General features: G+C 47.6%; 4 protein-coding genes, 1 long non-coding RNA gene and 1 pseudogene across 20 annotated transcripts in view; 2 read left to right on the top strand and 4 right to left on the bottom strand.

Annotated features, from left to right (window-relative positions):
* WBP1L (WW domain binding protein 1 like) overlaps positions 1-50441 on the bottom strand; it is a 59128-nt gene extending 8687 nt beyond the window's left edge. The window contains exons 1-7 of one of the 9 annotated variants that reach the window (XM_060127192.1): positions 50270-50441; positions 43634-43730; positions 43213-43433; positions 43068-43119; positions 41943-42010; positions 37574-37635; positions 5413-5515 (exon numbers count right to left, since the gene is read on the bottom strand). In XM_060127192.1, coding sequence (XP_059983175.1) covers positions 5413-5515; positions 37574-37635; positions 41943-42010; positions 43068-43119; positions 43213-43267 — 340 coding nt within the window. In that variant the 5' untranslated portion in view covers positions 43268-43433; positions 43634-43730; positions 50270-50441. Of the gene's footprint in view, positions 1-5412; positions 5516-27599; positions 27756-37573; positions 37636-38945; positions 38991-41942; positions 42011-42242; positions 42277-43067; positions 43120-43212; positions 43434-43633; positions 43731-50269 lie in introns of those variants that run through there. The other 8 variants (XM_060127197.1, XM_060127191.1, XM_060127194.1 and 5 more) reach the window with 8 other exon arrangements.
* Positions 50442-55564: 5123 nt separating this feature from the next.
* Positions 55565-76757, bottom strand: SFXN2 (sideroflexin 2). Of its 6 annotated transcripts, XM_060125561.1 has the most exons (13): positions 76683-76757; positions 74525-74656; positions 64977-65161; positions 64678-64848; positions 63647-63745; positions 62436-62511; positions 62031-62116; positions 60675-60735; positions 60221-60287; positions 59556-59605; positions 59210-59259; positions 57658-57705; positions 55565-56811 (listed from the first exon to the last, which is right to left on the bottom strand). In XM_060125561.1, exons 3-13 carry the CDS (start codon positions 65135-65137, stop codon positions 56712-56714), a joined length of 969 nt encoding a protein of 322 aa, XP_059981544.1. In that variant the 5' UTR covers positions 65138-65161; positions 74525-74656; positions 76683-76757; the 3' UTR covers positions 55565-56711. The 6 variants fall into 6 exon arrangements, 3 of the variants coding, with proteins under 3 accessions (XP_059981544.1, XP_059981543.1, XP_059981542.1); XM_060125560.1 differs by lacking the exon at positions 76683-76757 and having other exon boundaries at positions 64977-65138; positions 74525-75467; XR_009535966.1 differs by lacking the exons at positions 55565-56811; positions 76683-76757 and adding an exon at positions 57199-57222 and having other exon boundaries at positions 57316-57705; positions 64977-65138; positions 74525-75467.
* A 242-nt stretch (positions 76758-76999) lies between these two features.
* On the top strand, positions 77000-109616 carry ARL3 (ADP ribosylation factor like GTPase 3). The gene is made up of 6 exons (XM_060126463.1): positions 77000-77113; positions 83764-83907; positions 88129-88245; positions 98089-98139; positions 99719-99904; positions 109337-109616. Exons 1-6 carry the CDS (start codon positions 77111-77113, stop codon positions 109382-109384), a joined length of 549 nt encoding a protein of 182 aa, XP_059982446.1. The 5' UTR covers positions 77000-77110; the 3' UTR covers positions 109385-109616.
* On the bottom strand, positions 99803-122302 carry LOC132507276 (uncharacterized). The gene is made up of 3 exons (XR_009536114.1): positions 122196-122302; positions 101204-101309; positions 99803-99981 (listed from the first exon to the last, which is right to left on the bottom strand). It is a non-coding gene; the product is annotated as an uncharacterized LOC132507276 (long non-coding RNA).
* On the top strand, positions 113894-114330 carry LOC132507005 (small ribosomal subunit protein eS12-like; annotated as a pseudogene).
* Positions 122303-123953: 1651 nt separating the features above from the next.
* Positions 123954-138984, bottom strand: TRIM8 (tripartite motif containing 8). Of its 3 annotated transcripts, none has more exons than XM_060125701.1 (6): positions 138757-138984; positions 137385-138619; positions 128019-128114; positions 127448-127681; positions 126145-126176; positions 123954-125541 (listed from the first exon to the last, which is right to left on the bottom strand). In XM_060125701.1, exons 2-6 carry the CDS (start codon positions 137952-137954, stop codon positions 124764-124766), a joined length of 1710 nt encoding a protein of 569 aa, XP_059981684.1. In that variant the 5' UTR covers positions 137955-138619; positions 138757-138984; the 3' UTR covers positions 123954-124763. The 3 variants fall into 3 exon arrangements, with proteins under 3 accessions (XP_059981684.1, XP_059981683.1, XP_059981685.1); XM_060125702.1 differs by adding an exon at positions 125895-126010 and having other exon boundaries at positions 124798-125541; positions 137385-138984; XM_060125700.1 differs by having other exon boundaries at positions 137385-138984.
* Positions 138985-141876: the final 2892 nt, after the last annotated feature.

Genomic DNA, 141876 nt, shown 5'->3' with positions numbered 1-141876 from the left:
TGGCTTCTCTTGTTGTGGGGCACAGTCTCTAGGCGTGCAGGCTTCAGTAGCTGTGGCACATGGGCTCAGTAGTTGTGGGTCGTGGGCTCTAGAGCGCAGGCTCAGTAGCTGTGGCGCTCGGGCTTAGCTGCTCTGCAGCATGTGGGATCTTCCCAGACCAGGGCTCGAACCCGTGTTCCCTGCATTGGCAGGTGGATTCTCAACCACTGCACCACCAGGGAAGCCCTATAATAGGCTTTTAATAAGAAAAATCTCAGGCACTGGTTTTTATGTTGGCCAAATATTTCTGTTTCTCCCCCATCCTGGCATGTGGGTAAGCTTGAACTTCCTGGTGCCCTTATGATTGTGACACTTTGGGGCAGCTTCTAACTAATAAATTGAGATTGGAAGTGACAGGTGTCACTTGGAGGCCAGAATATTTCTTGCTGATGTGAGACCGAGACCCTCTGTTAGTCTCCCTTCTGCCATGGCAAGCCGTAACATTCCAGATAGTGACTTCAGGGTCAGTCTGGCCCCAGGGGATAAAGAAGTAGGAACAAAGTTCTCATCCAACCTGTTATGGTCATATAGTGTGAGTAATAAACCTGTTGTTTTAGGGCCACTAGGAGTTTGGACTTGTTTATTACTGAGCATAACCTCTCGCCTATCCTGACTGATGCAGTATCTTTGTAGGTTTTTCTGGGGGAAAGGATTTAAAATGTTCATCAGATTCTTAAGAGAATCCTTATTCCAGAAAAAGCCTGAGTTCTATTGAACTAGAAATATAATAGAAAAAATAGGTCTTTTTTTTTTTTAAGGAAAAATGAGGCAGGGTAGAAAGAGGCTGGGGGAAGAAATGAGACAAGAGGAAGGCGTGCCCTTGGCAGAGTTACCCCAGTTATATTGAACAGCACCAGAAAACTCACATGTTTACTGAAATTCCATCAGCTGCTTCTGTTCATGCGGTATCATGGGCAGAAAAACTCTCCCTACCACGTACCACTTATATGACGTGATATAAAATCTCGAACTGAGTTCTGCATTTCTAACATAGTATCACAAAGTGATAGTGTGGATCAAAACTAGGAGAAAACTAACTTGGGAGCAGAAGGGGCCTAGTGGGGTAATGAGGCATTAGCACAGGTCCAGAAAAGGCCCCTAAGGACTGGTCCAACTTGATGGAGTTAATGTGGGAGGACAGAAGGCATTCTTGGTTTGACCCTCACAAAACGGATGCTATTGGCAGCTATTCTAGTCAAGGCCGTGTCCCATCAGCTTTAAAAGTGGGACCGTCCAGACTAGTACCTATGGAGTTGTACAAACTTTTGATCTTTTCACTAGATTTCACAAACAAGGAGGAAAGTTTTAAAAAGGAAAACCTACTGAAAGAGCCAAACAGAGAAAGACAGAAGCATGCCCTCCTCCCCAACACACACCTACCACAGATTATATTCCCCACTGACCTTTGAAAGCTGTGACCTCATGGTGGGACGCGTTTGTCATGCTAAGCAAAGTGGAAAACATGTTTTTAAAAACAATCACTGAGTCACGTGCCCCAGAGCTCACTATAAACTTGGGAAAACACCACTCCCCAACTGGCAGGAAATTCCTCATTAGGAAGCCAAAGTATACTGTCAACTAGCTCTCCTTCTACCCCACAGGATGGTGGGTGACCTCCCTGGCCCCTGATAGCTCTTAGCAGGAGCTCCTGACACTGCCGCCGTGGAAAAAGGACTGAATTTGGGAAATGAAGACTTTAGGGGACTTGCAACTTCATCGGAAAGACTGGACAAGTTTCATTTCCTAGCTTTGTGACCTTGATCATTTTGTCTTTACTTCCCTCATCTGTAAAATGGAGAGAATAATGGTTTCTACCTTGTGAGGATTACCGAGTTAGTATCTGTATGCAGAGTACTCAAGCGTGCACATTCGAGACCTTTCACGACCTGGGCCCACCACCCTTCCAGCCTGGCACTGAAGAGTTCAGGAAGGGGGTAGCTTTGTGTGAGGCACGCTGACCTCACTACTCAGCTGCGACCAACTGACTGGCTACTTAACGCCACTGGTCCTGAGAAACGGGATATGTGTACCTGGCAGGGTTGTATTTGGGGCGGGCTGAGCTGACGTTTGTGAAGACCTTAATGAGTACCAGGCACACAGCAGAGTTCTATGCACGTCAGCACCCTCATCTCCCCTGGTCGAGCCCCACAGCCCAGCCCCATGGTCACAGGGGAAAGGTTAATGAGATGCATGCTCTCTTCTTTCCCATGAGGCCTTGACCTATGGTGTTTGGTATTCTTCGGCCTGGGAAGTCATTCTACCCTTCTCCATGTGCTTAAATCCTATCCACCTTTTAAGGCCTACCTCAAATGCCACCTCCTCCATGCAGCCTGCCTGAATCCTGTCCAGCTAAAGCAAACTCTCCTGGCACATACATCGCAGTCCTTGCACGTACACTCCACTCTCTACTTTGCATTACTAGTGAGGCACGTTGTCTTATCTCCTCTCTCTGCTCAGAGACTCCCTTCTTGATGGCAAGGATTCTGTCTCCCCACACGCTCTAACACAGAAGAGGCCACAGCATCCAGTAGGAACTTGTTAGAATTGCAAATTCTCAGGTCCACCTCAGACCTATTGAATCAAAAACTCTGGGACTGGGGCCCAGAAATCCGTGCTTTAATAAGCCCTCCAGGAAATGCAGATGCTTGCCAAAGTCTGAAACCACTGGAATAAGAGTTTGCTGAATAGATGATTGAATGATGACTGAAAGTACAAGTGCCATGAAAATGCATGGGATGATAATAATAATAATGGCCAGGTTCTTATAGCCTCAGCCACGGCAGTGGTAAACAGGACCCTCACTTCCGGACTGATACAGACCCAGGAATGACCCCTGGCTTAACGTTACAAGAGACTGAAAAGACACGGGAGTAAGGGCGCTGGCTGAAGCTTAAGGTCTGTGAGTGCTTGTGTGTCTGTGTAAAGTGGGCTCTGTGTGTGTATGTGTGTGTGTGAGACAGTCCTCAGCACACGGGAAAATTCAGCTAAGTAGTGGTATGAGGGTTGGCAGAAATGGCATTTGTTTTTCCGTGAGGCCTTCCCTGTAGGCAACTATGGTTAAAGAGGTACTTTGACAAAAACCCTGCCAAGGATTTCCTGGCTGAGATTTTTTTCCTTCCAAAGGAAAGAGACAAAAAGAATAATGCAAAGCCCATTACTTTCACATTTCAGGCAAAGTTCAGAGGCAATTAGAGGGAACAGGGTTCAAAGCGCAAAAAGCACAGTTCTGATGAGAACTGAAAGGGCTCATTCCTATGCTCAACCTCCCTCCTCTACACATCAGGCCGAGGCCAGGCCCCTAAGAAGGAGGAAAACCAAAGAATTCCGAGAGGGGCGGAACACTCACTGGGCATCTTCTGACCAAAAAGCCATTTCTGGGCACAGACAAGAGGAAGTTCGGCTTTTACAGTCTCCGTCCCCCCAGAGCTTGGAAAGCATGGGCCAACTTGTACAGGGGTGAGTCTTTCCTCCCTGTCCAGACTCTGGTCTCCATCTGACCTTCTCCTTTCCCCGGCTGACCACAACTGGAGAGGTGATGAGCCACTGTGTAGCTCTTCCCCTGGCTTTCTTCAGGCCCTCGGGACGAAGTGCCTGGTTCCCAGACTGCCTGCCACCCTGCCACCTGGGCCTCCCTGTCCCAGCTGCCCCACCCCCAGCCCTGGCTTTGGTGACCCAATTCTGGTGGCTACTGAGTCTGCTCTGCCAACAGCCCAGGAGGCTCTGTCAATCTGAGATGGGGGCCATCAGCAACTCCATTCTTTCCGCAACTGATGCCGCCTGGGCCGGGCCCCAGAAAAACAAGCTGCAGCTCTGTGGCTTTTTTGGCAGCCCAGCTTCAACTTTTGTTTTAACAAGGGGTGGGAGGGAGAATTTGAGCCCTGCGGTTATCTGCATTTTGAAACATTTAAACACAGACTGTCCACCTGCCTGGCACTTTGTGTTTCTCTAGTGAGTCCCTCAGCCCCACCCCTTCTAAAATAGCACCAACAACTCCAGGCCTGCCTTTGCTGCTGCTTATATAATGCTTGCAGGACTGGTGGGGACATCTTGAACCCTGTTCTCTCCTTGGGGAGGAGTCTGCCCTTAACCACCCCTGAGCCCGTCCTCAAAAGGAAAGGACAAGAGTGAGGAGAGGTCCTGTTTGTAGGACCCACTCCCACTGGCTACAAGATCCATTTGCATTTAGAGGGAGAGGCTTCCCAGCCAATATTCTAATTTCCTTTGCATTTCAAACAATAGCCCTTCTAGCTGCTTTCTGACCATATCACTGATGTGGGGGGAATGGGGAGATCAGAAAGGAGAAGGGGAAATAGGGAAGAGATGGTGGTGATGGTAAGGGCATGGTTGACCAGCAAGCACAAAGTTTGTTTCCAAATGGAGGGAGTGATGGGGGCTTAGAATTCTCTGGGCAAACAGTTAGCGTTTCCTCTAGCAACAGACAGTTATGAGAACCACTGCATGCTGGTCACCTGGCAACTCTCTGCCCTTAGGACCCTCCCATTCTCCCCTTCTTTGTCCAGCATCCTAGTGTCTCGTCTGAGTTCCAAGAAGATTAGAGTACAAAGGGCTTTAGTGACCTCTCCAAGCCTGGGTCACTCCCTGAAGACCACAGCAATGTCACCACCCTTGTGCAACTCTGGAAGGTGCAAGCAGTTCTGGCTGCCACCAAGCAGTGGCAAGACGAGGATTGTCTCCACATGGCACTGAGCTGACAGTAACAGGTTAGGTAGACTGGAGAAGCCTCTAGAAACTTCAGTTTGTGATCTGGGGAAGGAAGAAAAGGGGCTGAACCTATAGACTCCCTCTCTCCAGGAGGGCTCTGTCGGCAAGGACCTAGGAAAAGATTATCCCTTTGAGAGGGACCCTCAGAAACAGAGGCAGCTCCTTGATGATCTCTGGGGAATTCTGGAAGCCCTGGTGCTTCTTACAAGAAAATGGCATTACAGCCATCCACAGAGAGCAGCCCAGCATTCACAGCAGCTTGGCTGCTGCAAACCTCTCTTTGCAAAGATGACGAGCCTGGGCACCTGGGCTGGCCCATGAGAGGATGTAAGTTGTTGTCACTGCTCGGCACACCCAGGAGAGGGCATCAAAGAGAACCCCATTCAGGAGATTCTGCAAAAGACCTGCTAACCACGGCTTCTTAAGAAGGCTCAGGATCATGTTATCCGGTCGTTAGCGCATGGTGTCCGAAGAGCACCAGAGCTCTCCTCCTCTGCAGAGAGATCGCTTCTAGAACCTGGAAGCAGATTCTGCTCACCAACACTGCCACCAAGAGAATAAGAAAAGGGCTGACCGGCCTATGGTTTCCCAACGAGCAGAGGCAGTAACCGAGACCCTGGGATGCCAAGACATCCCCAGGCAAGGACTTACACCAGAGTTCATAGTAGTAGTTGCAGCACTGAGACTGTCCACAGCAGTGTCCTGTGTCACAGATGTAGCTTTGATTGTTGGTACCCACGCAGGTTTCCTTATCCTAAAAGAAATAAAAAAACACTGTAGCATATTAAATTATAGCTTTTAAACACTACTTTTCTTCTCATCCTCCTCTTACTGATCGCCTGCCCACCTTCCACCAAAACGGTTTGTACAAGTGTTTATTGAAAGAAAAGAAAGAGAGAGAGAGAGAAAGAAACAGAGAGAGAAAGGAAGGAAGGGAGGGAGGGAGAGAGAGAGAAAGAAAGAAAGAACCACACAACAACAGCAGATTTAAGAAAAATAATATGGTTTATTAAAGGGGGAAGAGGATTCAGTACACAAAGCCGACTGGTAAAGAGCAGAGTTCTCCTCCTTGCTTTCTTTATATCTAAGCAGAAACACTCTACGTTCTGGTCCTAAACTCAGCCAGTAAGAAGGTGGTGATTCTCCTGTAATAGGCTGTATATTTTAAATAAATCCGGTTTCTCTGTGAAAGTTCCCAGAATAATGAAGGCAGCACGTATTCTAGGATTGGCATCTGGTCAGTCAGTCCATCTTCCTTTCAAAACACATATCTCCAAGGTTAATTACAGTGTGATTCAAAAGAAGGCTAAAAATCTTGCTACTAAAATTCTTTCAATCTTAAGAAAAGGGGTGACTTGCTCAGGTGACCTAGTCCAATTTTAATTTGCTAGATCTTTTTTTGCTTACCAAATGATCTCTTAATAATCTTGACTGGATCTAGGATTCACACTGTCCCTTGTCAGAGACAGCTACAGAAAGGGCACCGCTGAGTAACCATCTAGCATTTTGCCAAATTCTATTCACAGCACTGGTGGATGGGGATGGAGGTGGAAAGGTTTTTTTATATTTCGTAGTTAAGATATGAAATACCCCACCGGCTGACCTAAACTTCAGCCTCAAATGTCCTCTGGGTCACAATGCATTTGATGAGACCTAGAAGATCTGGCTTTCAACATTTCTTTGTTCTAAAGAAGTAACACATGCAGTGACTGGACACAGTCTTTGTGCCAAGCACCGGGTTGGGTACGAGGGATACAACGATGAATAAGAAATTGTCCCTAACCTCAAGAGGCACAGAGCTAGGAAGGGAAAAAACCCTGCTCAGCAAAGAAACTAAAACCACAGTATTATATGTGCTGCTACTCAGGCTGACCCTGCCCAGAGTGTACATCCGGGCGGACGTCTGCCAGTGGAAACTCAAGTCACAGGGTCGGTTCCTGTTCTCTGGGTCTTGCTTTATACTACGCTGTCTGTTTGGCCAAGGGTACAAACAAAGCACTCCAGCGACTGTCCACAGGGCTAGAGGCTGGGCACCTGAAGCCACGAGGACAAAAGAAAGGGCATGGCTACAACCCAGATCCCTGGCTCAGTGTGTATTTCCACCACATCCTCAGGTGTTTCCTGGTCTTTAAGAGTCTTACACCCTGGTATAAAGGGGTTTAGGAAGAAGGAAACATGGGAAAGGCATTTGTCGACTCTGACAATGAGGGTTTCACAATAGTATTGCAAACAGAGTTCTTCCTATCTTTGCCTTCCTGTGTCCGCCATAAGTAAAATGGCACACCTAGAAGGTGGCTGTCCAGTGGGATGTCTCCTCTGAGGCCTGACGCACGTGGAGAAAGCAGATCTGTGTTCGTTGCTTTTGCTAGAACACACCCTCTCCCTCTTGACTTCAGAGCAAAACACCGCTTTCCTAAGGACATCAAAAAGTTTCTCCCAAGTTTACCAGGCCCTGAAATGCCATTCTTCTGGCCTGGCTCACAAGAGCACAGTTCAAACTGTCCACATAGTTTCTAAAAGAGGCCGCGCTGCCTACACTCTGACACATGAAAGAATCCAGGGACACTTCTGCCTCAAGAAAATTCACCAGATGAGGTCCAGGCTCGGAACACAGGGCAGCCAACTGGTCCTCTGTGAGGCATGAAATGGAACGTGTCTGAAATCTAAACAAGTGGCATCCTCATGACCTACTGGTGTCAGCTTTTCTCTTGGCTCTCCCATCCCCCGAGGCAGGAAGCCCAGTGTAAACAGAACCCCACTCTTTTTCCCTGCTCTGCCTCCACTTTCCCAGGGACAGCAGACTGTGGCAGCATCACTTAACTCAGTTCCTCAAATACTTTTTTTTTTTTTCCTGTACGCGGGCCTCTCACTGCTGTGGCCTCTCTCGTTGCGGAGCACAGGCTCCAGACGCACAGGCTCAGTGGCCACGGCTCACGGGCCCAGCCACTCCGCAGCATGTAGGATCTTCCCAGACCAGGGCACGAACCCGTGCCCCCTGCATCGGCAGGCGGACTCTAAACCACTGCGCCACCAGGGAATCCCCTCAAATACTTTTTATCCAGTGTATCTCATCCCTTGCTTTCCTCCCCGCAAGTAGAGTCCCCAAGTTGCCTGAGATGATCTTGGTTATGGGAACTGTCATTTTCTGCTGCAGAAGGAAGGAAAGCAGGTAAGCAGGTTAAGAAGACAAGGTGTGGGTTCATGGACCTTTAGCAAGGAAGACATGAAGGATTAAGAAGGTAGCGAGATGTGAGTGTCATGAGCTCCTCCAGAGAAAGAGACCTTCTGGTATGAAAGGAAAATCCAGAAGCCTTGTGTTTGGCCCTAGCTCTGCCATTACAGAGGAATGGCACTCTGGACAAGTTATTCAATGGCCCTAGAGCTGGTTAAGATGCTCACTCATGTCTCCTTAAACCCAAAGGGTTTATTAGCCTACCCACCTCCCATTCCCTTTGACAGCAGCCTCGAGCCAATGCAAGAGCTCCTGTAACCTATGCCTCCTCTCAGTCAAAGCAAAGAACAGAGGTGTGCAAATGTTGCTTGGTGCTCTTCCACCCTTCCCTGTATGAGGAAGTCACCCAGAGGACTTTCAAGGATCTCCAGGCAGCTCAAGATACAAACGGTAAAGATTCAGTCAGATCTGGGTTCAAAGCCCAGTTCTCACACTATGCTTATTACAGTGTAACTTGGGTAAATGACTTAACTTCTCTGAGCGCTCAATATCAACGTTATTCTATGAGCCATTATTGTTGGGCATGAAAGACCATTCAATAAACAGCACTCTGCATTCACTTAGAACTATTTCTCAGAAGAGTAAAGTTCACTGGCAATGTGGGCTGCTTCAGACACATGAAGAATAGAAAAAGGTAGAGAGAATGCAATGGCAAGTTCAAACATGAAAAATTCTCAGCACTCTTTATGAGTACCCTTTGCTTTTCTTCCAAGCATCTCCAAGCACTACGACATTATGTTGTTCAGGCCAAGTCTTGAAGAGTGGGAAGTTAATATCCCACCCCATCCCCCCCTTCTCAAGAGTGAACAAGAGTTATATCGTGCACTCCCTATGGGCAGGAGCTCTGTCTCCTTAATCCCCCTCCCCAACTCCAAGAATGAGCACAGTGCTTGGCACACAAAGGTTTGCTGAATGAAACAATGGCTATGCAGCCTCTGTGAAGGCAGAATGAGCTGGGGTGAATAATACGGCTAGTGTATACGGAGTACCTGCTATGTGCCAGGCACTGTTCTAAATGCCTTACAAGTCTTCCTTCATCTAAACTTGAAAGCACCACTATGAAGAGGGTAGTATAAGAGAATTGAGGTCAACAGAGGCTAAGTCACTTGCTGGAGGCCACACAGCTAGGAAGCAGTCCAATCTAATTCATCCAACTCCAGAGCCTGAGCTTTTAACTATTAAGGTACAGCCTCCTTGGTTTAAGTTATACTTCTTCACTTGCTTTTTACACTTCAGATGCTTAAATAAATCCACTTAAAAGCCCCAAACCAAACAAAATCAGTATTTCGTCTTTGAGGGAAAAGATAAGGGCCCTGCCCTTGTGGAGCTCTTTGACTTTGGGAACATCTTCTGCTTGGCAGTGAGGAGGGGCAACATGCTTGGGCTTCCTCTCTTCTTTGTTTGAAAGGTCATTATTTTCACATACTGATTTTCTGAAAAGCAGAATGGTGTTTGTCCCATTGGGGAACACAGGGCCTTCACTCCTTCCTTCAACATTTACTGAGTACCTACCCTGCACCAGCACTGAACTAGTGGTGGGGAACACAATGGAAACATAAAAGGCCAAAGCAGTCGTGCTCTTTACCCTCATGGAGCTTAAAGGCCAATGAAAGATGATAAAGTAATCATACAGATAAAACTGTAGGAAGGAAAAGTACGTGATTTGGTGAAAGCTTACAATAATTAAGAACTAGGAACTAGTCAAGGAGGTCCAGAGAGCTGTGAGGAGGGTAAGCTTGAACTGAGATTGCCAGGATGGTTAGAAAGTTAGTAACTAGGGAAGAGGGATGGGAAGAACATTCCAGGAAAAGGAAATGGTACGAGAAAAGCCCTTTAGCTAGGAAATGGCTGAACAAATAGGTAAGGAAGTTAGGTAAGCAGGGACAAGATGAGATCTTCATTTTAAAGATACTTTTTTCCCAGGCAATGTTTTCATTTGCACAAACTCCTGGCCCAAATATGCTAGAAACGTAGACCTGTCATAAAGAAACTTTGGGTGAATAACATATGCTCTTACGCTGAGGTCTTTCACCTCAGAATCACTGTGATGATGACCATCAAGATCCTCATTTGTTAAACGTGTGCCTTCAGCTCTGGTGCCGCGGTGACCAGCTCCAAGAAACGGGGCACGTATGGTCACCAAACAAAAAGCACAGGTGTGAAGAAGCAGGAAGCAAGACCAACACTGCCCTGGAAAGAACATTATTTACAGTGGAAGAGGATGAATAGTATGCCTTTTGCACATATGCAAAAAGTTACCTCATCTCTTTGGCAGCAGCATAAACTATGGGACTAACATCACTTTCCTTAAGAGTTTCAATGTCTTAGAGTTGCTATTCTTACTGAGCCACTGTAAAGGTCAATTTGATCAGTGTAAGAACTTTCAAAGTGCCAGCATAAAAAGACACTGGGCAGTAATGGTTCCCCGGGCATGCTTTTAATTTGCCAATTTATGGGGCTGGAAAACCCTGCTAGCAACTGGCAACAGCACCTTCATGCCCTTAGGAAAGCGGTGAAGTTTTAAAGTTTAAAAGTGAAAAATAGGAAAATTGAAATCCTTCACAGGATGTTAAAGCACAGATGCTAAATCTCTTGGCTGCTGGATATGAATGAATTTGGAGCACCATCTCTGGCCTTCTCTACAGGGGAAAGGAATGGAAACATCCATTTCTACAAATCAAATAACAAATATGTATTGATACCCTTTCCCCACTTGCCAGGCACTGTGTTGGATGCTACGGCTACCACATTGAGCAAGAGATTCTAGAGGAAAAGATCCTGCTTCTAGCAATGTAGTTGGGTAGGTAACTTTAAAAATATGATAATATTCTTTTGGGACTCCCCTGGCGGTCCAGTGGTTAAGACTTCACCTTCTAATGCAGGGGGTGCGGATTCGATCCCTGGTCGGGGAGCTAAGATCCCACATGCCTCACGGCCAAAAAACCAAAACATAAAACAGAAGCAATAGTATAACAAATTCAATAAAGAATTTATATATATAAATATATATATTATTTTAATTACACAGCTGAGCTTGCAATAAAGCAAGGAAGAGCCCTCGGACCAAAAATGTTGGGGGTGGGGAACTAGAAACTACAGTGTTAAATGAGATCTGGCCTTCCCAGCTGCCGTGGAAAGAAGGGCTGTTTGTTTTCTTGGGTCCACCTAAAACAGGGAATTGGAACTGAGTCCCAATATCAGGTGAAGACCCTTCAAAGAGACAGAGCAGACTAGAAAAAAATTAGCCCTTTGGCACGCAGTGACAATAAGAAAGGTCTGAAGTGAGAGGGAAAAAGTATCTCTTCTAATAATCTGTAACCATCGGCTTTTCCGCAAGCTAATTTGAGATCTGAATTGTGCTACTACATAGTCTGAGAATCCCCAAGCCAAAATTTTAACACAAAAAGTAATCCCAGGACTTGCCTGGTGGTGCAGTGGTTCAGAATCCGCCTGCCAGTGCAGGGGACATGGGTTCAATCCCTGGTCCAGGAAGATTCCCACATGCCACAGAGCACCTAATCTGGTGCGCCGCAACTACTGAGTTTGCACTCTAGAGTCCATGAGCCACAACTACTGAGCCCTCATGCCACAACTACTGAAGGTCGTGTGCCTAGAGCCTGTGTTCTGCAACAACAGAAGCCACTGCAATGAGAAGCAAGCTCACCACAACAGAGTAGCTGCGTAGCCCCCACTCGCCACAACTAGAGAAAGGCCATGAGCAGCAATGAAGACCCAATGCAGTCAAAAAAAAAAAAAAAAAAAAGTAGTCCCAGAATGGGACATCTGGTAGAAGAAACATAAAACTCTAAAGAGACCTACCCTCAATCAGGGCATGAAAGATGCCCACAGATAAAGCTCTGTTGAAGATGAGCTCACACAAAATACAAAAACTTATGTAAAAATAATCCATCACAAACAAGATGCGGGAAATTCAACAAATAGGTGGATAAGACTCTCCAAAAAAACTTAATAGAATGATCAGATAAACTGTAATATATATACATGTTTCAAATAATTAAAGCCAAAAAGAAAAACATGAGAAAAGAACATACTAAAAAAGAGACAGTGACCAAATGGATTTCAGGAAAAAACAAAACTTGTAGAAAAAATAGTTATTAAAATTAAAAACTCAACAGGTGGGTTACACAGAGATTAGACCATGTTAAAGAGAGAATTAGTGAACTGGAAAGCAGATCTGAGAAAATCACCCAGCAACCAGCTTCTACCAATTAAGAGAAAACATAGAAATGGAAAATGAGAAATAAGAAGCTCAAGAAGGAAAGAGGAAAATGGAGGAGAGTCAATATTTAAAGAGATAACTGAAAAATTTCCAGAACTGATTAAAGATAGGGAATTTTCAGACAATAATAAACTCATACCTGGGCACATTGTTTGAAATTGGAGAACAACAAAGACAAAAAGATCTTAAATACATTCCAGTGGGTGAAGAATGAAAATTAACAAGTGAAATTAGAATTTAACGTAGTAATAAGCTTCACAAGGATAATAAAACAGTGTAATAGGACAAAGTGTTTTACATGGGGCAGTCAGGAAAGGCCTCCCTGAGAGGGTGATGTCTGAGTTGTACCCTGAATGATGAGAAGGAGACAGCAGACCTGTAGGAACAGTGTTCCAGGCAGAGGGAATGTCAAGTGTATGCAAAGACACCAATGCAGGAATGAACCTGGTGTGCTCTAGGAAAAGAAAGAAGGCTAGTGTGGCTGAGTACAGTGAATCTAAGAAAGAATAATGTGAAAGGAAGAACTGAGAATTCAGAAAGAGGCCATACCTCATAGGCCTTGTACAACAGGCAAGCAACTTTAACTCAGAATCAGCTATTTTTGTTCTATCCTAGACAGCATCTTTAAATTCTGAAAATGCAACACTTTCAGGTCCAGATCCTTAGAAAATGATTTGTAGGTGGTCATAAAATACACTCTTAAAAGTTTTGTGGATTTACCTCTATTTTTACAATAAGAAAGTTAAAGTCACTTTTCCCCTACTAACGGTTTTAAGGCTGTTTGAAGAGCTCCAGGAAGTAAGTATAATTGTTCAAGGGTACACATTTTTGGGGGGTGCACTGGGTGGTATGCGAGATCTAAGTTCCCCAACCAGGGATCGAATCCATACCCCCTGCAGTGGAAGCACGGAGTCTTGATCACTGGACTGCCATGGAAGTCCCAAGGGTACACATCTTGAAATGTGGGAGGCCATTACAGAAGAGTTGGGGATGAAGGAAAGTAAACTGAGGCAGAGGGATGATTCCACAGGAGTCCTGACCCATTGTTTCCTAGGTGTTATTCTAACCTCCCTTTCTTTGATGGTAGGGATCGTCACATTCTACTTTTGCATCCCTCCCAGTATATACTACACATGACAAATACTCCTTTAAGCTTTACTAGCTAAAGGAGCCCAGTTTCTTCCTTTCTGATAAAGGGCAAGCCCCTGCTAAGAAGTGAACCAAGATTCTGCTTTGTATGCAACCAGATACTAGGAAAGAATTTTTATGCTGTTTTGTTGCGTTCAATAATTTCCCGAAAGGACAAATAGCCTCGGCATGTTCCCCTAACCAAGCCAATAAATCCAGTCTGGTAAGATTCAGGCTCACCCCTCAGATTTGATAGTGTACTTTACCCCTTAAGGGCTCTAGGCTCCAGCTCCCTGGGCTCAGGAGCACCCAGTCTCCCATCCTCCAGCTGCAAAGTACTTTAAAGGGTAAAGCCAAAACCTGGAACTAGTGACACACTTGAGAAAAGCCTAGAACCAATGGGTGGAGCTGCTGCTTCAAGATTTGGCTGCAGTGTGTGCTGCTGAAGGGGAGTCCCTGGGACCCCTGCTATAGGAGGGACTTGGTCCCTTTACTTCAACCTGTGAGGGTCCCCTGGAATAATTCTCTCTGGGGACTCCAGAAGACTGACACTCTTTAAGAATCCGAGGAAGAGTAACACAGTGAATCAGAACAAATCAGGGCATCTCACAAATGAGTGAATTCGCCCTCAAGTGGCAATGAACACATTTAGACAACAAAGGCAACAAAACAGAGATGCATTTCCCAAAGTATGGTCCATAGGCCCCAAATCACCTGGGGTATTTGTTAAGAGTGTAGATTGAGGGCTTCCCTGGTGGCGCAGTGGTTGAGAGTCTGCCTGCCGATGCAGGTAACACAGGTTAGTGCCCCGGTCTGGGAAGATCCCACGTGCCGCGAAGCGGCTAGGCCCGTGAGCCATGGCCGCTGAGCCTGCGCGTCCGGAGCCTGTGCTCCGCAACGGGAGAGGCCACAACAGTGAGAGGCCCGCGTACCGCAAAAAAAAAAAAAAAAAAAAAAAAAAAAAAAGAATGTAGATTGAGAACCTCTGGGGGCAGAGACTGAAGAATTGCAATTTAATACATATTCCCCTGGTTATGCTCACATATATTCAAATTTGACAACAACTGCCCTAGATTTATAACAAACATACAATATAGGGAGGCTGGGAGGCAGATGCAAAAGGGAGGAGATATGGGGATATACGTATATGTATAGTTGATTCACTTTGTTATAAAGCAGAAACTAACATACCATTATAAAGCAATTATACTCCAATAAAGATGTTAAAAGAAATACAATATACACAGTTCTTGCCCTCCAGAAGTGGAATAGTCTTATATTCTATTTCTATAACCTTGAACACATCCCAATAGTTACCCTCAAGAATTGCCACTTAGAATCAAGGCACATAAAATTATTTATACTCTCTCTGCCTCATTCCATAAAAAAATACAAATAACAGATCATAACTTAAATTTTTAAAAATGTGACGTTAGTTATGTACGCTCCTATCCATACCAGTACTGCTACAGCCAAAGCTGCACTGCAACTGGATCCTCATTAAATAGCCCCCAAACAGAGCAGCCAGCAAAGAAATTAAAACCCATTTCCTGTGTTGCTATTAGGAACCTGAGTAACAAACTCAGAAAAAGCCACTTGATCGTGGTAGGAAAATCCCAGAGCAAAGATCGGAAGTTGCAACATATCCCATGGTTTTATTAAAGGCTACTTGTCGACGTCCCAGTGCATGCAGGCCTGCGGGACCTGGCCGGCTGCAGCAGCTCAGGACATTGGGTTAACCTGCCACTCTTTCACCCCTGGACACTTACAAGGAAAAACAGTTCTACCTTGAGGTATCGCGGCAATCCCTCATCACTGACGTCTGCCACAGAATAAATGCACTGAGAAGTATGGCATCTTCAGCAAGGGATGGTGCAGGGAGCCAAGGGATAAAATAGCAGTAGCATGCAACAGAGCAGGTGGCACTCGAGCAGAGCAGGTCGGCAATTCTGCTATTTTGTGTCCACAGTTGGTCATGAGGGCAAGTCCCTCCCTTCGCGTTAGCTTTATCACTGCTCCTCCTGCTTGAGAGCAGGGATTGCAAACTGCTGGCCCGTGGGCCACAGTGGGCCCACTAATGAGTTCTATGCCCACACGGTACCTTTTTAAAATTTTTTTTACAACTTTTTAAAAAAATGGAATTAACTGTCAACATCGTAAAATGAGAAGGATTCATAGAGAAATTCAGATTTCCAGCTTCTGGAAATCCAGGGCCCACATTCCCTCGGGGCCCTATTAGGCAGGGCCACAGACGTGTATGTGCTCTGGCTCCACCCCAGCCTCCCTGAATTCCCTCCTGGCCAGTAACCCCATCTGCTTGACTCAGGTGTGTCACTGCCTGGCCCCTGTGGACATCTGATTAGCTCCTCCTGCTCTCAAGTTCAGTAATACTCCGTTCATCCCCTCACCCTGAGGTTAAGGCCTACTGCAGAGGGCCAAATATAAATGGCAGACATCTGAACTCTCTACACTGAGGCTCCAGCAACATCTTACACACGCCATATGAAATAGGTACCTAGACAAAAAGGAGGGCCCCTCTTCACTGGATGAGGAGAATACCTCTAGCGAATCAGGAAAACCTACGGCCACAACACTCAGGAGATGCGACAGAGAACCAAGTTCTGCCCAGTACCTGTGTTTATCGAGCATTTAGCTAGGCATTTTTACCCATGTTATGTATTCCTCTCTTTTTACAGGAAACCAGGAAACTGAGGTTCAGAGTGATTACCCAGCTAGAACATCTTTTCTGGATCTAAAGCCGGAATTTTAGTGGAAAGAACAGGATGCTTAGGGGTTATCCTAACTTTCATTATAGATGCTGACAGGCACAAAAATGACAGATAAGATACGGACTTTGCCTTTGAGGAACTCTGTAATTACTAAACTGTTAGGTTAAAAAAAAAAGTTTATGTCTCAGTTCTGGCTGCAGAAAACCTTCCTGAAATATTCAGGTTCCTTCTGTGCCTTAATTAATAAGTATAGTCTAATCAACAGAATTCATTCTTTTTTTTTTTTTAACAATTTATAATGTGGCAAAGCCTCATGGTCATAATTTGGAGCAATGATGGTATATACACAACACACACATGTATCTAATCAGTTTATATAATACACATTTATATAGGACTCTCAAGCTTTTCAAACTTCAACAGCCAGCCTCACATTTGAGCCTGCCAGCCAGCACCCTACAAGAGATCAGAAGTGCTACCACCCTCATCTTACGGATAAGAAACTGACACTTAGCCTAAGGCTGCCGATTGACAGAATCAGGACTGTCAAAACCCTGGTCTTCTGACTTTTGGTTCAGTATTCTTTCTATGACTGGGTTCCAGCTCATCAAAGTCTTTGTTATATCCTGAAAATGGCTCTTGATCAAATAAAATAATCACTTCTTTGCCTAGAAAGAGGTACAGTTTTCAAAAGGATCTGAAATACTGAAGGTACAGGTTAAGTTGCTGCTGTCTGTTGTGCTTTAAAAGAGATTCACCACAGTTTCACTGGACGGTGAAGAACACGTGGGGTGTCTCAGAGACCTTCCTCACTTTAAGCAAAGTTCTAAATTGAACCTCGTTTTTTTCCTCAGCAGTTCCATCCCACTGCAGCAGGCTTTTGTTGGGAGCAGAAGAAATAATAACAGGACTTGTCCTGTGTGCTTGCCTGTCTAGAGACTACTACCAGAGATTTATTGCCAGTAAAAAGTTCCACGCTGTTCAAGGAAACCATTTGCTTTTACCTCAACAAAGGGTTACATTAAAAATGGTCTCCCCGAGAAGAGAAACAAGATTTAAAAACATCTTCGGATCCAGACGCTCTCTCCAAAAGACTTGAATAACTTTAAAGAACTTTCTGTATTTTAAGACCTTACACCTTAGAATTAAAAGAGACGCCACATGATTTAGAAGAGGGGGAATTTAGTATCCTCCTTTTCTATATGTTATCGGAAATAGATTACAATAAACACAGGCCACAGCAACAGGGACCGGGCTTGGAATATGGCCTGTTATTAAAATAACTGTAGCCTAATTGTTCTTTAAGTTGTATAAAGTTATTTGAGCACTTCTGAGATCCTACCTTCTGGGGGGTGGTTATCCAGATTTTTCAGAGCAAGAGATAAAATGTCAGTTCCAGAAGGGCTTGATCTTATCTACTGGCCATAAAAAATTATCTTTATACCTGTCCTTGACAAGGCATAGTTCCTGCTGATTAGGGGCAACCAAGATGTCAAGATTCTAAATCTCTGGACAAAAAGTACCTATTGCTTAGAAAGCAGCAGGGAAAAGTACGCCCATTTCCCCTTTATTAAAACATGTCAGTCCACCCTTCCTGAGGCCTGTGGCTTGTGACTGCCTCCTGAGCGGAGTGCCATGCACTAGGCAGCAGTAGTTTTCAGCCCAGAGTGTCTCCACCCTGGCACGACAGTCGGCCCTTGGTATCCACAGAGTCAATCCCAGGCCAGCTGAATCACAGATGCGGAACCCACAGATGCAGGAGGGCCAAGTGGACTTAGTCATTTTACATAAGAGACTTGAACATCCTCGGATTTTGCTATCCGTGGAGCTTGTGGAACCAAACCCCTGTGAATACTGAGGGACAACTGTATTGACATTTGGAGCCAGATAATTCTTTGTCATGGGGACTGTCCTGTGCTTTATAGGATGTTTAGCAGCATCCCTGGCCTCTACTCACTAGATGCCAGTAGCAACACCCACCCAACCCCCTAGATGTGACAACCAACAATGTCCAAACATTGTCAAATGTCCCTTGGGGAGGGAGGTAAAATTGCCTCCAGTTTCAAACCACCATTCCAGCCAAACTGAACCACACAACTTAGCGCAGAATTGTGTTCCACCCAGTCTTGTCACCTGATTGTCCCCTGGGCTCCCCAACCACTCTGTAAATTCCCTGAGACAAGGATGAAGTCAATCTCATAAATGAACCTACCCTAGCAAAGGATCAGACATGCAAAAACCTTCAGAAAGTACTAATCCTGGTGACTGACGGTCAGGTAACCCCAAAGGCTAGTCCTCCTGCACGTGACTCTTCAGTACGCCCTACAAGCAGCAACATGAAGGGATCCTCCAAGAGTTAGGTCAGGGCTGTGGCGATGTGATTTCACATGATGACTGAGGGACCTACCAAAGGCTCTCTGGCCATGATAGGTTTACAGTAACCCAGCACAATCTGAGCCTGGCCCATCAACCCGAAACTTTACTCCTGAGGCAGGAGAGTGACTGCACATTCTATTTTCGTTGGCAGCCGGTCCCAGCCTATCCTGGGCCTCCACACCACACTCCAGAGCCACACCCCGAGGAGTGGGAGGTCACAGGTATTCACACCACTGCCTGGGGGTAACCAGGGATTTCTAAATCCTTGAAGAAAACCACAGGATAGGCTGGGCAGTATTTGAAACCAAGAATGAGACCATGAAGAAATGGACAAATTCTTAGAAATGCACAACCTTCCGAGACTGAACCAAGAACAAATAGAAAATATAAACAGACCAATCACAAGCACTGAAATTAAAACTGTGATTAAAAGTCTTCCAGGGGCTTCCCTGGTGGCGCAATGGTTGAGAGTCTGCCTGCCAATGCAGGGGACACGGGTTCGAGCCCTGGTCTGGGAAGATCCCACATGCCGCAGAGCAACTAGGCCCGTGAGCCACAATTACTGAGCCTGCGCGTCTGGAGCCTGTGCTCCGCAACAAGAGAGGCCACGATAGTGAGAGGCCCGCGCACTGCGATGAAGAGTGGCCCCCACTTGATGCAACTAGAGAAAGCCCTCGCACAGAAAAGAAGACCCAGCACAGCCATAAATTAATTAATTAATTAATTAAAGAAAAAAAAGTCTTCCAACAAACAAAAGCCCAGGACCAGATGGCTTCACAGGTGAATTCTATCAAACATGTAGAGAAGAGCTAACACCTATCCTTCTCAAACTCCTCCAAAATATAGCAGAGGGAGGAACACTCCCAAACTCATTCTACAAGGCCACCATCACCCTGATACCAAAACGAGACAAGGATATCACAAAGAAAGAAAACTACAGGCCAATATCACTAATGAACATAGATGCAAAAATCCTCAACAAAATACTAGCAAACAGAATCCAACAGCACATTAAAAGGATCATACACCATGATCAAGTGGGGTTTATCCCAGGAATGCAAGGATTCTTCAATATATGCAAATCAATCAATGTGATAACACCATATTAACAAACTGAAGGAGAAAAACCATATGATCATCTCAATAGATGCAGGGAAAGCTTTCGACAAAATTCAACACCCATTTATGATAAAAACCCTCCAAAAAGTAGGCATAGAGGGAACTTACCTCAACATAATAAAGGCCATACATGACAAACCCACAGCCAACATCATCCTCAATGGTGAAAAACTGAAACGATTTCCACTAAGATCAGGAACAAGACAAGGCTGCCCACTCTCACCACAATTACTCAACATAGTTTTGGAAGTTTTAGCCACAGCAATCAGAGAAGAAAAAGAAATAAAAGGAATCCAAATCGGAAAAGAAGAAGTAAAGCTGTCACTGTTTGCAGATGACATGATACTATACATAGAGAATCCTAAAGATGTTACCAGAAAACTACTAGAGCTAATCAATGAATTTGGTAAAGTAGCAGGATACAAAATTAATGTGCAGAAACCTCTTGCATTCCTATACACTAATGATGAAAAATCTGAAAATGAAATTAAGAAAACACTCCGATTTACCATTGCAACAAAAAGAATAAAATACCTAGGAATAAACCTACGTAAGGAGACAAACGACCTGTATGCAGAAAATTATAAGACACTGATGAAAGAAATTAAAGATGATACAAACAGATAGAGAGATATACCATGTTCTTGGATTGGAAGAATCCACATTGTGAAAATGACTATACTACCCAAAGCAACCTACAGATTCAATGCAATCCCTATCAAACTACCACTGGCATATTTCACAGAACTAGAACAAAAAATTTCACAATTTGTATGGAAACACAAAAGACCCCGAACAGCCAAAGCAATCTTGAGAAAGAAAAACGGAGCTGGAGGAATCAGGCTCCTGGACTTCAGACTATACTACAAAGCTACAGTAATCAAGACAGTATGGTACTGGCACAATAACAGAAATATAGATCAATGGAACAGGATAGAAAGCCCAGAGATAAACACGCATATGGTCACCTTATCTTTGATCAAGGAGGCAAGAATATACAATGGAGAAAAGACTGCCTCTTCAATAAGTGGTGTTGGGAAAACTGGACAGCTACATGTAAAAGAATGAAATTAGAACACTCCCTAACACCATACAACAAAAATAAACTCAAAATGGATTAAAGACCTAAATGTAAGGCCAGACACTATCAAACTTTTAGAGGAAAATATAGGCAGAACACTCTATGACATAAATCACAGCAAGATGCTTTTTGACCCACCTCCTAGAGAAATGGAAATAAAAACAAAAATAAACAAATGGGACCTAATGAAATTTAAAAGCTTTTGCACAGCAAAGGAAACCATAAACAAGATGAAAAACCCTAAGAATGGGAGAAAATATTTGTAAATGAAGCAAGTGACAAAGGATTAATCTCCAAAATTTGCAAGCAGCTCATGCAGCTCAATAACAAAAAAACAAACAACCCAATCCAAAAATGGGCAGAAGACCTAAATAGACATTTCTCCAAAGAAGATATACAGATTGCCAACAAACACATGAAAGAATGCTCAAGATCATTAATCATTAGAGAAATGCAAATCAAAACTACAATGAGATATCATCTCACACTGGTCAGAATAGCCATCAAAAAATCTACAAACAATAAATGCTGGAGAGGGTGTGGAGAAAACGGAACCCTCTTGCACTGTTGGTGGGAATGTAAACTGATACAGCCACTATGGAGAACAGTATGGAGGTTCCTTAAAAAACTAAAAACAGAACTACTATACGACCCAGCAATCCCACTACTGGGCATATACCCTGAGAAAACCATAATTCAAAAAGAGTCATGTACCACAATGTTCATGGCAGCTCTATTTACAATAGCCAGGACATGGAAGCAACCTAAGTGTCCATCAACAGATGAATGGATAAAGAAGATGTGGCACATATATACAATGGAATATTACTCAGCCATAAAAAGAAACGAAATTGAGTTATTTGTAGTGAGGTGGATGGACCTAGAGTCTGTCATACAGAGTGAAGTAAGTCAGAAAGAGAAAAACAAATACCGTATGCTAACACATATATATGGAATCTAAAAAACAACAGAAAAAAAATGGTCATGAAGAACTTAGGGGCAAGACGGGAATAAAGACGCAGACTTACTAGAGAATGGACTTGAGATACGGGGAGGGGGAAGGGTAAGCTGGGACAAAGTGAGAGAGTGGCATGGACATATATACACTACCAAACGTAAAACAGATAGCTAGTGGGAAGCAGCCGCATAGCACGGGGAGATCAGCTCGGAGCTTTGTGACCACCTAGAGGGGTGGGATAGGGAGGGTGGGAGGGAGGGAGATGCAAGAGGGAAGAGATATGGGGACATATGTATATGTATATCTGATTCACTGTTATAAAGCAGAAACTAACACACCATTGTAAAGCAATTATACTCCAATAAAGATATTAAAAAAAAAGAATGAGACCATGTGTCACAGTTCAGTGGAAGCTCCTGAGAGCATGTATGTTAAGCAAGAGAACCAAACAATAAAGAATATTCTGTCCCCCTTCATGCAATGCCCAAGGGAACCAATGTCTTCTGTGAGACACAGTCCCAGCAAAATATACGCCACTTGCAGGAAAATAAGTCACTGTGTCACACTCCGGCCAGCCGTTCTCAAAGCCTGTCTCCCTCTCTACCGAGATGTATACAGCTTTCTGCCACTGCCCCTCCTCTCTCGTTCAGTTAAAAGAACAAGACAGGTCAAGCAAGTCACCTAGGACTGAATCACCATTTTTAGCAACAGATGCCTCTTGTGAGGTCCACGTTCAAGTCCAGTTGAGCCCTGCCCACAGCAGCAATGGCTACAGAGGGGGCACAAAATGGCTAAACCAGGTCAAATGCAGGGCTGTTTCAACTCACTGTTGCTACAAATTAGCAACAAATAGAGTCCAGAAGTGCCAGGGAGGAACTGGTATCCAGCTGCTGGGGAGCCAGGGCAGGGGAAGGAATTTTATAGCACAGTTTTTGGGGTTTTTTTCCTCCAAGTAGTCCCAAATTATTGTTTTCCTGGACTAAAATTTACCTCTTCAAGGAAAAGGGGTGGGAGGGGGTGGATCAAACTCATGGGATATTACTGGAGGAAGTGAATGTTTTCTTTGGCTCCATCCTGGATAAAAGTTTCAAAATCAGCAGATACAGTCTTCTTTTCCACCAAGTTACTGTCCAGTCCACTGGCTTCTCTTTGCTTTGATAACAAGAATGTGATGAAAAACAAGCACATTCCTCTTAAAAAAGCAGCTTCTTGCAACAGAGATGGTTGCGGGGGGGCGGTGTTTAAAAAGTCACCTGAAAGGGCTTGGACGGGAACCATCCTTTCTGTTAGGTGACTATAGGGAACTGAGGTGTTCTACAGAGCTGTCGCTTGTAGTTTTCACTGATTTTTACAAATCAGTTCCAAATCAGTACACCTCTGGTAGTACAAACAAGTGTTACTTGGTGTTTGCTGCATTTATATACAGCCAGTTCCCTTCCAGCAGGGTCTCGCTTACTTTGTCCTGAACCTGGTAGAGAGGCTAATTAAAATCAGCACACATAGGAGGGTAATGGTGACTGGGACACTCAGGCCCATGCAGAGAACAGGGCCACAGGGAGAAGGTCTGGCAGCAGGTTTGGTGCGGGAACCCTACCAGCGATGTGCAACAGCAGGACAGCACTGAGGAGACATGGCCTCCAGAGCTGCCGCTGCCACACGTTAGCTCTGTGATCTCGAATAGATAATTTCTTGACTTTCCGCTGCCTCACAGGTGAAAGGAGATAAGACCTCCTACCTGATGGGTGGCTGTCGTGACATTAATCAAAGTATCATGTCAACGTTGGCTGATATTCAGCAGTGTAGGGGTTAAATTGGAAGTTGGAAAATTCCATCTGCCCTCTCCCTGGGCACGGCTCCCGCGCTTGCAGCTCCAGGCTGCCTTCCCTGTGTCCAGGGAGTAACTGGGGTTCAACACTCTGGCTGCCCTGTCACATTCAGCACCAGGCCAAGCAGGGGCCTTTTCAAGAATACAAACAGCCCCCTGTGCCTCTACCCGTACATTCCAAGCTGGGCAAGGGCACACTGCCTGAGCGGGCCCCAGACCCACCCCACTTTCACTGGAGGCTACTCATTTCAGTATCAGGGATCATCTCACTTCATCAGTGAGGGCAATTTGGGGGATAATTTTCCGACAGAGAAAGGCAACATTCGAGGTACAGGATATAAATTCCTGTCTTGACGGATCTAGCCTGCATCCCAGCAACTAGAACTTGCCATCAACTCGTCCTTCCACATACCTACAGTGCAACAACTGAGACCACTGGACTGTGGAAGGGACCACCTGCAAAAGCCTCCTTTCCACACCTCTGAACTGTACCACTCCATTCCTAATGTCACTCGCCCACCGCCACCTGCCTAACGTTCCATCACCTGCGTGCTTGTTCTACACCACCTGCCTGACTGTGAGGGCATGGATAGCTTCTATAGATACCTCTTTGTATCCACAACGTGCTTTGAGTAGAACAGGTGCTCAATACTTTTCAGATATAGATGTTAGTCATAAGAATCCTTCAGCATTGTAAAATCAATACCTTCTGAATTAAACATGAAATAGAATTCATTCAAATCAGCAGACCAAGAACATTCTGTTGCAATCTTGTTCTCTGAAAATCAGTGATCCATCTGTTAGGTATACAGGATGGATTCCCTCTTAACCAGAAAACTCATTTCTAATCTTGCCAGATAATGACGGGATGGCACGCTCAACTGTGTGTTGTATCTAAAATCTGGCACGTGGTGCCGTAGCCCAGAAGTTCAGTAGCTGACTCTCTTCCAAACTTCAGCCCCATTAAGCACAAGACTGTTCTCTAGACAACACTGTAGCTTCCAGGGGGCTGTCTTAACTGTCCCTTGACTGGAAGAACTAATACAGCCTTGAGGCCTATCTGCCCTTCACAGACACTGAATTCATGCCACACTCATTATTAGATTGAAGGTCCCTCATGCCTCCCTCTTTCTCAGTGTCATAAAGGACACCAATACTCGATGAACCGAGGTCTTTGTTTTGTCTCAGGCATACTTAATACCAAGACTCACAGATGAGTTTCCCTTCTCATCTGCAGGAGAAAACAAAAACAACACTCCCAACCTGATCTGTCTGGAATGCTCTTTCCCCAGCTCATATGTCTGGTAAACTCCTACTCATCCTTTGAGACTCAGATCAGATATCACCTTCTCAGGAAAGCCTTCCGTGCCCACCCCCCTCCCCAAGCCTGATTTAGATGCTTTCCCACCCTCTGCTGTCCTAGTCCCTGGGGATCCTCTGTTTCGGGCTTTAGCACATTGTCATGTAATTATTTCCCAGCTACTAAAGTGCAGGTGGGGGTGGGGTTTGCTCAGAGTGGGGCCAGACACCGCCTGGGTCCGGGCCACCTGGGGAACACAACAGAAATGCAGATTCCTGGGCCCTGGGCCCACACCTACTGAATCTACATTTTAATAAGCCCCACTCCCAGGTGATTTTTATGCATTTTGAGAACTACTGCATTAGAGTATGAGCTCCTTGGAAGTAAGGATTGTGCTTTATTTATCCTTTGTGCCGGGTTCACATTCATTAAGTGCAGAGGCATTATTCAGTAGATGCTGCATGCATGAGAATCTTCCACAGGGTAAAATGTAAAAGGGCACTCAGAGACAGATGTCTCATCTGGTACCTGGGCCACCTAGAAACAACCTTCCGAAAACATGCCCCAACTGGAACAAGGCATTAATCCAACTCTACTTTCACAGACACTGATAGGTAGTGAGAAAAACATCAGGCTTTGGAATTAAAAAACCTGGGTTTAAAACAAACAAACAGAACTTCGATGACCATTTCCCTAGCTAGCTGAGCAACTCTGGACAAGTAGCTTACCTACTGTACGCCTCAGGATGCACTTCTGTAGAAACAGAATCACACTACCACGTAAGACAGGGGTGTTATGTGGATTAAGAGGGAAATAATATATGAAAGCACATATATATATTGTGTATGATAAAGACTAACAGCATATATGTTTTGTGCCATTTTCTTAAAAACAGAATTATCACCAAGTAATCTTTAGAAGGCTGGCTTTTACATAGCTCCAATAAAAAACAGTTACACTGTCAGACACAGAAATGCTAGAAATATACAAAATTATGTTACCAAAAATACTCAGGGTTTTTACAGGCAAAGTTTGAATCACAGAAGCCTAAGGCAGAAAGGGCCTCAAGAGGTCCTCTAGTTCGGCCCTCTATCAGGAACCCGTTCAGAAACAAGAACAAAGATTCACCTGCTGTGGATCCTCTGAGATGCTCCCCACAACCAACCCAGTTCTTCACTCCACCTACCTCTGCATCCTTTCACTTAACTGAGCAGAGGTTACTGGACACGAGCAAGACTGATAGTAAATTACACTGGTACGGTAAGTAGCGGCCTCCCAAGTCTCAGTCAATGCACAATGACCAAATCCCAGGGCAAGAGCTCCTGCCTACTATATCCTTCATCTCTGTAAAGGAACCAGTCCTCTAGCTTCTTGTTTCCTTACGTTTTTTGCTAAATGCCTATTCTCAGTCAGCCAAGGTGCTAGTGCTTTAAATATTCTTTTGTGAAATCTTCCCAATGACTCTTCCAGTAGGTTTTATTGTTTCCATTTCAAAGATGAGGTTCAGAGCAGTTAAGCAGCCTCTGAGACCCAGGTGGGGAGCCAGGATATAGACTTGGGTCTTTCTGGTTCCCCAGCCCTGCTCTTTCCACTGTATCAGGCAGTTTCCAGCCGCTATCCCCTGCCTGCTGACATAACATGGGATGCTTCATCCATCCTATTTCCAACGCTGCTCAAAATCCTTGCCAGGGCTTACTCTGCCCATGGGTTAAAAGGACAGCCTTTCTTGAGGGGCAGAGGAGGTGCTCAAAAAGGGCCCCCAACGCTCTGCCTATCAGCTGCATCAAAGGAACTCTGAAGATTAACAAGGGCAGTAATGGAACGTGCGGAGCTTTTCAGAAAAGCTTACTTTTAAAAGAATTTCTGGCAATCCAAGGGAGACTAGCACTTTTCTAAGAGTGAGGTTAAACCAGCAGTCCCTAGCAGTGACTTTCTTTGCTAAGCCTTCTGGTTTGATCACATCTGTGGCTTTTCCTCCCCCAGGAACAGGCAGTAGAGGGTGTGTGTCTGTCCCCACCCCCTCTTACAGCCGCCACTGGTTACAGTTACACATTCCGATACAGACGTGCCTCTCAGACCAAAGAGGGGGCAGGGGTGGCCAGCTCTCAGAAGCCCTGGAACAAATAGTTGGCAACAGCTGTGTTCTCAGAAGACCGCAGTTGGTCGCTCGCTACTGTTTTCTCATTCCACACCAGGTTATCGGCTATAATTCAGTGCCCCTACTTCAAACAGCCGCGTGCAAAGCAATCGAGTTTCTGCCACAGGGGTCTGCTGGCTTTGAAAAATCGGTCAGGAAGGCCAAAATGTGGTCAGTGCCACCCCCACCCCTCTGAGGCATTCAGGCTGTCCCTCAGTCACACAGCCCTGACCACACGCTGAGGAGGAGAAAGCCTCCGGGCGCCCTACCCTGTAAAAGAAGGCCCCGACCCCAACTCAGAATCTCTTCAGAACCAGGGAACTGTGAAGAAATCTCTGCTAACTAGCCAAATCAAAATGGAGACGGAATAAAAGGGGTTTTGATCAAGAATCCCGCTCTGCCTCTCCCCCTCCCCAGCCTCACTCAACTGTTTCCTCCCTAAGGCTTTGGTAACGGTTTTATGGTGCTAATGGAAAATCAGAACGGAGGGCCCCAGAGAGACCTCAGTGAGGTAGGGGGTTAAGACACGGTGGCTCTGGGAATAAGGAGCAACTAGCAGGCAGGAAAGGAAGCCTGGAAAATTCTGTGGGAGCTGGCCTGTTTTAACTGCAAGACATTTTCTAAAAGGTTCCCTCCGCCCAAAGCAGCAGGATGATAAACTCCCACCCTTCTTCCCTTCCCGAACCCGATCCACGGACCACCCGTTCCATTACCTGTCTAAGACCCAAAAGGAAAGGCATCCTGCAAGAGCATCGTCCACACTAACGTTGGGAAAAAAGGGCTTTTTAAAAGTTAAGGTCTTGGAATGAGCATTTTCCCTGGTGGGCCTGGTACTCAGCAGTCCCGGTTAACCGGCCTTCCTTAGCAAAGAAGAGAAAGTAAACAGACTCCTGGGACCAAGCAGGCACTCTGCCTCCTGCTCTCCTCACTGCTTCCCCCCACCAGCCTCCCACCCCCCCGCCTGGCTCCGACCCACCCCCACTTTCTCGTGACATATCTCAGACGCAGCAAAGCTGAAGCTGTCTGCCAAGGGGGAAATGACATCAGTTCAGGCACGGCAGAAAAAACTCCAGACAGCTGCTGCTGTGGAATACTGAGAAGGATGTGCTGCAAACCTACGAAGGCCTGCCCTGGACCCACCTAGGGCTGGAGCCCACAGCAGGAGGAGGATGGGGGCTGCTGCCCGCTGCCCGCTCCCATCGGCTCTGAGCAGGCTGGGCTGTACATAAATCAAGGCTCTAAGGCTGAACAGAGCTACACTTCTCTGAATAACGACTGGATTCTAATAGCTCCCAAGGTCTTGTTTCTCCTCCTTGGGAAAGAAAAGGAGGCCAGGGGCTGTCAGTTTCACAGAAACTTTTCCTCCCCCCACCCCTGCCAGAGCTGGTGCTCAATAAACGTGCACTCTGGCCTGGTTGTTTCAACTTTCTCTAGGGATGGATGCAATTCAGAGACAGGTTGGAGAGGCACCCCTCCCCCAGCGAAGGCAGGACCTGCTACCTTGGGCGCTGACCTCTCAAGCCCTCGCTTCGACAGGAGAGTTTATATTTCATAAACAAACTGTGTGTACAGGTGCCAACATCTTTCCTCACTTGTCTTACAAAAGGTACAACAAGTCCCACGGCTGCCTCCAAGTTGCCAGTGAAGCAGATCATCTATATTTAAACCAACTCTTGCTTCTGAAAAGTTCACCACCTTAGGTTTGTCAGGCTTTCTTCTCTAAGCTCAGTTTATGGAGAAAACGGCTCTCTATAAGGTTGGCGTCCTCATCTGACTTCTCCCAGTCAGTGGTATAAGCCAACTCTCGTCTGGCCACTGTTCCCTCAACAGCAGGTCACAGTCGCTCCCTCCAGTCCTGAATCCTCCACCAAGGACAACACTAGCTAAGGTCCGTGTTTGGATTTGGACTTGCAGAAATGACTCTCAAGGAGAACAATCTTCAGAGGAACTTTATGAACCCAAAGTTACTTTCTAATAATTATATTTCTGTCACTCAAAGCAAGTATATCTCCTTTCTTTTTACTTTCTGCAACAATTTTCTTTCAGTGATACTTATCAAAGGCCCCCATGGGACTGGCACTGTGCTGAGCAGACCCAGGTAAGTCAGAAATGATTCTTGCAAATTAGTATCTTTCACCTCCACCTAGGACAATAAATTAGCAGTACGTAACACTTACAGCAAGGTGAGTTGCCAAAAGTACTTAGTGAATCCAGCCAGACACAAAATGTGCTTGCTGCAGGTCTACTGACGGTCAAGGTCACATCGACTTTCCTGACAAGGAAACGAATGAGCCAAGCCAGCTGGGCCATATCCTGGAGGCTCACAGAAAAATGACTCACAGCCTCATTGCTTTGCAGAAGGGAAGAGGGGTGAAGTGGCTTCTGCTGCTGCAGGTGTTTGGGGACTAGGGAGCCATTCTTCAGCAAATATGTATTCTCAAGACACGGTCATCCAGTCTATCCCATGCCTTGCTGCTACCCTCACATACAGGCCGAACTGCCAGACAGGCAGGCCTGGACATCGAGGCAGGCCTGGACATCGAGGCACAAGAAAGAAGAGGCTGCTTCCAACGCCCTCCTTTCATTTCCTCAGTTCCCTGGCAACCGCCGACCATCCCAAAACACATGCAGCATTATTAACTTTGACAATCAAACTGGAGGAAGGGGCATCCTCAGCCCCTCCTGGGCAACTCTGGTCTGAACCTACCTAACAAGAGAGAGTTAGGTGACACCTGCAGCTCTACAGAAAGAGTACATGGCATAAGTGTACTTATTCATTCATTCATTCCACACCTATTGAATGCCCACAGCGTGCCAGGGCACTGGTCTAGGTGCTGGAGGTACCGCCATGAGCAAAACAGTCAAGAACCCTTGCTCTAATGGGCAAAGGAAACATTCCACATTTCCAAATAATATTTATCAGCAGTCATCTCTGAATAAGTGGAACTGCAACAAAATTATTAGAAATCCAAAAATAATCTTGTGAAAGTGCAAGCTAAATTATCAAAATTGCAACATAGGCGGCCCAATTTCCTCCCAACCTAATGAATCATCCTTTTATGGATGCTACTCAAGACAGCGTTTCTAATCAGCATCTGCCTACTTTTATCTTCTTATAAGATTGTAAGTTCCTTGTGCAAGACAGCATTAAACCCAAAACATTACACCGAGCACAACACCATATACTCTAACAAAGTGATCACTGAGAATGGCTTCTTTCTCACTGATCTACTTTTCCTTGCCCCTAGTCCCTGACCAACCCTCACTGAGCGCTAAGATTTGGGGGATGAGGAGAAAAAGAAGCTGAATTGGCAAATGCAGGCATTCCCAGGAAGGCGAGTTCACTTTTCTCCATGCTCTACAAATATTATAACCCAGGGACACAGCAGTCAATTTGGGGATTTAAGAGGCAAGAGGATAATCAGCAATTTCTGCTAGTCTGAGAAAAAAGGGTTCTTTTATGTAAGTGATCCAGGTTCATACATGGTGGACCAAAGCTAAGTCAAATCCTTCTTCAAACGTTTTGGTCATCTGCCTGACAATGCAGAATTTAATTCAACGCTGAATTCACCAATTTAAAAAAAAAAAAAAAAAAAGGAAGAGTCACACTAAACTGGGATGGAGCAGGATCATGTTGTCAAAATGTTGCAATTTAATCCCACTACTGGGCATATACCCAGAGAAAACCATAATTCAAAAAAGACACATGCATACCAATGTTCACTGCAGCACTATTTACAATAGCCGGGTCATGGAAGCAACCTAAATGTCCATCGACAGATGAATGGATAAAGAAGATGTGGTACATATATACAATGGAATATTACTCAGCCATAAAAAGGAACAAAATTGGGTCATTTGTAGACATGTGGATGGGCCTAGAGACTGTCATACAGAGTGAAGTAAGTCAGAAAGAGAAAAACAAATATCGTATATTAACGCATATATGTGGAATCTAGAAAAATGGAACAGATAAACCTGTTTGCAAGGCAGAAATACAGACACAAATGTAGAGAACAAACGTATGGACACCAAGGGGGATGAACTGGGGCGGGGGAACTGGGGGGGAACTGGGAGATTGGGATTGACATGTATACACTAATATGTACAAAATAGATAATAAGAACCTGCTGTATAAAAATATAAAATAAAATTCAAAAAAAAAAATGTTTCAGTTTAACAACTGTTTATGGCCCCAAGCAATGTCTGAGACATCCTTCCACTGACCCAGAGCTCTCTTTCCCAGTTCAGAGAACTCACAAAGATAGTAATGTTGGAAATCCTTTGGATTAACTTATTATTTAAGAAGACAGTGTTCGGGGCTTCCCTGGTGGCGCAGTGGTTAAGAATCCTCCTGCCAATGCAGGGCACACAGGTTCGAGCCCTGGTCCGGGAAGATCCCACATGCTGCAGAGCAACTAAGCCCGCGAGCCACAACTACTGAGCCTGAGCTCTAGAGCCCGCAAGCCACAACTACTGAGCCCACGTGCCACAACTACTGAAGCCCGCGCACCTAGAGCCTGTGCTCCGCAACAAGAGAAGCCACCACAATGAGAAGCCCACACACCGCAACGAAGAGTAGCCCCCACTCACCGCGACTAGAGAAAGCCCACGCACAGCAACAAAGACCCAACGCAGCCAAAAATAAATAAATTAATACCAAAAAAAAAAAAAAGAAGACATACTGCAAAGCATATATGTTCATGGCTAGTAGAATTCATTCCTTCACTGTACTTCAAGAATCTTTTGGCAACGTTTTCTAAGCAGCCTATGCATTTATAATCTTTAAATTCTGGGAAGGAGGCAAGGAGAGACAGTTATTTGTTTATTACTGACAATAAACCAGCCTCTGTGCTAGGACTTCATTTAACCAACATCTCACTTAATGTGACAACAATCCCATGATGTAGGTATTATTATCTTTACTGTTCAGTTGCAGAAACTGAAGCATATGGAGACCTTGCCCAAGGAAGAGCAGAGGAAGTAGGCAGAGGAAGAGCAAGGATTTGAATGAAGTCTCTGGTTCTAAAGACTCTTTCCTTTACAATAATACAGGAGTCATGATATTAAACCAGAAGTTACCAATAAGGCAAAAACCAGAATTGAGGGTCAGTCGAACGCTGAGCAGACATGTATGTCCCTGGTCTGTGCTCCGGAATCCTGTCTATAAGACTGTCACTTATACCGGTTCTGACAGTGGTGTTCCCAAGGGTGGAGTCAGGGCGCTGGGGCCCCAGGACTCCCATTCTGACCCACTTTGGGGCTGAGCTCTGTGAAGTAAATGACTGGGGAAGTCCTGAAGTTCTCATATGTTCCCAACACACAATGGGTCCCCACACAAGGAGCAAGCTGGCATGGAAGGTCTTCCATGCCTTGGATCTCAACTAACCTGGTGAAGTGCTTGTCATCTGGCCAGTGGAGGCTAAAGGAGACTAGGGTTGAGGGCCCCCGAGTTTCTCATTTCGCAATCAAGGAATCTGAAGAAAGAGGGTTTTGTCAGAACAGGACAACTGCCAGGCTTCTAGGGCAGGAGATAATCTCCAGACCTAAAGCCTTTTTATTTCCAGGAGTTTTGAGTAGAGGCTGCTAGGTCGACACAGAACATCTAAGATAAAAATAAAAGACCTTTCTTATCTTTCTCGGGTTGTGCACAAGCACATTTAATTGCCCTAGAGTTGACTCAAAAAACACAGAAATGAATACTAACCCAAACCCCAAACCAATGGGAGCGCCACAATCAAAGTCAAACCAAGATATCGTCACGTCATGAATGCCAGGCTTGGCATCAATAAAAGGATCCTGAAGTAATTATTTTGGGGAATGCCATAGGAAGAATTCCAAGCCCAGAACAAAGATTTGCAGAACCTTGCCAAGTAGAAATGTTAAGGACTGCTCAGCTGCCAGAAACCAAGAACACTAGATTATCTGTGTCCTGGGGCTGGACAAAGGCAGACATGTAGCAAGCCTGCCGAGGTAAGAAAACACACCTCTCCTGGGCTCCGAGCAGAACAAGGAGTTCTACAAGTCACAGGGCTTGTTTCTTCTACAAGGCATCCATGAAAACCTGTGGATGCTCTCCTGCTATTGTACTGAGTCTTCCCAGAAGTTGTCTGGGCAAACAGCCCTCAATTGCAATCACTTGCTAAATGTCAAATGATACATTTCAGAGAGGGAGGATCTTAACCTACGCTGATATCTCATATTTTACAGATGAAAAACATGAGCTTCAGTGACGTTAGGTAATCATTCAAGGACACTCAGCTAGTAAGCAGTGGAGCCAGCATTACAACCAGGTGTGTGGGGCTCCAGAATGGCTTGAACACGCATGGAGACAGTATTTTGATATTATACCCGTCACCTCCCCCTCTTCTGTGACATGACAGTCACAGTCGCATCCAGCCACCCAGGATATACCATGGAGATGAGAAGGATGCAACACTGGATGAACTGGTCTGGCCCTGGAGGACTGATTTATTCGATTACACAGTTAGAGAGAAAAGACAGCAGACACAGAGACAAACGTAGGCACCCTACAACAAATGGGAGGGGAGGAGTAGAGGCAGTAAATGCACAAAGGGCTTGAAGAAAGGAAGCTATTGAGGGATAAAATGGCCAAAGAAAGTTTTACCAAGAGATGGCTAACTAAAAATCATGTAGGGTTTGCAGGGAGAAGGTGAACACATTAAGCAGGACCAAGCATGACTGAAAGCATGGAAACAAGGGCACACGGGGCATCTGAGAAAGGCAGACGATGGGCAAAGATCAGCTGGAGGTACAATGCATACATGTGTGTATTTACTGAGTACCTGTAACCAGCATACCTTTTCTTTCTGATGACTACTACTAAAATATGATAAATCTTGAAGTTGACTTTGTGGGGGGGATGTGGGAGGTGGAGAGAAGACATCCATGGCAATGGTACAGCCTTAGCCTTTTAAAAAGAGAGAAAAATCCTGGTGGCGCAGTGGTTAAGAATCCGCCTGCCAATGCAGGGAACACGGGTTCGAGCCCTGGTACGGAAGATCTCACAGGCCGCTGACCAACTAAGCCCGTGTGCCACAACTACCAAGCCCGCGCTCTGGAGCCCGCGAGCCACAACTAGGTGCCCACGCACCGCAACTACTGAAGCTTACGTGCCTAGAGCCCGTGCTCCACAACAAGAGAAGCCACCACAGTGAGAAGCCCTCGCACTGCAGCAAAGAGTAGCCCCCGCTCGCTGCAACTAGAGAAAGCCCGTGCGCAGCAGTGAAGACCCAACACAGCCAAAAATAAATAAAATAAAATACATATATAGAAATAGCTCATAAACAATCACAACAAATAAACTTTAAAAAACTTTTTAAAATAAAAAGAGAGAAAAATCAAAGTAGCGGAAGCTGAAACCAGTTTACAACAGCTTCCTAAGGCTTCTGCCTCTTGTTTCTCTGCCCCCTAACAAGAAAATCCTTTACTGCTGACAATCAATCACCCCTCTGATATTTATCACCTTCGTGGATAAACATTTACTGCCCTCTCTGGAGAGTCCAGGGGTCTCCGAAACTCACCACTGACAGGGGGCTGTCACTGATGGTTAGTGTGCTGTTGCTGGATCGGCAACTTCAGCTTTACCAAGTACAACAGCAGCCTTGTTTGTTTTTATACCAAAATGCTAGGTTCATTTTTCCTGCCCTGAAAACAGTTCACCAAACTGTCAAGTAGCCAAGAATTACATGAAAATCAGCAAGCTACAACTCAGGGCTGTCCCCAGAAACATTTCATGTCTCCTCACAAATTGCTCTCTAAACCAAAGATCGGAATAAGAAAAAAAGGGGGGGGGGACCTAGGTCACACCAACTACATGATACACTCTCACATGTAACTTGGAAAGAGAATTCCATTTAGGAAAATTAGTCTTCAAGGTCCCCACTAAATCTGATTTCATCTTTCACTTATATTTAAATTTAGGGCAGGGTAGAGAGAGACTCCACTTTTGGTGCAATGGTGGTAGGCCCAAGGAAAGGGCTAACATCATGGTCATTTTATTAAAGGTACCTCAACTCTAAGTCCCTGGAAGCAGCTCCGGGCCCCCTGGATGCAAAGCCATAAGAGCAAGTGTGCACACTCTCCAGCGAGAGATCATCTTGGTTGTGATTTTATAGGAAAATCCACTCTTTTTTTTTTAACATCTTTATTGGAGTATAATTGCTTTACAATGGTTAGTTTCTGCTTTATAACGAAGTGAATCAGCTATACATATACATATATCCCCATATCTCCTCCCTCTTGCATCTCCCTCCCACCCTCCCTATCCCACCCCTCTAGGTGGTCACAAAACACGGAGCTGATCTCCCTGTGCTATGCGGCTGCTTCCCACTAGCTATCTATTTTACATTTGGTAGTACCACTACCTTTTTCACGTGCTCATAAATTCAGCAAAGTTATTTATTCTCAGGCCTATCTCCTCTTCTATAGTATAAGCAACTTAAGGGCAAGATGGGTAACTCTCATTTCTGGGTCCCTCACAATACCAAGTAATGCCTCACACAAAGCAGGCCCTCAAGAAAAACTGGTTACATGGATGAAGAGAACTGATGACTAAAGAGAATATGGTAAAAATGAAGCTAATGCACCTAAATCCCCAAACATTTGGGCAGGTGACTTTTTCTGGTCACAGAAACCTGAAAAACAGCTAAGAGATAAGGAGTGCACCTGGATGGTACTCTGAGCTCAGGAGGCTTGATGAAGGGATTGCGAAACCCTCTGGCTATCTAATTTCTCAGCTGAGGAATTTAAAGCACTTAAGCCATCTCAAAAGCAAAACTGCCTTCCTCAAGGCAGAGCTGGGATGTGATCTAACGCCCCCATGACAGTTTTTCCTTTATGGGGAATGGGATGAAGCGGCTTCTGGTTTTGCCTCCCGTTCACCAGAAACTCCATTAGCAACACCTGGAAGTCACCTTTTTTGCTTAAAGGATTGTGAAACTTAATAAGCCCTAGTTGGGGGCTTCCCTGGTGGCACAGAGGTTGAGAGTCCGCCTGCCGATGCAGGGGACAAGGGTTCGTGCCCCGGTCTGGGAAGATCCCACATGCCGCGGAGCGGCTGGGCCCATGAGCCATGGCCGCTGAGCCTGCGTGTCCGGAGCCTGTGCTCCGCAACGGGAGAGGCCACAACAGTGAGAGGCCCGCATACCACAAAAAAAAAAAAAAAAAAAAGGCCTAGTTGGAAACACAGCTCCTGGCACTAGGCCTTCCCTCAGTTCCTGGATCTTATGTATATCAAATACCACCTCCTCCTTCCTTAGGCTGTTCGGTAACCAAATCTACTCCAGGTCTAAGATTTCATGGTCAAAAATACCAGCGGAAAACTTTATGAAAACTTATCCCTCCCATAACCTGTAGGGAGTGGTGAAACTTCTGGAACATGCATGTCCACACCCCAAGTAAAATGATGACTGAAGGTGGTGAAATTGGAGAGGGAATCACACCAGATGCAGGGATGCTGGACCTTCCGTCACATTACACCCAACCACGGGCCACACCTGAACCCTGGATTCCCAGGCCGCAGAGAGTGAGGCAACACAGGATGACAGCAGTTTCAAAAACACCTTGACCCGGAGTCCAAATCGTGAAGAAAGCACTACAGCAACGCAGAAGTGGGCAGGAAGACCCTACTCTATAAGTAGAAAACTTAGGGGGAAAACGCTGGAAGGGCCTTTGAGAAAGCATCCCCCGTCACAGCAAGAAGTCAGCACAAGTCACTGTCCCTCCCTGAAAAGAAGTAGCAGGTGCCAATATCTTATATTTTATATCCAACATTCCAAAGTCCACTTTTCTCAAGATGCACGTTCTTGGCAAGATGTGCTCAGTATTATTGAGAATTACATTTTTTTTTTCGGCCACACCATGCAGCTTGTGGGATCTTAGTTCTCCGACCAGGGATTGAATCCAGGCCCTCGAAAGTAGGAGCACAGGGTCCTAACCACTGGACTACCAGGGAATTCCCAGTGTTATAGAAAAGGTGGCACTAACCAATGAGAGACACAATAAAGCATCATCCTTGCAGAGATCTCAGGTTTATAAACTACTTTCATATCCCTTTTCATTGTTCCTCATATCAGCTGGTGATAGGGCCAGGCAGTTACCATCCCCACTTGCCGGGCAGTACACTGGTCTGGAGTGTGAGTTGACCTAGGACTAGACCTAGGGTTTCTGACTGAAGAGGCAGAGGTCTTCCCATGGAACCCCAGTAATTGACTGCCTAGGGGCAGATTTTCCTTTAAGCTAGACTCTTTCAGGGCTCTGGCACTCTACCATGCTACCACCTATTCTCATGACCCCGGGCCAATTACTTCACCTCTCTGAGCCTTCAGTACTTTTATCAGCATCACCCAGAGACCGCTCCGAGGCAGCCATTTCTGCGATAAGAGGCTCACATGGTTAAAGAAGTTTACCGACCCTTTTGGAGATTCACGATGCCTGTGTTTTACGGTTAAGCCTCTGAAGGGTCCCACAATTAAGAAGCCTGTTCAACCCTAAATCTCCTACATTTCGAACAGCACGGCCTCTCTTACCAAACATCTGTTCATAGCATCATTATCTCTACGGTGTCTTTCTTTGCCTCCAAATTCTATGTTCCACCTCTCCCTCAGCAGCATTGCTCATTAGCCATGAGACACCCCCCCACCCCCACCCCCCGCCAATACTGTACCTTGAGGGTGGGCATGGTCAGCCAGACACGGGATGGGGACACCCAGCCTAGGCCCTGGAGAGCTGAAAGAGAAGATACGCAAACAGGGTCTCCTCATTTTCCTAGGTTTCTCTGAACATTTGTGCAATCTCAGATAAGAACAGGATTTTTCCAAAAATTCTCCCTACACTAGAAATTGAGGGCAAAAGTCATAAGTTAATCTTTCACTTTATATACTGGGAAGAGGTTGGAAATGGGTATGTGTCCAAAAAAAAAAAAAGTTTTGAGAGGGAAAAAGGGGGGGAGCGGGCTGCTATGATTAAAGCTTCACCACTAGATCTGTTCAAGTAAAAAAGAAAAAGCTGTGGTTGGAAGAGCACTTTTGATACTCATAGGATTGAAGCGTGTCACTGGGGAGTAACTTTTTTAAAGTAGTGTGACACAGGGTTAATTACTCACGAAAACTGAAGAACTATCATAATTAGCTGAATTTTCTAATAGTATTTTTACCCCTAGATCCAAATTAAATTCTCACACACAAGATCCTCTCCTGTAACATTAAGGAATTATTGTCAATTTTTTAGGGTGTGATATGGGAGGGTGGTTATGTTCGGGACCATAGTCCTTTTATCTTTTAGAGATTCAAACAGAACTATTTATGGTTGAGATGATATGAAGTCTGAAATCTGCTTCAAAATAATTTCACTGGGGATAAATGGAAGTGAAAGTGGATACAGTATAGATAAAACAAGACTGGCCAAGACACTAAATCGCTGAGGTTGGGAGATGGGTACATGCTGGTTCATTATACCATTCTCTTTTTTTTGGTAAATGTTTAAAATACTCCATAATAAAAAAAAAAATTAAAGGATTCTATTCTGAATAATGTCCATTTTTGACCCTAAATAATATTAAGTTTTACAGAGCCCTTAAAACAAATAGGGAACACCAAAAGCTCAAGCAACAAAAGAAAAACACAGATAAACTGGAATTCATCAAAATTAAAAACAGTTGTACTTCAAAGGACACCATCAAGAAAGTGAAAAAAAAGACAGATTGGGAGGAAATATTTGCAAATCATTTATCTGATAAGGGATTCATATACGTCTCTTAACTGTGAGACTCTTCCGAGGCTTAACCGTAAAGCATGTGCGTCATGAATCTCCACGAGAAATGGTAGACTTCTGGGACCACGAGGGCCTCTTCCTCTTACAGCAGAAAGGCTGCCTCGGACCCGTCTCTGGGAGATGCTGATAGAAGTAATGAAAGCTCAGAGAGGTAAAGTAATTGGTCCAGGGTCATGAGAAGAGATGTTAGCATGGCTAGGTCTAGAGTGCCAGAGCTCTGACAAAGTCTAGTTTAAAGGAAAACCTCCCCTTGGACAGTCACTCACTGGGATTCCGTGGGAAGACCACTGTCCTGTCAGTCAGATAAGGGCCTTTAAAACAAACAAAGGATTGAATAGGCATTTCTCCAAAGAATATATACAAATGGCCAGTAAGAACACAAAAAGGGGACTCCCCTGGCAGTCCAGTGGTTAAGACTCTGAGCTTCCAATGCAGGGGGCAGGGGTTCAATCCCTGGTCGGGGAACTAAGATCCTACGTGCCGCATGGCATGGCCAATAAAACCAAAAAACAAACAAACAAACCAAAAAAAAAAAAAACCCACCAAAAACAAACAAAAAAAGAACACAAAAAGATGTTCAACATTACTAGTTATTAGGGAAATACAAATCAAAACCACAGTGGGATACTACTTCACACCCACTAGGATGGTTATGATTTTTAAAAAGACAGTATTGACGAGGATGTGGAGAAACTGAAACCCTCATACATTGCTAGCGGAGATATATAATGGTGCAGCCACTATGGAAAACATAGTGTTTTCTGGCAGTTCCTCAAAAGTTAAACATAGAGTGACGATATGACCCAGCAATTCTACTTCTAAGTGTATACTCATGAGAATGAAAACATATGTCCACTCAAAAACTGTATATTCATGTTCAAAGCAGCATTATTCATAATAGCCCCAAAGTGAAAAAAGCCCAAATATCCATCAATTGAGGACTAAATGTGTTACAACCAGACAGAGGAATATTTATCGGCCATAAAAAGGAATGACATAGTGATACATGTTACAACATGGATGAACTTTGAAAATACTATGCTAAGTGAAAGAAGGCACTCACAAAATAGCACATGGTATATGATTCCATTTACATGAAATGTCCATAATGGACAGAGACAGAAAGCAGATTATTGGTTGCCAGCGACTTGGGGGATGGGGCAGGGAGAGGGGGAATGACTGCTGATATAGCATTTCTTTTGGGGGTGATGAAAACATTCTGAAATTACCTAGTGGTGAGGTGGTCCAAACCTGTGAATACACTAAAACCCACTAAATTGTATACTCTAAAAGAGTGAATTTTATGGTATGTGAATTATCTCTCAATAAAGCTGTATTACAAAAAAGAAAAAAAAAAGCCTCAGAAACCATCCTCACCTCAGAACAGGAAGTACCAAATGGAGGTTGGGGACAGGTGTCAAGAAGCCCGAGGGAGTCCCTCAGCTCGGTACAGTCCACTGTGTGCTGAGAGCAGACAGATCTGCGTGTGGCAGCACTGTGGTCAGAATGAACGACTAACCACAACCCCCGACTCTTTTCCTCACTCAAGAGGCTGCAGTGGTGCGTGTATCAGAAAAATAGCATATATCCTAACTTACCTGCTCTAAGAATAAATAATTTCATATCTTATTATTAGAAAATAGTTGTTGAAAAAACACCTCTCATCTGATCACCAAGGCTGATGATATGGAAAGTGATTCACGTGCATTTTGGACAAGGAGTGAACCAAAATATATTCTTAAATTCCTCCACTGAAAACAAACCTTGGGTCAGTAAGGGAAGAGGGAAGTCTTAAAGTTCCCCAGAGCTAAAATAATTAATAACAACAACAACAACAAAGGCTAACATTTGCCAAGTAATTACTATGTGGCAGGCACTGCTCTAAGTGCTTTACAAGTATTAATTCAGTTAACCCTCACAATAACCCTACAGGCTAGGCGCTATTAACCCATTTTACAGATGAGGATACTGAGTTAACTAACTAGTCCAAGGTTATATGGAGGCAGTCTGGCTCCAGAGTCTGTACTCTCAGCAATGCCACTTCCAGGCGTCTCTTCTGGGATGGCCACCACGGAGGGGTGGTAGGTCGGGCATGAAATTAGACTTGTGTACCACACAGCAATTGGCCAACAGCTCCAGGCCACCTGCTTGACATCTTCCAGGGACCACAAACCACTTCCTTCAGCACATGGGCAGGCATTTCTACCCTCCTCTGGCTAGAGGCTCACTGCCCTTGTGTGAATCCTACTCCATAGCAAAGGGAGCAACCAGTTTGCAGACAGGGAGACTGGAAGCTAAGCCAATTAGAGACCTATAGGCTTTTGAGAAAGTAAACTGAAATGTTCCCCAGGTGCCCATGTTAAGAGTCAGAAGGCACATCTCCAAGGATATACAGAGGGTGCAGGTGAAGAAATGATGTTCACATGTGTGTGGGGAAGTGAGGCCTTGCATGCGCTACTGATGGGAATGTGAACTGATAAAGCCATTTTGGGGAGCAACTTGGCACTATTGGCCCCAAATTCCAAATGTACATACCCTATAATCCCATAGTCCCCAGTTCCACTTCTAGGAACCTAGCAAACTGCAGAAAGAAATAAGTGCAACAATGTTCACTGCTGCACAGCTTGAAATGGCAATACCTTGGACACAATGTATGTTCATTTATGGAGGGGTAGTCAAATAAATCATGGTCTAAAGTAATTACAGGCATTAAAAAAAATCAGAGGCATATATGCGATATGAAAAGAAGTCTACAATATATTAAGGTTTTAAAAAAGGTGCATGTTGTTAAAGTACTACATATAAATTATCCCATTTTTGCTTTAAAAACAAATAAAGAACCCTACCCATACCAACAACTTTATGTATTTTATATGTGTGTGGATGTAAGTTTATACATAGGAGTTATATTACTATATCTATAAATTTGCAGCATAAGCAGAAAAACCAAAAATACACAACAAACCACAAACTTTCACTTTTTCCTCTAAGTATTTTTGTATTTCTCTATTATTTACCATTGTTATGAGCGTGTGTTATTTTTGTGTAATTAAAAACTGATGTGAAAAGGTAAAAGGTACCTCAAAGCCCAAAGAAAGGCAGCAATCGCGTCTAAGAAAGGGATTGGAGAGACAGCCAGATTGGTCCTTATGAGAAATCAGGCCGGTGCAGGTGTTCCACTCCCAGCTCCCACCCACAGCAACAGCAGCAAGGGGATTTGCATAATTAAAGACAAGGGACTCAAGAAAAAAAGAAAGAAGTACACAGGATGAACTTCTCACACTGTTCGACTCTATATTCAAGTCCCAAAGAGCTACCGTGCTCCAACATCCTAGTGTAGAAAGACAAATATTAACTTTCTCTCCCAAATAAACCACAAAAGTGTAAATCTGATCAATAAACTAAGCTATGGTGTTTTTCATTGTGTCTGTGTTTGGTTGGGTTTTGATACGATTGGAGTGAAACTGCCAGGTGGAATTTTAGATGAGGAAGATTAATTTTTAAACGGCGAACAAAAAGCAGTATGTACAATTTTGAAAAATATGATTATTTTCTCCACGCACCGCATTTTCTCCATGCACCGCACGTGTCTCTGATCTGCAAGAATGTGTAACAAAACAGTGTTACAATGTAAGATCTGTCTTGCTCCATATTTAAAAATCAAAACAGAAATGTTTTGATAACTTCACTCTAGGATCCACCTTTCCAAACCACAAATATTCTTGTAACGTCTTACATTCACTCTCATCTCTTCCAAAACAAGTTAAATTCTTTAAAACACCTAAGATGGTGAATCAAAACTGAGCCGTGGCTCTATGAGGGTGATGACGGCACCAGGAACAGAAGATACACAGCTCATCTGCTTTCCCACAGAAAAAAGTATGGAAAGATGAAAACCAAAAGTAAATAAATCCAGCTATGGGAATGTAGCTGAGTAAGCAAAAGTATCCCCCAAACCCCAAAAACCCCATCCAGGCAAGACTGACAAGTCTGAGAGGATGACCTATTTTAATTCCCACACTGGGAAAGCCCAGAATTGTATCAACAAGCTGCAGAATTCAATAGAATGAGACTTGTTTCCCTTTTCTTTACCTCCCATGTTGCAATGTTCTGGATTTATTTGTATTTCTTTGTTTGTGGTTTCCACATTTGCATGTGGGTTTTTGGCCAGACTTTGCTCCACCTAGTGGAACTTCAAAGGATGGGCCAAAAGGGAGGTGCCCACTGGCAGACCTCAGCCTGTTGTATGAAGCTGAGTGGACAGGTCACCAAGACCCGCTGTCGCCGTTCCCTGTCACCCAGTGGCTGCTCTGTCTGTGTGGTTATAGTGGGGTCGGTGGCCCCAGCAGGGCCCACAGTTGGGGTGGTAGGGCAAGGAATGAACCCACCTGGTCATTGCTCCACCTGGTCCTGATGGTCCCTCAAACGTCAGTCCAGCAACTTAAGGCAAGAAAGAAAGAGGCCCTCAGGTGTACGGATGGCCAGGCATTCAAAAGGCTGTTGGAATTCTGAATCCAAAGCCATCTAACTTACCCACAGCACCCACAGAGTAGCCAGCTTGTGCCCAGCACCCACAGATGAGGGACATCCTGGACCTGGAAGAGAGGGCTCTCCTCCAGACACAGCTCTGGTAAAGTCCAGGACCATCAGCTTCCCTCGTGGCGACCTGGGAACATCTAACGGTTTCTGCAGGCTGAGCGTGCGTGAGAACAAACTAACATTCGTGAGGCCGAAAATGAGAGGAGAGCCAAGATCTGGAATGAGGAAAGGAAAAAGTTCTAAGAACATGACTCAGTTCAGATTGGTGGTGGGACCATGGAGGACACAGAAAAGAAAGTGACTGGCCCTCAGGCTTCCACTGGGATGAAGACAAACGTTCTTAAAGTGAAACCACAAAGGCAGACCAAAGTGAGAGGAAAGAAGGTTTAAGATGGGGTGACTTAGGGAGGCTCACCTGCTTACTGAACCACAGACTAAAAAAATGTGCTTTTGTCAAAACAGTTGATGTTGGCTGACGATGATGAGCTGACTGGTAACACATGTCAGCAAATCTGAGAGACATCAGGATTCAGGACACTAAAGCTTTAAACTGTCCCACCTGAAATTTGTCATCAGAGCTTATTTCACACACATCTTTTCATAGGAAGGCTGACCTCAAATCCCACGATACTGGTCAGGAGCTGGTAAGGGGATAGCAAGTACCACACAAGGGTTTCTCCACCTTGGCGCTACTGACATTTTGGGGAGGACAATTCTTTGTTGTGGGGGACTACCCTGAGGACATTTAGCAGCACCCCTGGCCTTCATACAACAGATGCCAGTAGTGCTCCTGAGTTACGACAATCAAAAATGTTTCCAGACACTGACAAATGTCCTCAGGCAGGGGCAAAATTGTCTCCAATTGAGAACGACTATTCTACATAGGTTCACCATGAAGAGTTACCTACATAGGTAAAGGATCACAGGGACAAACCTAAACTCAGATATAGAACAGCATCAAGGAAGTCACTTCCAAACTCCCCAAATCTCAGTTTCTGAACCTAGTTTGAGAGTTGACACTAACTTACCAACCACAATGCACTCTTGAGGATCACCAATAAGAATAGCAGTGATAAGTATTATTATATTTAATAACCATGAAGTATATTCCAAAAGCTTTACATATATATCTTTTCAGGTCCCAACAAACCTATAAAGTACGTGCTACTTTTATTTATTTATTTATTTATTTATTTATTTAGGCTGCGTTGGGTCTTCATTGCTGCGTTCAGGCTTTCTCTAGTTGCGGCGAGTGGGGGCTACTCTTTGTTGTGGCGCATCAGGCTTCTCTAGGCGGTGGCTTCTCTTGCTGCGGAGCATGGGTTCTAGGTGTGCGGGCTTCAGTATTTGTGGCATGTGGGCTCTGTAGTTGTGGCTCGTGGGCTCTAGAGCACTGGCTCAGTAGTTGCGGTGCACAGGCTCAGTTGCTCCGCGGCATGTGGGATCTTCCCAGACCAGGGCTCGAACCCATGTCCCCTGCATTGGCAGGTGGATTCTTAACCACTGCACCACCAGGGAAGTCCCTAAAGTATGTGCTATTATTATTCCCATTTTATAGATGAGGAAACTGAGGCACAAAGAGGTTAAAGTAACTTGCTCAAGGATAGTAAGTGGAAGAATCAAGTTTGGAACTCAGGTAATCTGCCCCCAGAGCCCATGACCTCACCACTACATTAGACTATATTCCACCTCCACACTGGAAAACTGTTAGATCTACATTGTCTAACAGGTAGTCAGTAGTCACATATAGCTATTTACTTTAAATTAAAAACTGAATATCATACCACTTTGGAAAACAGTCTGGCAGTTCCTCAAAAGGTTACACATAGAGTTATCATATGACCCAGCAATTCCACCATTAGGTATATATCCAAGAGAAATAAAAACATATATGTGTACACAAAAACTTGTACACACATGTCCATAGCAGCATTATTCACAATAGCCCAAAAGGGAACACAGCTCAAATGTCCATCAACTGATGAATGGATAAATAAAATGTGGTACATTCATGCAACTGAATATTAACCGGCCATAAAAAGGAATGAAATACTGATACATGTGATGATACACAAATACATCAACATGGAAGAATCTTGAAAACATTATGCTAAGTGAAAGAAGCCAGTTACAAAGGACCACATGGTGTATGATTCCATTTATACAGAATGTCCAGAATGGGCAAATCCAAAGAGACAGAAAGTAGATTAGTGATTGTAGGGGCTGGGGGAGGAGGGGGTGTAATGGGGAAGGGCTGCTAATGGCTATGGGGTTTCTTTGTGGGGTGATGAAAATGTTCTAAAATCAGATAGTGGTGATGGTCACACAACCCTCTGACTCACTAAAAAAACATTTTCTGTACACTTTAAGAGGATGAATCTTTTGGCATGTGAATTATAACTCAATAAAGGTGATACAAAAAATTAAATGCCATTAAAAATTCAGTTCCAGGACTTCCCTGGTGATCCAGTGGTTAAGAATCCGCCTTCCAATGCAGGGGATGTGGGTTCAATCCCTGGTTGGGGAACTAAGATCCCACATGCCAAGGGGCTACTACTGAGCCCATGCACCACAACTAGAGAGAAGCCCACGTGCAGCAAGGAAGAGCCCAGCACCGCAACAAATGATCCTGCATGTTGCAATAAGACCTGACGCAGCCAAAAATTAATTAATTAATTAATTAATTAAAAATTCGGTTCCTTAGTTATCCTAGCCACATTTCAAGGACTCAATAGCCACATGTGGCTACGTGGCTACAAAATGGACAGCACAGATATAGATGATTTCCAACATCACAGAAAGTTCTACTGTCAGCAGAATTTCGACAAATGGATAAAAGCCCTCCTTATCGTCTAATTGCAGCTCACCTTTCAAGTCTCAAGCTATTCTCACAGTCCTCTGCACACCCACAGGCAAAGCTTCCACCACAGACTATGTGCCACTTCTAAAAGCTCCATTTTCACTCTTTCATGCCGGAATAAACTTTCCCCCTTCCTAGTCCACAGACATCCTACCTATCCTTATCAACCTTGAAAGCCCTGTCCAAATGCCTCTCCCTCTATGAAACCTTCCCTAAATCCCCACCTTCCCCCAGCCCTAGCCGTTGTTCCCACCATCCTTTGCTTGCACTTCCATTACAGCGCTGATCCCTCCAGATTACATATCAGTGGATATTATCTGTCTTTCCCACAGGATTATTAGCTCCTTGAGGACAGGGATTCTGCTACTTGTTTGAGGGTTCCCAGTGCCTAGGAATAATAATAGCCTGCTGCAAAGAATGAACATTTTGGTAAACGTTTGTTGGATTCTACTCAAAGGATTTACAGCAACTCATGGTGTTAACTTTAGACAATTGCTCACTTTGGTGTATAAAACAGACTAAGAAAGTGAAAGAAAGAGGGTAAGAATCTGAAAGTCTCATATCCCACTATTCTACAAGGAATAAGGGTGGTCACACTGAAATGCCATATTTAGGAAAGAAGAGTGGAGCAGGGCTTCTGGACTGAAAACTGGGGCAATGGAGGAGAGTAAAGGTGGGGCGGAAGGGGTATACTATTGGAGGGTGTGAGGGGAAGAAAAAATATCATGAACCAGGGCCCCCTTCCAACTCAAAGTTTTAAGCATGGAAGAGGAAGGGCAAGGACTGCATCTCTACAGATCTGTGCCCAGCCCATCGGCTGGATCACTTTATTGAAAAAGACATTTCTCCTAAAACTTTACTTTAAATACTACAGTCAGATTTTTCTGTTGAATCTAACCAACAAGAGAAAGAAAGAAACTCCGCATATCCCATCATAATTTAACTGGAAGAGACAAATGCCAAGGCCTTACTGTTTGGAGACTCTATTGCTTTTTTATTCTCTATGGATTCAAGGAATCACATCTGAGTTGCAATGACCCATAGGAGAATTAAGTCTAAGTTCCTAATCACAGAATGGAGTTAAACTGATGAAATTATTTGGGTCAGGATGGCAAGAAAACTGTTCTAGTGCAGAGCTGGAACCAGGGAAAGCAAGCTGCCTAATATCATATATTTGATATTAAATGCATGTGTAAAAAAAAGATTGTATTATGAAAAAGAATATATGTATATACATACATATATACATATATATAAAACTGAATCACTTTGCTGTACACCAGAAATTAACACATTGTAAATTAACTATACTTTAATTAAAAAAAAAAAAGACTGGGCTTCCCTGGTGGCGCAGTGGTTGAGAGTCCGCCTGCCGATGCAGGGGACACGGGTTCGTGCCCAGGTCCGGGAAGATCCCACATGCCGCGGAGCGGATGGGTCCGTGAGCCATGGCCGCTGAGCCTGCGCATCCAGAGCCTGTGCTCTGCAACGGGAGAGGCCACAACAGTGAGAGGCCCATGTACCCAACAGTGAGAGGCCCATGTACCACAAAAAAAAAAAAAAAAAAAAAAAAAGACTGTACTTGATAGAGACATTTCAAGGGAAAAAAATGCAGTGAGGTACCCATACAATTTTCAATACAGACGGAGTACAGAGAGTCCTCCTCAATTGGGAGCTAGCTAGAAGCCACTTGTTGAAATACGGACAGTGAGTACCTGAAGTACATCCTAAGCCAAAATGGTCTCTAAATTTTTTTCCTTCACTGATTTCTGCAAGCCAAAAATCAACAAAAACAAAACAAAATCTAAATTGACTAAATTGTGGCGGATTCAGAGTTAATAATTATAGAGTAACTTCCATTCCAAAGGTTAAAATTCAAAACACAATTCTCACTATAGATACTGAGACTCGGCTGGAGAAAGAGACAGGCTATGAGATGGGGTTAGGAGTGTTAGGGGGAAGGGGGTTAGAAGGAGAGAGCCTACTCATTTTAAAAACTTTCCCTTCTCTGCAGGAACTGTAACCACATAATAGCTGCTGGCCAGTGCTAGCATCCATTCAAATGGACCAAAGTACAAAAGCCACCCTGTCCCCCAAGTAAGTATCGGAAGTGCCAGAGAAATGATAACAAAACGGTCTGTGATCCACAAGCTGCAATTAGGGCATGACACTGAAGATCCCCACCCAAACCTTCTCTCCACGTCCCAGGCTTCCATGACCTGGGAAGGAACCTCCACTTTCCATCCTTCCTGCTAAAGAAATGGATCTGGTTCCCACCACTGCTCTCCAATGGGGAGATGTAGTCCACAGGCCCAGGGCACCCACCTCAAAAGGCTCCAAAGCCTGCACCATTCCTAAATCAACCCCCTAGCAATGTTAATTACTGGTTATTGGAAACAGCCTTTAAAGATACTTACAGAAAGGTGCAGGTGCAAAGGAAAAGCAACAGTTTGTTCTATATTTTATTCTCTCAACATCTATATCTTAGCTTTGTAAATTTTCTAATAAAGGAAATTTATTTCTCTTGCCACTTCATGATTTTAACTGAGAAAACAAAGAACCTCAACAAAGCCTAAAACAGAAGAGCCCCAGCCCTAGAAAAAGGAATGTACTGGGACAGAAAATGAGCTCTATTCCTTTCACATGTTATTTCCAATAAACATAAATATATTCTTTGGGAAAAGCAGATGATACGTCCACAGATAAATGAATAAACAAATTATGGAACACAACGGAGTATTATTCAGCCATAAAAAGGAATGAATTACATGCTACAACATGGATAAACCTTGAGAACATTATGCTAAGGGAGAGACACCAGATACAAAAGGTTAAAAAACAAAAAAAAAGCCAGATACAAAAGGTATTGTAAGATTCCATTTATATGAAATATCCTCAATAGATAAATCCATAGACATGTAAAGCAGACTGGTGGTTGCCAAGGGCTGGGGGAAGGGGGAACAGGGAGGAACTGCTTGTACAGGGTTTTCTCCCCAGGTGATAAAATGTTTTGGAACTAGACAGAGGCAGTGGTTGCTCAATATTGCGAATGCACTAAACACCACTGAATTGTTCACTTTAAAATGGTTAAACGGTTTTAAACAGTTTATATAAAGTTCATCTCACCTGAAAAATTAATGTTTTAAATAGAGGATACTAATGGGCATAACATGATGCTCATAAACTCCTAGGAAAAAAGATAAGGCTTTTTGCTGGCATTCTGCTTCTACTCTTGACCACAACACAAAGTTCAAGTGCTAAGCTGTATAAAGTCTGCCATCTTGCTCTGTGTGTGTCTGTATATGCCCTTCTGAAAAGACACTGAAGGGAACAGAAACTGAAGAAAACAGAATGGTAAAGCCTTGCCAAATGCAAGGAAGGGAAGGAGGGGTGATTCCCCCCTACTGCACCCCACCCAACCTGGCGCCAGGAGTAACGCTCCCATTTGGGTTTCGAAATGCCAGCGGCGCTAAAATCAGCACAAGCCACTTAGCAAGAAAAGCTGGGGTGCTCCATTTGTTGCCCGTATTGGCATCAGCACGACCCTTTGCTCAAAACCCGCAGCTGGCCCAGATCAGCATCAGTGACCGGCTCCCCAGGCCAGCCAACCTGATAGTAAGAGCTTGTTACAGCTCAAGTGTGCCCTGCTGCTGAGCGGTCCCAGTCTACTTCATCTCACTTGCCTTCCAAGAGTCCTGCCTCCAACACCAGTAAAAATGGGGCCAAGAGGCCCCTACAACTTTCCCAGGTCCAGCTTGAAATAGATATCCTCTCAGCCAGCCCCTCCTCCCTCTCAAGCCCGCTCAATCACCCACGTACCCCTACCCGCACAGACATACACGCGGCATCGCTGCTTTGGAGACCTGCTCCACTGGAGGACACGAATGCACCCCACATGATCCCGCTTGCGCCACTATCCAGTCACAGTCATGCCAGCCCACCTGACCTAACTGCCGTCTCAAAGGCCCCTCACTCTCTTGGCACCATGCCTCTGCCACCTCCGTGACACCAAAACCGTCACAGGTGTCCCTCAGCTAAACACCGACGCCCCCTTAGACCCTGTCCACTCCAGGCATGGGTGCCCCTCTCGGGACCCCGCAACTCTTGGCAACAACATTCCTTCAGCCCCCTCCAGCCAGGCCTCGACGCCCCCCAGGCCCCAGCCTGGCCCGGACACCCCCTCCCCCTTACCTGCGGGGGTTCAGCCCTGGCTGACAGGGGGCTGGGCAGCGCCTGGAGGAGCAGGAGCGCCATGCCACCCAGGAGCCTTCTCCTCTCCATCCCCCTCCTGCTCCTGCTCCTCCGCCACGGCGCCGCCACCTCCCTCCTCCTCCTCCCTCTCCTCCTCTTCCCTCTTCTTCCTTCTTCCCTTCTTTTCCTGTTTCACTCTCCCCTCCCGCTTCCGGCTCCGCTCCACCCCGCCCCAGCCCAAACGCCCTCCCAGACACTTGGATGGTTCTCCAATTCCAGCGCGTCATTGGCCCTTGCCCTTCGTCCATTGGTCAAGAAAGATGTCGATCAAATAGAAGTCCCGCCCCCTCGCGAAGACGGAAAACTGGAGAACTCCAGCCAATGGAAAGTAGGAGGAACCCGGGCCATCTTGAGTGCTACGAGGCGGCGTAAATGCGTCCCGCTGCGCAGAGAGTGGCGGAAGCAGCTCTGATCAGGGGCGGGGCCATCCAAGACGTGTGTTGAAAAGTCTAATTCTGGTGCCACCATCTTGAATGTGGCGGAAGTACTAGATTTCCACAGTTTAGCAAAGAAAAGGAAAGCGGTATGGTAATTCCAAAGGGTGTTGGAAAATAAGTTACTTTTGTAAAGTAACCTGGCACTCTTAAAAAAGACAACTGCAGAGACTTCCCTGGTGGTCCAGTGGTTAAGACTCCACGCTGCCAATGCAGGGGCCCCGGTTTGATCCCTGGTCAGGGACCTAGGATCCCACGTCCTGTGTGGGTGGCACTGCCAAAAAGTAAAAAGTAAAAACAAAAAAGACAACTGCAATCTAAAAAGCTTTTGATGTCTTTTGTCTTTAAGCACAGCCCCAGTACCAGAGTCCCTCTCAAACTGCTCAGGCAGTATCTTCGGTCACTTTGAATTCCTATGAGATAGTATCTTTACCTGAAGCACAGTGCTTTGTCACCCCAAGTTCGAGGGATGAAATTCTACTGACTCTTCCTCAGAAATAGCTCTGAAATCCACCCCCACTGCTTCAATCCATGTTCTCATTTTCTGGCTAAATACAAACGGTCTCCCTGCTGTCCTGCCAGTTGCTAATTCTTCCCTCTTGAATTTCTCTCACATGTCACAGCAGGGGTGTTCTACCACCTAAAACCAAATATTATCGTCTCAGGGCTTCCCCTCTCAAAATACTTCAACTACCTACAGGATTTATTGTCCAAACTTATCAATATGGTGGTCCTTTCTGCGTCCTCGTCCCTGCGTATTTTTTTTCACACCTGCATACTTCTTTATCTCACCTACTGCCACTACATTTCCCACACATTCTGCTCACACCCAACAGTTAAGAGATCCCCAATGAACTGTGCTATACAATACATTTAACTTCGTTTACACATTACGCATACAGTTTCCCGTTTAAAATTCCTAGTTCTCATCCCCTGGTTTCTTCTTCTGAATTCACATAACACTTATCACACAGTGTATCTAATCTACAATTTCTGCCTGCCTGACCCCTCCGACTAAATTTTTAGCTTTTTGTATGGCACACCAGGTCTTATTCATTTTTTAAACAAATCCCTACACCCTGTACATGGCCCAACCGTGAGCTCAATCAATATTGGGAAAATAAACGAACAGATGAAGAACTGCTGCAGAAAAGCCAGCTGCCTGTAGCTGCCAATTTCCCCTCAAAAACCCGCCAAAGCATTTTAGAGCCGAGCCCAGTCTAGCCCATAGCTGAACCCAAAGGAAGTTTGTTCTTGGCTTAAATGGTGGCAAAGTGGGAAACAGGTAAGAGTGAAAAAAATCGGTTCTGTCTCTGTCTTGATCCTGCTTTCCCAAGTGCTGCACAGGGTGACAAGTACTTTTGCCAGTCTTAAATGTCTTAGAATTTCATCCATTCCACAATCAAGCTCCCTAGGGGAGAATAAAAGATTGAGTATTAGGCAGGGGCCACATTATTTTCTTAGCACAGGGTCTCAATCCCGGCCTCAAGGAGTTGTAAGTCCTCTATATAAAAGCCAGGTATCACAGATAGCCAAAAAGCACATGAAAAGATGCTCAACATCATTAATTATTAGAGAAATGCAAATCAAAACTACAATGAGGGATCACCTCAGACCGGTCAGAATGGCCATCATCAAAAAATCTACAAACTACGGCTTCCCTGGTGTCGCAGTGGTTGAGAGTCCGCCTGCCGATACAGGGGACACGGGTTCGTGCCCCGGTCCGGGAAGATCCCACATGCCGCAGAGCGGCTGGGCCCGTGAGCCATGGCCATCCGGAGCCTGTGCTCCGCAACGGGAGAGGCCACGACAGTGAGAGGCCCGCGTACCGCAAAAAAAAAAAAAAATCTACAAACTATAAATGCTGGAGAGGGTGTGGAGAAAAGGGAACCCTCCTACACTGTTGGTGGGAATGTAAATTGGTACAGTCACTATGGAGAACAGTAGCGAGGTTCCTTAGAAAACTAAAAATAGAACTACCATATGACCCAGCAATCCCACTACTGGGCACATACCCAAAGAAAACCATAATTTGAAAAGATACATGCACCCCAGTGTTCACTGCAGCACTATTTACGATAGCCAGGACATGGAAGCAACCTAAATGTCCATCAACAGAGGAATGCATAAAGAAGACGCGATATATATATAATGGAATATTACTCAGCCATGAAAAAGAACAAAACAATGCCATTTGCAGAAACATGGATAGACCTAGAGATTGTCATACTGAGTGAAGTCAGATATGGAAAGACAAATACCATATGACATAAAAATTTAATACCCATTAATGGAAGGCAACATAATCCAAATAGCCTTCAAGTTAACATACATAATGTCAAGCAGACAGTAAAAAATTACTAGATATGTACAGAAGCAGGAAAATATTATAATCAGGAAAAATTAGTTAACATAACTGACACCAAGATTATTTAGATAAATAAATAGCTACGAATAACTTTGTCAGCTATTGAAAGTATATATGAATCTTGAAGGACAAGACAGATATAATAAGAAAACATCTGAGGAATCTCAGCAGAGAAAGGAAAACTAAAACAACCAAAAAAATCATTAGAAGTTCTGGAACTGAAAGTACAATAGCTGATATAAAAGAAAAAAAAAGTTCTGATGGGTTTAACACAAGAATGAAAATAGGAAAAAAAAAAGTTAATGAATTTGAAGGTAGATTATTTAAATTGATTTACTTTGAAGAACAGAAAGAAAAAATAAAAAGATTGAAGAACTTTACTATACCTCAGTGACTTTTGGGACAAAAACTAGGAAAAGAACCCTCACCAGAAACCACATTTGCTAGAACCTTTATTATGGACTTATAGCACATGAGAAAATACATGTCTCTTGTTCAAGCCACTCAAAAAAAAAAAAAATACCATATGACATCGCTTATATGTGGAATCTAAAAAAAAGAGTACAAATGAACAGAAGGGTACAAAACAGAAGTCAAGTCACAGATGTAGAAAATAAACTTATGGTTACCAGGGGATAAGGGGTGGGGAGGGATAAATTGGGAGATTGGGATTGACGTGTACACACTACTATATATAAAATAGATAACTAATAAGAACCTACTGTATAGTACAGGGAACTCTACTCAATACTCTGTAATGGCCTATATGGGAAAAGAACCTAAAAAAAGAGTGGATATATGTATATCTAAAACTGATTCACTTTGCCGTACATCTGAAACTAATGCAACACTGTAAATCAACTATACTCCAAAAAAAAAAAAAAAAAAAAAGCCAGGTATCATCATCATTAGGAAACACCAATGGTTTCAATTTGGAAAACAGAAGGGAATTTTGTCCTGACTTCCTTTACTCCCTTTACCCGAGGGCTTGAACTGAGCTACTGGACAGGACAAACACTACACCCTGCTCAGTCTGGATTAGCACTTCTCACACCAAGGCATTTTAGTCACCCTAATCACTTCTTTCCACATCCCGCAGGAGCCAAATCAAAGAAAGCAGAGAGGTCTTACAAGATAGAGCTGAGATGCGGTTTGAGTGAACTATTTTTAATCTGCCTCTGAACTGCAATCACTATCTACTCCAGACTTTTCCAAAAGGGTAATTGTCTATAAAGAGAGGAGGAATGCCAGGAGGTTTAAGGAGCTGGGACAGAAAGGAGACGATTGTGGATTCTTGAGAGAACATCAGTTCAGAATTGCTTCCAAGCTCCGGCTAGCTCTGGTAATGTTTTTCCTATTTGCCTTTGGAAATGAGCAAAGCTTAAGGCAGATCTCCTGTCCTAAGGAAGCCAGCTCCGAGACACAGACTTTTCTGCTCAGACATCAGCCAAAATTAAATTGTACACGTTACAGAATAGATGAACTTTGAAAATATTATGCTAAGTGAAAAAGGTCAGACATCGAAGGCCACATACTGTGTGATTCCATCTACATGAAATGTCCAGAATAGGTAAATCCATAGAGACAGAAGATAAATTAGGGGCTGCAAGGGGCTGGGGGATGAGGGTAATGAGTGACTACTAAGGAGTACAGAGTTTCTTTCAGGGGTAATGAAAATATTCTGGAATTAGGGAGTAATGACAGCTGCACAACATCGTGAGCATGCTAAGAAACACTGAACTGTACGCTTTAAAAGGATGAATTTTATGTCACGTGAATTATATTTTAATTTTTTTAAATGGGGGGAAATCAAATTGCAGCCGGTACCCTGGCCTCAGGGAGGAGGCCCTTTCCCTTTAGAGCAGTGGTCCTTCAAAGGGGTCCCCAGACTGACAGAATCAGCATCACTGGGGAACTACCAGAAATACAAATTCACCGGCTCCATCCCAGACCCACATAATTAGAAATTCTAGGAATGAGGCCCTATAATCCATGTTTTGAGAAGCCCTCCAGGCGAACCTCATATATGTTCTTAAGGACCATTACTCCAGAGTAGGGGAAACTCTTTGTGTAAAGGGCCAGACAGTAAATATTTCAGGCTCTGCATGCCACATACACAGGGTCTCACATATTCTTTTTCTTTTTCACAACTTCTAAAAAATGTAAAGGCCATTCTTAGTTCCCAAACACACAAAAACAGATACCAGGCAGATTTGGACCCTTGAGCCGTGGTTTGCCAACTCCCTGCCCCCCCTCCCCTGGAGCAACACACTCCCACATTGGGAGATCTCTGGAGCCTCAAGCAAAGACAGGTGGATTTTTCCTCCATAATAAGGGAGATGCACAGTGGCCTCGGGGCACCAGACAGGTTCCCCTTATAGTTGTGATACCCTCCTCCACGCCAAGGCCAAAGTAAAACCAGATCCTGCTTTCCATCCAGGCTTTATTAACTCAGTGTGCAGACAGTTCGCTGTGTTCTTTCATGAAATGCATTCGATTCACAGTGATATCCTTTGATCGATCAGTAAATTCTACTACACAAAACTCATACAGACATGGGCCCAGGTCAGCCACAACAGCCCCCTCTCCCCCAAGGGCCTGAGAAATCACCTAGAGCAGCCAGGCTGGGAAGGGCGAGCGGCTGTGCTTTGCTGTGTGTCCTTTAAGGCTCTTTGGTCCTGGTTGATTTCCTCTCAGAGGCATCCAAATAAAACTTCCCTTTCCTATTCAGTACACACCAGTCTTTCTTTGGTGTTTAACCCAACGGGCTGAGGAAGGGAGGTAGCCAGGAAATTATACCCACTAACATGTGCAGTTAGTGCCTACCTACATCCTTTTTACTCGGTCAGTGGATTTATCTTTTAGACCCAGAGAAATAGAATCGGATATGATTTTAGGGGCAGGAGAACAAAGCCAGTGTCAACAGGTAGGGCTTGAAGCACCATAAAACTCTGCTGCCTCACACAATGTCCTTTTTTTTTTTTTTGCACTAAAACTCCTGGGTGCCTGATAAACCCAAGTTTAGCAAGACTCCCAGAGAACCTTTCTGACCAGGGGGCCCTGGGGAGGAGAGTGGGGAAGAGCAAAGAGGAGCCCCAAGGTGACCCGGCCTCTTCCCTCCCGCTTCCCAAAGGAGCCAGAACTACACAGGTGAAAGGTTCCCTTGCCTGAGAGCCGATGAGGAGGAAGAGAAGAGGGGCCCTTCCTCAATCCTGGCTGGAACCAGAATCCTAAAGGTTTCCTAACTTTTGCAAACGGTTTGCTTGAGTGTCACCCCCAGGGCTCAGCACCTTCTCCCTGAGGGGGTCTCAGCTCCTGGTCTCCAGGGGACAGGGGTTAAGGGAGAGCAGATAGAAGACTTGGCCTCTCTCCCCTTATTCACGTTTATCCCCTGGAGTCCAATAAACCCAGGTGCCTGGGTAGAAGCATGAGGCATCCTCCCACCCCCACCCTCGTCCCCCCAAATCCACCCTGGCCTACAGGCCCTGTTGGCAAAGAGGAATGAGGCACGGGAATCCACAGTGGCTAAGGAGGAGCTGGTAAATATGGGTATGGACTGGTCCTTGCTGGGGTGGGGCATTTAGAGACCCTTATTGAAGTAGACATAAGGCACAGGTTCTCCATACTTGGCCTTGATAGTGTCTTGGAGCTCTGGTTCCAGATAGGAAACTGGCAATTCACTGAGAAGAGAGAAGGGGCTTATAAGTGTGCCACCTGGACGAGCAGCAAATTACCCTCAGATAAAATCCAACTCAGATGCCACCTCTAAGAAGCCCTTGCCCATTTTCCATCAGAATTATTAATGACCTCCGTACACTACAGTATGTTGCTTTTACTTCTACTGAGCCCTGACTTCATCTCCCTGGTGCTAAACTTCCGTCCTCTTCAAGATTACAAGCTCGGTGCTCAGAACACAGGAGATGTGTAGCAGGTGACTACGGAGCTGAGAGTACTAGGGAAAGGGAAACAGGCATCTTCTCCGTATCTATTCAAGCTATGCCTGGTCTCCTGGAGCTAGTACTCCGCCTCACCCCCACCACCCCAGTCTGATGCTTACCTTCCCTTTGCCGTCATCTCTCCTCACCCACCTCCTCTGCTCTCTGCACCCACCCCCCAGGACACGCAAGGGAAGCGGAGAGGTCGAAGCCGTCCACCCTCTGGCAAACATCAGCCAGAGTGAGTACCTACCCTCTTGTTCAATTTCAAAGACCAGATCCAGCCAGGGAGATGGATCTAGTAACTCAACCAGCAGGGACAGAAAGTCTCTTATTGTTCCCCCACCTTCTCTCCAAGGCAGCCTTTGCTCCACTGGAAGTGAGCAACTCATCCCTCTGCCCCTTGGAGCTCTGTTTCAGTTTACCATTCACCTGGGGTCAAGAGGCCCAGCGTTTAGACTGACAGGTACTTGTCCTTGGACAGATGCCTCCCTGCCTGCCCCTCCCTCTCTCCTTCGGGACACCAGGCAGGTCAGGGAGACCAGGGACAGGGTGCTCAGTAAAACCACGTGAGGAATGAACAGCTGATACCATTTCTGCGGGAACAGCCCACATGCCACTGGCACCATGAAGATGAGGCTGGAAGAAAGGAGAAACCAAAGCATTAGGGGGTGTCTGGCATCTCACAGAGCCACCCACACCCCATCGCTGAGCCCCTCAAAGGAAGGGGGAGCCGGCGCCAAAGCTCCTCTCCCTCCAACCCTTCTCCTGGTCTCTTGGTGCCTGGAGACTCACTCTAGCACAGGACAGAATCAGCGCCCCCTACACTCCCCCTCACACCCCACCCACCCATCACTCAAGCAGATGAAGAAGGTAGTGGAGTCACCAGGGAGTGTGGGCAGCAGCCCTAATGACCACAGGCAATCCCTGACGTATAGGGAAAGCAGCGAGGGGCGTGAACGCAGGGTCCTGCTCCTGTACTCACTGAATGCCCGAGCTGTTGGAGAACAGTGAGGGCAGAGCTTCTCAAACGTCACTGGGCATGCAAGGAACTCGAGGAGCTTGTTCAAATGTGATGCTAATTCAGTAGGTCTGGGAAAGGGCTTGAGAGTCTTTATTTCTCACAAGTTCTCAGAGGATGCGGATCCAGGACCATGTTTTACAGGATTTGGGAATCTAACAGACCTAGGTTCGTGTCCCAGCTCTGCCACTTCCTAGCTGTGCAATCTTGGGCAAGTTCCCTCTGAGACGGCAGAGGGGTACTTACTCTGCACGGTTACTGTGAGGATTAAATGAGATAACATGTGTGACACATCCAGCCCATGGTAACTGCGCCCTCAGTGGGAAATCAGCTGGCAGAAGACAGCCTGGCATAATGTTAGACCTGCTAAGGATCCAACTGCAGCTCCAGCAATTACCAGCTAGAGACGCGTGGGCAAGTTTCTTCATCTGGGAAGGAGATGATGACAGTATGTACACCTCGAGGGCCGAGGGAATAGGCGGAAATATAGACGTGACACATCAACACAGTGGCGGCACACAGAAAACATCCAATGCATGTTAGCTTTGGTTGCTGTCATTAGCCTCATGGCCTCACAAAGCATGAGTAATGCTGGGACATGTCCAGTCAAGGGTAGGCACCTAAGAACGCTGCCAGGACTCATGGTGCTTCCCTCCCATGCGAGGCTGGGACACTTGACGGGCCCAGGCTGTGCTGTCATTTTCGATGGCTCATCTTTTTGTATGTATTGAGATATAACTGACATGTAACACTGTGTAAGTTTACCACCGGCGTGAGCTAACCCCTCTATCACATCACATAATTCATTTCGTTTTTGTGGTGGGATGATCTCATCATTTTTGTCTCTTCTCTAAAACTACTGAAGACCTAAGGTCAGAGGGGAGACCCTGGGACAGAAGGACCCCCAAGGGTTCCACTTTCCACTCCAGTGTGTGCACAGTGCCAGCCTGGCGCCCTCAGAAAGAATGGGTGAGAGCGCACCAGAGGGGCCATAGGCGTGAAAGTCCGGGCGCTTTTGAAGTCAGGTAAAGGAGTACATGTTTTCCAACATGGGTGACACAAGAAGGCAGATCTTGGGCACCCCACCACAGAACCCCAAACCGAGAAAATATGATAACTCACAAACACCCAGACAGCAGAACCTGCAATGGGGCATGCAGCACCCGGATTCTCTGCACAGAAACAGACAAAAGAGAGACCCACGTGGGACTTACACACTTCGAGGTGAAACCCACGCTGGTCACCCAGCTAGAAACCCGCAGGCGGGAAACCCTGGCTCTGCAGGGTGGGGAGGGGGCTCTCCTTGCTCTCGGCAGACAAGGCCGAGAACTGGGCAGCCAGCGGGCACCGGGATGGGCCCTACTTGAATGAGGTGCAGGGTGGGAGCAAGAGGGAAGGGTAAGACGGTCAGGAGCCCCCAGCATGTATGTGTTCTGGGCAGGGAAGATGCAAAGGAGAATCCGCTCACCTTCATGCAGCGCAGTTTCTCCAGCCTTTCCATGACGACCGGCAGCAGGACTGGAAGAAACCAGGGGAAAGGCTGTGAGACTCCCCCGCAGATCCCTTTCCGAAGTCGGATCACAGACTGATTCTCCCTCCTTCCCAAGAAGTTCCAGAAAATACTTTTCATTTGGGAGAAGAATGGAAGACTGTAGGCATGGCCACGCCCCACCCCTCCCCCAAGTCCTGACAGAAGGTGCTTCCCAAACTCCTCAACCTGCACACCTATAACAACAGGAGGACAAGTACCGCAGGCCCAGAGCACCCTTCTCAAAACTATTTTTGAAGCAAGTTTTGTATCCTGCTCTGTAACATGCACCTGCTGACAGCAAAACCAGGGCAGGGGACTTATTTTTCTCTACCACTGTCTCCCCAGCACCCCACACTGTGTCCAGCACATTGAAGGAACTTAAGGAATATTTGTTAAATGAAAATAACTTTCTCCACCAAATCTCTGATTAACTGACATTCCAGGAATTACAGTATGGCTCTCCCGTGGCTCCTGGCACTCAAGTAAACCAGTTTGAGAAGCATGTCTATAGAGGCTGAGGTCCCACCCCCCACCCGAAGTGTGGATGAGGTCTCCATCCCTTGTTCCAGGGTCCCCAGGATGGGAGGGCTTCCCCATCTTACTCATGCCAGGGGCTGCCATGGTGATCCGAGAAATAACCACTTGGGTGATGCCTATGGCCGCAGCTCTCTGAGGGCAGAAAAGAATAAGTTGTCAGGAATGAGCTTATCGAGTATCCACAGGCTGCACCAGAGGGCTGGGTCAGGGTCAGGGTCAGGGTCAGGGTCAAGGCCAAGTCTGAGCTGGTAAAGAGGAAGGGATGGACCTGTCAGGGGTTGAGTGACCTCACCTGACCCTCTCCCACCCAGCCACATTTTTATGGCTTCAGGACCAGAAACGATGGAGAAAAGACATGAACAGAGATATGGAGGGAAATTCGATGGGGAAGGAGGATGGAGTCAGGGAGAAGTTTTCTCAACCCTATAGTAGAGCCCAGGCCTGCTCTGACCACGAAGAACAGGACAGGGTCTGAGAGGGAACTCCCTCCTCCCACCCCAAAGGCAGGCCTCTGCTCACCCGGGAATGACCAATCTCATTGTGGTTCCTGTCCTTCACGCAGATGCCCTGGATGAGTTCCCTAAACACAGACAGGAGGTGCTGGATATGGGAAAGGGGTGCTGGAAGCCTGCCAGCGATGTGACACACCAGGGGACCAAGGCCAGGGCACTCAAGCTCTAGAAAGCCACCTCCTGCAGCTGGCCCTTGGAGCGCCCTTCCCCACTCCAGAGAGTGGTATCCAGCCGTGACCTAGGGCAGAGGCTCAGAGAGCTAGCACTGGGCCCCAACGGCCTAGGCTGAATCCGGAAACTGCAGAGCAAGTGTATGAACTTGAGCAAGTTCCCTAATCCCTCTAAAGACACAGTTATCCGCATCTGCAAAATGGGGATAATCATGGCACCCACTTCATGGGACCTGGTGAGTATTAAACAAGATAATGCCTGCAAAGTGCTAAGTCCAGTGCCTGACACAGTGACTGCTCCCAAACAGGGGCTGTTGGTCTCAGGCCAGTGCTTGACAGCACTGTATCCAAGACCAGGTGGGTGGTGGGGACTCATTCATTCGTTGGAAGGAGCAACTGGATGGGGGGGGGCGGGAAAGAGGAGGCGAGCAGTGTGCATGCAGGACTACTCTGTGGTGTGCTCTTTCTGCAAGGGCAGTTGTGATCACTTTCCATTTGCTACTAATCCCAAGAAAATGTGCCTTATAGATACTGGTGATGACGAGGAAGGCACTGATGGAAACGGGGGCAGCAGTAGCTAACGCTTAATGCAGCATTTTCTTACAGTTCAGGCGCTATTTGGGGCGCTTTACCTCTACTACATCATTAAATTTTGTAACAGAGGAACATCTATACTTTCTCTAGTCAAGAAACAAGAGCTGTGAGACACAGCTGGTTTCTCCTTTCACCTTTCCTGCTGTGACGCTTACAGCCTGGTGCCTGGAAAACATCTATCTGCCCCTCTGGCTTCCTCAAAGCTTCTTGGTTCTGTTATATCTTTGGACACCTCGCTCTGCTGCATTTCATTCTGTAAGACATCCCCAGGGCTTTGGAAGTAGGCCGAGTCCACAACTTAAAGACAGTTGCAGTTGAAAGGACATGAGCTGGTGCCAAACCCCACAGGTCCTCGCTAATGCCCCACCCCTGCTCCCCATCACCCACAACACACATCACAGATGAAACCTAAGTAATCCTCCACTCCTGCAGCCATCACTGTTGGAGCCGCCAGTCCTCAGGGAACTTTCAGAAGCGCAGTTCGGCTGCCCTCCCCACACCCACCTCAGCCTCAACGAGCCCCCCCACTGCCTTGGTTTCTTGCCTTTCCCCTGCTAGCCTCACGGTCTGTAGGGAGGAAAAGGGATCCCTGTACTCACTGCTGTCGCATCATTGGGATGTTGACACAGTTAGCCGCAGCCACAGCGGCAAAGGGCACCCAGCGGCCCACCAGGGGCGGGGCTCTCTGTGGGAGAAGAGAACAATGGGAGTAGGTCAGGCTCCCTGGAGATGGGGGTGGAAGGGGCTTCAGGAAGATAGAGCAAGAAATCAGCCCTCGCTACTGCCACGCATCCTGACACTCAGTCGGGGAACCCAAACTCCCTCAAAGGCCCGAGAAAGACCAAATGGGCGCAGCCCTGCTGAATTTCCCACTACTTGGCTGGGCTCTGGCCAAACCCAACTCATCCAGACCGGAAACGGCCCCTGCCTGGTAAAAAAAAGTTTTCCCTAGGACTTTGCTGCCGCCTAGTGGCCACCATGCCCACAGCAACCCCAGACGGTACCTTTGTCAACGTGTTCATGCCCACAGCAGTGGCCACCGCAGCGGTTGTGGCAGTGACGTAGGAAACGGCCATCTGCCTAGTGGAGGAGAGAAGATGTTTGGGAGCGGGGACCCTAGCTGGCTGAGGGCAGGACGATGGCTTGAGTGATAAAGGCTAGAAATGTGGCTTCATGCCTGAGAAGCTCATGTGATCTGTCCCCAGCATCACCTTGTGATCTCCCCCCAACTCACTCAGCTGCTCCAGTCCCCTTGGCCTCCTTTCAGTACTTTAAACACACCAAATGCCTTCCTGCTCAGAACCTTTGCATGTTGCTGCTCCCTATCCCGGGAATTCTTCCCTGGGCTCTTGCATGGCTAAATCCTTATCTTTCAAAACTCAGCTGAAATGCCAGCTCTGCGGAAAGGACTTCCCTGAACAGCCTATCCACACAGATGCCCCTCTGCTGTTCTCTGTCTTGTTATCTATTTATTTCCTTAATGGCAACAATCACAGTCTGACATCATTACGCTTGTTTTCCTTTTTTTTTTTTTTGGCTGCGCCATGCGGTATGTGGGATTCGGGATCTTAGTTCCCTGACCAGGGATCAAACCTGTGCCCCCGGCATTGGGAGCATGGAGTCTTAACCACTGGACCACTACGGAAGTCCCTATGCTTGTTTTCTTAAAAGACCTTCAACTCTAGGGCTTCCCTGGTGGCGCAGTGGTTGAGAGTCCGCCTGCCGATGCAGGGGACACAGGTTCGTGCCCCGGTCCAGGAGGATCCCACATGCCGCAGAGCGGCTGGGGCCGTGAGCCACGGCCGCTGAGCCTGCGCGTCCCGCAGTGGGAGAGGCCACAACAGTGAGAGGTCCACGTACCGCAAAAAAAAAAAAAAAAAAAAAGACCTTCAACTCTAGAGAGCACACATGTCTTACTCAAATGTATCCCTGGCACCTAGAACCATGCCCAGCACTTAATACACACTCAAGAAATATTTGTTGAATGAATGAGTGAATGAATGAATGTTGAATTGGTCTAGGAAGAAGATACTCTCCTAGTCAGCCTAATACTTCCAAACCCTGAAAAGGGAGACCTGGTCACTTGCCCAGGGCAGGTCCCACCCAGGGAGGACTGACGGCCCTGGAACCTTTTAGAAGGGCTGTTCCCCTGGAGGCAAGAGGACAGCCACCTGCTCCAGGCCCACATGGATGGCCTGGGGTTCAGGTCTCCTACCTGACCGACGTGGGGGAAGCTGCATTCCTGTTGGTGTAGTTGACTAAGGCATTGAAGGACTGGTTCACCCACTGCCAGAAGATCACTGCCGGTATCGTCCTACCAGGAGGGGGGCCCGGAGAGGCAGAGAGGAGGATGGAAAGAGGGTTTGGGGCACACCAGTCAAACCACGTTACCTGCCGCTCCCCAAGCTGTTCCCACGCTGTTTCCTGCAGCTGGGCTCTTTTGCACAGGCTGTCCCTCTGACTGGAGCATCCACACCCCCTAACCTTTCCATACATGGCTGAATCCTGCTCTGTTGAGAGATCTCTTCTTCCTTGGAACCTTCCCAACCCTTCCCCTGCCCTTCCTGAGACACAGTTAGTCATTCTATGCTCTCTGCTCCCACCGCCCCATATTCTACCCCTAACCTACCACTTGGCAAGCTGGGTGGTAACTATTTACTTCTTGGTCTCAACAAAATTGGGCCCCCCTTGAAGGGAGGGACTAGTCTTTATACTCCCCACACCTGGCCCAAGGCCTGGCTCAACAACTGGGTAACTGAATGCGTGGGGGAGAGAGGGGGGAGAGGGAAGAGAGAAAGGGGGAACAACAGAGAAAGTTTCTCTCCCCAACTGGGCTGAAAGGGTATCCCAATATTTTTACTTGGATATTACATTATAAAAATACATTAAATTCATTGTTGAATAAGTACTTTTTAAAGAGGGAATTAGAATAGCTCATCCGTTGAGCACTCTTGAGAGGCCTGCCTCAGTTTATACAGCCAGGCACCACTACTTCCTGGCTGTGTGAACTTGGTCATATAACCTCTCTAGAACCTCAGTTCTTCATCTATAAAATGGAGATGAAAATAGTACCTCTCTGTAAGGTTGTTGAGATTAAATGAGGTGATAACATGCAAAGAATTTAACACAGTGCCTGGTAGCCCGTCAGGGATCCATAAAGACGGCTATTACTATCACCCTACTGTGGCTCCCTGCCTAACAGGTCCATGCGGCTGCACCTGGCACTGCCTTGCTCCCGGTTCGCACCTGTAGAACTGGAGCATGAAGCCCGTGATGATCATGCCCCCGGGGACCTGGAAGGACATCCGCCCAATGACGTTCATCTTGTCCCCGGTGTCAGGGTGGAAGGCCGAGTCGTACAGCTTCTTGGCGTAGAGCAGCTGCTCCACTCGCGTGCCTGGGGGCACAGTCCCCATCCTGCCACCAGGGACCACAGGCGGTGTTACCTCCTGACCCCTGGCCCCTCGTCTTCCGTTTCCACCTCGTCCCTAGGGCACCCACCAACGTCGCCCCAGTGCCCCCAGCCCACTCCCCTAACCGCTCACCTGCTCTTCTCCACCATCACTTTGGCCCAGTCCAGCTCCCACTCTGGTACCAGGACGGTGCGGGGGTCTGTGACATTGAAGAAATGCTTCACCCGCCCTAGGAAAGTGCACTGGTCCCAACGGGGGGCATCGATATTAAAGCCAGACAGGTCAGCCTCCATCCTGCTCACACATAAAACTGTGGACTTCAGGAACAGAGGAAAAATGAAGATTGCCCTCAAAGCCTGCCCTGGAGGCCCTTAGCACCTCCCGCTATGGTAGACTGACGGCTCTCACCAGCCGCTAGCGTCATCTGACTCAGCTCAGGAAGGGTCCAGTGAATGGTCACCAGTCTGAGCAACTGGGCACCAACGTGTGTTTCCTGAGTGCCTGCTGGTGGCCAGCCTGGTGCTTGATCATGCTGTGGGCGAGGCTGGGGAAAGGGACAGTACAGTGCCTGTCCTTGGGGAGCTGAGTCTGACTGGGGAGCAAGAGCCCACCTGTGGAACAACAGATAATACATACAGCAACAATAAGCACGGGAGATGAGAGGGAGCTGAGAAGGGGGGACACAAAAATCAAGGGAGGCTTCCCAGAAGAGGTGGAATGTGAGTGAAGCCCCAGGAGGTAGGCCAGATCTATCTGAAGGAGGAAGAGGCATGGGATCACACTGAAAGTAGAAACAATCCCTGATAAAGATGGAGAGGACAATGGCATGATCACCTTCAATTCAGTGGCGGGGGGGGGGGGGCGGGGGGCGGGGAGGGTGCATGCCAGCCCTATGAGAGATCCCGGGCCATGGTTTTCGCCCTCAAGGCGTTGCAGAACAGGAGAGAGACAAGTAAGTCAACAAGGACAGTAGTGTGACAATGCTGCTGATGGACACGGGGAGCAGCAGAAAGCCAGAGAAGAGGTAATAAAACCGAGGTGACTCTGCATCTCCTGGTTTGCCGGGGCTTGTTGTCCTGTGGTAATTATTAAAAGCACCCCCTCGACCTCAAAAGTGTCCCAGTCTGGATGATAAATTATAAGATCACCTTATCTAAAACGGATGAGGGATTCTGAACATGCTTTGTGAGAACAAGAAATAAACAATGTTTTGAAGGATGCATGAAAGTCAGATGGATGGAGGAGAGGTACCCCAGACAAGAAGAGGCAGTGTTTAAAGCACACAGTGCACATGGGGACCTGATGATGACGGTGAGAACACTAACACTTACTGAGCTCCTACTTGATGCTACACACTCTGCCTGGTGCCTGACGTGCATTTTCTGAATTCATCTTCACCGTAACCCTATAAGATAGAGATACTCTTACGTTTAATGCCATTTTATAGATGAGAAAACCAAGGCACAGGTAAGTAACTTTGCCAAGTCACACAAGCACTTGCCAATAACAGAGCCAGGATTTTAATTCAGCCTGACTAACTTCAGAACCCCTGCCTATAATGAGGTTCTGGAATCCATGACTTGAAAAACTAAGGCGGGTCTGACACATGAGGAGCTTGGAAATGGTCACTCCTGTCCTCACAACAAAAAGAAGCTGAACAAACTGAAAACCCACAGCTCTTCTTAGAACCATCAGGGAATTGAGGTCACAGGGCAAACAACTGCCCCTGAACGTGGAGAGACAGGCAGAGAATCACAGCTTAGTGGGAACAGAAGCCCACCCCTTGGGGCAAGTACCATAGGAAATTTAAACTGTGATTGACAAATTGCTGGAAGTTCAGTGTGGACAAGCTTGAGAGTTAAAAATTCCAGGGGGATTCAATCTTTGGTGGCGGTGTGGGGAGATACACTTTTGTGCGTTTTACCTCCAGGAGCCCACCAGGTTCTCAGGCTGAAGATCAGAGAAAAATTCCTTAGTGCTTCGGGCAGGGAGATGGGAAAAGTGGCCATTCTGAAGTAGACCCAGAGGCCTCTGCGGTTTTTAACAAGGCCTGCCCTCAAAGGAGCCTAGCCTGTTTCACCAGAGCCTAACTACCTTGGGTCTCACCAGAACCTAACTGACTTGGGGGAAGAGAAACACCCAACTCCACCCCTTCTAGCTTTCCTGTCTCACCTAAAGGGAGTAAGGGGAACCTGAGAAGGACTTGTGAAGGTCCAGGGGCACCTAACCACAGGACTATAGAACACTCCCCCTCCCCTCACACTGTCGGTGGTATAGGGCTCCCGTATAATAACAGGGAGAACTAACAACAGAACGAACCTCGAGTCTCAGACCTTATTTAAGAAGAGGTGTCTAGAAACCCAAAGACAACAGGGGAGACAAAAACAAGGACACCAGAGGAAATTTAACTTTTGACCCCTACAGCTTTAGCAAACAGTAATCACAACCTAACTCCTTGCCAGAAAAAAGTAAAACCTCACACACATCTGGCTTTCAACAAAAAAGGACAAGGCATCCTAAAAGGCAAAAAAAACAAAACAAAACAAACATCAAAACCCCACCGTTTGAAGAGACAGAGCAAGCAAGCATCAGAACCAGATGACAGAGACTTTGGAATTATCAAACCAGGAATTTTAAATAACTATAATTAATCTGCTAAGGACTCCAATGGGAAAGTGGGCAACATGAATGAACAGACAGATGATGGAAGCAGAGAGATGGACACTCTAAGAAAGAACCAAAAGGAAATGTTAGAAACTAAAAATACTGTAACAGAAATGAAAGTGCCTTTGATGGGCTCATCAGTAGGCTTGACATGGCCAGGGAAAGAATCAGTGAGCCTGAATATGTGTCAACAGAAAATTCCCAAGACTTCCCTGGTGGCACAGTCGATAGAGCTCTGCGCTCCCAATGCAGGGGGCCCAGGTTCGATCCCTGGTCAGGGAACTAGATCCCACATGCATGCCACAACTAGGGAGCCCGTAAGCCGCAACTAAGGAGCCCACGAGCCACAACTAAGACCTAGCGCAACCAAATAAATAAATACATACATAAATATTAAAAAAAAGAAAAGAAAATTCCCAAACTGAAAAGTAAAGAGAAAAAAAGAATTTATAAAAAAACAGAATAGAATATCCAAGAACCTTGGGACAATTACATAAGTTGCAACATACATATAAGAGGAATACCAGAAGGAGAGGAGGAAAAGGAACAGAAAAAATATTTGAAGTGATAATGACTGAGAATTTTCCAAAATTAATGACAGAAACGAAACTAGAGACCCAGGAGGCTCAGAGAACAACAAGCAGGACAACTATCAGAAAATCTGCACCCAGGCATATTATATTCAAACTGCAGAAAATCAGGAAAGAAGCCAGGGCTTCCCTGGTGGTGCAGTGGTTGAGAGTCTGCCTGCCGATGCAGGGGACACGGGTTTGTGCCCCGGTCCGGGAAGATCCCACATGCCGTGGAGCGGCTGGGCCCGTAAGCCATGGCCGCTGAGCCTGCGCATCCGGAGCCTGCGCATCCGGAGCCTGTGCTCCACAACGGGAGAGGCCACAACAGTGAGAGGCCCGCGTACCCAAAAAAAAAAAAAAAAAAAAAAAAAAAAAGCTATGGCTTTTGAACTTTTGCCTGAAAATTTCAGGAAGCCATTAAAAGATTTCAATAAGAGTGACAAGGTGAGATGTGTAGTTTAGAAAGAACAATCTGGGGACTTCCCTGGTGGTGCAGTGGTTAAGAATCCACCTGCCAATGCAGGGGACATGGGTTCAAGCCCTGGTCCGGGAAGAACCCACATGCCGCGGAGCAGCTAAGCCCGTGTGCCACAACTACTGAGCCTGCGCTCTAGAGCCCACAAGCCACAAGTGCTGAGCCTGTGTGCCACAACTACTGAAGCCCACGCGCCTAGAGCCTGTGCTCCTCAACAAGAGAAGCCACAGCAATGAGAAGCCCGCGCACCACAGCAAAGAGTAGCCCCCGTTCGCCACAACTAGAGAAAGCCCGCGCTCAGCAATGAAGACCCAATGAAGCCAAAAATAAATAAATAAATTTACTAAAAAAAAGAAAGAACAATCTGGGAAATCATATGAAAGTAAATAGGGTATGGCAGGACCTCACAGGATGCAGATACCAGCTGGAAGCGAACCCCTAACAATCCACGCAAGAAGTGGGGCTCAAATGAACCCAGATGCACCAGAACTGGGAGGAGGATCAAAAGAAGAGAAGCTTTTAAAGCAGCAGAATCTGAAGATTTGCTAAGTGATAGGGTATAGGAGGAATATTCTATCAGTCAGGGCTCAACCACAGAAACAGAACCAATAGGAGATTTTCTACCTATCCATCTACCCATCAATCTATCTACCCACCTCCCTCCCTCCTGGAATCTCTAACCTCAGGGTGGCGGGGGCCCAGCCCTTTTTTTTTTTTTTTTTTTTTTTGCGGTACGCGGGCCTGTCACCGCTGTGGCCTCTCCCATTGTGGAGCACAGGCTCCGGGACGCGCAGGCTCAGCGGCCATGGCTCACGGGCCCAGCCGCTCTGTGGCATGTGGGACCTTCCCAGACCGGGGCACGAACCCGTGTCCCCTGCATCGGCAGGCGGACTCTCAACCACTGCGCCACCAGGGAAGCCCCCCAGACCTTTTTTAAAGGGATTCCATCTGATTAGGTCAGGCCACGCAGGATAATCTCCCTTTAGATTAACTCAAAGCCAACCACTTAGGGATTTTAATTACATTTGCAAAATCCCTTCACCACGGTACCTAAATCAGTGTTTGGTCTAATAACTAAAAGAAAGTATGTGTTTGCTACAAATTGGCTGATTCTCCCTCAGAGGCCCATCCAACTGGAAATATAGCAGAGAGGGGGTCCTGGGGAGTTTCTCTGGTCTAGCCCAGTTGACCCATCACAAATACCTAGAGTGATACCAGGGTTTCTGACTGGGGCAATAACGTGCTGAGACAGAATATAGAACAATAGGCTTTAAGGAAGAAAACAGTGAATTTGACTTTCCTTGTGTTGAGTTTCAAGTGCTATGAGACTTTCTCAAACACAAGAGGCTGCCATCTGTCTCAGTCCCTTTGTAAATACTAGTCCAGGGTGCTATTCCTTCCCCTCTTCACTAAATAACACCTGCTCATCCTTTTTTTTTTTTTTAAGGAATAATTTTCAGATTTACTGCTATATCTTCTACTACTATGTCATTTGTCTTTTTTTTCTTGAAAAAAAAAATCACCTGAGGATTTTCCACATATATTGAATTACAAGTTCGCAGGCACAGCTTGAGCAAGATTTAAAAAGCTACGCTCTTCAAAGTTTGCTGCCCACTGAAGGGCTGGGAGGCAGGAAACTGGATGTGCTGGAATGCTGAGTTGGAGGACTGACGAAATTCACCGGGAAGCCACTGAGATTCTGGGAAGCTGCTCACAGGGATGCTGAGGGAACTCAATGGGAAGACACCCACACGGGTGCTGCTGAAACTCACTGGGAAGCTGCCTGGTGGGGTGCTGTTGAAACTTGATAATAGGCAAGCACCCAGACACCTGGAAGACTACTCCTTCCTCATCAGTGTTCCTCTGGCGCCCTCTACTGGTAGAGCTTAAAATCATCTCAGAGGGCAAAGGAAAAATATTTACAACACCAAGCATCATAAAACAGGGCAAAGAAGGGTAGATTTGGAGCTAAGGACCAATAACCTATCTGGCACAGATACACAACTTACTTTTTTCGTTTAACATCTTAGAGAATTCTCCATTTGAGATATACAACTCTATCATTCTTTTTAGTGATTATATAATATTCCATGTGCCTTAATTTCATTATTTGATAGACATTTGGGTTACTTTCAGTTTTTCACTGCTATGGTGAGCACCCTTACACACATCACTTTGTGTATATGGCAACTGTATCTTTTTTTTAATGCTGTCTTTTTAAATAAAATTTATTTTGGGTTGTGTTGGGTCTTCGTTGCTCTGCGAGGGCTTTCTCCAGTTGCAGCAAGCAGGGGCTACTCTTCGTTGTGGTGCACGGGCTTCTCATTGCAGTGGCTTCTCTTGTTGCGGAGCACGGGCTCTAGGCACGCAGGCTTCAGTAGCTGCAGCACTTGGGCTGGGTACCTGCGGCACACAGGCCCTAGAGCACAGGCTCAGTAGTTGTGGCGCACGGGCTTGGTTGCCCCGTGGCATGTAAGATCTTCCCGGACCAAGGCTCGAACCCATGTCCCCTGCATTGGCAGGCGGATTCTTAACCACTGAGCCACCAGGGAAGTCCCCATGGCAACTATATCTTTAGGATTGACTTCTAGAAGTGGAATTGCTGGATCTAAGGATATACATGTTTTAAATGAAGTCTTTATAATACAAACTGATTTTTCACGAGTTGTGTATGATAATGCTGCTTTAGTCAAACTTTCACCAAAATGGGTATTATAAATCTTTTCTTTGTTTGCCAATTTGATGGGGAGAAACAATATTGTTGTTTTAATTTGTATTTTCTTTTTTTAATTAAAAAAAATTTTTTTTTTTTTTTGGCTGCGCCATGCAGCATAATGGATCTCAGTTCCCCAACCAGGGATCAAACCTGTGCCCCCTGCAGTAGGAGTGTGGAGTCTTAACCACTGGACTGCCAGAAGTCCCTAATTTGTATTTTCTTGATTCTTAATGAGATTAAGCATCTTTTCATATGTTTTTGGCCATTTGTTTTTCTCATTCTGAAAACATTGTCTTTTTAAATTACAGAAGTAACTTTTGTAATAGTTCAGTGCCAAAGTATATAAAGTGAAAATGACAGTGGTTAACATGTTAAAAAAAAATAGCTATCTTCTTGAGTTATACAATCATCTAAATCCAAAAGCACTCACAGACTTGAGCAAACAAAGCCAGTGTTTCATATTAGGGAAAGGAAACATATCGCTGATGGAAGCTGCAGACCTAGTAAAAAATAAATGTTTTATACTAAGTAGTAGAATGAAAGGACACTTCCACCCAAGACCACTACCTCAATAAAGACCCATGGGTTATTACGGCTGCAAAGGAAGTTCACCTCAGAATAAACGGCAGCCTTAAAAGCGGGTGCATTAGCAAATAATTTCAAGTGCTCCCCCCACCCCCAAAAATAGTAGCCTTTTGCTCTGCAGAGACAGTCTGAGTGACCTGCAAGGAAGCACCTACCTGTCCTTCATATCTTCGCTCACACCTCCTTTCCTCAGAGTATCCTCTGAAGGACCCCCTTCCTCCCTCCCATGCAACTAGATCCGCTGCTCTGCTATAAGCCCTCTTGGCTCCATACTTTTCCCCCAGAGCCATGCCAGTCTGTCATGATACTCTGTGGTTTTACATTAATGCCCACCTTCCCCCACTAGGCCATAAGCTCCCTGAACCCAGGAGTTGCGTCCATTTTGCTCACCACCGTTGCCTCAACGCCTAGCACAAGAGTTCGAGTATTTGCTAAAAAAGAGGTCCAGTTGGTCAGCAATTGGATATTTAGGCTTAAAACCCAGCATGGAGATCTGGGTTAGGAGTAAAACAGTGAGGGAGCAGCACGGGGGTGGCGGATAGTTTAAGATAAAGTTTTCCAAGGAGAATACACAGACTGGGAAGAGCAGCGATCCAAGGACATACCCTGAAAAACCACTATATTTAAGAGGTAACCCAACAAAAAGATGAGAAAGAACAACCAGAGAGGTGTGGCAGGCAGGAGAAGCCAACAGATGAGGCAGAGCGAGAGAGGCAATCAAGTTTTAGATTGTCTGTTAGGGTGGGAGAGACTTCGGCAAGCTGATGGCTCAGGGTGAGCCACTTCCCCAGGAGGGAGGAGAGGCCCACTGCGGTGGTTCCGCAGCACCCCTGGGGGGCCCTGGCTCCGTGACTCAGTGGCAACCTCTCGGGGCAAGTCAGACGGCCCACAGCAAGAGCCCACTGCCAGGACTCCGGCTTCCCCCTCTCCCACCCCACCACAGAGCCCACGAGAAAGCTCCGGGCTCTGCCCTTTGGGGACAGACTGACTCGGCTCCTGCAGGCTGGTCCAAAGACCAAAGACATTTCACCCAGTCCCAACTGAAGCCAGGGGTGGGAGGAGGGGAAAGAGTTCACCTCCCTTCACTCTACAGAAAGGAAAAGGAGTTGGCCTTGGCTTACAGAGACCCACACTCCCACCGGATACAGACAGTCCCAAATGCTATGCCTCCCCCTCAACACACACACACACACACACACACACACACACACACACACACACACACACACACACACACACTTCTCAGCCAACCCTCTCCACCCTCAACCCAACAATCCAACATTGGAAAGTCCTCTGACTTTCACAATGGAAGCATTTCTACCATGAGGGGGTAATCATTTGCTAAATCATGCAAGAACCTTTGCCTTCATTACCAAGGTCAGGATAGGAACTGCCCAGTCCTGTCTTATGTAAAACATACAGGGAAAAAAATCTAAATTCTATGTCTCAACTTTTCCCCCCACGCAATGGCCCCCAATGGGGGCAGTTCCGTAACTCCTTCAGGGCAAACTCAAGCCCTCTGTCACATACTCCCATAGCATCCTGTTCTCCTTTGAAGCAAGCTGGGTTTTTGTAATTGTCACTTTCTTGTTATTTACAGTTATCAGCGTAAAATTTGCCTCCCCTAACAGACTATAAGGTTCACGCTATGGCCCTCATCTGCCCTCTAAAAGCACTTACTGCCTGCCTGAAATACATTCCAACTTATTCTTGGGTTCTCTGGGCAACAAGGATGTCCCCCCTTTTTTTTTTGTCAAACTAAGAACCTGCCTTGGTTACAGAAGCTTTCTTTCACGAAGCTGCAAATTGTCTACCCCTCTTATACTGAGTCCTACTGGTCTTAAGTTTTCTTCAACAGTTATGATCCCTCTTCCTACACGAACCATATCTAATACTTCCTAAAAAGGTGACTATTACATCCAGGGTTCTGCTACAGGGAACAGGGGGAGGTGGAAATCAAACAGGTGACTAACCAATACCTCCCTTTCCTTCCAGGATTAGAGAACGTCACGGCTCACAGACATTAGGGATCTCAGTTTACAGATGAGGAAACTGATGCCTAGGAAGGTTCACATGGATTGAGCCAGCATGGTGAGCATTTGTGGCACATGTGGTCCTACACTGTGGCAGATATAAATGTGAATAGATCCAGTTCTGTTTATCCAAAGATTGACAACAGCTAGGGCCATATTTTCCCAAGGTTACAAGGCTTAGACAGGAATTCCCTAGAGGTCCAGTGGTTAGGACTCTGCCCTTCACTGCTGAGGGTGCGGTGCGGGAAAAAAAAAAAAAGACCACAGGTTACAAGGCTTAGGGTCACCTAGATAGGTCCTCTATCCACTACAGGGTGCTTGTCTCGAGAAAGAGAAAGAAAGAGAGGGAGGGGGGCTTCCCCGGTGGTGCAGTGGTTGAGAGTCCGCCTGCCGATGCAGGGGACACGGGTTCATGCCCTGGTCCGGGAAGATCCCACATGCCGCGGAGCGGCTGGGCCCGTAAGCCATGGCTGCTGAGCCTGTGCGTCCGGAGCCTGTGCGTCCGGAGCCTGTGCTCTGCAACGGGAGAAGCCACAACAGTGAGAGGCCCGCATACCGCAAAAAAAAAAAAAAAAAAAAAAAAGAGAGGGAGGGAAGAAGGGAAAAGATTTAAAAAAATGATATAACCTACTTACCTCTCCTGAAGTAATGCTTGTTCTTCCAGGGAGAGCTGATTTTCTCTGGCAGACAGTATCAGAGTCTGGAAAACAAGCTTCCGAACCTCTTCTGTTGTATCCTTTTGCAAGTGCGGGGGAAGTACCCAAGATCTTCCCATTTGAAACCCCAAGTAGGGAGAAAAACAAAATGTCATCGCTTGTACTCCCATCAGAGGAAGATGGGAGTCAAAGACTCAAGAAGTTCAGACACAGGGCTTCCCTGGTGGAGCAGTGATTAAGAATCCGCCTGCCAATGCAGGGGACACGGGTTCGAGCCCTGGTCCAGGAAGATCCCACATGCCGTGGAGCAGCTAAGCCCGTGCACCACAACTACCGAGCCTGCGCTCTAGAGCCTGCGAGCCACAACTACTGAGCCCACGTGCCACATCTACTGAAGCCCGAGCACCTAGAGCCCGTGCTCCGTAACAAGGGAAGCCACTGCAATGAGAAGCCTGCGCACTGCAATAAGAGTAGCCCCCACTCGCCACAACTAGAGAAAGCCCACGTGCAGCAACAAAGACCCAATGCAGCCCAAAAAAATAAATAAAAGAAGTTCAGACACAAAGACCACTGAGATGGCGAGGGCTGGTGTCAAGGCTGCCTAGAGCAAGTTGGAGAATGAGACTAATAATTAAACCAGCAGACCCTGGTAGTATATACTTTTGTACAATCATGTGACTCCGAGGCAACCATGATGTTAGACACCAGGCAACTTAGAAAGAGAGGTCTGCTTTGCCTCTTTCACAAAAGAACCAACAGGCTAGAGATGGGTGGATTGAAAAGAGTACATACTCTGAATTAACCATTCACCTTGCACCTCCTTAGTCAAGGTTCTGAACTGAGTTTTCTCTCCAAGCATCTGATGCAGGTATGCAGGTAGCAGATGTTTTTAAAAATACTTTACTTGAATGCATAAAAAGCTAAGGACCATTCAGGGAAAATCTGCCTTCATTCCAATGATCTTAACTAGGCTGAAAAAGCTGCTGTTCATAAAAGCAGCAAAGCCCAAAACCTGGATGAAGCTATTAACAACAGCTAAGCCATGGGACCTCCCTGGCGGTCCAGTGGTTAAGACTCCCTGCTTCCACTGCAGGGATCCCTGGTTCGATCCCTGGTCAGGGAACTAAGATCCCGTATGACGTTCCTCGCGGCCAAAAAATAAAATAATAAAAACTAAGCCCCATATAGCACTTTCTAAGTGCCAGGCAATGTTCTATGTACTTGACATATAATAATCCTCACAAGAACCCAATGAAGTAGGTAAGAGGCACATACACACACACATCTGTAAACCTCCAGGTGTATCATCCATGCCCACACTTTATCTGCTCTTAAAAACTTCTGGATTTACATCTCAGGTATAAGCCACTCTGTTCCTCCAACATGGACAATACAATGTGGTGTTTAATAATTCCTCAAGAGTCAGAAAGTACTAGGTTCAAGTCCCCACTCTTATCGCTTAAAATAACCAATTTCTAGGGCTGTGAGAATGAAATGGAATCTTGTATGAAAAGCATTTCACCAGGAAGGATGTAATTTCCATGGGGGCAGATTTAGCCCCCTGCTGTGTCTCCAGGGTCTGGAATAGGACCTGGCACAAATGTTATAACTCTTCTTTCTGTCCTCTGCACGGGGAAGGGGTGGGAGGTAGCACCCAGAATCCCTTCCACTGTTTCTTGCCTGTAAGTGCAGGCCCCTTTTTGCCTCCTCCGGGGCTGCAGACGGCGCACCGACCGGTCCAACGTAGATCAACGAAACTATCCTTCCCAAAACGTCTTTCATCCCCGCTATCAGCTCACCCCAGCCCTCAGGGCCAGTCCTCAAGCAGCTTCTTGCCTTCCGACAGGCAGCCTCCCACCACCAGGAGTCCTCCAGCCCGGATTCTAACACAGGTGTGTGGAGATGGGTGCGCAACCCATGACTCCCCCGCCCCTCAGCCCGGCACACGAAGGTGCTGGGGGCCGTAAAGGAGAGGTCCACAGGTAGACCCTTCTCTTGCCACGTGGCTTCGGCAGGTGGAAGCCCAGCCCGCGCTGCAGCCCCTCCTGGGCAGAGTCAGGACAGAAATGCAAGCTCCCTCCGGGATGTGGGGACTGGAGGTATATGTGGCAGGCGGACTCCTCCCAAGACCCCTTACCTGGTCCCGGGAGGAACGCACTGAGACAACTGCTATCAGATGCACCCCGCGTTGGCAGCTTGGCCAGGGTGCACTTCTGGCCTCGGCCCGGGAACCGCCCCTCGCCCCGCCCCCACGCCTCTCCTTCTGGACCAATCACAGGCCGGGTGGCCCCCGCCAGCCACGTGGGCGAGTTTTCACCATTCCCTGGGTCTTCACCAGCCTGCCACAGCCTCCAGCCGCTCCAGCAGCCCGCCTGCGCAGTGGGAGGGCACATTGGCGCGCTTGCGCACATTGGGAAGAGGAGCTGGACCCCGCCCCGTCCTGCTGCTTTGCTCCTCCGCTGTGCGTACAGGGGACGTCGGGGGCGGTGCCGCAGGAGTTGCCCCTGGTAACGGGGGAGGCAGGAGGAGGAGGAGGAGGAGGAGGAGGAGGGACTCGGCGGGAGGATGGTGAGTGTGGGGCCTGGGTCCCTCCGGAGCTGGTCGGTCACCCGCCTCCCTTCCCCAGGCCCAAGGCAGGGCACTGCGCTTAAAGACAGGAGGGAATGGATTGACGCTCAGCCTGCTGTCTGGGTCCTGGATTGGTTTCGGGGGGCGGCGGAGAGCCCCGAGTGTGGGCCCTGGAGGGAGATCTGGGCCTGGGGAGGAAGGCGGGGCTTGCAACCGGTCCGAAACTAGGGGAAGGGGCTGGAAGGGGCTGTGGAAGGGTGCGTGGTTGTCCCGGTACGGAGCCAGGGCTCCATCATTACTCTGGGGATGAGATGAGGGCGGATCCGAGGAGCTACGGAGAGCAGCCTCTGCACGCAGGCTTAGATCTTCCCGGGGAATCGGCCTCCCCGTGCCGCAGTAAAGTGGGGTTCGCCAGTGCCCGGCCAGAAGCGGGGAGAGGGCCAGCGCTACTGTCTTTGAGGTCGCGCCGGCGGTACCAGGGGAGATGGTAGCCTAGCTCTCCTCTTCCTCGCGATGTGCGGGCTTCTGGGGGGAAGGGTGCAAATCCCAGGACACAAAGAGGTGCCGCTTGGAAAGGATGCCTAGTGGATTTTACGCCGTCTTGGTGTCTGCGTGGCGGGCGCGCTTCTGCAGTCCCGAGTTATTTATTTGCTGACGGTTCTGCAAGGTCTGGTTGTTGGTGATGACCAGTTTCCCGTTCAATACTTAATCCATGTCGGTGTAGGCAGATTTGCTGCCCGGTCCTTAGTATTTCCTTCGGACCTGTTGCAACCTTCCTTGGCATCTGACCACACCAGAACCAAAGGCCTTAATGTCAGTTTGGAGCAGATTAAAACTGGAGGGTGGCCATTCACTTGGGGCAAGCCTTTTCTCTGTCGAACCAGATTAAATCTTTCCCAAATTGTAAATTACGATACGTGACATATTTGATTCTTGACACTCTGTTCCTTGTTGATTTCTCTGCAGTTAGTTGGAGGGTGTTAAAATGGAATTGAGTGGTTTTAGAACTAGTCAAAGAAAAAATTGATTTTGGAGCGTTTAGAGCAGGTTAGTTGGCTTACCAGCTGCAAAGAGCTAACACTCAAGCTTATAGTTACTTCCCTGCCCCAACTCCAGACCCTTTTTGACTTTTAGAAATGTTGAACCACTTCTGTTGACTTATGAAGTAAGAAAAAGCTAGATGTTCACAAGGAAAACATACATGTACATTTGGTTAGATAATCCAATGAGTACATTTTGATAGGAAAAAATTTTTGCAATTGATTTAACATTGTCAGATCGCTAAAGAAGTAGAATTATTTGATCGGAAGTTGCCAATCATATTTCAACACTTGCTACATTGCAGTTTTGTTAACCTTAGGCTAAACAGATCTTTACATGTTTGCTTTTTATTAATCGTTTATACATGAGCTGTCCATTTAAAGGCTAACTTTTTCTCAACAAATGAGTACAAACATAAATATTTACACAGAAAATAACTAGAATTGAAATGAAAAAGGCATGCTAAACCAAGAGAGAAAGAGATTGCATCATAAATGAGAAACAGTTGGCTAACTTTTCCCAGTTTGTTTATCAATGTAGTGGACTGTGTAATTTTTATGATTGTTTAATTTATAATTACAAGTCACAATAAATTAACCACTGTCCTGTTTCCAGGTGCAGATTGACACTGTATACAACAAATTGACAGTGTATACAACACTGTTGTATACGACTGTTGTATTCAGTGATCAAGAGAGATTTTCTTTTTTATTTTTTTTCCTACCATGAACAATAAGAAATTAGGACAAATTATTTAGGATTCTTTATCTGATTTCCAAAATGCATTTTTTTTTCCGTCTCCAAAAGTGTGAGCTATTCTTAGAACTGTAAGTGGAACATGGAATTTAAACGGTCAGTGGTGTGATTAAGTGTGTCACATCTGGTATCCCATGAGCCCCCATGGTAACTGTGCTAGTAAAGAGTGAGTCCCAGGTTTATTTATTTTTTTAGTCCTTTAGCTATGACTAATACATATTTATTCTTTTTTTAATTTGGAGAACTGCAACAAAAACCCATTATTGGTTTCTCTGAACCCCAGAGGTTCAGTTGTCTTACCCCTGCCTTAGGATACCAAGTCCTTGGTGAAATACTAAGATGACAGTAATTTTTGTGCATAACTAATCACTGTTATTTAATAGATGAGTCCTCCATTTAGGAATTATTTATGGAGCAATTTCTGTATATATGAACCTAGTGGTAGTTATCTAGCATGTTTAACATTTGAAGATTGTTTCCAAGATTATGTTTTCCAGTCAAAAATTGTCAGTGAAAAATATAAACACAACTACTGTTTTGAGTGCCCCTATGTGCATGCTTTACATACATCATCTCACTTAATCTTCATAGCATTTTTCTTGAGATATAAATACTGTTCCCATTTTCTAGATGGAACTGTGCCGGAGGTTACACATAGGGAAGCTGAATAAAAGTCTATGAAACTCTAAAGCCCATAATGTTCTTTTCATTAGGACTCTGATGAAGTGTGAACCCACTCTTCCTGAGGAGGTGCCCGTATTTTGTTCCTCAGGAAACATTGTATCTATTTAGTAGAGATATAAGGAGAAAGAAGACAAAATTTGGGTGAGGTTCTCCCTCTCAAAGCTATACGAGGGGCTTCCCTGGTGGCGCAGTGGTTGAGAGTCCGCCTGCCGATGCAGGGGACACGGGTTCGTGCCCGAGTCGGGGAAGATCCCTATATGCCGCGGAGCAGCTGGGCCCGTGAGCCATGGCCGCTGAGCCTGCGCGTCCGGAGCCTGTGCTCCGCAACGGGAGAGGCCACAACAGTGAGAGGCCCGCGCACCACAAAAAAAAAAAAAAAAAAAAAAAAGCTATACGAATATGCAGGTAAAAAAAAAAGAAGAAGAAAGAATTAACCTGAAATACTGTATTTTTCTCCTGCTGATTCTAAGGAGAGACAACTCAAGTTTTCTAAATCATAAGAAAAACCAAGCTATAAATATGATATTCTGAGCCAGAGATAAAAAAGCAGTTTTTAGCACCCCCTCCTCAGGTCATATGACCAAGATTTAAATCAATCAGCTGCCACTCGTTTTTAAATCACATGACCCAACTTTAAATCAATCAGCTGCTTCCCTGTACCTCACATGACTTGGCTTTGAATAGTAAGAAATGCAGAGGTATAAAAATGATGTTCTGAACAATAAATGGAAAAACAACATCTTAGAAAGTTTTTTCTTTTCGAATGGACCATTCATTGCATACAGAATAAAGGATTCTCTTGTGGATTTCTTGAACTGTAAACATACACACACACACACACACACACACACACACAGAGCTATACGAATTCCTGGAAATTAATAACATCTTACTGGGCAGCACCAGGTTTTTTTGGTGAGGTAAAAGTAAATTGAAGTCAGTTCCATTTAAGCTAGGTGTGGGGAGTGCATGTACCTGACAGCTGGTTTACTAATTTTAATACTTAATTTTCTTTTTTTTTTTTGCGGTACGCGGGCGTCTCACTGTTGTGGCCTCTCCCGCTGCGGAGCACAGGCTCCGGACGCGCAGGCTCAGTGGCCATGGCTCACGGGCCCAGCCGCTCCGCGGCATGTGGGATCTTCCCGGACCGGGGCACGAACCCGTGTCCCCTGCATCGGCAGGCGGACTCTCAACCACGGCGCCACCAGGGAAGCCCTTTAATACTTAAATTTTAGCTGCTCCTCCCAGTCACATATATTTTCCATATACCAACATATTCCTCTCTCCCTCTCCAACACCCTAGTTTCTTTGAATGACCTAGTTTGTATCATTTTAGGTCAGTGCACCATGTTTCTGCCGGTAGTTGAGTTTAAGCTGATTTTGAGGCAGATAAAATGTCCATAGTCAACAGCATGTCTAGTCATGATTTGCCTATAGAAAAGTTTGTTTAGTTTTGTGGCTGAGTCAGACCACTTCTGTCCACCAGGATGCAGATAACTTGTGTGCATGCATGCTGATAACGCACGATGCACAATTAACTAAAGTTCTTGTTTCTTAAGTTGCCTCTATTTAATGTCATAGGAGTACACATCCTACACAGAGATCATATCTGCTCTGCTCACCATTGTACTTGGAGCATATTATGGGTGTTTAATATAAATGAATGAATGAATGGATGTGTTGACCAAAAATACACTAAAAATTCATTTCCTTGTATTTATACTGCAAAACGCAGCCCCATAATAAAATTAACTTCTAATGGCTGTCTCCCTTCGTTTGACATTAACTATAGACATATATGGATAGAAGCATAGAGTAGACTTATTCTGCTCTTTTGTCCAGCCTGTTAAATCAGCTTACTTTGTACCTTTCAGGCAGAACCCTGATATCTATAAATATCCTCTTCCCTATTTAGCAAACGCTAATAATCCTGTGATCCCCTCTCCTCAGGAGTTGGGTTAATGTGATGCTGTACTGTATTTGCATTTGTCTTGCCTAGACCATGCTGGAGATGCCATTTGTTATTTCTCTGGAAGAAAATATGAGCTGAACTTTCCATTTCTCTGTAATTTCATTTCAAGGTGCAACATGTGAAGTTATTGTTTCCTGATGAGGAAAATTGCTCATTGGAAATGTAGAAGTATTATTTTTTTATACTATTAGGTTTATAAAGTTTAGTTAGGATGTTTTCTTTCTCATCTGTGTTTTGCTTTTCTCCTTTTAAGACGAATAGAAATTATGTTTTTTAAATCATTCAATTTCAAATATAATGAGTGTGTAGAAGCTCTCAGCCTGCAGAAAGCAGTATTTATATATACTGATTTTTTTTGAAAGAGACACATGAGGAAAAACCTAAAACATTTATTTTGAACCTTGAAAATATTTTATAGAAAACAGATTCTTTCACAATGTCTATACTAGTAAATGATGCATGAGAAGAACTTTCTTAACCTGTACCATTGTTTAATGTACAAATGTGATAAATTCCAGTTGTTTTAGCATTTTATTGGAAAGGATAATGAGGACATCTAATCAGGAACCCAGGAGGAGTAGTACAATGTGTTTTGCCTGTTCTTAGCCTTTTTATATCACCAGTCCCCTAAGGAGCTCAGAATTCTAATTTTAACTGTTCTGAAAGGTGGTATTATAAATGAGTGATTGCAATGTAGCTAATAGAAGCCAGGGAGATTGCTCATAAACAGAGTTTTAAAAAGGAATGGTGTCAAATAATTCAAGGCTGGAGAAGATAAAAAACAAAATAAAAAATATGCCATAAAAAAAAAAGACTTGCTTAATCTTTTTTTGTTTGTTTGTTTCAAATCTATTCATTCTCTCTTCTCCAAATCTTTTGGAATGGAATTTGTCTGTCTTAAACTAAACGTTACATTTTATTGCTGACAGAAATTGAGGCATAGAGAGGTTAAAGTGGTCAGTGTGAATACAGTACTAAAAGGGGTAAACAAAGGGCCTCTGAAGCAGAAGGGAATTCTTATAATTATGCATATTTGCACATCATTGTCTCAACTCTTGAAAATTATTTCACAGAATTATCATTTGATCTTAGTGAACAGACTGGTTTGAGTTATTTCCTGGTGCGATGCGGATAAAAAAACATAACCATTTTATATAATTCTAAGACTCAGTTTGAAGGAATTTCCACTTGGGCTGGGAGATTAGATTATATGCCCTTTAAACTCTGGGATTCTTTGATTCTTGATGTAACCATGCCTCATTGGAAAATGATTGTCAGCCGCAAGACAGAACAAATAACTATCTTGTAAGATTTTTCTTATGTTCTTAGCTAAAAAGCAGCATGGCTTATTTCCATCCATTAAAAGAATAATAACAACAAGAAACGGAAATATTAGATTACTAGTCAAAAATACCCTGGTTAAACTTTAATTTTTTTTGCTTCCAGAATGACCTTTCAATTCCCTAATTTCTCTGTTGTATTAGATTCTTCATCTGAAAAACATAGATAATCTATACCGTGCAGCTATACTGTAAGGGTCATGTGAAAGTTAGAAGATGATAGAGTATTTTGAATGATGGAGTCTTAAACAAGAACTAAAATAAAGTCTTAAAAAGAGAGCCCAAGTACAATTTTCTACAACCTTTTGAATAGTACCTTAGTACCTTAAAATCTTACATTAACTCGGGTGGGTAATTCTGTTTATTTCAACAGCTATCATATAGTGTCCAATAAGCGCCAGGCATTGTGGGAGATGGAAGCTATCTATAGTCCTTACGCACAAGAAACTTCACTCTAGTATAAAGGAGAAAAATACAAAAATCAGTTCCCTACAGTCAGATATGATGGGTGCTCTGGTAGGGTGCTCTGGTATATATATATATATATATATATATAAAGGGCTTCAGGAATGGGAGTTGGTTAGTAGTACATACTTCCAGGAGATTTGGGGTGACTGTTAAGCTGGATTAATAGAAGGAGCAGGAATAAGCCAGGCTATTTATTAAGTTGCTGAATTTACTAAAGTATTTCTGCCAAAACTTATAAGCAAATGGAATAAATGACATTAAAGTGGAAAATAGTACTATAAGCTCTCCACAACCAAGAACTTTTTTCAAGGAGGAGAAGGCATTCTGATACCCAGTAATATCAAAGTCAGTGCCTCCAAAGTAATCTCTGTTCTTCATGGTTGTTCAAGGGCTTACTCTCAATTTTGCGCAAATTGAAAAGTGCACCAGACCAGGAGGTGAGAATCCTTCTCCTGGGCTTGGATAATGCTGGTAAGACCACTCTTCTGAAGCAGCTGGCATCTGAAGACATCAGCCACATCACACCTACACAGGTGAGCACTGCCTTGCCCCCGATGCTTGTGTGACACGTGGAAGATGGTAATAGCAATATGAAAGACAAAATGGGAGATAGAGTTTTGTCCATTTGTAAGTTTTGTTACTGAGAAAAGTCTATACAATTTTAAAATAATCTCAGATTTCAAAATATATCAAGAGATTCCATTTATGTGAGATACTTAGAGTTGTCAAATTCATAGAGACAGGAGAGAGAACAGTGGTTACCCAGGGGCTGGATGGATGGCGGTGATGGTTGCACAAGAGTGAATGTACTTAATGCCACTGAGCTGCACACTTAAAAATGGTTAAAAAGGTAAATTTTATGTTACGTATATTTTACAATAATTTTTAAAAAGAAATAATATAAATTTATATGTCTATACATAGCAAGATACAATCACTTCCCTCTGATCTAAGCAATTCCTTTTTAGAAATAGCTTTATCTTCTCTGATTTTGAAATTAATACATGTAGAAAAATACAGAGAGAGCATAAAGGAAAAAAAAAACAGTACTGTGAGAAAAACCACTTTTAGTGTGTATTTTTCAGACTTAATAAATACAAATATATGTCTTTTTTTTTTGGCCACACCATGTGGCTTGCAGGATCTCAGTTCCCTGACCAGGGATTGAACTGGGGCCATAGCAGTGGAAGTCCAGAATCCTAACCACTAGGCCACCAGGGGACTCCCTCAACTTTTTAGATTTTTTTGGGTGGGGTCTGACGGGGGTTGGGGACCCTCACCACACGGCATGCATGCGGGATCTCAGTTCCCCAACCAGGGATGGAACCTGTGCCCCCTGCAGTGGAAGTGTGGAGTCCTAACCACTGGACTGCCGGGGAAGTCCCTCAATTTTTTAAATAAAAAAACAATTACCTGTATTTTCTTTTCTTTTTTTTTTTTTTTTTTTGCTGTACGCGGGCCTCTCACTGTTGTAGCCTCTCCCGTTGCGGAGCACAGGCTCCGGACGCGCAGGCTCAGCGGCCATGGCTCACAGGCCCAGCTGCTCCGCGGCATGTGGGATCTTCCCCGACTCGGGCACGAACCCGTGTCCCCTGCATCGGCAAGCAGACTCTCAACCACTGCGCCACCAGGGAAGCCTAATTATCTGTACCTGTATTTTTATTTATTTTTTTAAAAATTTATTTATTTTTGGCTGCGTTGGGTCTTTGTTGCTGCGCGCAGGCTTTCTCTAGTTGCAGCGAGTGGGGGCTACTCTTCGTTGAGGTGCACAGGCTTCTCATTGCCGTGGCTTCTCTAGTTGTGGAGCACGGGCTCTAGGCGCGTAGGCTTCTGTAGTTGTGGCACACAGGTTCAGTAGTTGTGGCTTTGGACTCTAGAGCGCAGGCTCAGTAGTTGTGGCGCACAGGCTTAGTTGCTCCGCGGCATGTGGGATCTTCCTGGACCAGGGCTTCAACCCATGTCCCCTGCATTGGCAGGCGGATTCTTAACCACTGCACCACCAGGGAAGCCCTACCTGTATTTTTAAATCCAGCCTCATCAACCCTCCTCTTTCGTAGGGCTAAGCAAGCAAAGCACAAGGATGGTGGTGCTCCCAGCATGGATGTTGGAGACAAGTCCTGCCTGGAAGAACTCTAGTGGGTTTCTTTAGGCCTCCTTCCCTGCAGGAAATCCTGAGAGAGCTTGACCTTTGGCCAGGCCTTTGGGTTTCCTAACTAGGGGCAGCCCCGTTGGTCTTACTTTTTAAGTGTTTGAGTATTAGAGGTTTTAGCAAAACCAGAGTTATTTACCATTTTCTGTCACTGTCCTGTGCTAAGAACTTGGTGTCGGGTTTGAATGGCTGTGCTGGTGTGTGTACTTCACGGCCAGCGAGTCTTACTGATTTGCAGCTCTTTGCAGAAAAGTCATTTCAACTGCTACCAAATGAGCAATTTTACAGCTTCTGAACAAATATGGCCTGAGGAGGAGCAAATTACAGTAGTCTAGCCTAGAAGGGCTGAAAACACATATTAGTGTGTCAGGATTTTTGCCAGAAAAAGAAGGGCTAGGGGTTTTTTTTCGTATTAGTGAGAGGCTGTCTCTCTCAAGAGCACCACTGAAATGAGGACGTCCACACTGTGAGCAGGGAAATGAAATCCTAGTTATGGACCCAAAGCTCCAATTCTAACTTTCAGGCTCTGTTTGTTATGTTATAGGTGACTCTGTTATTATGTCAAGGTTTCGTATTTAGTCTTTAAAAACACACTTTTATTGTGTTTTTGTTTTATATTAGAAAAAGTGATAGATGCTCATTGTAGTAAACTTAGAACATATAAATAAGTAAAATTGAGAAACTAGAAATCACCTATAATGCCCAGTCAGACATAACCACTGTTAACATTTGAGAATGTATCCTTTCAAGTTTTTTTCTTTGCCCATATATGGTGGGTATATTTAAAATAGAAAGTAAAAATGGCTCATACAGAGTATACTGTTTTGTATCATCTTTTCCACTTAATAACGTATCTTGAACATATTTCTACGTTGTTCTGTATGTAAATACTTATACAGTACACATCTCTAAATGTTTGCACCCATTCATTATTATTTCCGTAGAATAATTTCTTAGTAGATTTGTTGGGTCTGGTGACTTACAGACTTTTAAGGCAGCTGACACATATGGTCAAATTCTAGGATTTACACTTATTTATTCCCTCATCCCAGAAAGGATTTGTTGTTGCTGGGTCTGACATTTACTACTGTAGTTAAGTGTAGAATTTTTAAACGCATAAAAGGGGTTTTGTGAATGAGTCAGAATGAAGTGCGCTTTTACAATAAGCTTAAACCACTTCCCTTAGGAGTTCTAAAACTTCTAATTTATTCAGTCATTGGCATTTTAGAGGAGCAGTAGTAAGCATCATCCCCTGTTGTCCTCTAGTGACTGTCCTCAGTGGAAATTGGGTGGCAGTGTTCCCGTACTGTTGCCCTGTGCCTTCTCCTTCTGCGTGAGGCAGTAGTGCTGGGGAGCTGCCAGAAGAAGCAAATGTTCATGGAGGCATCCCCAGACCCACTTAACTCCAGCGATTCTGGATGAAATGTCACTTCTGTGGGAGCAGGCTGTTGATGGGATTTTTCAAATCCTTATTTCATTATGTCATTCTTTCAAGAAGATTTTTTTTAAATCTTGCTCATAAAATGCCTTCTCTTCGAACCCCAAAGTTCTTGTTAATTTGTTTCTCTGCACATGAACTCCCAGCTCACCCTTCTTCCTGCCCCTGATTGGCTTACCTTCCCCAAAGTTCCACCTTGAGTCACTGTCCTGAAAATGAACACTTTGTTTTCAAGTTCATCAGAGATACCTGTTAAAGAACAGTTTCAAATGCCCACTTGTTTGTTTTCATCACCACCTGTATGAGGGGTGCTACTCCAGTTTCAAACCAGCCTCCCGCTTCGTGTCCTGAGTTCAGGTCCTTCCTTTTCTTGATCAATGCATATGAGGCAATTTCTTTCATTTTGAGCTGCTCTTAAAGAATCCAGTCTTCCAGATTGTAGCTCTTGCCTCTTTTTTTTTTGCCTGCATTGGGTCTTCGTTGCTGCACGAGGGCCTTCTCTAGTTGCGGCGAGCGGGGCCTACTCTTTGTTGTGGTGCGTGGGCTTCTCATTGCAGTGGCTTCCCTTGTTGCGGAGCACAGGCTCAAGGCACGTGGGCTTCAGTAGTTGTGACTCTGGGCTCTAGAGCACAGGCTCAGTAGTTGTGGCGAATGGGCTTAGTTGCTCTGCGGCATGTGGGATCTTCCCGGACCAGGGCTCGAACCCGTGTCCCCTGCATTGGCAGGCAGATTCTTAACCACTGCGCCACCAGGGAAGCCCCTTGCCTCTTTTTAAACTTAACATTTGTTCTGTTGTGTTGAGTCTGCAGATTCAGCTTTGTTTTCTTGTTAGTTACATGTAATGTCCTGTTAAATTTCACCATGCTGAGGACTCATGGGATGGGTGGGGGTCTGTGTTGATTACCAGAGCTGTTCTCATAACAAGTCATCCTCAGCAGTTCCATGTATGTGTGCACTCAGCATGACATCATCAACACTGACCCCAACCTGAGTGACAGAAGCACGTGTAAATACATTTTTGTTCCCTATCAGAGCAAACTGTTTTCAGTATCATCTGTGTCACGTCTGGCAGAGTACCTCAGAATTAATAAATAACATAGCTGGTAAATGTAACTTTGTCAGAAATTGATCTCAAAGCCTAGTAAAACTTGATATTTTTTGTTTCAGGGTTTTAACATCAAAAGTGTACAATCACAAGGTTTTAAACTGAATGTATGGGACATTGGTGGACAGAGGAAAATCAGACCATACTGGAGGAATTATTTTGAAAACACTGATATTCTCGTAAGTACTCCTTCTGATGCATCAATTCATAATCTCTTCTCCCCTGTCTTACTAACATTTACACTATAATTGTCTTTCTTGTCAATAATTCCATTGCCGTAACATTGCTCTTCATCACTATGGATTTAGAGCTAGCAGACAGATTGTGGAGCTTTGTGTAATTTATATAAGATGTTTTTCTGTTGCTCAGTAACAATGTTGTGCCCACACCCACCTTGGCAAATAAAGTATTTATTAATTACCATAGTGATTTGAACAGCAGAAGAGAAGTCAGAAGATTGTGCCATTGACTCCATCAACCCAAGGAAATCAACGAATCAGGTATATCCCAAAGAGAGCAATCAAGATAGTGAAGGTCCTGGAAACCATGATGTATGAGGAATGGTTGAAAGACCTGACGATGTCCTTCCTGAAAGAGAAAATGCTTGGAACTGTCTCTAGTTGCTTCAGGACCTATCTTAAGTCTGAGAGATTGGCTTCATTGTGAATAGTTCTAGAGGACCAGGCAAGGAGCAGTTTGGGGAGTATTAGGGTTTAACTCAGAATAAGGAAGAAGTTTCCTATAATCGTAACTGTCCAGAAGTAGAAGAAGCCGCCTTAGGCTTCTGGGATTCCTTCTGCACTGGGATTCCTGGCTCAGGCAGCATTCACGCAGGCAGAGGCTGAGACTTGAGCTCCCAGCTCACTGCCAAGTTCTCTAGGACTACTGTTTTAGGATTCTTGGAGATTTTACTCTCCAGGTGCATGATTTCTCCAATCCCTCAGCCTCTCAGCTCCTTCACCTCCCCTCCAGCGAGCTTGCCATCCGCCCCACCTCAGCCACTCACTCATGGTCGTACCGTAAAACCAGGACCTTTCATGAACTTGGATAGGAAAAAATGTTGCATAATGTCTCCGTTAACCTCTAACTGAAAGTTTGAATTTACTTTAACTATGACCATAGACAGTAAGCTGCAAAAACACGTCGATATCTTCATTGCCAGTAGAACTCACCTTGCATCTCAGACAGCTTCCCTCTCTGCTGCTGCTTCCTAGGTGTCTCTTTCTACCTGCTCATTCCTATCAGCATGCACACATCCTGTAGTTGCTCTTGTTTAAAACAAAGAACTCTTGGCTTCCTGTACATCCTCCTCTAGATACTGTCCCATTCCTCAGCCTCTCTTTACAACTCCTTAAAAGAATTTTCTGTGTTCTCTGTCTTCACTTCCTCTCCCCGCAGGCACTCGGAACCCTCCATTCAGTCTCACCGAGAATCCACAGTGCCGAGTCCCATGTTCAGGTTTCATTACTCATCTCACTTGACCTGTCAGCACATTTAACAGAGTTGGTCGTCGTGCTGTCCTTGAAACATTGTCTTTCCTTGGCTTCCAGAATTCCATTCTATCTTGGTTTTCCTCCTGTCTCACTGGCTACTCCTCCTCAATCTCCATTGCTATTTTTTCTTATCTCCCAACCTCCCAACGTTGGAGTGCCCCAGAGTTCAGGCCTGTGCTTTTCTTCTCTAAGTCGCTGCTTAGATGACCTCATCCAATTTCAAGGCGTTAATCACCACCTACATGCCGGTGAATCCCAAACTGTTATCTCCAACCTGGAATTCAGTTTCATATACAGCCAGCTGCCTATTTGACACCTGAACACCAGTGGCTAGTAAGTCCCCTCAACCTCAACATGTCCAAAACCGAATTCCTATCTTCATCCACCCCTGCCCAAATCTTCTCCAGTCTTCTCAGTTAATGACAGTCCCATTCATCCAGAAGCACTGGACTCATCCTGGGCTCCTTTTCACTCCCCACATCTTCTCCATCAGCCAATCCAGTCAATTCTACTTTCAAAATATTTCTAGAATCTGCCCACTTCTCTCCATCGCCACTGCTACCGTGCACTGATTTTTTTTAATTTATTTATTGTTTTTATTTATTTATTTGGCTGCATTGGGTCTTCATTGCTGCGCATGGGCTTTCTCTAGTTGCAGCGAGCGGGGGCTACACGGGCTTCTCATTGCGGTGGCTTCTCTTGTTGCAGAGCACAGACTCTAGGCGCACGGGCTTCAGTAGTTGTGGCATGCAGGCTCAGTGGTTGTGGTTTGCAGGCTCTAGAGCGCAGGCTCAGCAGTTGTGGCACACGGGCTTAGTTGCTCCACGGCATGTGGGATCTTCCCGGACCAGGGCTTGAACCCGTGTCCCCTGCATTGGCAGGTGGATTCTTAACCACTGCACCACGAGGGAAGCCCCCCATGCATTGATTATTGCAGTATCATTCTAACTAGCCTCCTAACTTCTGCCTTGCCTCCCTCAAGTCTCTCCTCAACGCTATAGCTATATTGATCCTGTTAAAACATAAGCTTCCCAGCTCAGAGTTAAAGCCAAGGTTCTTACAGTGGTCCACGAAGCCCCCTACCTGCTGACTCCTCTTCCACGCCCTTCTCACCTGGTGCCAGCTACACTGGCCTCCTTGCCATTCCTGGAACACAGGCATGCTCCCACCTCCGGGCCTTTGTCATCACTATTTACAATGCTGGAATTCTTTTTTCTTAGATATTCTCATGGTGTAGTCCCTCACCTCAGACATACTTTTATTTATTACCTTTCTCCTCCACTGTAATGTAAGCTACATGAATACAGGAACTTTGCTTTTCTTTTTCTTTTTTTTTTAACTGTTGTATCCCCCGTGCTTACAAAAGTACCAAATAAATGAAATGGATAATTGTTATAGATGGATTCCAACATTAGGTAGAATGTGGAGTTCTATAACTTCTAAATTTCCTTCCAACTCTAAGGTTCTATGATTCTGTATCATTGTGGTCAAGTCCAGAGGCTTATTAATTCTATGAACTGGGTGGAACATCTACTTCACAGAGGGTTGATGAGAAGTAGTGAATTTATTTATCATGATTCTTAAATGGGGAATAATACCAAAATATAAAATTGTACTATCATCAAATCAATAAACACATGTGAGATACCAAGATGGCCGTCACAAGGGTTCATAATGTTTCTGGCCCATGGTGAAGGTAAGTTCCCGTATGTTCCTTGTGCCAGGTTGAAGGTTTAAATGGATGAGAACAAAAAGATGAGACACATCCATCCATCCATTTATCCATCTATTCAACCAGTTATTCTTCCAAAATGTATTATATACCTTCTAGGAGAACAGAAGAGAAATGTTGGGAAAAAAGAAAAATTTTCCCTTTAATACAGAAATTTCTTCTATAATCTCAAATAATGTGTCTGGTTTTGAAATATAATTTTAGAAATTTTCAAATTTATGTAGAGGTCAAAAAAATAGTGTAATGAAACCCTAGTTACCTACCCATCATCTGGCTTCCTTAATTTCAGCTTTAGCAATCTTGTTTCATCTCCCCTACCACTACTTTTTTTTTTTTAAGTATTTTAAAGCAAATCCAAGCCATCATATTGTTTCACTCGCGAATCCTTGAAATGTAGAGATGAGTCTCTAAATTGTATGAAACTACATGTTAGAAAAACTGAACATTAAAAGTCTTTCAAGGGCTTCCCTGGTGGCGCAGTGGTTGAGGGTCCGCCCGCCTATGTAGGGGACACGGGTTCATGCCCCGGTCCGGGAAGATCCCACATGCTGCGGAGCGGCTAGGCCCGTGAGCCATGGCCGCTGAGCCTGCGCGTCCGGAGCCTGTGCACCGCAACGGGAGAGGCCACAGCAGTGAGAGGCCCGTGTACCGCAAAAAAAAAAAAAAAAGTCTTTCAAATCCCAAAAATCAACAAGGAAAGTCCTGGAACTAATAAGTGATTACAGCAAATTTGCAGGCTATAAGGCTAATATACAAAACCTATAGAGTCAAGCCAAATCATTATGCTGTATGTCAATTATATCAGTGCTGTAATACCTTAAACAGTGCTGTATGTCAATTATATCACAATAAAACTGGGGGAAGAAAAGGCTATAGATTCTCCTTTACTTTTTGAGGCAAGAGTTGGGAAAAAGCAGGCAATTGAGAGAAATCACAGTTCTATCTGTTCATCTACTGGATTAGGTACTTTGAAAGAAATGTCCAAATAAGGGCTATATAGGGACTTCCCTGGTGGTCCAGTGGGTAAGACTCCACACTTCCAATGCAGGGGGCCTAGGTTCAATCCCTGGTCGGTGAACTAGATCCCACATGCGTGCTGCAGCTAAGAGTTCGCATGCCACAACTAAGAAGTCCATATGCCGCAACTAAAAAAGATCCCGCATGCCACAATGAAGATCCCGAGTGCCACAACTAAGACCCAGCACAGCCACAATAAATAAATAAATAAATTCCTTTAAAAAGAGCTGTATATAAGGACATTAATGCCTTAAGGCTCCATGAGGAGGTCTCAGAAACTTTCTGGTCTACAGATCAGGGTAATTTTAAAACATAAGCTCTAACATCTTGAGGGTAGACTGCAAGGTAGTTGTAATATGACCCTGGATTCCACACTTCCCATTAGCTGAGAGCACCTAGGAATTATTGGACAATCCAGCAAAACTAAGTTCACAGTAACCCTAGAGGAGCTTTCTCCAGCTATATTATGCTGCCAGTATCAGACAATATTTTGGATTGAGTCAAACCTTTTGTCATTTTCCAATGCTATTTGAGATTAAACAAGTCTTGAGGAGCAGCTGAGTACCCAGGGTTAGATTCTAAGGCCTTGGGGCTTTTAGCCCTATCTGCCCGTTTTGTAGCAGCTTGGAGTGACAGTGGTGGATGGGTTACATTAGTTTGTCTGTACTTAATAGTCTTCCACTGTTGGTTGAAAAGACGTATTACACTAGACTCCACACTGCCTAGAAGAGCAGGGTTGAGGCTTGATGCATTTCGTTGCCTGGTTAATTCTTTTCAGTTCTCTCTAGAGTGCCAAAATACAGTCTTGCTTTAGAGCAGGTGTCGACAAACTGATCCAGCCTGCCTCCTGTTATTGTGTCTCGTGAGCTAAGAATGGTTTTGACATTTTTAAATGGTTGAACAAAAAATCAAAAGAAGAATAAGATTGGGCTTCCCTGGTGGCGCAGTGGTTGAGAGTCTGCCTGCCGATGCAGGAGACATGGGTTCGTGCCCCGATCCGGGAGGATCCCACATGCCTCTGGGCCCGTGAGCCACGGCCGCTGAGCCTGCGCGTCCAGAGCCTGTGCTCAGCAACGGGAGAGGCCACAACAGTGAGAGGTCCGCGTGCCGCAAGGGAAAAAAAAAAAAAAAAAAAAAGAAGAAGAATAAGATTTCATGACACATGAAAATTATATGAAATTCAAATTTCAGTGTCCATAAATAAAGTTCTGTTGGAACACAGCCACGTCCATTTGTTTATGTATTTTTTTATGGTTGCTTTTGCACTACAGCAGCAAAGTTCAATAGCTGTGAAAGAGATTGTATGGGCCACAAAACCTAAAATATTTACTACCTGACCCCTTACAGAAAAAGAGTACCAACCCCCACTTTAAATTATATGTTTCTCTAGAGGTTTGAAAGAATCAGAGCAACTCCTAAAAGTGCAGTTATTCTCAGGGATGATGACACTGAGAACATGACTTCAGCTTTATTAATTTGGGGGAAGTGACTAAGAAATTAATCCTGAGATATAATAGAAGGGAGGGGATAGGATGTCTTCCATTTCTCTTGTGCCAGGAAATAACAGCCTTTTGATAGATAAAAACACATCATTTTTTTCAAGGTATATATTAATATTAATACCAAGCTCCACTTACTTTATCATTATTAGTTTTGTGTCTAAACACAACATAATTTAAGGTAATTTGCCATCATTTCCATATCCAAAGGACATCAAGTGAGATAGAGCTCAAACAACCGTCTCTTATATTATCTCCATAATGTCACTCACACTTGAGCATCGGTACCACTAGAGCACAAATAACTGAAAACAGGTCATCCAGAAAACTTATTTGTCAGTTTCACCCTCCTCTTAAGACTTTTGCTCAAGCTATCAATAAAAAGCCACACTTTTTAGTGTCATCTCTTCTGTCTCCGTCTACCCCTCTGGTGGAGAAATACTTAAGAGCAATAAAATGGCCAAAAGGTGGCAGCAGGAGGGAGGAGGACCAGAAGCAAGAGGAGAAACAAAGAGCCTTCATTCACATGGTGGATAATCAGTCTCCGGATAATCCAAAGTTGGCTGAACTTCCATCCAGAAAAAATCTTTTTCTCTAGGTCTTCCTCCCACAACCAAATAAAAATTTCCAAGCAGTTGCCAATGAAGGTGTGAATTGGCTCTGCTTAAAGCATCATTCTCATTCTGAGTGCCATGGATTATAAGTTTATTTTAGAATAGGTTTATGAAACTTAATTTTTGAAGATCCATAGTGTTTTAAGACCAGTCAAAAGCACTATATTTAACTTTCTTTAATACTTTCTGAGTATTTTTTATTTGATAATCTGTTTTTGGATTCTTTTTTTTGCTCAGTATTATGTAGCAACCTAAATGGGAAAAGAATTTGAAAACGAATAGATACATGTATATGTATAACTGAATCACTTTGCTGTACACCTGAAACTAACACAACATTGTTAATCAGCTATACTCCAATATAAAATAAAAAGTTACACCAAGCGGGGAAGGGGCGGGGGTGGGATGAATTGGGAGATTGGGATTGACATATATACACTATTGATACTATGTATAAAATAGATACCTAATGAGAACCTACTCTGTAGCTCAGGGAACTCAGTGCTCTGTGGTGACCTAAATGGGAAGGAAATCCAAAAAAAGAGGGGATATATGTATACGTATAGCTGATTCACTTTCCTGTACAGTAGAAACTAACACAACATTGTAAAGCAACTGTACTCCAATAAAAATTAATTTAAAAAAATTAAAGTTAAAAAAATGGTTTTTGCATGACTAGATTAACACTTACGTTATTAACAAGAAAAAGAAAGGAAGAAAAAGAGGCTATCCTTATCCTTAGCTATTGACCGCAAGCAAACAGATACTTGCAGGAAGAAACTGGGCAGCGCTGGGGAGGGGGTAACCAGGAGAATCGTGTGCCACCATAGAAAAACAGATCTGTGGGATCACCAGAGACTGGTTTGTGCTTAGGACTTCTTCACTTGGCCCTTTTAATAAATGGGGCAGTTGTTTTGTAGCCTTCCTCCTGGAATTATTTTACAATAATTTTCAAATTCTATAAAAGTTATGTGAGAAAAATACTAAATGATAGGAAGAATTTATGTACAGTTTAGGAAAAGCCCCCTTTTGACTCTTTTAATGAAAATGTTCCTTGTGAAATTTAATGTCAAAGCAATAAGTAGCAAGTCATTTAGCAAGTAATTAAAGTAAAAGTTAAAGCTTTCTTATTGACTTTCAGCCTCTGGATTCTTTGGTATTTCAATCATCATCTTTCTTGTCTACTATTAAAACTATCTTTCCATTCCTAATTATTCTCTCCCAACTGTTTATTTTTCATCATATCAAACACCAATTTCTTAACTGTATCTTTTTCTTTTCTTTTTATTTTTGGCTGCGCCACGCAGCTTATGGGATCCTAGTTCCCCGACCAGGGATTGAACCCGGGACCCGGCAGTGAAAGTGCCGAGTCCTAACCATTGGACTGCCAGGCAATTCCCATTAACTTTATCTTTAATTGTATTCTCAGCCTTGTCTCAGCCTCTTCTACATTTACCTTCTCACTCATACCCTTTGTTCTCAAGCACATTTTTTCCTGCTTTGTAATCTGAGCCCAGAATACCCTCCCAGGGATCACCTGACCCTTCTCCCCTCCCTCACATCATCTCCCAGTCTTGCCTGAGTGAAGATCATCTTAATCCACTATAGACTACCAAATAGTTCTAATCCCGTCCTTTGTATTCAGGTTCACTCTTCCATTGCATTCCTTCTTTCTACATCTGTGTTTATACTATGCCTGCTACTATATAATGTGAGACCCACCAGTGGAAAACTAAGCTACCACCATGTTCTGACTTATCAGACAGTATCGAATTTTGTGTCTCTGTGGTGTGCATTGAGTCAGAGTAATATTAACAATAACAATAATAAGGCCACAAAGAAATACTGAGACCAAACACATCCATTCTTTCTCCTATGATTCTCCATGAAGGAAACACAGGTGAGGTGGTCCCTGGTATCATATTTAGCACTAGTGACTCTAAATTAATTTATTTATTTATTTGTTTGTTTATTTATTTATTTATTTATTTTTGGCCGTGCTGCGTGGCACGCGGTATCTTAGTTCCTGACCAGGGATCGAACCTGTGCCCCCTGCACCCTGTCCCGGGCCGAGGAAGCGCTGAGTCTTAACCACTGGACCTCCAGGGAAGTCCCAGCACTAGTGACTCTAAATGAGAGTGCATTAACTTAAGCAAAGGAATTTTAATTGTTGGGGTTTTTTTCCTTTCAAAAGAGAGCAAGTTTTCAGAGTAGAACAGAATTTTAAGGCACGTAAAGGTGGGAATTCAAGATTGCTTTTCATTGTTGTTTTTCAATGATATGTTCTTTCAAAAGAGTGTTTCCAGTATACCATTAGTTTAGTAACAATTCTAATTTCTTTAAAGAAAGTTTGAAATTTTGATAATTTTTAAGATTAGCAACTGGGAGAACATTTAATACACTGATGATTTTTTTTAATGACTACAAAATGATATCTTTGGTTTTCTTTTTTTTTTTAATTTACTTATTTATTTTTGGCTGCATTGGGTATTCATCGCTCTACATGGGCTTTCTCTGGTTGCAGCGAGCTGGCGCCGCTCTCCGTTGCGGTGCGTGGGCCTCTCATTGCGGTGGCTTCTCTTGTTGCAGAGCACAGGCTCTAGGCTCGCAGGCTTCAGTAGTTGTGGCACGTGGGCTCTAGAGCACAGGCTCAGTAGTTGTGGCGCACGGGCTTAGTTGCTCTGTAGCATGTGGGATCTTCCCAGACCAGGGCTCAAACCCATGTCCCCCGCACTGGCAGGCAGATTCTTAACCACTGTGCCACCAGGGAAGTCCTCAGATTTTCTTTTTAAATTAACATATGAAGAAGAATTAGAAGGGAACTTTCATAGGAAATGAAAATAATTAATGTGCTTGGGTTCTGGAACTATAGGCGATTATTCTTTCTTCTTTGGTCTTATCTAATTTCCCTTATCATTGTTATAGGATGTTATTTATACAATAAATACAATTCAGTGATGGGAAAGAAAGCTTGGGATTTGTAATTTACGGTAAATCTCAAAACTTCTCTTACTCTGGCAAAGCCTATGCCCCTGCTATTTCCAGTACTTGATCTTAACCTTCCAGCACCTGAAGACAGCATACAGTTAATACTGAAAATGGTACTTTCAGAATGATGATGTTCGAGGTCTATCGGATTTGTAAATGCCTCAAAACACTATCCCTTCCTGACAATTTGGGACACAGTATAGCAGAGTACTTAAGAGCAACTAGGGACTTTACTGTCAGGTATGCCTGAGTTTGAATCCCCATTTTGTCATGTACCAAACGTAACTTGGGTAAATTACTTAACTTCTTCGGGCTTATGTTTATTTATGTATAAAATGGGATAAAAATGAAACCTAACTCACGGAGTGATAACGAGGATTAATAGGGTAAATCTAGTAAGAATGTTCAGTGAATGCCTGTTAACTATATCTATTTTTATCCTGCTTGGCTCTCCTGACTTCCTACTTTGGAGTTTTGCTGGAGGTATTTTCTGGGCCTCTCCATTTAATTAATTAATTAGTTTATTTTGCATCTGTAGATAAGAATTACCACCTCAGTTTCAGGATGCTGTGCTAATGTGAAAATCTGCTGATTGGGAATCATCTGCTCCTTCCCTAGAAGTTGCCCTGTCTTTTTCCATATTTGCTTATTTAAGTAGCCTTCTTCTTTTACTTTACAGATATATGTAATTGACAGCGCAGACAGAAAAAGATTTGAAGAGACGGGTCAGGTAAAAAATTGTTCTGTTGAGATACTTCCCAAATAATTGGGTATTCATTAATCTACTTTGTAAATGTATAAGAGTGGGGGAAGTATTTTTGTTTAACCTGTGCAGTTTAAACAAAACAGTCATTCTGGCAAGCAGGCAAAATACCACTTGCCTAAAAAGAAATTAGTTGAGAATTCTTTAAACAATTTTTCGTTTAAAGCCTTTTAGTTTTAATCAAATTAAATAAATAAGGTATAAGCAAATGGAACTTACCACCATGCCCAAAAGCTCTTCCCAGGCCACATAGAAATGAACCTGAGGAACAATTCACTTATCATTTCTGTGTACATTTTTCAATACCAACTTAATTGATCCAAGGGTAACTTGGACAAATTAGAAGGTATGGGAAGAAATGTGCAAGCCAAGACTAAGCTGCTCTTCTTGCCAAGCGAAGAGATAGGTATACTTTGAACCCAAATATGACTTCAAATGCAGAGTGCATGTCAACATGATTACACAATGCAATCTGTGTATGCAATTTTAAATAGAGAAGCAGTGGGCATAGACCATTTTACCCAGACTGAGTGCACTGATAAGAAGTGAGTAGTATCGTGGACCTCTTTGGAGAAGCACCTTTACATTTTATTGCAGAGTCCTTGGCCTGTGTCCTAAACTACTGCACGTGGCCTTCCAAAGGTAGCAGTCCCCATGTTTAAGTTCCTTTTCCCTGGAAATTAGTTTGAGAACTCTCCAGACTCCTGGAGACAGCCCCTCTCCCTTCTATACCTTGATGATTTCTAGACTTCACTCAAGTGAAGCAATGTTAAACATGAGTTTGGAAGTGAAGGGTGTCAGATGGAGATCTGCCTCTTGAACCATCCAGTTCTCTTTGACAGCCCAAGTGTCTTAAGTAGCTAAAATGTGGGTTGAGTGGGGAAGAGGTGGATCCTGGCATTTAGCTAAGTATATACCTTCTCCTGTACTTATCGCAGGCAGAATCAACATACAGTTTAGATCCCAACCAATAACCTAAAAATTAGAGACCTTGCCAGATGGACTAATGCAGTTACTTTAGGATGTGGGTTTAATGAAGTGTAATGCACATGCATGCATGTTTTGGAGACAGAGATTGATGAAACAGAATTATAGTCTCTAAAGCAATTGTCATTTTTAGTTCAAATTTTAAAATATATATGTATATGTACATATACATACATATATATGTATGCGTATCTATGCATTGAAAGTTACTTGCAGATAGTAACGTTTGGGTAAGTTTAAAATGTCTAACCACAATTTGTGTTCTCCCTCGAACAGTATTTCTCAAAGTACGACTTATGAATCCCCTATAAAAGAACCACCTGGGGAACTTGTTAAAAATGCAAATCCCTGGACCCTGGCTTAGACTTTCCAAAGTCAGCATCTCTGGGGCAGGCCCAGGAATTTGCCAGGGGATTCTTCCACAAGCTTAAGTTTGAGAACCACTGCCCTTGAAAGTTGCTAGTTGATCAGCTTAACTTACTTATTTCTGATTAGAAATGCATGGTTAAATATCATAGATTTCATCCTCCCCTCCCCATATATTCCCACAATGATCCAGGAACTAGCTGAATTACTGGAAGAAGAAAAGCTAAGTTGTGTGCCCGTGCTCATCTTTGCTAATAAGCAGGATCTACTCACAGCAGCCCCTGCCTCTGAAATTGCAGAAGGACTGAACCTGCACACCATCCGCGACCGAGTCTGGCAGATCCAGTCTTGCTCAGCTCTCACGGGAGAGGGCGTTCAGGTGAGGTTACTGGAGGGCTCGGTCACCTGGCAACACGGCAGCCAGCCGAGGTAGCCTGTCTCATTGGTTGGGCGGATCTAGATAGAAAAAGATATGAAACAAATAGCCTTTGATGGGCAGATGAACCATTCCAGGATGTGAAAGGCCTGGAGGAGTTTGATTCTTTTCTACTTAGCAACCAATCCGATATCATTAACTGTTCCAAGAAAGCCACAGATAAACCACCCCCCCGACAAGTGACAAGCTACCCCACTGGGGAGGAGGTTCGGAATGGAAGAATTCAAAAATGCTTTCCGACTCTAGGTTCTTTGGTGATTGGGTTGGGGGTTTTGTGTTGTGTCTTGTATTACGGATGCTAAATACTTGCACTCCCAAGGTAACAGAGCCATCAACAACACACTAGCTATCCTAGAAGTGTTTTGTCTTTTCTGTTGGCTGTCTCCACTGCTGTCAGGGTTGGGGCCTGTTTCATGCTACTTCAGGTTTGTTTCCCATGGAGAAGCTTCTGCCGACCGAAAGCCTTAGGCTTTAACACTGAGGAACTGTGTACTGAAAAGCAGCTCCCCCTCATTTGATCTTAATTTAGGGCAGAAAACAATTGTAATCCAGACACCTGAAAGGCTCAAAGAATGATCAACAGTTTCAGCTCTGATGTTTCCTACCAAGCAGCCTCAAACCTGTTGACCCTTGGGGTCAGCCCCCTAGGACCACTTCTTGATTCTGAAGCCCCCAGCGTGCTCTACACGCCTCATTTTCAACATCTGGTGTACCTGCCAGGGAGGTGACCCAGTGCTGTGAGAACCAGACAGCACTGCTCTAGGATGCTTTGGGGGATCAACAGCATCTAGAAAAATGGCATCTCCCCTCATTGCCGTAGGACACGTGTCTCTGGTGGCATGACCAGTTTGCTTTTCTGTGAACTTGGTGTGTTGGGGGATGAGCCCGAGATTTGATTCTCCATCATTGTCCGGCAGCCTCTTTCCGTTTCCCTTCTAATACTCTTCTCCCCCTCTCTCAGACATTTGATACTGATTTGTCTTAAAACTGCCTGACCACTTTTATCTCAAGCAAATAATCACTTCCTAGAATTATCTCACCTGTTCCAACTGTTTGCTGCCTGGTTTTTCCCTCTTTGTCACACAAAGAGCCAGGGCCCCTTCTGTGCTTGGCCTCTGATCTGAGGGCAGACCAGTCAGCACGGAACAAGCGCCCCTGCTCCAGACTCCTTGACACCTGCCCCTCAGAAGCTCTTGGTGCGCGTGTGTGTGTCGTGCAGGCTCCCAAGTAGCCGTAGATTACCTCGGCTGTGTCCCCAGAAGGGAAGCTGGGGCCCTGCGAGTCTCTGTGAGCTGTAGGTCTACAGAGGGGGCAGGTGTTAAGTCTCATCTGTTTCCTTTTTTCTTTCCTAGAATGTGGTTATAAAGCAATATATTCTCATTTTAATCATATCAAAATAATACATAAAATTAAAAAGTTCTTTCATTTCCTCTAATCCCACTCAAGAAAGAAACTAACTACCATTAGTAGTTTTATTCTTCTCAGGTCTCCTCTATAAAATTGCAATCACTTATGTGATTATGTATATCTTATCAGGTTTTGAATTAACTGGGCGATTTTCAGCTGGTCCAACAAGTATGTTACAACCCAGAATGTTTTTGAGTAGGTAAACTCTGATCATTTTATTTAGCTTCTCACTTTTAAACAAAAATCAAGTTCTGCCTAAGGTATTTCCCTCAGTTGTGCCAAAGATGGTACTCATGAGGCCTCAGGTTATTTTGGTGAGGCTGAGGCCCAGGAAAAGAGAGTAGCTTTCTTGTGTTTGTACAACCCACTTCAGCAAGAGGACTCTGCCTCTCTAAATGGTTTAGAACCCAAATATAGAAAATAGAGAACATCTTGAGTTTGGGGACTCTAAAGATGGGGCCTTAAGAAAATAAATGCAGGGACTTCCCTGGCGGTCCAGTGGTTGGGACTCTGCGCTTCCAGTGCAAGGGGTGCTGGTTCAATCCCTGGTCAGGGAACTAGGGTCCCACATGCCACGTGGCACAGCCAAAAGATTAAAAAAAAAAAAAGCAAATTAAATCATTAAAAAAATAAAATAAAATAAATGCATTCTGTATGTGTACTCCTAAGAAAGTAGGAACTGACAGCTCTATTATCTTTTTTCACTCGTGGCCAGAGTGTCAAAAGGAAGAAAAAGCAAAGCTGGAATTAACAGTGAGGCTCTTGTTTCTTCAGCCAGCCTTAGGGATATAAAAAGGAGGGACTAGGGTCATCTCTTTAGAGGAATGGCATTCAAGTCAAGGGTGCTTCCTCAGAGGAGCGTGGAGTTGGGAGGGAGCTCTGGTCATTGTCTTTCCAGTCCCCACCCTTCCCGCTCGGCCAGGCAGAGATGACAAGGACAGACTCCTTGTTGCCAGCTGTTGAGCTGCCATAGAAATGAAGTTCCCTTTATATCACAGGATCTTTGGGCCAAAAAAGAGGCTGTGAGCTACCAGACAGACAGAGGGTGGGGGCAGGCAGGAATCAAGTGAGACAGTCCTGTATGGTTTGATCTTGTTAGAAAGTTCTTCCCAGATCAGGGACCTCAGCAACCAGGTTCACAGGAAATGATCTCATGAGAGATCCAGTAAAGAAATGTGAACAAGAAAAATCATGGTTTTGTATGGAGAAGAAATAGTTTGAAGGTCACTTAATTAGTTTAGTAGATAGTACCATGGTGTATAGAATTGGGTAGTTAAGACTGGGATTTCAAGGTTAATGAGATTAGATTATGGTTAATAGAATGATATAAATTTAGAGAATTTAGCCGTTATTTGAAACGGGTTATTTAATAAAAATGTTAATTAAGAAGGGAGTCTGCTGTCTGTTGTCCTTTAATGGTAACCTTTGAGGACTGGAGAAAGGTCGTGGAAACACTTTTCATTGTGAGGCACTGATTGACCATGTCCCTCTCAGGTAATACCTTTGACCCAAGCTCTTGCCCACTCAGCCAGTTTCTTGGTTTTCATTTTAAAAAGAGTCACTTAGGTGGAATTCTTTCCCTGCATTGCTTAGTTCAGGAGCAGGCCTTTTAAAGATTCTTGTTAATTAAGGCTTTAACTATTCTTAAAAATGAAAGACTTCACTAGAAAAATGTCACTTTCAGAGATTCTGTGTAAAAATTTCCTGAAATTCCCTAAATTCCTATTTCATCCTCCCATTCCACCCTCCCCACCCACTACCCGCTGAAAGCTGGTCAGTAATGGGCAGAGCTGCTAAAATGATCAGATGTGAAGTGGGTCAGGTATCTGGCACCACAGCCCTAATGACCCTGAAAGAAAACGTACAAAGGTTAAAAAAAAAGACCTGGAATTTCTGTTACTGTTTCAGATGTTTACAAACAGTGTCTCTATTTACATTGTGTTTAATCAAAATGCATTTGAGAGACGTGTCCTCTACTGATAAATAACCATCCAGTGGGTGAGTCAAGGGAACAGATCCACTAGGTGGGGAGCTATGCCCTCTGGGGTAGTCGGGCAGGGAGATCACTTCTCCTTAGCCAAGTAGCTTAAACATATGATTTGACATTATGGAAGTTAGTGATTCCTGGGGTGGATTTCACGTTCTTGTTCTACCTGATATTCTGATGGCAAATACATGCAGTCTTTACAAGGACAGGCAATCCCTTGCTCTGGGTGTGGAAATCGGCTTTTGAGGGCTTCAAAAGAGTTTGGAACAGGTCTTTCTTTGCCTGACTAATGGCGATGAGGAGGCAGCCCATCATGTTATTAAAGCAAGTTTTCATGGGAAACTATCAAGAGCAGAGCATAGGTAAACGGCACTAAAAGCTGAAGGAGAACATCAATCTTGGAAACTCTGGGCTATGGAGAGCCCCATAGTCCAGGGGAGTGATCAGAGGAGACCCAGTTATGTCAAGCAGATGAAGGCAGAAAGAGGAGAAACTGAACAATGTTTGGGAGGGAAAACCTGCAGCCCCTGCAGGCAGACTGCCTTGCAGACATGGAGCGGCCTCCCTCTGCACCCTGGGGCTGGGCCAAGGTTGCTAGGGCCTCTCCTAGTGCACAACATCTAGCCTGGGACTCTTCTCTTCTTTTCCCTGGGTGTCTGGAAAATAGTGAACAAAGATCTGGCTTAGAGCCAGAGAAAGATATAGAGAAATCAATCCCTCTTCCACCTGCAGACCTGAATGTGAACCCCAAACCACAGCTTTCCTTGGCTGTTGTAGTTTCAGGTGCTTGAAGACATTTCCTCCCTAGCACATTGTGTGTGTGTGTGTGTGTGTGTGTGTGTGTGTGTGTGTGTGTTTAATTAAAATTATACTGCATTGGAATTTCCTTTCAAAGCAGAGATCAGCAGTTTCAACCTGGTCTCTAACCTTAGTCATAACAGAGACATGCCTACACCAGTAGCTTTGAGCTAGCAGAAGATTCTCCTGGGTATTGCTCTCCATGCCCCTACCTCATGCTCATCCCTTCTTTTCACATCGCTTCCACATTCCTTGTCTTCCTTCACCAAGCAGGAGCCATGATCCGGCTCACAGAGGTCTCACCTACACAGAAGGGGCCTCTAGCAGTCTGAGCCCTGACGTGTGAGCTGTCCTTCAGAGCGCCTTGCAGGTGAACAGTAAACATTCACTAGCCCAGGTTCTTGTTTTTGTTTCTTTTTCCTTGATCCAGGGGACCTTCCCCTTAATATGCCAACAGAATTTCAATATATTTTTTAAATGACATTTACAACTTCTTTCTAGGCCTGAATCAGTCATTTTCAACTCCCAGTGTGTATGGGACTGCTTATCTGCAAGTCAGACCTCAGGTTTATTTTTAAATTTTCAGATGTCTCTGTAGACTAAGGAAGCAAGCTTGGGACATGCGATTCTGCTGCCTCTCTGGTGCAGTGCCCTTTGTCACCAGAAAAAGTATTAATAGCAAGCAATATTTTATGTATGCTGCTTCCAGCTGCTCCTTGACCCTGGGGGCCCAGTGGCACAATGGGATAGGCTGCATTGCTCAGCAAGGGTCTGAGCTCCGTCGTCTTAAAGCAATTACTGATGTGACCGTGTAGTCCTCATGGCATTAAAAACCAGGCCCACCCAACCATGGCTGCCACTGCTCAGTTCCAACCATCACGCAGTGATGGATGCATTGCAGAGAGATCAAATTAAGAGAAGTGCAGTGAGCTGGATGGACCTAGAGTCTGTCATACAGAGTGAAGTAAGTCAGAAAGAGAAAAACAAATACCGTATGCTAACATATATATATATGGAATCTAAAAAAAAAAAATTGTTCTGAAGGACCTAGGGGCAGGACAGGAATAAAGACACAGATGTAGAGAATGGACTTGAGGACGCGGGGAGGGATAAGGGTAAGCTGGGACGAAGTGAGAGAGTGGCATTGACATATATACACTACCAAATGTAAAATACATAGCTACTGGGAAGCAGCCACATAGCACAGGGAGATCAGCTCATGCTTTGTGACCACCTAGAGAGGTGGGATAGGGAGAGAGGGAGGGAGTCGCAAGAGGGAGGACATATGGGGATATATGTATACATATAGCTGATTCACTTTGTTATAAAGCAGAAACTGACACACCACTGTAAAGCAATTATACTCCAGTAAAGATGTTTAAAAAAAAAGAGGAATGCAGTCGGAGACCACTCTTCCCATAGAAAGGGCATCATGCCTTTAATCCCGAAACGGAGAGATCTGTGATCAGTAGGTTTTCACCCATATGGTTAGGGGCCGTCTTATATTTTTCCCAGCAGTTAGTAGGGAATAATATCATGACATGGTAAAATGTATTTCCTCTCCCGAAGGCCAAACAAAGCTCAGTATTTGAGGTTCAGTGTCTCTCCTTAGTCTCTGGTATTGAATTGAAGCTAATCAATTCAAATTCAGTTTCAGCGAGGTTGGCCAGGGGAGGTGCGGTGGAGGACGAAAGGGAGGACTACTTATGCCATAAGGTTGTCAGCACAACCTGACAACCTTATGGCATAAGTAGTGAGGAAGCGTGAGGAAGATCCAGTACGCAGAAATTTGGTCAAACCAGTTTTTGACAATAAAGGTTCAACCATTAAACGAACCCATGAGTTCATTTCCTTCTTTGGAGGCAGAGCAGTAACCTACTTCAAGTAAATGATCACCTTTTCTCAGTCATCTGTTTTTTGGGGGGGTTTTAATTTATTTATTTATTTTTGGCTGCGTTGGGTCTTCGTTGCTGCGCGCGGGCTTTCTCTAGTTGCGGCGAGCGGGGTCTACTCTTGGTTGTGGTGCGCAGGCTTCTCACTGCAGTGGCTTCTCTTGTTGCGGAGCACAGGCTCTAGGTGTGCGGGCTTCAGTAGTTGTGACTCGTGGGCTCTAGAGCACAGGCTCAGTAGTTGTGGCGAATGGGCTTAGTTGCTCTGCGGCATGTGGGATCTTCCTGGACCAGGGCTCGAACCCGTGTCCCCTACATTGGCAGGCGGATTCTTAACCACTGCGCCACCACGGAAGCCCCAGTCATCTGTTTTTAAAAAATCAAAGCCTTTTCAGATTAAGGCCAGAGGGCCGTGGCTGCTGATTTAAGCATGAGAAGCAGAAGGGTCCTCCTCTTGCAATGATGTCGTCTCTAAAGAGAGAGATCCTGCTGGAGGTGGCAGGCTTGCGGAGAGTTAATACATGGGGAGCGAGGTAAACACGTAGGATTCCACACGTGCCGATACCTGGCAGCCCAGAATCCTGAGAGCTGAGTGGCCAGAAACAGCCTCTGGCACCTTCAGAGCTGCAGCAAAGCCACGCAGGGTGCTTGGGTAGGGCTGTTCTGTCTCATGCCCCTGTATTCAGCTGGAAGTCATAACGAAGAAAAAACTGGAATTGCTCCCTCTGCCAACTTGAGCCCCAGCTTCTCTCTAAGCCTGAGGCAGAGCTCCTCCCCGAGCAGTTGCCCGCGGTCATTGAGAAAGGGTCATCGAGAGCAGATGCCGGGGCTAGACTGCCTGGGTTCACAGCCTGCCTCAGCCACGCACTCTTCTGTGCCCCCATTTCCTCATCCATGAGTACCTACTTCACAGTGTTGTTACAAGGATTAATTTAAAAGATATAAATTAAGTGTGTGGCCACCACCATGCTAAGTTCTGTAAACACCACCTCAAGCCAGCCTGGCGTGGACCCTTCCCTCAGGAGTCTCTCCTTGCCAGTGGGCGCCCTGGCACAGCTTGTGCCTGATTTTTATTGAAGAGCTATCATCGTCATTGACTGTTGCCTCCCCAACACCGCCACCTCCAGCTCAGGTTCTCCTCTAGGTAATGACAGGAAAGGCACAATCCCCAGCCTCCAGACACCAGATCAGGGTGGCCTTCCCGAGCCAGAGCAGCTTAAGTCTCCTAGGCTTCCCACACTCCGGGTTGCAGGCGCAGCTGCAAAGCCCCGGGGCCATCGGGTCAGCTGGTGGGGCCCGACCTCTGAGCGCCCTCTGCTGGCAGGACTGTGGCTGGAAGGGTTTTGTCACCGCGGGCCCTCACATACATCTGGAGGACACTGCCCCTCGGCAGGGCTCCCCCATTTAAATTCCCTCTGCCTCCATAACAGATACCCAGGAGAAAACTGCCCCTCACCCTCCATGTTCTGCTTTGGGTTCCTGCAGCTGAGTAAATATTTTTCCTATCTCTTTGAGTGCATTCATGTTGAGTTACATGCAGTAAAAGAAACCCACCCCCCTCTATAATCAGCCGTAAAACAAGAGGGAAAATGGTATTCGTATAGTGTGGGAACACTGTTCTTGATTTCTCTGAGAAGATGATTTGATAAAATGTTGCAAGTCTCTACAGAGGAGGAAATATTGAGGTACGCACCTTTGATGGTGTTTGTGCGGGTTCCTGAAAATGGAAAGTGCTACGTAAGTGCTGAGCTATTCAGCTTCGAATGCAAAGGGAAGATGCTTATCTTATTCATCCCTCTTTTATTTGTAAAATCTTCTTTGTCTCCTGGCAGGTGATCTTTTTTTTTTTTCCTGGAAACCAATTAGCTCCTAAAATTAAACATGCTTCTCTTTAAATTATTCCTTTTCATAAAATGGTCTTAAAATTGGCCTCAGCTTTTCAGAGTAAGTAGCTGACCCAGTTGTAATCGGAGATGCATTCGGAGTCCACCTTCTCCCACCTCGGCATTCCCCCACCCTCATCCCCACTGCTGCCAGGTGCTGTCCACCTTTGTGCCTTCAGCTGTGGCCAGCCTCTTCTTGGCACATGCCCTAAGGTATGCTCTGAGACAGCCATCAGATTATCTGATTCTCCCACCCAAGTGCTCTGATGGCAACTGGCGGAGTTTTAATCACTGTAAATTCAGGTTATGGTCAGATTAGCCAGGAGATAGGATGCCTGCTGGTTGTTTTGAAGTGATGTATTGTTTATGGGATTAATGTTCCTAATGGCCAAGGGTGTCAGCTGATGTTTATTACTTTAAGCTGTCTCAGCTGTTCAGGTTCAACAGCTAGCTCCCTGGTCATAGGAAATGCGGGGCTCTGAATGTCATGTATGCCCTGAGATGTGCACGTGTGACACATGCAGGGGAAAGGGGTGCGGTGCGTTGCAGGAGCCTCGTTTGATTTTGTTCTGGGCTTCTGAGACCTCTGCACACCCCTGGGGGTCAGAGAGACTCTGGGGAAAGGGTGAGCATTCAGGGATGGCTGCAAAGGGCGTTGAGAAATAGGTCATCTCTGGCGGGCCTGGCATCCACGAGATATCATGCCACCTGCCAAGTGGCTGTAGGTATTGTGTGGTTTTTACCTCTGTCCTCCAGCCTTCTAAGAGAGGACACTTTCAAGGTTGCTGTGCATTTAAGGGAACCTTCTCCCCAGTCCCTCTGCTTGGTAGCGCTTAAAGCCGCAAGAACCAGGCCAGGCCCCTTTAAACCTTCCCTGGTGCTGCGCGAAGAGAAATAAATGCACATTGCCCCAGTGTGTGTCTAGTAATATGCACTGCAGTTGGTTTGTTTTTCCAAAAAGAAATTTAATTTAGCGCAAGTGTACACTGCCACACTGTAAACACACCGGGCACCAGAAAGGTGGCTTATTGAATTTAATGCCCTAGCAAAGGTCAGCTTTTAGAAAAAGCCAAAAATGGCTGGAATCTGTCCTGATAGCTCCTCAGTCAGGCCTTGGATCCAGGCAGATGTGTTTATTTTTTCAGAGGGAGTTCCTGAGGACCCATCTCAAGTTCGGGCTCTGGACATTCCCCCTCCCTTCTCCCTCCTGTGCTCTCAGAGGCCTCCCTCCTCCTCCCCAGGAGGTCACTGTCCCTGGTCACCCAGGTGGGCCCCTGGGGAAGGCAAGCTCCATTGAGCTGGTGGTTGAGGAGGGAGGACCCAGGACCCTTGCCCTCTCCCCTCTGGGGCTAGAGTGTGTGGTGCCTTTCTTACAACTAACGCTGCCTCTCTCTGACCATTTCCCTCAAAGGACGGCATGAACTGGGTCTGCAAAAACGTCAATGCAAAGAAGAAATAAAATCTTGACGCATGGAGACGCAGGAGCTGCGGGAGCTGAATTCTGTCCTGAAAAACACTAATTTGCTGCTTTCTGACCAAATGTTTTTCCATCTGTGTACAGCTACAGCTGTGTGAAGAGAGGGAACAACACAGTTTAAAAAGAATCCCCATTCCAGCAGTAGTTTTAACATGATCTCTGAGGTTCAGTATCATTTTTCAAATAAAGGAATTATATTATTTCCTCTGCATAATTGAAATAGTATTAAATGTCTCGAAGCACATGATTAGAAAATGAGATCTTTTAAATGAGCAAGAGATTGCATTGCAGTTTAGGCAATTCCAGTGGGCTTTTTTCTTTCAAAAAAAAGGGGGGTGTGCTGGGGAGAGGAAGAGGAAGAAGCAGCTTAGGCTGCGGTCATTCATTTCCTGACCTGTCCTTACATTCCCCCATGGTGTTGAAACCAAGACAGTGTTTGATGGTGCTGGTCAGTGATTTTTACCATCATCCACTGAGCCAGGGTTGCAGCCTGTCTGGGTGGGGAGCTGCTGGGCTTGGGGGGGTGAAGCGTGAATAGCAGATGATTAAACCGTCTTGTCATGCAGGTAGGAGACTGTATGTAATCCTCACCCTTTGGAAAGGAAAAAAAAGCCTTTCTTGCAAACAACGCACCACAGAAACATACCCCGTCCCCAGCCCCCAACCAGCTACACAGGGAATCAGAGTCTTACGACTTTTGACTCTAATGACATCTGGAATGTAAGGAGAGGTGGGAGGTTTAATTCCAGAAAAATTACAAGGTCCTTAAAAAGCCCTCACATGGAGGGCTCAGGCTAGCGTAAACAGGCTTTCTCCAGTTCAGTGGAGCAGTGAGCAGCCGACTCTGAAATTAGCTGGCTTCTCCACGGCTGTCCTATAGAAGGGATTTCTAAAGCTCAAAGAATTCTGTGTTTAAATGATCACAATAGGCTGCTGCTATCAGATTTTAAAAATAAATGCAGCTTTACCGAGAACCTGCTCCACTGAGAAAAGCCAGGCAGATCGATTTTTAGAAGCGATCAATTTTTACAGTGCTGGCAACTTGGTGGTGTGGGCTGCTCGAGGGGGACAGGGCTTGTTGCTGGGAAGAGCGTGGGTGGGTATGGTCGCAGGGGCCGTGCCCGGGGAAGCCAGAGTCACCCCAGCTTCTGGTCCCCTCTGCCTCTCTCCAGCAAAATGTGTCCTCTGGTGACTGATTGGAGAGGAACGGTGGGAGACTTCTCCTGCCCCGTGTTGCAAAAAGAGCTTGCTTCCCTGAGCCTTAAGAGATCCCCGGCTTCAAGCAAGGGAAAGCAGGCCAGAGCATCCCTGGCTTCTGAACTGAACTATGTCCTGATGCCTGAGCAGTGGGGTTCTCAGAGACTGAATAAGAGACTGTCAAGTGGCTGGTGGGTCCCAGGAGGGCAGCTACTTTTACCTCCCAGGAGGTGGCCCTTCCCGAACCCACCAAGGCATGTGAGCAAACTGAAGGGGTCACTCCAGCCCCTGGCCCTCAGTACCCAGCCTTTCTGGACCAAGTTGTGCCAGTGAGGCTGAAGCATGGTCCGCTTCAAAGGTGATCTGGGGTGAAAGTCATTAACAAGGCCAGACATGAAAAGGTGCCCTGGGTTGCAAGTACCTATAGGGACAGACCTGTAAGTACTTGCAAAACGAAAGAAGGTGAGGGTTTTTAAACCACTGTGAGCTAGTTGCCCCCTGCAGCCTCCCCCGGCTTGTCTGTCTTACCCAGACGCCTCTCGCCCTTTGAACAGAGGCAAAACAGAAGTATAAGAAACCAGAAATCCCCCTTCTATCCGGCTGGAAATGTGGCTCTAGCACTTGAAAATATTTTTTCCCCTCCAAATAGTGCATCAGGGATGTTATCTGAGGGGCAAAATGCCTGCCTTGAGGTCTGTGATTGGGGAACACTGAGATGTGGAACTTGGACTCTGGCAGTGGATGGTCTGTGAAATATCTTTGTTCTTTTACTACCAACTTAGGGAACTGTTTGAAAGGGCCCCCCAGGGCCTCAGCCAGCAGGCAGAAGCCACTGCCTTCCTCTGATAACAGCCTCTGTGAATGTTCAGATTTGCTTTTCAGCTAAAGACACAGAGACATTGTGGATGTCACACGCTTTCATCTTCCCTTTCAGCCCTACTGAACCCTCCCGGGGCTCGCAGGGTAGATGAGAGGAGCCTGAAAAATGCAGAGTTTGAAAGCTCCCATTTGTAAAAACAAAATGCTTCTAAAGACTCCTTTCCTCTCCCCAGCCACCGCCCCCCCGCACTTGGAGGACAGAATTGGAAGCTAGAAAGGGGACTCCCGGTCTCCCATCCTCCCACTCCCAGTGAGTCTTAGTGGTGAGACTTGCTCTGGGCACGACTGCATCTGAATGTGCCGGGAAGAGGGTTGGGGGCCAGAGGGCGGGCAAGGCCTGGGACAGGGGCCCCAGGGTGTGTGCTCAGACCAGTTGTGGGAAAAACTCCTTCCCGTCCCCTCCTCCCGACTTCCCCCGTGCGGCTCCTTCTGGCTGGCTTCCCCGTGCCCAGGGCAGCACACCCTTTCCCCTTCACTCTCCCTTGGTTACTATGGAAACAAGGGTGTCATTGATGTGGGCTGAGCTGGGGAACATGTCGGCGCACAGCTGAGAGTCAGCGATTATGCCGGCGGGTAGAAATGTACCAGGGTTAAGGTCCGCAGCTCCCAAACTGCGGGAAGGACGCCGTCCTGCCCCCTCCCTCCCTCCCTCTCGCTTCTCCCTCTCCTGGCTTTTGACGAATTCCTTTATTCCCTTCCGGGCTAAAGCAATGGCTATTTTTGCGCCACTCTATGCCCCACCCTCGCTGTCGGCCGCGCCTTATCCGGCCTGGCCTGGAGGGTGACACCATGTCACCCTCGCCAGGACTCGTCCCTTGATTCCCGTCAGAGTTTGCTTTGATTTCTCTTTCCTTCTCAGGGGCCAGTTCTTACTTCCTTTTATTTTTAGCTCTGCACTCCATGTGGTTTCAGGGTTCAGTCTGCTCATCGAAAAGTACTTTTTTTTATAGTCTCTTTTGAAAATGATAGTCAAAGGAAGGGACGTGGTATTTGGTCATGTGGAAAATTCAATGTATAATTTAGACGTCTGTCAAAAATCCGACAAATAAAATTTAGCTGAAACCAAGGCAGCCTGGAAAGTGTCGTGTCCTTTGCTGGAGAGGGGAGAGGGCCTGCGGTGTGCTTGTCCTTTCAGAGGTTAGCATCCCTCAAGGTGCTTTCTTCAGAAGGATGTAACATTAACACCGCTACCAGCGATAAAAATAACCCTTTATTAAGCCCCTCCTACATACCAGACCGCTCATCTACATCATGGGGCAGTATTAGTCCCACTTAAGCAAGCTGAGGCACGGGCCTGGGTTAAGGAATTCACCCACTATCACAGAGCCATTAGTGCCAGCAGGGCAGGACCCTGGGTCTGAAGGCCGCGGCAAGTTGCCTCCTCTGGAGGGCAAAGACAATAACGGCCCGTTTCTCAGGCATCTCAGTCCCTGGCCTTCCGAGCCCACACCAGGGGTCTCCTCTGATCAATGCCGCTCCTCAGGGAGGCGCCGGGGGGGGGGGTCTCTGTCCCAAGCATTGGGTGTCCTCTGTCCTCACGGCGGCACAGCTGAAGATTTTGTACCATGCTTTGCACAGACAGAAAAAAGGGAGAAGTCAGGAAAACTGCGGTTGGCAAGGATGCTGGCAATTACCTAGTACCTAATACTGAATTTTCCTTTTAGAGAGGGTGCAGAGAGGGGAGTAGACTTGCCCAAAGCCACACAGTAGGAGGCAGAGTGGGCTCCGGTCCAGGGCTCTTCTCTCAGGAGAAGAGCTTGTCTTCCCCTCTGGCAGCCTCACTTCAGTGGCCTTAGAGACATACCAGCCTGGCTGGCCCCAAGGGCCAAGCTGTTGGCAGAATAGAGGGGAGCTGGAGGCAGGAAGAGAGAGAAAGTCCAGTGCTGCCAGGTAAATGGCGGGACACACACCTGAACTGCAAACAAACAATCATTTTTAATGTAAGTATGTCCCATGCAATATTTGAGACATAGGGACTTCCCTGGTGACGCAGTGGTTAAGAATCCGCCTGCCAACGCAGGGGACACGGGTTCGAGCCCTGATCCGGGAAGATCCCCCATGCTGCAGAACAACTAAGCCCGTGAGCCACAACTTCTGAGCCTGCGCTCTAGAGCCTGCGAGCCACAACTACTGAGCCTACGTGCTGCAACTACTGAAGCCTGCGCACCTAGAGCCAGTTCTCCGCAACAAGAGAAGCCACCGCAATGAGAAGCCTGCGCACCGCAATGAAGAGTAGCCCCCGCTCGCCGCAACTAGAGAAAGCCCACGCGCAGCAACGAAGACCCAACGCAGACAAAAATAAATTAAAAAAAAATTTTGAGACATAATACTCATAAAAAGTCACTGTTATCTTTCCCTGCCGCCGCGGAGCCGCGCGGAGGCGGAGGCGCGGGTGCATTCAAGATTCGGCTCCACCCGTAACCCACCGCCATGGCCGAGGAAGGCATTGCTGCTGAGGTGTAATGGACGTTAATACTGCTCTGCAAGAGGTGCTGAAGACCTCCCTCACCCACGATGGCCTAGCACGTGGAATTCGCGAAGCTGCCAAAGCCTTAGACAAGCGCCAAGCCCATCTCTGTGTGCTTGCATCCAACTGTGGTGAGCCTATGTGTGTCAAGTTAGTGGAGGCCCTTTGTGCTGAGCACCAAATCAACCTGATTAAGGTTGATGACAACAAGAAACTAGGGGAATGGGTAGGCCTCTGTAAAATTGACGGAGAGGGAAAACCCCGTAAAGTGGTTGGCTGCAGCTGTTTGGTGGTTAAGGCCTATGGCAAAGAGTCTCAGGCCAAGGATGTCATCGAGGAGTACTTCAAATGCAAGAAATGATCAAATAAAAAAACTAGGCTCTTGTTCCTCAAAAAAAAAAAAAGTCATTGTTTATCTGAAATTCAAATTTAACTGGCCATCCCAGTTTTTGTTTTTGTTGTTTTGCTAAATCTGGCAACTCAGAATGCTGTGCTGAATAAAGGCACAGTGAGCTACAATCAAACTGTGTTCTCCGGAGTCAGACCCAGAGATCTATCTTTGCCCATCCATAAATCAGCTCTGTGATCTTGGGCAAGTTGCTTCCTTTCTTGGAGTCTCCCTGCCTCTTCATCTGTGAAATGGGACTAAAGCCGTAGGGAGATTTAAAAGAGATATAATGTCAGGCTTCCCCGGTGGCGCAGTGGTTGAGAGTCCACCTGCCGATGCAGGGGACACGGGTTCGTGCCCCGGTCCAGGAAGATCCCACATGCCGCGGAGCAGCCAGGCCCGTGAGCCATGGCCGCTGAGCCTGCGCGTCTGGAGCCTGTGCTCCGCAACGGGAGAGGCCACAACAGTGAGAGGCCCACATACCACAAAAAATAAAAAGAGATATAATGTCGATAAAGGTAGATGTAGGGCCATGGCTAGCACATAGTAGGGACACTGCACCTCAGTTTCTTGCCTGTAAAATGAGGTAATCACTTACCCTGTGGCGTTTTTCAGAGGATTAGATGAAGTTATGGATGTCCAGTGCAGAGTAGGGGCTAAATCATTTGTAGCTATTATAATAACTGGCAGACATTCTGGAGTCCAGGCCTTCCCAGGCCCCAAGACCTCTGCCCTCCCACCCTCCCCACATGCTGCAAGGGCCAGCAGCCTTCCTGGCGGTGCTGGCAGCCCCCTCCTCTCTCTGGGGGCTCCCAGGGCCGCTGCAGCCACACCTCCTGCAATTAGATTTGTAAGTGGGAACAGGCTCTTGTCAGAGGCTCCTGATTGGCTCCAGGCAAAAACACAGTTTAGCACTCAGTCAAGCTGCATTTCAGGGCCTCTGTCTCTCTCCCCTCCACCTCCCCCTTTAATTGCAATCTGTTCGGTAATTTCCTTTTCCAACACTGCAGAACTCAGAGAAGCTGCGGCGCAGGAGCCGGGCAGGGAGGAGGGAAAGAGAGCTGCTGCTCCCTGCGGTGAAACTGCTGGTCCAGCACTGTGTCGTGTGTGTGTGTGTGTGTGTGTGTGTGTGTGTGTGTGTGTGTGTGTGTGTGTCTAGAACCAGACACACATGGGTATGTGGGGATACAGCCAACAACCAGGCCCCTGCAGGGTCAGACCAGGGCACCCACTTGTACCAGTCACTTGGCAGTTACCATTTATTTAATCCTTGTAACAACATGGATAACTGTAGGCATTACCACTCAGTTTGAGGACAGGGCTCACAGAATCTGAATCACTTGCTCAGGATCACACCAGAAGAATGCGGCAGAGCCATAATTTTCACCTGGGCCAGTTTGACTGCTGGGCCCCAAGCTCATACCATGATACCTTTTCCCCTTCTGGCTTCTGAGCTCAGAAAAGGAGCTAAGGAATCCTCCTGCACACAGGAGCAGGGAGAGGTTTCTTTTCCCAGAGTGAGTAGCGGTATCCCAGGGACAAAAAGCTTTCGCTAAAGAAGTGAAGTCCTAATGACAGAAAAGCAGAGAGCAAGCTGAGTCAAGGAGGGGCAAGTCTTGTGAGATAACTTGTGTGGATACCTGCAGCTGAGAGCTGCAAGGGTCGGGGGCAGGACTACCACTTAGCTCAGTGAACTGCTACTCCTGTTGCTCATTCACTGATTGGATCCCTTCAGCAGTCCTACAAGTTAACCATTTCTACCCCTTTCCCAGTTGAGGAAACCAGGGCTCTCAAAGGTTAAGTCACTGGCCTAGAATCACACAGCTAGGAAATGTCTTAGCTCGGGTTCCCATCAACTAGAAAGATCATCTTTCCCCAGGGCACCATCTTGACTAAACACAGGGCCGCGAACAGCAGGGAGCAGTGGGGAGTGGGGCTCCCGGAGACCAGGCCAGAGGCCTACCTCTCCCTCTCCCTTTGCCACCCGCCTCTTCACGATCCACCAGACCCTTCTGCAGAGCCCAGAGGTGGCTGCTGCTCTGGAGGCCACCAGCAGGGGGGGCAGGTGGTGGCTGGCTCCACCCTGGCAACAAAGGAAATAGACCGGGGAAGCGGTCGCCCTTTGGGCCTCCCTTCTCCCCCAGGGCTCTGCAGCCCCCACCAGTGCCCTGGCCCAAAAGGAGGAGAGGGAGGGCTGCAGCGAAGGGGCAGCAGCCCTGGGAGCCCACTTACACCGCTGGAGGGGCGAAAGAAAGGAAGGGTCAGCTGCTGAGTCACACACCGACAATGTCCGCCCTGTCTTTCTTTGCCTTGTTAACGAAATGCGTGTTCCTAAGACTGGACAAGCCTGCCACCCGGGCCACTGCTGACCCATATGGGAAAGGATGCCCCGCACCGGGGTACAAGCCGTGGCACTAGCCGAGGGCCTCTCAGCCTGGTGCCTTTGTGTTGCACACAAGCTGTCCAGCCATACTTGGTGGCCCCGCCTATTACATCAGCCAGACCTCTCCCTGGGCCGGGCTCTCAACACTCACATCCCCAACCCAGTCCCCAGTTCCTCCTGCACGACCTACTCTGGAGAGCTGGTGCCCATCAGCCTCCTTTCTTCAGCTTCCCTGGCCGCCGACAAGGCAGAATCCTGGGCCATGGCGCTGACACATCACTCCCAAGCCCCTCAGATTCTGTCTGGGGGCACAGGGCTCTCCAGTATGAATGGGGGCTTCCCTGGAGCCTCCGGATGACAGGGCCGAAGCACTTTTCCTGCCTGGATGCTACAGATGGCCTTTGGAGAGAGAGGGATGAGGAGCTTTGGCTTATAAGCAGCAGCCCATCCCGGGGCCAGCGGATGCAATACAGCCCCACCTTCCCCTCAACTCCCCCAGCCCTGGTGTGGGTTCAGCCTGGATTTCATCCTGACTCACTCCCTAGGCCCCTTTCCTACCCTGAGACCTCCAGATCTGCCAGAGCAGCAGGTTGGGAGGAAGGAAAAGAGGGAGGAAGGGGCATCCAGGGGCTGGGATGCTGATCCAGGCCCGGGGGGAGGTGTCTGCACAGCTGCAAGCAGCCCCCCTACCCCCGGTCTGTGAATGGGCACATCACCCCCTCCCACCCGCCTGCCACCGCTCCTGAAACAGTTGGTCCTAATGAGCGCAAAGCAGGCAGGGCAGCTGTGTGCATTATCCATATGCATGGGGAGGTGTATATTTATCCTCACGTCCCACCCCACCCTGCAGCTGCTGCCAACCCCTATGCCAGGAGGGTGAGTGGGCACGAGCGCCCAGGCTGCTCAGGGCCCTGGGCCTCCTCTCCTCCCAGCCCTCCCTCCCCAGCCCACGCCCACAGCCTTCACTTGACCCATTTTGGAGGCAGAAGTTTGTGTGTGTGTTTGAGAGAGAGAGAGAGAAGAGAGTGCACACATCATTTCCCCAGTTGGTGCTTTTGATTTCCTCTGAAGTATCTTGATTGCGGACGTACAATGGCATCTTGCTGCCAGTGCTCCCTCAGCAGCTTCTGGCTCTGCGCCGCCTCCTCCCCAGGGCCAGGGTTTTCTGCTGACTCCGGGGCCCGCGGCTGGCTGGCAGGGAAGGAGCAGGCCCGATCCCGGCTTCCATCCCTCGGCCTGAGCAGCAGGACCTGGAAGCCTAGCCACGGTCCTTCCTGCTCCTGGGGCTGGGGCCAACCTGCACCCTGAGGCCCCCACTCCACCTCCTCTTTCACTTGGACCTCCCATTGCCTCCTAGCTGGTCCCCTTGCCCTCCACTGCCTGGCCACTCAGGCCCTTAATGCTCAGAGCCATTGTTCTAAAACTCGATTCCCCTGCTCAGATGCCTGCAGAGGCACCGCTGCTGTGGGACACGAAAGGTCAAACTGTTTATCCTGTCATTGAAGGCCACTCTGGTCTAACCTCAAATCTTTTTTGTGGACCTGTCAATCATGGGCTCTCACACATACCCTGAGCTCCAGATGAGCTACCCTCGCTGTCCCGCTACAAGTCCCCCACAATTTTATCTCCGCACCTGCCCTCACAGCGACCTCCTCCCTGGGGTGTCTACCCTCCCTCCTGTGTTTTGCGTACCCCTCCTTTAGGGCATGATTCAAGTCCTGCCTCCCCAGGAAGAGAGCCCAGTAGCCTCTAGCCCACAGGGCTCCCCTGTAAAACTCAGAGCCCCTGACAACCCAGGCATTTGGCATTCATTCATCCATCCATCATTCATTCCTTCGGCAGATATCTCTTGAGCAGAGGCAGAGCATCTACAGTGCCTCATGTCCTGGCCTGTTCACTCATGCCTTTCTGACCTCACCACTCCCTGCTCTGCCCCTCACCCACCTTTCCAGCCACTCGCCCACTGCTCTTCCTGAAACAAGCGTCTTCTGGCTCCAGCCTTCGTGGTTGTTCCCTCTACCTGGAACACTCTTGCTCCAAATATCCCCAGATCTTGCCTCCTCACATTCTCGAGGTCTCCACTCAATGTCACCTTCTCAGCAAAGCCCTCCCCGACCACCTCCATTTATAAAAACTGCCATGCCCCCTCACCCCTACTGACAAGCCCTATCCCCTTCACCCTGCTTTACTTCCCTTCATAGTACTTATCATCAGCTGACATTTATTGATTTCTTGTTTGTCAGCTGTCTCTTCCCCACTAAGTTATTAGCTCCAAGAGGGCGGAGTTTGTCTGTTTTGTTCACCAGTGTATCACCAGCATTGGAATAGAGGCCAGCATTAGAAGGACATCAATAATTATTAGTTGAATGAATGAATGAGTGAATGAATGAAACAGGTAACGTCTTACTCTCTGAAAAATAAAAAATGACTAATATTTCATGTCCTCCAGGGGCACACAGGCTACTTGGGCCTGCAGCCTGTAACCTGACACAATTAGTTAAAATACCAAGTGAGAGTGTTAAGTGCATGGGAGTGAGGTTGGCCCAAAGGAACACGAATATCGTGATAGCTGTCAGTGCCTGAAAGCGGCCTGTGCCATCACCATCCTGGCATCTCACATGCATCATTCATTACTCTTCATACCCCCTCTGGAGAGGGTGGGGAAGAATGCACAGAGGAAGTGAGACTCTGAGGTTCGGTAGGCAATCCAGGCAGAGGGATCAGCAGAGCCACTGGGGCATGGAACCACATGGGCTGCTGGGGGACTGACTCTAAGCCTATGATCTGATGGGTGGAGCCCGGGGAGCTGCAGCTGGTAGAGGTGGCATTTGGTGTGGCTGGAGAGTCCCTATCCACTAGGCTATGAGCGGCCCATTTGCTCAGTGCCCTGCAGCAGGCACACATATGGAGCGTGTCCGATGACAACATCCGATTCACAACCAGGCAGCCAGGGCACCCACGTGTCAAGTGACTCACTGCCATTCTTTCCAGGTGGGCTAGAAGTCCACACCACCCTTAATGCTTAGTTCTTGGAAGCCTGCTCCCTCCTTCCACTTCTTACTTGCAATTCTGAGATGTTGCCCATACCACCTCTAGACCCCATTCTACAAACTGTTGAAAACTATGCCACACCCTACCCCCCACGTCACCCTCTTCTTGCCTCAATGTAAATAGTGAGAAATAACCTATGGCACTGAGCCGATGGATTCTCTCTCAAGAAAGACCCAATTGTTGAAGATCTAGTGCAAGGAGAAGTCATAAATATCCCAGTTTGCTGCAGTTGAGAGGAATTTACCACACAGCAATTATGGAAAACTGGTTGCCTGTGGAGGAAACATTCAGACTCCCAGTGCAGAATTCTGGGGTAAGTCCACTGCCAAGTCCCTGAATCATAAATGCCAGGGACAGGGGATTTTAGGGAAGAAGCCCTGGGCTCGTAAAGGCCTCCCTCACTCAGGGGATGTGATTCTCATACACAGGAGAATATGGTAGAGGCCAAAGCTCTACCCACCAGATTTCTGTTGGTTCTTTATAAGAGCTTTCATTGTGGAAGGGTGTCTCGAGGTTGTACGTCACTGGAGGAATTCAAGCAGAGAGTGAAATCATCCTTCCTTGGAAGGGAAGCAAGCCTTTGGGGTGCAGATGGACAGGGTAGAGTATTGGGGGGGAGAAAGAGAGACGCCGAAGGAAGAAGCTGATGTTCTTAAGGCCAGGTCCCCTCCTGACCCAGGTCTATAAACCTCCCACCAGGAGCCCCCAACCCCAGCTGTCTCTGCCCTCACACTGATCTGTTTCCCATTCCCTGCAGCTTCCAATGAAGTTTCTAGAATCTTAGCCCTGAATCCCAGGCTCTTGTCCCAGCATTTTGGCAGAGTATAGGGAAGAGGCAACCCAAGGGTGCCCTCTATTTCCTTCCTTGCCCCTTTAAATGTAAGAAACTGGACTCAGAGGGTACTAGAACCAGTACCAGGATCCTAGGTTCCAGAGCCCACTGTTTCTAAAGCACCTCCAAGGAAGAGATTTCCAACATCCAGCAGGGAGAGCCTCACCTCGGAAGAGGGCTAGAGTGTGGTGGGGTATGTCCAGGGATACCCAGGAATAATTTTTTTCCTCCCCTTATCCCACAGCCCCCGTTTCTTTGTAGGTCTAGAGCACTTAGGTTGGGGAAGGACGTGTCCTAGACCGTCCCCCAAACACACACCTAATTTACATAAGGCAGAGGTGGGATGGGGTAGGAAATCCCCCAGTGGGCTAGTCTGGTCCTGAAAGTGTTCATGGCCTCTCCCCACCCACCCTCATACGGGAGCAAATGAAGGTGTCTGAGGAAAGGGCATGGTGACAACCACAGGGTCCGAGTGGGTGGATGTGAACGGGGCCTGAAAGAATCCAGAAATTAGGTTAGAACGCGGGGGCTCGACCTCCAGAGAGGGCCCTGGGACGCTGACACAGCGGCCTCCCGGTTCAGGGTGTTCCCGGCTGCCCCATCTGCCTCCCCCGCCCCCAGGGTGCCTTTTGAAGCCGGGAGGGGACTTTGATCTGGGGTCTGCCCGACTCTCAGCTGGCCAGCCAGGTGCGCTGGGGGAGGGGCGGAGGGGCCGACCATCCCCCCGGGGCTCCCCCTCCCCCGGCCCCCTGCACCCCGCCCCCTCCCCCCACCCCCGGGCAAGGAGACTGTTTCCGGCTGTTGCAGGAGGGCACCCGAGCACCCCGACTCCACGCCTTGCAGCTGTTCCCCAGCTGCCCGGCCCCACCCCAAAGACAGCTGGGAGAGAGGCTGGGGGCGGGGAGCGGGGCGCAGCTGCTCGGCTCCGGGGCTGGGACCGGGGAGGGCGGCGACATGAAAGAGCCTGGACCCGCCGGGGTGGCGGGCGAAGGAAGCCCCCAGGCGGTTGCCTCCCTGCGGGCTCCGCACATCTGGCCCACAGGAGCCGTCAGTGGGGAGGGGGAGACGCGCTCCGCTCCTGACCACCCAGCCCTGCCTGGAATGGGGAGGAGCGATCACCTCCCCGGAGGGCGGGGACGGGAGGACACGGCCGGGCGGGGGCTGTGAGAGCAATATCTCGGAGTCTGAGCGGTTAGCCGAGGGAGGCACAGGGCGCGCCTGTGGCTGTGAGAGGTGTCTTGAGTGTGCAGGGTGAGGAAGGCCCCCACGCCTTCTCCAGCTGGCCCTGCTCCTGGGGCACCTCCAGCTTTCCTGGCCTCCTCTGCCCCTGACCCTTTTGGGAGGTGGGTGACAGCTGCTCCTGCAAAGCCAGGGACAGCTGGGTAGCTGGGGACAGCTGGATGGGGTGAGCGTCTCCCGGCTTCCCTGGCTGCCCAGGCACTCCAGGCCATACTACACAGTTAGCTGCTTGGCCTACAGCCTATATGCCTGGGTGTCTATTTGCTAGGGTGGGCTTTCAGAGCTGGAACCTGGTGGGGTTCAAGCTCATCGCGCTACCACCAGTCTCCCCTCCATATCCCAGTTTCATTGATGTACCTGGAGAAAGAACCTCTTCCATCAGCTAAAACAAAACTAGGCCAAGTGGGAAAGAAATTGGGCAGCTTTCTGTCTTGGCTCCCAACTCCTGGCACAGAAGATGTCCCAGGGTTCCTGACAACCAGAGAAAGCGACAGTGAGTCAGGAGCAGATGTGAGTGGACTTAAATGTCTATCTGTCCACCAGCACCTGGCCCCAGGCATCCTTCCACCCTGGGTTGGAAGGGCACTGTGCTCCAGCCATCTGCCTCCCCTCAATAGCCCCAAACAGGTGCAGGGGAAGAGAAAGGGGCAGGCCAGCTGTTGTCATCGTGCTCCTGGCTCTGGCTCCTTGCCAAAGTGGGGAAGGGGGAGAAGTGAAGCAAGGGTCCACCCACCCCCACACTGAGTCATTTTCTACTCCCACAGGATGGGAAGATGGAGGCACTAGACCAACACTTTTGTCTGGCCAGCCCGACTGGCGGGGGGACATGGACTGACCATGCCCTCCAACTTGGGTGCTTATTTTTCTGAGAAGAGGGGTAACTAAGAGTCAGTGAGGGTTGGACCCCTCGTGCAGGACTTACCCATAGTTCCCTGTCTTGCTCTAGGCTTTCTGGGGCGGGAGGCATTCAGGCTCAGATTCTACCCAGACAAGGGGAAAGAGAATTAGGCACCCAGGAAAGGTTGACCCTCCTACTTTACACATAAGCAGATCCATGCAAAGTGTTGGGCAACAAATCAGAGATCCAGCAACCCCCTCACACCACTCCTGCTCCAACAGAGGAGGGCTTGGTGTGCCCCAGCCCCTCCTTCCAGCCCACGGGTCCCTGAGACAAGCAGGTCCCTGGCCAGTCCCTCATGGCAGCACTTCTCAAACCCCAGGATGTGTCAGAATTAGCAGAGGGTTAAAAATGCAGATTACTGGGAATTCCCTGGTGGTCCAGTGGTTAGGACTCTGTGCTTCCACTGCAGGACTGCAGGGAACATGGGTTTGATCCCTGGTTGGGGAACTAAGATCCTGCATGCTGTGTGGCGTGGCAAAAAAACAAACAGGTTCCTGGGCCCTCAGTGATTCCCTCCAAGTCCAAGTAGGGCCCCAGGATTCAGCCCTTTTAACAAGTTCCCAAGCATGCTACTCTTTGAGCTCTGCCAAAGGGGATGAGGGTAGGATGTCTTTTTCACCTTGTTACCCTAGCACTGTGCCTCCCAGAGCACAGGATTTTCCTGCCTGCTCTCCCTCCATGCTCAGGGGCAGGGGCTAGAGCCCAAGTTACCAAAGAAAGCATGGAGCTGAGTGACCCTCCCCGCTCCCCTCCCACAATGGGGGCCAAGGCTCAGTTAGACTAAATTCCAAGATAAGGTCTGCTCTACTTCTGTGCCCTTGGCCCTACACAGTGCCTGACGCTTAGCATGTGCTTAATAAATATTTGTGGACTGAAGGAGGTAAACTCTGCAAGACTCATAGAAAGGTATTTCTTCCTTTGTCTGTCCTTGCTAAGAGCATGTTGGCAGAAACTCAAAGAGATGCCGGGGCCCATGCGGCCGGGGGCTGGGCCTAGGAGGCCCTCAGCAAATATTTGCCAAATGAACCCAAGGCTGAGACCAGACGCAGTTAGTACCTGACGAACTGACGTTCACAGGCCTGGAACAGGCTAAACCCCGGAGAGAATCAAGGCAAGGAGGGCAGGGGCTTCCATCCCTAGAGGGGCCCCTCCCCACACCAACGCCTGAAGACCCCAGGCCTGGGGGAGTTAGGGGTAAGAGGCGAGGCAGGGAGTGGGACTGCGCCATTATGTTTATTAGAAGGTTGGATTTCGGTGTGTGCTCTAGACAGATTACAGAATAAATACCTGCGCCTTGAGAACAGGAAGTCCACGATTCATACAAAGTGCTCACTACAGGAAGTCGCTGTGTCAAAATCCAGGCAAGGACCCAACTCCGGGCAGCCCCTCCTCTCCCGCTGACCTCAACAAGGGCTGTGCTATGTTTTTTTATTTTATTATTTCTTTTATTTCTCTTTATTATTATTAATATTATTATTATTTGCTTTTGCTGTGGTCACTATCATTGGCAAGGTTCCTTTCCCCTTTCCTGGACATGGGGGTTCCTGTCTTTAAGATTCCATTCTGAGGCTGAAGGTGCCAAACGCTGCTTGAGAAGTGGCCTTTGAACTCCGTCTGGGAGGATGGTGAGAAGGAAGCAGGAGAAATCATTCTTGGTTTTAAAAAAAATTAAAAAAAAAAAAAAGCCCCACAATCTACAGGTCTTTCCTTATTTAGTCAGTGATCAAACTGCCCAAAAGAAAAACAAGAGGAGAAGCAGGCCAGTGGACACTGGTCCCTCCTCCCAGGGCTGGCTGAGGAGAGTTGGAAACTGCCCCTACCCCCAAGGCTTTAGGGGAAGCTGAGGCTCCTTCCAGCCACGGGGGTGGGTAGGGGAAGGAGTGGAAGAAAAAAGGAGAGACAGAGAGAGAGAGCTCAGCGCCTTGAGGTAGACGCTTTCCCAACTCCAGAGCCACCTGCAGCCCCGGCCCAGGCCAGCTCCCACTGTCACCTCCGAGTCCAGGAGATTCGTGATAAAAAAAAAATCAAAACAAGCCCCAAACAAAACAAAATCCAAAAGGAAAAGACTTGGAGAAATGAAGGAGGAAGGGAGGGAGGACAGGAAGGTAGAAGGGCAGGTCTCTGGATGCGTCATTCCCGAGCCACTGGGGGCTGAGGCGGGGAGATTCCCCAGCGCCCCACCGCCCGCGTAGCGTTAGCTCGTCACGTAGTGTTTGGTGGACGGCTGCCCATACACCCTGTAGAAATCCTGGTGGCCAGGCTGCTGGGAGGCGTCGAGCCAGTCTCTGACCGCCAGGCTGGGAAGGGACTGGGGGACGGAAGGTGTGGGCGGGAGCGCATGTGAGTACTCCTGTGAGGGCACTGTCCAGGGGAAGTGGCCGGAGCGGGGGTAGGGCTGGTGGCCGCCATGGTTGGCCACGGAAGAACAGTAACAGTTGTCCACAGAACAGACGAGAATCTTGCGGCCCCCATACTGGGGGAGCATGGGCTGCTGGGCGGCGGAGCCATTGGGATACTGCGATGGGGGGAACACAGGACTTGAGTGCACTGGTTGGGCGCCGCCCGGCAGGGCCACCAAGTGCTGCGTGGAGCTGCAGGGGCCCAGGGGCTGCCCTGACTGGCCCTCGCCGCTGGCTGTGCTCGCTGCCCCATACTGGCTGCCCACGGGGCCCGACGACGTCTCTAGGAAACTGGCCTCGGGGAAGGCCGTCGAGTGCTTGCGCTTTTCCGCCCCAGAGCTGCTCACACCACAAGGGTACAGGGGGACGCTCTGCAGGAAGGGCACCGGTGTGCTGAAGGGGCCTGTGGAGAGTTTGGGCAAAAGTCGCTAAAGCCCCTGTCCCAGGCAACCCAGGCCTCCTCTCCCCCGGGGACATTTTCCATCTGTAGGACCAAGCACAACACATCATGCACCATCTTGATGCTCACTACTCCGTTAGCAAGCAGATACTATTATCTTTCCCATCTTACAGCTGAAGAAGCTGAGGCTCAGGGAGGTACTACGGCTTGCCCAAGGTCCCACAGCTAGAAGTAGCAAAGCAGGGATATGAGGAAAGGTCTATCTGACTAGGCCAGGCTGCCTGTCAGAAGGAAGGTTCTGGCATTTACCCCTGCCCAAAGGGTTCTCTCCCTTTGATTGAGGATCCCACCCTCACCTTCTAGCATCTTCCGTAGCTGCTTCTCCTTCTTGGCCACCTCGTTCAGGAAGAGCTTGGAGTTCAAGTGGCCGATCTTAGGGGGAGAAAGGCTGCTGCCTGTACAGGTCTGGGTCCTGGGGGCAGTGGACGGGGCATCTGCTGTGAGGAGGTATCACCGGTAAGCCCGCCCTACCTCCCCGCAGTGGGCCTGGCCCTTCCTGCCCTCCCCCACATGTGTTCCCCTGAGGGCTGGTGGCCATCTGCTCACCTGTCCATTAGGATTTTCACAGACTTGGTGTTCTAGAGGGAGAGAAAAGGGTTAGTCAGTGGGAAAGGCAGCATGAGAGAGGGGAAGATGGAAGCTGCCCCATCCTCTCTCTCCCCAGGCAGGGCTGACCTTCTGATTCTGGCCAGAGTGTGGCGGGGCAGGGGGTGGGGTGTCTCCATTTTCAGAAGATTGAGCGCTTGCTATGTGACAGACAACACTGTAAGTGCTTTCTATACATCTATCACCTTATCTAAACGACTACCCTAGGAGGAACGTTCTGCAAGCACTCAATCTTTTACCCCAAAAAATCTTTGGGGCAAGATGTCTTTTGGAATTTGGAATTTTTTGGACTTTAGAAGGGAAATATGATGCCCGTATCATAATATGTGATTACAGCGTAGGACACTGTAATCTAACACATCAATGTTTCTGCAGCAATATGTTTTGTTGTTTTTTTTTTTGGCCACGCCTCGTGGCATGTGGCATCTTAGTTCCCTGACCAGGGATCGAATCCCTCCCCTGCACTGGAAGAGCAGAGTCTTAACCGCTGGACTGCCAGAGAAGTCCCAGCAATATGTTTCAATATTTGTACCAAGTAAAGATCAATAAAGGCCATAAATTGTCAGCATCAGTTCAGGTCAATTTTTGCTGTTAAATGAGCTGCCAGAAATTTTTTCTTTCAGTTTTCAGAGATTTCTAAAACTTTGGCATTGCGGGTAACAGATAATAGATCTGTATTATCAACCCCATTTTATAAGTGAGGGAGCTGAGGCCTAGGGAACATATATGACTTGCCCAAGGTCACAAAGCTAGAAGGAACAGGGTGGGAGGGTTTTGAATCCATGAAGGCTGGCTCCAAAGCCCTGTGAGCATACTGGTGGGGGGAACCAGTTGGGGAGCAAAGCATCACAGACTCCAATTTAGAAATGCCCCTTGGGGCTTCCCTGATGATGCAGTGGTTAAGAATCTGCCTGCCAATGCAGGGGGCACGGGTTCGAGCCCTGGTCCGGGAAGATCCCACATGCCGCAGAGCAACTAAGCCCGTGCACCACATCTACTAAGCCTGAGCTCTAGAGCCCGTAAGCCGCAACTACTGAAGCCCGCACACCTAGAGCTCATGCTCCACAACAAGAGAAGCCACCGCAATGAGAAGCCCACGCACCTCAATGAAGAGTAGCCCCCACTCGCCACAATTAGAGAAAGCCCGCGCACAGCAACGAAGACCCAAGGCACAAAAAAAAAAAAAAAAAAATTCTTAAAAATGCCCCTTGGGTCCCACCAGCCGGTCCCAGGCCCAGCCCACCTTCATGAAGCTGACGTCCTCCGTCTTGTCGAAGAGCAGCTGCAGGGAGCCCAGCAGCTTCTTGGCCTCCTGCATGCGCTCCCCAAGATGCAGCGCCTGCGCTGCGTTCTCGCTGCAGAACTTGGCCTGGGCCTTGTCCAGGACCTCCACCGTCTGCCGCAGGTCCTCATCCAGCAGCTGGTGCAGCTTCTCGTATTGCAGCCGCACTTCCTCCTTCAGCTGGCTCACCTTCTCCTGCGGGCACCGGGGCAAGAGTGGGTGGGCAGGTAAGTACTGGGGACTTCAGGCTGCTGCTCCTGCCTGTCTCACATCCTGGATGGGGGAGTCTGGGACCCCAAAGCCCCAGGCTGCCCAGGGCTCCCAAAGGCAAAGTCTGACCTGCCGATCCCCCACTGGTAGCACAGGGCTCTGGACAGGTACCCTGGCACCAGTGGGGGGCTCATCCACTGACGGTTCATTGAATGACTGACCAAGGGATTCCGGCATAGAGCCGACCACACAACAGATCCTAGCCCAAGGCCCAGTACCCAAGCCGCCCCCCACCTCATACCATGGGCTTGGGCTTAGCTACCTCCACCAGGCGCTTGTCTGACTCGAGTTTGTACAGCTGGTCCTCAATGTCCTGCTCTCGCTCCTCCAGCCGGTCCTGCTGCTTCATCAGCATCTTCTGCAGAGACAGTTGGGGTAGGGGCATCAGAGGAATGGGTGGATACCATCCTTACCTCTACAGAACAGACTCATCCTCTGGATCCTTTTTCCCAGACGACCTAAAATTTCTGCCCCCCCAACCCCTTCTGGCTCCCATGCAATCCCAGGGGCCTGGTGACAACTGTCTGGCCAGCCTGTCCCCAGGACGAAAAAGCCTGGAATGCTTCCCACACATATCTAAACCATAAACTTTCTGAGGGCAGGGTCAGGCCTGCCTCTGTTGTAAGCACTTTTCCTGTATAGACTTATCTGATCATTCTAGTAATGCTATGAGATACATACTATTATTATCCTCATTTCAGAGAAGAGGAAACCAGAAAGGTTAAGTAATTCACCCAAAGTCACACAGCTAGTATCAGAGCTGGAATACAAACCTAAATGACCAGGTAGTAGGGTCTGTTCTTATCCAAGTCATGCTGCCTCCCTCTGGGGAGCACCATCTCAGAAATGATGCAGAGGGTCACACAAGCTTCCTGGGTCTCACAGGCCCTCTGGCCCGGTCCAGAGATCTCACCTGACGTTTGCCTTACACTTGGGGGGCATAAAACCAGCCAGCTGCCCCCTTGCTTGCTCTTGATGCTGAGAGCTAGGCCTCTGAAGTCCTTGCTAACTCCCTCAGCCCCTCAGTTGGACCTGGGTGGAAAGGAAACTCTGGCTCTCCTAAGACCCAAGGTCAGTCTGCTGGAAGGTTCGGAACAATGCTGCTCTTCTCAGCCCTTAATCTTCTGTCTCTACAAGCCCTCTCTTCCCAGACCTGCCTATCCCAGCTGTTCCAGCCGCCCTGTCATCCTCCCTTGCCAGATACACCTCTTCAAACAGGGTCTCTCTCCTGCCCAAGATCCCTCGATGACCCCTCCTTCCAAACTCTGTAGGCTTTCTTACTTACAAGCTGACTCTCCCAGCCAGGTGGGCTGGTATCCTGTCCCTGACACTGCAAATCTGAACTCCATGCACCCAGCTGGTGTTTTTCTGCAGCCCACAGTGCCTTCTCCCCATCCCTTGTCTATCCTTCAAAGCCCAGCTTAAGGTCCTGCTCCTCTAGGAAACTTTCCATGGCCCCTGCTCGGAGTCTGTGCAGGACCCTCCCTGTCTTGGCCATACAAGGGGCTGTCACATTCTGCTCTCCCTCTGTAGCTGTGCTGTCCAATACAGTAGCCACTAGTCACATGTGGCTATTTCATTTTAAGTTAGTTAAAAATAAATTAAATTGAACATCAGTTCTTCTGTTGTACCAGCCTCATTTCAAGTGCTCAATAGCTACATGCAGCTAGTGGCTAATGTACTGGACACCACAAACACAAAGCGTGACCATCTCACAGAAAGAGCTATGGGAAAACACTATTCTATAGTCTGACCAACTGTGGTCTAATCTCCAAACAAAACTCAAGACCTCTTGAAAACAGGGCTTTGCTGCTGCATTTTTCCACTTCCCTTCCTAGCCGGGACCCACAAAGGCCCCAGCACCCTACAGATGCATAATGTGTTTCCTGAATAAACCCATGGGTTTTGCACACAAAACAAGGTTTGCAAAGCAGATTGCACAGAACCTAGCTCACAGTAAGTGTCCACTCAACAAGAAGTGGTTCTTTTTCTTCCTCTGTGTGGACCTCAAAGTGACCCTCAAGTTTGACCCATGACCCCCACTCCTGTCCACACTCAGCTGGCTTCCAAAAGACAAGCCGCCACCAATCCCTTCCTTATTCCCCCAAACCCCTTTACATATGGGGAAACCAAGGCCAGCCAGGAGGGTTCAGCGACCCTGTTTTTTGTTGGTGGCTGCCCTAGAACCAGGGCCCTGGGGACAGGAGGACGCAGGGGGTGAGGCTCTCAGATTCTGAGCTGGGAAAGCCTGGGGCACCCCGCCCCCCACAACAATTTTGACCTTTCAGTGACCCAGGACAGTACCTTAAGAGACAGGAGATGTTGCCCTGCCCCCCACCCCCAGCCCAACATGCACATGGATCTGCTGCCAGCCTGAGAGTCAGAGCCTGTAGAGAAACACAGCTGGCTGGGCGCAGGAGCAGAGGTAGTCACACACCCTCCCTTCCTGTGAAACTGCCCCCAGTCACGTGAAAAGGGCAGGCGGCACCCCACAGTATGGCCCACCTACATGCATACAACTGCACGCACACACACAAGCACACGCCACCACCTGGGCCCTGAGACCCCCTCGGGCACACTGTCACACACACACAGCCCTGCACAGTAAAGGCTGGCCCTCCTGAAGGCCCCCGATGACTGAGGGAGGCCTGCCTGAAGGCAAGGTGGCCAGGGTACCACCAAAGGATATGAGACCTTTTTACCTCCCCTGTTACAACTGACCCTCCATTTTTTGCCTGCTGGCTGCCTCGTCCCCACACTCAGGAAGCACCTCCCCTGTTACAATTGACCCTCAATTTTTTGCCTGCTGGCTGCCTTGTCCCCACACTCGGGAAGCAGTCCCTCCAACTTGGATGCATCTCAGGCTCCAGGCCACTCCTGCCTTCCCAGTGCCCAGGATATCCGAGAGCCCAGGCCCCAGCCACACACACACATCTGTGCACCACGGTCTCCTGGCCCAACTACTTTTCATGACCAAACCCACTGGTATCAGAGTAGAGGTGCACCTGTAGCTAAGTCCCAGACGAGGGGCAGAAGAGAGGTAGCCCCAGATAGGATCTCAGCCCCACTTCCCTCAGAGGCCTGGAATGGGGCTGTTCACTCCCACCCTCTAGGCCCGTGGGAGGCCTCTGTCCCACTCCCCTGCAACTCTTCAGGGAGTTCATGGCTGACCCCTCAGGGCACAGCCAAGGGAGGCACTTCCTGTCTTGTCCTGGGGAGTGGGGCTCAGCCCCTTGCGCCATCTAGGCTTTTCTCAGATCCTTTCCTGGCAGCACGGCCACGCTGGGACCCTGAGGTGTCTTCCCTTGGCTTCCAGGTCCAGGTCCTGGTTCCTGCCTGCCCAGAGCCCTCTGGGATGGAGCCCAGTCCAGGTCTAGCGATGGCAGTGGCCACACTGCCTAGCAGGTGGCTGGGTTTCATTGGCTCTCCCCCAGCTCAGAGGCCATCGGGCTTCTGTCTCCACTACAGAGGGAAGGGAAGGGCCAGGAATAGGAAGGAAACTGGCCAGGGAATGGCAGCCAGGGAGGGCTGGGCGGGGGGCCCACCATGGCCAGCTCACCCTTGCAGGAACGGTGATCCGTCGGGGCTAGGTGTTCTTAATCCTGCCACAGCCAACATCGGGGGGAAGCAGGGGGTGGGGGGACACTGCTACCTCAGGCACTGGAAAATCGGGATGGTGGGGAGGAAGGGAAATATCCACTTGCTGCCCCTTTAGTACCCCTCACCTCGATTCTACCAATGAATGAATCAGGCTGCTGAGAAGCTGGGAGATGGGGAACAGAGGAAGCAAGGACCCCTCCCCACTACCAGCAGCCTCCTTTCCATCCCAACCTCCCAGAACTACTGAGAGCTGAGGCTCCACTGCCTACCTGGGAAAAACCCACAGCTGAGAGATTTCCTGGCTTGATTCAGGGCAAGGCCTCTCAGTGTGGGGGAGGGCACCTTACAAACTGCTCCCAGCCCAGAGTGGGTCACCTGGATTGTGGCACACCTCAGGAGTGCAGGGACAGAGGGGAGACTAGAATGGTCTAGACTAGGAGCACTTGAGGGACCAGGCCTCCAGCAGGGGCAGGGGCAATTGGAGGCCCAGCCCCACGCTACACCTGCTGGCCCAGGTGGGACCTGCTTACTGCTGTCCCTGTCCTTCCCTAAGGACCTAAGGCCTTCCACGGTCTGCTCCTGGGTCTGTGAGGGCAAAAGCATCAGGAAGACTTGGGGGCACACCATTCCCACCCCTCCAGGACCCTCATATCTGTCGCCTAATGTTCTAGCCTCTGCCTTGAGCTGCTCCCTCAAAGCCCCTCCCAGCCTGGGGAGAGGGGCAATCATGAGCCCCTCACATTCCTACCCTGGGAAAGCCTCACTCACAGCCCTCTGGAGACTGACTGGCCAGGCCCAGCTGGCATTTTTGATGCCAGACTGGACTGGGCAGACGGGTAAGGCCATTGGGACTCTAGGCTGTATAAAAGTTAATAAATGATAATAATAAAACCCTCAAGTCAACCTTGAAGAGAAGCAAAGTCAGGAGGGAGCAGGGCCCCAGGATCTGGGCCAGAGGCAGACCTCAAGTTTGTAGATGGGACCAGAGCTGGGACCAGCAGCCCCTGTGATGGGGTGGAGGCGGGAAGAGGGCGCTGGGCTGCTGGAGTACCTCTGCCTGCTGGGATCCCTGCCCAGATGACTCTCATGCCAGCTCCAGCTCTGGATGAAGCCCCCGCTCAGAGCTACCCCCTCCTAACCTCCTCCCCAGCTGCCAAAGCCGCCCCCCACTCTCCCACATAAGCCCTTGTCCCAGGAATACGTCAGCCTCCCCTCTCCCTGGGCCACAGCACTCCCTCCTGGTCTCAGCCTTAGTTGTCCCTTCCCATGCCTCAGCCCCTACCTAGGGCTACCATGTGGACCCCCAGGCTGCGGGCAATCACAGACCCAGAGAGAAGAGGCTACAGAGCAGGAACCAGGGACAAGGAGAAAGGCAGCACCTCGGAGGCAAGCCCCGGCAGACCCCAGAGAGGGTTTCCCAGCTGCAGAGTGGAATTAGCTTTTGCCATGCAGAGTGCACTGCTCTGGGGCAGCAGAACAAAGAGGCGAGAGAGAAAGCCCCCCTTTGTCTGTGTTTGAATGCCAGGCCAGCCGGGAAGGAAGGCTTTCCCAGAGCCAGGGATGAGGCCAGCCAAGCCTGCCTGCTCGGTCCAGGGCTGGGGCCCAAGCCGGGCTTCCCTTCTTCCTATGACCACCCCAAATGCCCACAACACAGCATCGCAGGATCCATCCGGGCTTCCACCTCCAAAGCCCACTACAGGCAACAAGCTCACCGAAGGTGAGTCTCCTCCCCTCCCCAACACCTCCACCAGGTGAGAAAGTCACACAAGACTCACACCCACCAACCAACCACCATCAGGCAGGAACACACTAGCGCTGTCAACGACAGATACGTGTGCACACTCAACTTCAACTCGCAGGTGAACGGCAAGCAGGGCACCCTCCTCTCGCTCACATACACACACACACGTGCACGTCTTCCCGACCCCACAGCCACACACAAGACAACTCCGTAATTAAGTCAGTCACTCACATTGCACCTTCTCAGAGATACACACAAGTAGTCCCATGTGAGATGCACGACCAGACGCACTGGTTACACACGCGCACACACACACCTGCAGACAGACCTGGATGCACAGGCACCCGGAGCTGCAGCACGCAGTCATCAGCAGGGCGTGCATGACAGGCGTCTGGTCTGCCTGTGTCAGCAGGATCCTGGGGTGGAGGTGGGGGCCTGGGCCTCCGCCTCAGGCTCCTCTGCCCAGGGCCAGGGAGGAAGGCCAAGTCAGGCCCCCTCTTCCTGATCCTTCAAGATGGTCAAGGAAGGAGCAGCCACTTGACCCTCCCACCTCCCACCCCACCTGAGACCTCAGGATTATGGTCGGGGGCAGCGGAGAGAGGGGTCCGTACCGCCTGAGCCAGGCTGCAGCCACAGCCTGGCTATAGCTGGGCCAGGGCGGCCCTCACTCCCAGAGTCCACCCGGAGACAGACACGTGGGGTGGAGACCTAGGATCCCCTCCAGGGTCCCAGGGCAGCGCCTCCGGCCATGAACAATGTGAGCAGGATGACCTCACCCCCAGCAGCTGCAAACCCCAAACTGGCCCAAGAAGTGGGATCCTGTCCCCAGAGAACATCTCCTCTCAACTCTAAACCTTCGAGAATGCAAGGAACAGGGTCCTGCGCACATTTCCAACCTGTCTGGGGTACTAGGAATGACACAGAGGCACAACTATGACCTGAACACACACACACACACACACACACACACACACCCTGCATAGCCCTTCACAGATATAACTAGGCCTTATCTTGGATCTTCTTTCTATGTTGAAGGAGGTCATGAGATAGAGGTGCTCCCAGCTCATACCAGTCCCGAGTTCCTCACATGAACCCCTAAACCCAGGGGCTGGAAGAGGGTTTGACCACCTAGGGCCGCCACACCTGAGTCCACCTGGATATCCCAATCTTGGGCCCTTAGCCTCCCATAGCCCCAAGGGAGAACACATTTGGGGTCTAGGCATGTCTTAGAGTGTTCTCTGCAGTCTACCCAATGGGCATCCAGGCCTCATGGCAACGTGGCTTACACACTGGCTTCCCAAGAGCAGAGTGGGGCAAGGACTTCGAAGGCCTGACTCTGAGACCCCCGGCTAGTCCCCTGCTAGGCGGAAGCCCTGCTTGCATTCCTGCTGGGCCCCAGCTCTAGGCCGCTGCACAGGTGGGTGCTTTGAGTGTGCGTGTGGAGGACCACCGGGGGAGATTGATCAGCGTTTCCTATTCCTAGCCAGTAGGGCATTTCAGCAGCCCCTGCCCCTCCCTGGGACAACGGAAGAGGAAGCACAAGAAGCAGAGCTATATCTTAAGGTGTGTGCCACGTTTCCATGCTTCTGCTCCTGCATCTGGGATAATTCTGTTGCCTTCATCTGTGGTACCAGCAGAGACCCTTTAAGACAGACTCCCTCCCACAAGGGAAAAGAAGCCCAGGAAAACACCCCTCCCCATGGCTAGCCTAGAGAGGATGGAGTGCAAAGGGTTCTTCCATTCAGGTTCTTTGTGGCTCACCCCCTCCCCTGAGGGTGGGGCCCCTCTTCCTACTCGTTCAATAAGTCCAACTCACAGTGAGTGGCACTGGGCCATTGAAGGATTTCCAACTCCAGTGCCCTGGGACACCAGAGAGAATCTGGAGGGCCTGGGGTAGGGGAGCCTGGAGAGGGACGAGACTCAGGCTGTGGGGCACAGATGCTGAGCGCACAGAACTGCACATCTGGCTGTGATGCAACCCACTACTTCTGAGCCTGCCCACACCAGGAACAGGAACGAACACAAGAACACACACACACACACACACACACACACACACACGCACGCACGCACGCAGACGCACACACATGGAGCTGCTGACAAAGTTCAGGGCCTGCTTCCATCCAGTTCCTTCCATGAGCTGGGGGATCAGGGACCTGCCGGTAGGAACCCCAGGGTATACTCTGCGTATGTGTGCCACCCCCCCATCCCCCAACTATACAGACAGGAGACAGGTGCATTTGAGGGCAAAGCAGACAGTCTCAAAGACACTCACAAACACAGACCCACATCTACAGACACCCTCTTACTACCAAATCAGGTAAAATTGTGTTTTATCCCCCACCTAAATGAAAGACACCTGAGCTCACACCCACCAACCAACCACCGATACAACTAAGGGCAAAGCCGCGGGTGCAGGCGCACATTCACTCATCACCCTGGTTGCTATCCCCTCTTCTGTGCCTTTCAGCCCCATCTCCACCTTTCCCTTCCTTTCATTTTCCACCGTCAACCCCAGGACAGAGAACTGGACAGCCTTCCTTTCTCCTGCCTCTGCACTTTTCCCAGCCTCCTCCCCAGCCCTTGCATCTTTATTAATAGCAGCAGCTTCCCAATACTAGGGAAAGTCTGGGCTCTGCCTGCCCTGGGTGGGGGGCGGAGTACACTAGGGGCTCATTTGTTCCCCTAGGCCTCTGCCTTTTCCAACCCTGGTGGTGGGGGGAGGCTCTTCTCTCCATCCCCCACCCACACTTCCTTTAAGAAACCAGAGGCTCTGTCCTGGCACAAAACCCCAGATCTAGCCCATCCGATTAGAAACTAATTATACAGCAAATTTTATTTGTTATCCCTGCCCTCAGCCTGTGGCAACCCTCCTGCCTTTTGTTAGTGGTATGTGTATGTTTTTTAATTGCTGAACAGTGACTCATTCTGACTGGTCCCCCTACAGGAAACAGCCCCCATCTACAACCGTCCCCTGCTCAGAGCTTCCTCATAACCAAGCTCCCCACTGGCCTCCACTAGCCTCCAGGGGCCCCCACCCATAAACACTCCCAGTCCTACCAAAGCCCAACCTCACCCCCATGATATCACACCCAGGCCCCAAGCTGGGGCTTGAGATGGCTCAGACAGTCTCAGGCCAACCCCTTCTTTCTGGTATGACTCAACCCTGAAAGCCAGGGGACCTGGGAGGAACCCAGGAGGAGCCCCCCTCCACTGAAGGGGACGGAAGTATTGCTTCAGTCCAGCTCCAAAGCCAGGCCAGCCCCAGAGGCCTGAGGGGGAAGGCGGTTTTGACATTGGCTGCTGCTACAGGGTGTATACAATGGGAGGGGATGCGGTTCCGTAATCACCCAGCCGGCAGCCCAGGGGAGCCAGCTGCCTGAAACCAGATTGCAAGGCGGCTCAACCTTAAACCCACAGGATTCTTCTTCCATCTTCCACTTCTCCTCCCCAAATGTGGGAGGGCTGTGATAGAGGGCTGGGCTGGGAGAAAAGCGCTCAGAGTGATGAAGACATACTTTAAGGTGTGTTCATGCAGACGCGTGCAATACGCACAGGCACACAGTGGGCAGCGATTCTCACACATGGAGAGCGGGCTATGGGGAATAATCCGAATAGCTGAGATGCTGTCCGGTGATGCTGTTGGCTGTCCAGGCCTTGGCCAGATAGATACCAGGAGTTTTGCTCTCCCTCCGGAAGCTCCCCCTCCAGCCCCCCGCCCCCCCAATATGTTTCCACTAGGGCTTGAAACTAACATGGCTGCTTTTGTTTACTTCCTCATTGGTATGCCAGCATCATGGATCATGTCAGCCACAGCAGCGGCACCAGGACACTCATTACATAAACAGCAGCTGGAGAAGCAGGACCTGGGTCACTCCCTTTAGTGACTTCCCGTAGGGCCTACGGAAACAACGCCAGGGGAGGGAGCTGCGCGCAAAACAGAAAAGCAACAGCCAAACTCTATCCCTGATAGCCCCACACCTCAATTCTATAAATGCCTCACAAGATGCCCCCTATGAGCACAGGTGCAGGAATATCAAGTACCGATCGGGGATCCTACTTCCCAGGACCTTGCCTCCAAACTTACAGAGGAGTTTGTAAGGGAACCTCTGGCCTGATGTCACAAGAGTCAGCCTGTCCGGATGGGTGATCCCCAGGCGGTAGGGAGAGAGAGGGGGAGAGAGAGAGAGACAGAGAGACAGAGAGAGAGAGAGAGAGAGAGGGAGGGAGAGAGAGTGTTTGTGTGTGTGTGTGTGTTGCGCGTGTGTTTGTGTGTAGGGTACTTGCCCGGATCTCATTCCTCCGGATCTCCACGTCGCACACCGAGTGTCCCTGATGCGCACCGCTGTAGTAGCAGCAGTACTGGCACACGGCCACCTGCTCGGCCTCGCAGTGGTAAAGGCGGTAGGCGTTGTGCTGCGGGCAGCTCCAGGCCCGCACGTCGTCCGCCTCCACCAGGAGGTGCCCGCGGGCGGTGGAGGGCTGCTGCAGGTGCGTCTGCACGTGGGACTGGCAGCAGGGCGCCTCGCAGCGCAGGCAGACCTTCTGCGCCGGCAGCGGGGGGCCACGGCGGCAGAACACGCAGTGCAGCGCCGCCGGCGGCTTCTCCACGTGCAGGGCGTTGAACTTCTCCACGATGTTGGTGAGCTTCAGGTTCTTCTCCAGGCCCGGCTTCTGGTTGTAGGCCTGGTTGCACTCTGGGCAGCGCACCAGGCCGCTGTCCTTGGCCCACGCCTCGCCAATGCAGCCCCGACAGAAGTTGTGTTTGCACGGCAATTGCACCGGCTCCACGAAGACATGCAGGCAGATGGGGCAGATGAGCTCCTCCTCGAAGCAGTTCTTCCAATTCTCCGCCATAGCGGCTGCGGGCAGGGGGCCCGGGCAAGTCTCCCCAACTCCCAAACTCTGGGGGTCCGTCCGGTGCCACTACAGGCCCACCAAGCCCCGAGCTCCGGGCCCCGGCGGCCCCGAGAGTCGCTCAGTCACCAGCGCCTTCCGCGCGCCCGCCCCCCAGAGGAGGGAGCCTCGGTCCTCACGCAGCGCGCGCAGCCGGCTGCGTCTCCTCCTCCTCCTCCTCCCGAGCGCCTAGCGGGAGACCGCGGACTGCGCCAGGGCCGCGGCCGGGGCACCAGCCCTGGAGGGGAGTGCCGGGGTCCAAATTCCATATAAGAGGCCGCCTCCCGATCGGCTCGGCTAGGGCAGCGGCGGCCCACGGCCTGCACTCGGCCCCGCGGCTGACATTGGGGCGCGCCCCAAGGCGGACAGAGCCCGGGAGCCGCACACTTCCTCCAGCGACGGCGGCGGCAATGGTGGCACTCTCCTGGCTCGCCGGCGCCGCGCCTCCCTCGCCTCGTCCAGGGTCTGAGAGGCCGGAGAAGCGAGTGCGGCCGCGCCAAGGACTGCTAGATCCGGACCAGGAGGGCGAGGCAAGCCGGTCCCCGGGCCGCGGCGCGGGCGCCCCCCGGCTGGCCGGCCGTCTGCGGGTGCGGGCTGCGGGGCGCAGGCGGGCCGACTCCGGGGCACTGCGTGAGCGCAGGGGCAGTCATTCAGATGAAATTCCAGTCCCCGGCCAGAGACACCAGCCCGCCTCTGCCTTCCTCCTCCCTTCACAAATAGAAACGGAAGGGGGAGGGAGAGAAGTGGAAAAAAAAAAACCAACCAGAAAGGGAGGGAGAAGAAGCCCCGTCGGTGCTCCGGCCTGACCCCCTCGTCGCTACTTCTGCGCTCCCCCGAGGCCCGGCGCCGGGCGCCCCCGCCGCGAGAGACCCCGCTCTCCGTCTCCGCGCTGGGCGGGCGCCCCGGCTCTGCCGAGGAAAACAAGGATTGATCAAACTAGAAAGGAATTTTTCTCAACTGCTAATGAACAGGAGGCTCGGCTCCCGGCCCTCCCCTCCCCCCGGCCCTCCCCCTTCGCCACCCCGGCCCCCCTCCCCCCCCACTTTCTTTTCTTCTCGGCCTCTCCTCCGGCCTTCGGGCGTACGGTCGGAGCCAGCCCGCGGCGGCGGGGCCGGGCCAAGCCAGTCGAGCCGGACTGCCTCCCTCAGCGCCCAGCCATCTTGGGCTCCCGGCGGCCGCCGCGGTGGCGGCCGGGGGTTCGAGCGCGCTCGCTGGAGGGTCCTGCAGCGTTCTTTCTATCTCTCTCTCTGTTTTTTTTTTTTTTTTTTTTTGTGGTGGGATTTTTTTTAAGGGGAGGGCTGGCAGCCTCCCTCAAATTAGGAGAGAGAGAAGGGAGAAAATGCCAAGTCCCGATTTCTCTCCACCTCTGCTCCACCCACCCCGGTTCTTTCCAAAATATAAAAAAAGATTAGAATTGGAAGAAGTCGGCAGAAAGGCGAGCGCCCGCGGCCCCCGGCTGCTGCCCAGGCGACGCGTCCGGGGCGGGCCCGCGCCAGTTGCTCCGTCGGTAGGTCCGTTTGTCCGCCCGCTGCTTCTCATCTGGGGAGGGCACTCCGGGCAGGGTCTCCGCAGCGGCTGTCGCCTCAGAGCTTTATCCTCAGATCAAAAAAAAAAAAAAGGAAGAAAAAACCCCCCAACACTCTCATCACAGCCACCTTCAGCCATCTTGCGCGTATTATTATTTCAGGAATAATCTGTTTAATAAAAATAGCTGCGTCTCTAGCCCCCTCCCCCGCATCCTGGGCTCCCCGCCCCCTTTTAATAATGATCTCGATAATAAAAATGATCTGCGAGCCGGGCAGTCCACGGCTGCCTTTTCCTGCCTCGGCTCTCTCGGGCTTCGGCTCTCCTTCTCCCAGGAAGGGGACGGGGGTGGGGGGTGCTCGCCGCTGGGGCTGGGGTGTGGGGGGGTGCGTCCCTGCTGCCCGCCAGTCGGCCGTCTCAGCCTTAGCAGGGAGGGAAGGGCACCCTCGCAGCTACCGCACCGTTGCGAGGACGGCAAGCGGGGGAGGGGCCCCGACTCGCGGGACCGGCTGGAGGGATGCACAGAGGTCCCCGATCTTCCCGCCACGGCCTGGCCTCGGAGTCTGAGCCCGGGGATAGGGAGGATACAATGGGCTCGGAGCAGAGTGCAGCTGGCAGGGTGGAGACGCGGGCGGGCAGCGGGCTGCGGTGAGCCGGAGTCCCGAGCTAGGGCGGAGAGAGGCGGAGGGTGGTGTCCCTACATCAAGGCCGGTCCCGCTACTCTGCAAGGGAAGGGCGGGGAGACTGGGAGGGGGAGGAGAGGAGAAAGCAGCAGCGCAACAGCGGCGCCTGTAATCAGCACCCGCTGGTTCTGCTCACCCGGCACCGGAGAAATAAGCAGACGCGGAAGGGGGGAGGAGGGGGCGGGGAGTATTGTCCGGAAGTGCTATTACTGCTGCTGGGGCGCCCGGCTCCTCCCCTTTTCCCTATCTGGAGTTGGGGGCTGTTCCGGAGATTGTTCCTGCTATTGGTCTCCAAACTGAGGCTCCGCCTCTTTAAGGCGGGGCAAGCCGTGGGCCTCATGTGACTTGCACTAACTTCGGTTACCTTAAACATTGGGGATGGGGGTTGAGTTTCCGCGCTTCTTAAAAGGGAGATGATAACATTGCGGGGTGGGACCACATCTTTCTGGGCCTCTTCACTCATAGCTCTTTTTACCTGAGAGGGAAAGGAGGGTTTGTCAGTCTGCTCATCTGTCAGATGGAACTGAGCAGTGAATTACAAAGGTTCACTGTGCAGCAATTTCCCGATATTCTGAATACTTTTCCCTATATATATATATATATATATATATATTTTAAATACGTTATTTATTTATTTATTTTTGGCCAGGCCTCGTGGCTTGCGAGATCCTAGTTCCCTGACCAGGGATCGAACCCATGCCCCCTGCAGTGGAAGCACGGAGTCTTAACTACTGGACCACTAGGGAATTCCCTTCCCTACATTTCTAACTTAGAACTACCAAGCAAAATATGCACTATCTCTCTTCAGTTAATAAGGAAATGGAGGCTTAAAAAACTGGGGTCAACCGGTCAGTTAACAAATATTTAACAAAAGCCTCATGTCCCAGGCGTTTTTCTAGGCCCTGGGGATTCCCTGGAGAACACGTACCAAACTTTTTAAAAAAAAATTAAATATGTAGGATAATTTCTGTGATAGAGAGTACGGGACTCACACAGTACTCTCAGAAAAAGTGACATTTGAGCTGAGACCTGAATGTTCAGGAGGGGTTGGGCAAGTGACAACCTGGGAAAAGACTGCTTCAGTCAGGAGGAAAAACAAATGCAAAAGCAATGAATCAATCAGGCATGTTCCAGGGCAGAAAGAAGGCCTGCTGTGAGGGAGAAGCCAGGTAGGGACCAGAACACACAGGGTCATGGTAAGGAGTTTGGACCTGAAGCTGGTTGTGAGAAGCTACTAGATTTGGGATATATTTTGGAAGTAGAGCCAATAGGACTAGATAGGATTTAGACATAGGGCGAAGAGGAATCAACACATAATAGTAATGGGGTAGGAATGGGATCAAGATGTGCTTATCACTGTATATATATATAGTATATCCTTCTGAACTTATGATTTGGGCCTCAACAAGAGGCTGGGTGGTGGTGCCATTTACCCAGAAGGAGACAATTGGAGAGGATTAGGTTTGGGTGGGGACATTTTTAATAGTTCTAAGTTAAATCTGAGTTGGTTTAGCTATCCCAGTGGAAATCCTAGAGGAGACAATTGTATATACAGACTCAGAGGGGAGGTTTGTGCTGGAGATTATGGATTTCAGAATCATGGGCGATTATGTTCTGAATGGTAGGGACGTCCCTGGTGGCACAGTGGTAAAGAGTCTGCCTGCCAATGCAGGGGA

This window comes from Lagenorhynchus albirostris, chromosome 16, assembly GCF_949774975.1.
Source record: "Lagenorhynchus albirostris chromosome 16, mLagAlb1.1, whole genome shotgun sequence".
NCBI classification, from domain to species: domain Eukaryota; kingdom Metazoa; phylum Chordata; class Mammalia; order Artiodactyla; family Delphinidae; genus Lagenorhynchus; species Lagenorhynchus albirostris.
The sequence above is the reverse complement of the archived record's forward strand: the minus strand, read 5'-3'. Positions and strand labels throughout refer to the sequence as shown.

Bases quoted from the DNA above. Each gene is read 5' to 3' on its own strand.
- SFXN2 (XM_060125559.1), bottom strand. From the start codon at position 74,715: ATGGGAGTACAAGCGATGACATTTTGTTTTTCTCCCTACTTGGGGTTT. The intron at 62,117-62,435 runs GTACCGTCTGGG...CTTCTCCCACAG, and splicing joins GCATGAACACGTTGACAAAG to AGAGCCCCGCCCCTGGTGGG. The intron at 60,288-60,674 runs GTGAGCAGAGGC...TTCTGCCCTCAG, and splicing joins ATGAGATTGGTCATTCCCGG to AGAGCTGCGGCCATAGGCAT.
- ARL3 (XM_060126463.1), top strand. The intron at 98,140-99,718 runs GTAAAAAATTGT...ACAATGATCCAG, and splicing joins GATTTGAAGAGACGGGTCAG to GAACTAGCTGAATTACTGGA. The intron at 99,905-109,336 runs GTGAGGTTACTG...TTTCCCTCAAAG, and splicing joins TCACGGGAGAGGGCGTTCAG to GACGGCATGAACTGGGTCTG.
- TRIM8 (XM_060125700.1), bottom strand. From the start codon at position 137,954: ATGGCGGAGAATTGGAAGAACTGCTTCGAGGAGGAGCTCATCTGCCCC. The intron at 127,682-128,018 runs GTAGCTAAGCCC...CGGTGCCCGCAG, and splicing joins CAGACAAGCGCCTGGTGGAG to GAGAAGGTGAGCCAGCTGAA. The intron at 126,177-127,447 runs GTGGGCTGGGCC...CTCTCCCTCTAG, and splicing joins AGGACGTCAGCTTCATGAAG to AACACCAAGTCTGTGAAAAT.